Source organism: Rousettus aegyptiacus, unplaced genomic scaffold (assembly GCF_014176215.1).
Source record: "Rousettus aegyptiacus isolate mRouAeg1 unplaced genomic scaffold, mRouAeg1.p scaffold_m13_p_3, whole genome shotgun sequence".
Lineage (NCBI taxonomy): Eukaryota > Metazoa > Chordata > Mammalia > Chiroptera > Pteropodidae > Rousettus > Rousettus aegyptiacus.
This window is the reverse complement of record NW_023416306.1, coordinates 166953291-167097469: the sequence shown is the minus strand read 5'-3', so window position 1 is coordinate 167097469 and position 144179 is coordinate 166953291.

Sequence of the window (144179 nt, the reverse complement as noted above, 5' to 3'; positions counted from 1 at the left end):
CTTTTCAATTTTCACTGGACTAGTTTTTAAGTTAATATCAGTTTAGAGTTCAAACGCTCCTCTGATGAGGAACATAAAGTTTGGCTCAGGTCACCAAATTCTAGAAAGGAGATCTTTTTTTTTTTCTTCTTCTTCTCAGGGCTGCTGTGGTTATGTGGCAAGCTTCCTTGCCATTTTTCTGCTAGTGGCTTTATGCAAGGGTCGTCATTCTCCCACCTCCTTACACGCACCTGAGACCTCTGCTCTTGGAGCGATGGGGAAGGAGCGATGAGAAGCCACAGCTGGTGAGTCACTGGTGTCAAGGAAAGTCCATCGAGATCCACAGAGCGGTTATCGAATCATTCGTTTATCCATCACAGACATTTACTGAGTGTCTGCCATACGCCAGGCTCTCTGCAGTTCACTGAGGAAAAGATCTCCCAGAACTTCTTTTTAATAGGTTCCGGATTAAGAGTTTAGCTCTGCTATTTACTAGCTGTTAACCTTGGGCAAATTACCTAGCTTCTCTGATCTCTGATCCAGCGCGAGGTGAAGAAAAGGCTTAGATCATCCTTTAACCGGAGGAAACGCAGAGTATATGGATATAAGCAGATCTGTCGACTTCAGGGAAGGTCATCTGAAAGCTCTTTTCTGATTGTTTCAAATTTGCTTTAACAAAATATAAAATAAATGCCTGGTCATCAGCCGAGAGCAAACAGCAAAGAGAGTGTCGGCGGTTTGAGAAGAGGAGACTCACGGGATGATCTAGGAGATGAGTTTTTAGAATAAATACAAAAGGATTGCTGGGTAACCCCGAGAGGCCGTCTGAGCGTGGGATCAAGAGTTCAAAGAGAGCCCATTCGTGCACCTGGCCCCAGTCACGCTCAGCTGCGTGGGTAGTAGTGTGGGGCAGTTATATTGAACGAGATTTTCGCATGCGTGTTCTCATCAGTCCTCACGAAAGATCCGAGAAGCTATTCTGTACCCATTTCACAGACAAATAAACCAAGACCCAAAGAGATGAAATGACTTGCCCAAGATCACGTTTAGGAAGGGGAAGAGCCAGGATTGGAATCAGGACTGGCCAGAAAGCTCACACTCTTAATCTTTATAGTATGCTCATATAGCTGCTGGTCGTACCTGTTGAGGGAGCTCTGAGTGATTTTGGTTATTTGATTAACTGGAAACTGCTATGCAGAATCCACAGCAGGCTATTGAATTCTGGATTTGATTTCAAGACAAGTTCACTGGTATCTTCGGCTACATCTGTTCTTCTCTTTGGGCCTTGATTGTCCTCTTTAAAATGAGGGGTTCCATCTATGGGTCCCTTCTATTCCTTTCCAGCTCTTTAATTATAAGAGTTTTTTTTTTTTAATCTCTCTCTTTTTTTCTCCTAGAAATATGTTGGGCTAAAACAGACAAACTCTGGGACTCCTGCAGAAGTTCCACCCTGCATGGACTCAATGTCCTCCTTGTCCGACGCGAACCTACCTGTGCATTTTCTCTTTTCCGCCATGGTCTCCAAAATCTGGAGCCGACTGAGCGTGAAGATCATTTGGAGTGGAAATCAAGCCACACCGGACAGGACAGCTGCGGCAGAAAGCTGCCACTGGCCTCGCTGCGAAGTTTGCAAGCCCTGTCAGCTGGGGGCTTTTGCTGTCACTGTGCCGCCCCGGTAATTGCGATAGGCTCTTTTGTTATTAAACAGACCCAGCCAAAACAAAAGGGATACTGTTTCTTTTATGAGTAATGTGCTAACTCACCCCTGAAAAGAAAAAAAACAGTTCAAGTCCAGCATAGAGAATGAGACAGCATAAGATTTATTACAAAGGCTGCAGAAATTATTCCTCTTTCACAGCACTTAAATTGTCTAATTATTCACAGCTGTTTTCAATTTGTCTCAGGTTGTTAATTAGAGGGTGTGGGGCTTCCCTCCTTCCAGGGGCAGCCACCTGAAGCCTCACGAGGCACCACGCAGAGGAGCTGGAGTAAAGCAGCGTTCGTGAACTTGGAGGGTTGATCCTCTGCACAGTGGCCAGTCTGCGTTTGTCCATTAACTTCTCCCTGGGACCAAAATACAGCTTAAGAGACATGAATTCCCTTCCTACAAGAGGAGTGCTGACTTGAGGGATCACCTACAGAAGGAGAGGCCTGATTTCTTGACCTCTTCTGGGAATCTGGGGAACTCTAATTGCCTTGGGTACTCTTGGGAGCCATGGGAGAAGCATTCTTGATGAGGTGCAAGGGAAACTAGGGGTCTCTCCAGTCCTGTCTAAGGCCAACACACAGAAATGGTCAAGCTGGACCTTCCGCCAACTTCCCTGCATCCCATGCACATAGCCCCGCCATCTGTAGCCTTTATTCCCTTCTGGGCCCTCCTCTGTCCCCCCCACCCCCCACCCCACGCACACACCACACACACACTCACGCACCCTTTGTATCTCTTCGTTTCAGGTATCCAACTCTGCTTGGATGTCAAGCTAGACTATTACAGTCAATATTTGGTCAAGAAACACCAAAGGGGCACCTGCCGTGTTGTGAGTGAAGCATCAGGTACAGCATCTTAATCACCTTTAACTCTTCTCCAGAGCACAGCACTGGGTGTGGGGGGCGGGGGAGGGGGTGGTACACTGAGGAGGAGGAAATCTTAGAATGAAGAGAGCTGGAGGGGGGACCACGACCTGTTTCTAGACTCGAATCTCGAGTAGGTTACTGAAACATGGAGGAGCAGGCTGGACCACATGGAGTTCAGCTAAGGATACGAGAACCAAAATGAGATTTGAGCTGCTGCCCAAGAGGCAGAGTTCGACGTTTAAGTTCAACAATATTAAAATTGCCTGCCAATCAGCATTCTTTGGAGCAATAATAGGATTCAGAGTCACATTGACAGTCACATTGTCTAGGATGCAATCCAACAGTACTTGGCAAACAGAGAAATAGGAAAACATGGCCCATTCTTAAGAAAACAATTAATAGAGACTGACTCTAACATGGCAGATATTGGAATTAGCAGACAGATTTTAAGGCAGTCATTATAAGAGCGTTCAATGACATAAAGGAAAATATGCTCTCAATGAATGAAAAAAGAAAATACCAGCAGAGACATGAATACCCTCCTATGCAAAAAGACAAAAACAAGTGAAAAAGACAGTATCTGAAATTGTATAGATGACACTCTGGGAATGAATAACATTGCCCTAGCAAGAGGAAGACAAGAAAGTTATAAGGGTCAGGATGAAGGTGTTTCCCAACCCTGTCAAACATTTTATAACACCCTAGGTTCCAATGGCTCATCAAGATAGTAATATCTACATTCTCACTTGATAACCAAGAGAGCCTTTGAGATCCGATGATGTCTTCTCTTTCACAGGTGAGAACACTGAGGTGTCTACATGGGGGAAAATAGTAACTCTCATTTACTGAGACGACCCTGCACGCTAATGGCTGAACTTAATTTACTTTTTAGCTCATCATGACAATAGCCTTATAAATCTGTGCCTAGGAAAGACCGCAGCCAAGGCCCTCGGGCACACACGGCTCAGGCTCTGACATCACCACTCGCTAGCTACGTCATTGCGCATCCTTAACAAGAAGCAGCGTAAGAGCATGGACACTGGAGTCAGCCTGAGTTCAGATCTAGCCACGTAAACCTGGGCCTCACTGTCTTAGTTACAAAATTGGAATAGCAGTTAAGACCCGCTGCATACATGTGTTGAGAGGATCAAATAAATGATAAAATAAAAACATGTCCAATACTTACGGCGTTGCCCGGAGGACAGTAAGGGCTCATTAAGTGTTAGCTGTTCGGGATGAGGGCAGAAACATAAAGGCAGCAGATCTTGTCACTTCTCTGTCCTCACCCGAGCCCCCTTCCCATTTCGGTCCACACCCGCCCAACTCCCAGCTGTCAGTACCCGCATCTCTTTCCCTCGGGACTGTCTCTCTGCCTGGAATTAGCTGTGCAGGCCAGGGAGGTGGGCTGGAAATGCTGAGTGATTAATATCTCTTGGGAACAGTCCTTGGTCAATCACTGATGGAAGTTGGTAGGTCAACAGCCCAGCTTCCTCACCCTGTAGGAAGATAGCCCAGGCGTGTACGCCACACCCTTGCCCAGAGCGCCCCGGTGGAATTCAGCTCCAGTCGTGTGGCCGTGGCATGCTTACTCACCTATCTTCCTGGTTCCTGGAACCACCTCCTGAATGAATCACTTGCACCCGAACTCTTGCCTCGGAGTCTGCTTCTGCGGGAACCCCGACTAAGACAGCTAGCCATCGTTCTGAAGCTCCTTCTGTGTGCTGTAAACTGTGCCAGACATCTGAAACACATATTTTTCATTTTCTCTTTTTTTTAAAAAAAAAAAAGGTTGTAGAGGCCATTTGGCCATTTTACCTTCACTGTATTCAAATAAGAAGCCGAGACTCGAAGTGGTTGTGAGATGTACCCGGTCAGTAGGGGCAGAGTGGCGATTCCATCCCAGGTCTCTCTGCATCCGAAACCCATGTTTTACCCAACATAGAAAACCAGAACTTTCTTAGGAAGCGTTTGCAAAGACGGGGTTGTCACAGAGAAATTGTCTACGAGGTCTTTTGGAACCAGAGCAGAATGTCCTGCCTGAGGGGCATTATGGGGCCACTCGAGGGTGTTTAGTGTGGCCATGACAGTCTTCCTCCTGGCTCTGCTCCTTCTCCTTCCACGGCCTCCACTCGGTTCCATTCGATCTGGTGTCTCTGATTTTCTTGACCTTCCCGTGGTCGTGGTCTATCAAGAGGAAGGAAAATCCGGCTCCCGTGGGAGAGAGAACGAGCCGAGATTCAGTCTGGCCAACAGGAAGACGGGCTTTCAGAAGGGAAGGACAGCAGGCTGGGTGTCTGGGGACAAGGTTGTATAGTCCAGTCTTTGGCTCTTGTCAAGCTGTAAAACCTTGAGTAGATTACACACCACCTCCTTGTGTCTGTTCTTTCAAAATGGAAATGAAAGGTTTGGTCAAGTTTTACACACAAGTGACCGAAGGGCTGGTAATGTTCACGGGTGACGTGAGCCGAGCGCGAGACGACAGGAAGGATGGGAGAGCGTGGCACGGCGGCCCAACGCATTAAAAAAAGCCGAGCATGCTGGGTTCGTTAGCGATGGGCCTGACTCCCTGTTAGACATGTTTGGACTAGATGTCCCCTAAATTTTGTGGCTTTTTAGTTCTTTGGTAGATGTTTTGGATACCAGTATTTAGATGGAAACATGCCTTGCAAATAATATATTTCTGTTAAATAAAAGCCAACGTTTTGAACAGCTTCATGAAGAATGGCTTCTGAGAATCCTTGGGCCATGACCCTTTTCTGCTTAAAAAACCTTTGTTCGTTCCACAACTTATTGAAAGCCTACTGTGTGCAAGTGTTGTGCTGGGTGCTGGGGATACATCGGTGACCAGACTAAAGTGTCTGGCCTCCTGGGGCCTGTCGGCAAGGGAGAGATATGAGACCAAACAAACAAACAAACAAATAACAAAAAAAAAAACTTTCCTTATAATATCATGTCAGGTCGCGATGAGCCCTTTGAGGAAAAAAAGAAGATGCGTGAGGCGCGGACTGTGGGGTAGACTTGTAGGTTGGGGGGTCACTTTGAGGAGCTGTGCTTGGAGCCGAGACTCGGATGAAGGGACAGAGTGAGCCAGGGGACTTTCCCTGGGGGGACAACAATGCGTCGACCTGGTCAGGCAGCAGTGGCAGCATCAGACGAAGCCCGAATCCCTTAACTTGGTGCTCCACGCCGTCCGCGATTTGCTCCTCGTCTGTGGCGCCACCTTCATTTCCTGCCCGTTCTCAAGCCCACTGCAAGCATCAGCCATGCCAGGCCACGTGATGTCCACACCCAGGCCAGGTCGCTCTTCCCCTTCTGTCTGCTTCGGCTCCTGCTTCGTGAGCTGGGGTGAGCCCACCAAAGGCTCTGCCCCCCACGGGGCAGGGAAAGGAATGAGAAGAGGTGAACCGATGACTGAGGTGACTGCTCACACCAGTGCAGGGCAGCTCGGCTGGAAAAAAGCCCAGGTGTCGACTGGGGGGCGGGGCGGAGGGGCACGGTGCACAAAAGATCACGAGAGCATCGGATCCCCGGGGTCTCCCGCATCACGCTGCAAATGCATTGGCTTGTCGGTCTCATCTTCGCCATGTTCGCTTTACATCACCAGTGCGGGGGGGGTGGGGCGGTGCTCCAGAAGGGCTCTATGGTCAAGTTCGTTTAAGTGAGGGTGCACCCTGTATGCCCCCTGTGGAGATTCTCTGCCACCGTGAGCCTGATAAAGGCTCTGAGAAGTCCAGGAGCAAAGAACGTGGTGAACTTTACTTTGACCTACCGTTTTCCAAACCTTTTTGGTGGCAGAAATCTTCTTCCCTGTAGGCCAGGCCACCTATGGCATTTCCTCAGAAACACTGCTCTGTGCAGTGCGCATGAGCTTACCTGCAAGGCATGTCTGAGCGAGAGTCCAGGGGGGTCATTAACAGTTAAGTTTGGCAGCGGAGGATAAATCTTTGCATTCCTTTAAATATTGACCTATGTTAGAATCACCACCCAAAAAACTCTAGTACATACCGAGTGGCAAATATTTATGCTTATTTTAATTAAGACCTATAAGTGTATATGGAAAGAAAGTATAAATGATCGAATTTAGAGCTCTATTCTTTAAAAAAAAATTTTTCTTTCTTTCCTCTAAAATCCAGGTCCAAGGTCCTAGACATGATGGGGCCCCCCGAACAAGCAGCTTGAGCAAGAAAAAAGCATGGATTAGAGGAAATCTTCCCAGAATCCCCCCCAGCCCACAGTAATGTCACTGGATTAGAACCACCTCAAGGGCAAACTCTGTGTTGACCCCTCTCTGTGCCCTCTGCGTCACACAGGCCCAGACACGTAGTAGGTATGCAGTAGGACTTTGCTGGACAAATGATTCCCTCTCTGGCTTTCTTTCACATAACTTTCTTAACACTTAATTATTTATTCATTCACTTGTGAAATATTCAGAATGCCCTACTGTGTGCCAGGCTCGGTGCATAACCCCTTCCTCAAAGAGTTCACAGTTTAGTTCTTTCATTTTTTCACGTGAGGAGTCCCCTCTAGCTCTGGATTCTTCAACTCTAAGATTCTATAATTCGATCACTCAAAAACTCTTGTTATTCTAAGATTCCATGATTCCATGCCTCTCCTCATGAGCCCTAGACATCTGCCTTTATTTTGGATCCTCTCTTGGACCAGTTATCTAAATAGGAATCTTCTCAGTTCATTTATTTGTGAATGTGTATCAAGCATTGATAGAGAGGTCACCTCTAAGAAATTTGTAGATTCAGTTCAAGGTCAATTGAAGCTAACTGTATTAAAGCAAGATCTTATCTCTCCCCATGAAATATTAGCCGTTCTTTTTGCAAAAAAGAGAATTAGGCCAAAATAGTTCACATAAAGAAAAAAAAAAAAAAAGACCTCATTGCCACATATATTTAGGCCTAGGCTCATTTGGTGGTTTCTTCTCTTAATTGTGAACAGCAGGCAAAGCTTGAGGGTCATGCAGAGGGTATGTGTGGACTTGGCCACAGGCAAAGTTCACAGAGGACAGCACCCGAGAGCGGGAAGGAAGCAGCAAGACCACTGAGGCAGTCGCCCACTCACCGGAGGTCACGCGGGAAGTGGCAGGGGGAGAGCGACCCCGGACGCTCACTCCCGCCTCCTGATCTCGTTCGCTTCTCCCTGTATCCTAAGGATGGCCGGGGAGTGAGGACCGGAGCTGGAATAAGGAGACCGAAGGCACTGGCTCTCTGTCCCTATGGACGTTGTCTAGGGCTGAGAAGGTAGCTCAGCGGCCTCAGCTCGAGGGCGGCAGTGCGGCATGGTGGAAAGATGCCCGGCCGGAACTCCACTGGCGTTTGTGCGAACGCCCCGCCCCGTGCAGGCTTGGGCCAGTCCCTTCCCTTCGCTGAGTCTTGGCTCCTTCAAGTCTAAAGTTAAGATGCTGAAATCAACAATTTAAAATTAAATTGCTATGCATCCTCATTTATGTTCATGGAGTTCTCGTTTAAAATGTTGTAATTGCACAAGTAATATGTCGATGCCTTCTATATTACGCGACAGAGCTATAAACGTGAATCCATCATAGATGAGGCTGACGTCCATCTTGACCCCCCCTCCCCCAACCCACCCTGTGCCACTTCCTAGAAGAAATCCTGCTTCTCCTGGTTTGTACCCCCTCATTTACACACCACATGGAACTGCATGACCTCGTCTCCTAAGTGTGTGCTGGTACGATTTTTGTTGCTCTGAGTTTCTGATCTTTCACCCTTCTGTCCTTAGCTTTGCCTGAATTCCTGACCCAGAGAAGTGTGGGAAATAATAAATCGAGGTTGCTTCGAGTGCTACGTTTTGGGGTGATTCGATGCACGGCAACAGATGAACTGAAACGGACGCGTTGATAATTTTTGCAGGTTTTTTTTTTTTTCATTTTAAGTTCCTTTTTTAACTTTATCGAGGAATAATTGGGACTAGCCGACAGATATAACTGGATGCATTTAAATTGCACGGTGCCCGATGAGTCGATGCACACTCACACTGGGGAATGGCTGTCTCATCGCCACACCGGGCTCACTCTTCATGTGTGTGTGTGTGTGTGTGTGTGCACGCGCGTGTGGTGAGAACGCTTCCGATCTCCTCTCCGCCGCTCGCGTGTACAGTACAGATCGCTGACTGCAGTCAGTCCCCATCCTGTGCTTTACATCCTCAGAACTTACTCTTCTTATAACTGCAACTCATACCCTTTGACCTGAGTCTCCCCTTTCCATGTTCTTATTACATTTGGTGCTTGGCGAGCTGGTCCTCCTGAAGCTGGGCTCCCTTGGCCTGTTGGAAAGAGCGTTTTCTCTTTCTTTCTTTTTTTTTAAGTGTTATCGCGCCTTCGCGCGTGTATGACTTATCCTGAGCGCGATGGTGGACTGGAATTTGGACCTTCCTCGTGTGAATGGCTTTATACAGGAGTGAGGAAAGGTGCAGTTAAGGGCGAGGGGAGTTCGCTTTGCTTTGTCTCTCATATGTTATTTAACATTTAAATCGGATTTTCTGAATGTAAAAGTAACATTTACTCACTATAGAACATTTGTCAAATGCAAAAAAATATAAATAGATAGATAGATAGATAGATAGATAGATAGATAGATAGAGATCACCCCTAATTCTATCGTTTCGGTATAAGCGGTATTATCACTTTGGTATATTTCCCCTCCAATCTTCTTTTTTTTCCTAAAGCCTGGACACACACACACACACACACACACACACACACACACTTTGCACACTTGAAATCATTGTGGGTGCAGTTTTGTGTCCCTTTGTATCGTTTTCTTCGGGTTACATCGTGTTTTTCCTGTTTCATTAAAAATTCTTGACCAACGTTAATTGCAACAGGGGCCTCGTATGGCACCCTCTGGATTACAGGCGTCAGGTGACCAGCCCTCCAGCACACAGGACGCTTCCGATGTCTTGCTGCTACAAACTTTATAATGACCGTCCTCACGGGTACATGCTGGCGACTCTGGCTTGAAGGCAGCACAAGGTCAGAGGCAAAATACTGCTTTCTAAGAGCAATTAGGAAACTGGCCTAATTCGTAATTCCAGTTTTGAGATCCCCAGGAGGATTTCTCCTATGGCATCGGCTGTCCCCATGCTGAAGTCGTTTGTTTTGCGTTCATGAATTCTTCCTCACCAGCGTGTGTTCTGCTGTCTGGCCATCCCTTTCCATGCACCTCACATGGCCGTGGTAAACTAGCACCTGGTCCTAACTCAGTTCTTCCGTTGATCCGTTGTGCGTCTCCGGAGTCATCTCCTGCTCCAGGGCCTCCGGTTCCTCATGGGGCGACCACTTTCCATCGCCTCCCAACTTTGACCACCCATCCTGTGCCAGGCACCGAGCTGAAGGCTTCATGTGTACTACTATTAACCCATTTTATTGATGAGGAAACTGAGGCCAGTGGAGTATAAATTGTACCCACAGCCCCTTAGAGGCTTGTCCGGTGTCCAGCTGTAAGGTTTGAATGTCATATCCAGGGTGACATAAAAGTCCATGGGGTTCAGGTTCAAGTCATTCCTATTCATATTTCCCAAGAGACCCCACATGTCACAGCAATGACAGATGCCTTCCTCAAACTTATCACACGAACTGCGCCATTCCATGAATCATTATTATGATTATTCCCTGGGAAGAGGAAGCTAGCATTGAGAGGTGAGGTGGCTTTTCCGAGGCCACACAGCTGGGAAGGAACAGAGCGAGAACTCAACATGAGTTCTGCCACCTTCAAATTCAGGCCCCATCAGGAAGGAGGGCAAGTTGATGACCTCTTGTCGCCATGGTGTGGAGGGTGAGGAGGGAGCCCTTTCATTACCCCGATCTCTGCAGTATGCCTGAACCACTTCCAGATTTCTATACCTGCCTTTCGGAGCTGCATTTCCAAGGTCCCCATCTTCCTGCCGCCTGCCGACTTACTTCCATTGCCACCATGTTCAAGGCTTCTTTCTGTTATTAGGCCCAGCTCCTCCGATCTCATTCTCATTGTCTCTCTCTCTCTCAAACTCTCTGTCTCTGCCTCTCTGTCTCTCTCTTTTTTCTCTCTCTCCGTCTCTTCTTCTCTTCTCTTCTCTTCTCTTCTCTTCTCTTCTCTTCTCTTCTCTTCTCTTCTCTTCTCTTCTCTTCTCTTCTCTTCTCTTCTCTCTCTCTCTCTTCTCTGTCATTTCCTTTCTCTCCTCTTGCAAAATACAAAACCAGAGATGAACTGAATACAGAAGTCTGTAAACACACGGGCTTGGCTCCTTCTGAGGCTCTGGGCTCCTGGACGCAATCTTGAATCCTAATTGAGCTGTTAGAGAAAAGCTCGCTGCTGGCATCAGGCTCGGGGAGAAATAGTTTCCATCACGCAGTATCTGGAATCGGAATTGGCTCGAAGGCTCTCGCTCGCTGCTTTCGATACTTAATAGGCAGAATCTCCAATGTTATTAATCTAAGTGAACCATGCAAGACACAGGGAGGGAGCGGTGAATAATTTGATTTAAAAAAAGAAAACCAGGCAGAGAACGGTCTGTATCTGCAGTGTCTTGGGTCCCCTGCAACAGGCCGTTAGACGAGAAATATGCCTCTGGTATGCGGTGAGGGATTTAATGAAACTGCAAGATAAACTGGGAAGCTCGGTCCAAGGTGAAAACACAGAATTCCCGACACACCCCACGTGGAGCCCGCACCCTTGGGACCGGCAAAACGAGCATGGTACATTCTTGATGGCAGGAAAGGGGAGCATCTGATGCAATTTCCAGTCAGCGCCGAGGCTGCCTGCATGCTTGCGGCCCATTCTGGCCTCACGACCAGCACGGCCCTGGGCCTGGGAGGCGGCCATCGTCTTGGAAAGGAAAAGATGATGATGACCGTGCAGGGCGTGGGTTGCACTGTGAGGCTGCCTTCGGTTCCCTGGACACAGTGGGCCCTCCATCCCTCGGCTCCTCCCCCTGGCACGGTCTCGGTGGCCTCCTCTGCTTTCTCAGCCTCCACTCTCTTCTGAAGGAGGGCGGAGGAGGTTGGCTCGCCACCCACTGGTCTGTCCCCTCTGCCTCGCTGTTGGGACCCTGGTGCTGTTTGAGTGGCAACGCATCCAGACTCAGGGGTGGATCATAACCCATCTGAGTCAGTCGTGTGAGGGTGATTGGTCCAGACATGGCGTGTGGCCTAATCCTGGTCACTGAGACATGAGAGGAAGTCTGACGGGGGAGGCGTGCTGCCGAGGTAGATTTACTTCCCTGACGATGGACAAGACTGGCGCAAGGAGAAAACATTCTTGCCCTCTGTCTTCCTTTCCATAGGATGTAAGGGCAGGATGTGATGTCTGGAGCTGTGGCAGCCATTTTGCGATTTCGAGGCGATATATTTAACATATTTTGCTTTTATGTAGCATGAGTGCTTTACAGATATTAACTAATTTAATAATGACGCAATTTATGTCCAATATCCTGGTGATGACAGAACAAGGGGAAGAAAGAATCTGGGTCTTGATGTCATTGTTGAGTTAGCAACCCGACCCTGAGACATGTCTGTCTAGACCTCTTCTGAAGGAAACGCTGAAGTCTGGATGTCAAATATTTTGTTCTCGCAGCCAAAAGCCACTGTAGCGGGGACTGCCAGTTGTCTATCCAACATCCCTTGCTACCTTCTTTAGTTACAGATTTCTCATTTGTAGCTGGGCAAATTACTACTCAGAACTAAGACTACATGAACAACCTGCTTTCGCAGCTAGAGCAGCCGTAAGACTAAGTTCTGGCCAAGAAGATATAAGTGAAAGACGTCTGGGGAGGCTCTTTAAAAAGGGCTGCCTGCTAGAGGTGTGCCTCTTTTGTCCTGCTCCATTCATTTGCCTTGCTGCCAGGAAGGTACATGTGAAGCCTGGAGCTCTGGCAGTGATCTTGGACCATGAGGCAATGCTGAAGATGAGAGTCACATACAGAAAGAAGTAAGTGGGCTAGAAAGAACCCGGGCATCTAGAGACCCCAACTGACCTTCTATACTAGTCCTGGACTGTCTGATTCTGGGCTTCTTTTCTGGAAGAGAATAGATTTTTGTGCATTTATGCCACTGTTATTATGAGTCTTCTGTAAATCGGAGATGAACTTAATCCTGATACTGAGACAAAAGCCAGCCCAAGAGCACTTCGCTTAAAACCTTCGTAGGCTTCCTTCTTTCTACAGGAGAAAGTCCTGGCTTTTGAGACCTGTAAAATCTGCCTTGACTTTCCTTTCTAGCCTCATCTGCAGCCAAAAAATTTCAACTCACCCTTGGATCTCAGGCCAAAGGTCAACAGAGCTTCCAAGAGGCCTTCCTTGATCCTCTTCCTCAGGGGACCCCTGGTTCCGGAATCCCCAGCATCGTGCCCACCTCTGCACTGGCAAGTAACACATTTCTGTGGAAGCTCCAAGGTGATGACCCTTGATCTTTCTGTCAATGCTGCGAGCCAGCAGGGTTAGCCTCTCCTCAACATTCTCTGCAGAGGGAGTCGAGGTCCAGAGAAGGGCCAGCCGGTCAAGATCGCACAGCACTAGGGCAGAGCCAGCACCTCCTGCTCTGAACTTAGCCCTTTTCCTCCTCCATCTTCTGTTTTATTGAACCAGAGGGAGGCGAAGAGCTGCCAATTTCAAGTCATTCTATTTGGCAACTTCATTTGGCGTCTGACTTGAGAAGGGGAGGAGAAGGTTAGAGCCTGTCAAGTTGAGTTTCTTGGACTCTCAGTAGAATTCTCTTTCTTGTGGAGAACCCAGCCTTGGCTGCCCTGAGCTTCACCCCCAGGCTCAATTGTTGGGGCCTCCACAGCATTGCTGCGTGAGTCTAGGTGCCCTGATCCCCTGCCAGGTGCTGACCTAAGGGCCAGGTCTGAGACAGGTATGGAGAGGGAGTGGTGCAGAGAGCAAGTGGAAACCAGGAAAGGGGCAGGTTGGGGATGGGGGCTCAGGTTGTCATCTTTAAGAAAACCCACAGCATTGGGTTCTCCTTTCACTCACTCAGTGTGGCTGGTGCCGCTGGGGACAGACGGGCAGAATGGTCAGCGTGCAGACTCTGAAGCTGGACTCTTGGCTTCAAACCTCCACTCCATCACGTACTGGCCATGTGACAATAAGCTAATCAGGTGCTCTCCATGTGCCTTATTTCCCCCATTTGTGCAATTAACAAAGTCATTCCACCAAAAATTATTAAGCACCCAGTACATGTCAAACACTGTCCTAGACATGAAAAGAGTTGTGAAGATAAAGCAGTAAATACAATAGACAACATTTTTCCCCCCTATGGAGATTTCACTCAAGTAAGAGGGTGAGGGAAACAGAATAAATATATAAACATACATACATACATACATACATATCAGGTAAGATAATGCTACAGTGAAAATAAAGCGGATAAGGGCGTAATTTCTTGTTGAATGACATTGGTTGACCAAGCACTGGTCACGCTCGTTGTATGTGTGGCTGGTAGGGAAGGGGCAAAGGGGGCTCTCAGGTTCTTCCTACTTCCAAAATGTCCGTGGAGCTCCAGGCCCCTTGGGCCACATACCCCCGAGGGAGCTCAGAGCCTTCACACTCTTCCCCTGTCCAGTCAGGAACCCCGGAGCCCCTCTAGCCCATGCTGGCTCCTGAGGCTGATCCTGAAGGCTGGCCCTCTGTGGGCTGAGACCCGGGGTTTTCCTGAGTGATGGATGGACCCCGGTCTCTGGGAGCTTGGGCTGGACGTCCTACTTCTAGAACCAGAATGGAGATTATGTAGGCTCGTGGAGACCTCTGGAGCTGCCCCAAGCTGAGCCCCAGGAGCCCAGGAGAGGTCTCTGTGTGGAGAAGCCATTCTCAGAGCTCTGGGGTGCCACACGTGATTCTTGACTGGGCAGGGGTAGGAATGGGGCCAGGGCTAGAGCCACATAGGAGGACGAGCTCCCTGCAGCTCCTCTGGGCTGGGAGGAGGCTCCTTAGAGGCCCCAGGCTACCTCTCATCCAGACTCTGATGAATGCCTTAAGTGTCACCTGGGACCCAGTGGAGTCCCTGGCCTCAGCCTTGGGGCTCAGAAGAAGAGGTCTTGCGCATGTGCCCAGGATTCTGGGGCTTGGCTTGTCCGTGGGCTCTGAGAGCCTAGCAGTGCCGGCTAAGGGAGGCTCTGAGGCTTGGGGAATGACAGGGCCCCTGAGGACCTGTGTGTGAGCAGCCGGGGCTCAGCGTATGGCGCTAGTTCACCTCTGAGCACAGGAGCACTCTGTTCCCCGCCTCCCTTGCAGCTAGGTTGAGTCAGTCACTGGAAAGAATGGAACAAGGTGGAGGTAATGTGCCACTTCTAGGCTTGGCTTCAAAAGCATCTTACATAGCTCTCCAGCCCTGTCATTTCCTTCTACTGCAACCTCAGAAGCCCTTTCTGAGTCCCCTCTTTGAGAAAAGTTACCTGGGGTTGCTGCTCTACCCACGCCGGCCTATGGTATGAGCAGTAAATATGCCTTTACTGTACCAAGCCTCTGGGCCATGATATTTACTTATTACTGTGGTGGAACACGTCCTGGCTTCCTTACTCCAGCGCGACTCCCTCTCAGGGATCTCCAGGGTGATGGGAGTCAGTCAGGTGGCTTGGCTGGAGTCTGAGACTCATCCTATTTACTGGTCTCAAGAAGAGAGGCTCGTAGTCCAGGAGACTGTGTGTCTTTGAGGTTCGTCAGTTCTAGGGCAAACTCTTGCTCTCACCCTGATTGGCTGTGTGTCATTCATTGGGCAAGTTACCTACCTCCTCGGAGCCTGTTTCCTCCCCATAAAATGATCACGGTATGACCCCAGGTTACAACTTGGTTGCAGAAGGAACAGAATCTCCACGAAGCATCAAGCATGGTGCCTGACACATAGTAAATGCTCAATAGAGATGAGTAGTTTCCTTCCCCACCCTCAGGTGATGCTTTAAGAAAGCTCACCCTTCATTCGTTTGTTCCTGCAACAGTCATTAGGAAGCACCTACTGTGTGCCAGATTCTGCAGAAGGCACAGGGTTTGATACCACAATGAGCACAGGAGCTCCATTAAGAGGAAGGGAAAGCCCAACGCTGTCCTCTTCCTGTAGGCCACAGAAGGAAAGCCCTGTTCCCCGCAATCACAGCCAGATCCCGACCAGCCCTGCAAACGAGGCTAGGAGAGGCAATGGGAGGGGCTCCGAGAGCCGTTCTTGGTGCAGAAGTCACGTGGCAGAGCGGGTGGGCCGTGAGCCGCCCCGGCCAGGCCCCCGCACTGGTTGCCATTGCGTTCCCAGCCCTGGCGCCGGTGTGTGGCGCAAATCGGGAGCTCAGAGGAGGTTCGGATCAGCAGACGAATGAGTGAACCTTCTTTCTTGCTCATAACAACCCACAAAGTAGGTATAAACATCCTAATTTTCCAGCTGAAGAAGCCGAGGCTCAGTGAAGTTAAGTAATTGACCCGAATTTACACAGCACATTTATAGAAGGGCTGGCATTCGAACCCCCGCCCGACTCCAGGGTCTGTGGGTTTTTTTGTTTTGTTTTGTTCTGCTTTGTTTTGTTTTTCCCACGATGCCATGTGTCACAGGGCTTTTAGAGAAGCAAGAAGCACGTCTTGCTTAGAGGCTTGAGATTTCCTTGGGTAGCTAGGACTCAGCCATGGACCATGGCATTGGTTTACTGCCTGGTGCCATTATAATAGCAGCTAACAGCTACTGAACACCCACTGCATGCCAAGCACTGTGCTGGGGACCTTAATCTTCACACAGCCCTGTGGGTTGGTCCTATTAGTGTCCCCCACCCTCTTATTAGATGAAGAATGGAAGCTCAAGAGGTCCAAAGGCTGGGCAGGGGAAAGGCTGGGGAGCCGGGCTCAGTTCACGAACCCAGGTGGCCCCCGCCTGAAGGAAGCCCGTCCTTCATCCATGGCCTCATGAGAACTGCGGCCAGGTGATCGCGGAGGGCAGGTGAGTTTCAGCTGGGGGGTGGGGCATCCTGGCGGAGATGGCTTATCCGCAGGGCCTCGAAGATGGCTGACCGCGTTGTGGGGCTGGAGGACAGAGGGGGCACGGGATGACCAGGGGCAGAGGTGGACCGTGGGAGGCTCCCGTGGAGTCCCGGGCTGGCAGGAGAGACGTGATGGAAGCCCCAGCCTCACTCTCCTGAAGGGACGGGAAGGGGCACTGGGTCTCACTTTCTTTCTACTTGGACTAATTTCCTTTCTGCTACTAATAATAATGAGTCATAATAATAATAACAATAATAATGAGTGTGCCAAGGATGATGTTGGCCTTCTCATCTCAGATGGTCTAAAAACGTTCACGTTCAGAGGCAGCTCTTGCATCGTAGGCCAGCAACCTTGTAATGGGTCCTGTTCCTCCCTAAACCCCAGTCCCCAGAAGCTCTGTGACCTTGAGCCATGTACCCCTCCGCTCTAAGTCACTGACCTCTTGTCCGCAAAACGGAAAATTGACACACCTACCTCCAAGGGTTATCTAATAAATGAGAGTGAATCGACAAGACTCCCCCTTCTCAAAACACCCACAAAGACATTGTAGGTGCTCAAGTCAGATTGCTTGGGACTTACTAACTCTCCATTCTCGGGGCGGTTGTGAACCCTCCCTCAGTCTCATCCGAAAAATGCGGGCAACAGGACGCTGTCTCTCACGGGTTACGGTGAGGATGGAATGCGTAACGCCTACACAGTGGTTAGCACAGTGCCAGGTGTACGGAAGGCAAGCAATTAACGTGTGAGTACTAGTCTCACTTGTATTATTATTATTATTATTATTATTGTTGTTGTTGTTGTTATTATTATTATTAGTAGTAGTAGTTGCAATGAAATTTTTCACAGCACGAAATGCCAGACTCTTCCGTGGACCCCTAATTTTGCACTTGCTCTTGGCTCCGTGTGGAATTCCCATTCCCTCAAATCCGCTCGTCCTCAAAGCTCAGCCCCAATGTCATTCACTCTAGCATCCTCCCCTGAGGACCGGTAACAAACATGTACGTGTGCTCCCGCAGCCCGGGTCCCGGCCTGTCACGGCATTTTCAGCCCAGGATGTCATGTCTCAGGGCCTCTACCTTCCTCTAAGTCCACAGCGTCCAGAGGGCAGAGACGGGGTCCGAGCAACCGCAGACCCAGGAGCCTGGAATGGAGTGTGTGCCCGACGTGGGAAATCAATGAATATGCAATGCCCGGTCCCCGGCGTCATCGCGTCAACTCCCTGGGACAACACGTCATCTTAAGATGTGGTGGATAAAGTTTGGTCTAATTTACTTTTGGGGGGGAGGAAGTAATTGAAATGAGTTAAAAACCACTTATACTAAAAACAGTTGGAAAACGATATTTTGTTAAGTATTATGCAGAAAACTGAACGCAGAAGAAACTGAGAAAAGGTGCGTTCAGCCGATTCGTTATTTGGTGGCCACAGGGCTTGGAATAGTTTTGGGTGCATTTCTTTCCAGGGGAAAAAAAATGGGCCTTATGTGCTGGACAAGTCACTCCATAAAATGATCCTCGTTTTATTCATAAGGAAGTTGAGGGGGTCGGGGAGGCTGAAGGATTTGTCACCCTTTGGTGAGTGGTGACAGTTCCCGCGTCCATGCCTTGAGCCGCTTGCTACGCCCTGTCTGCTCTGAACCAGGCCGGATCGGCTGCGGCTGCTCGGTGTCGACTCACGGGGGCCAGCCGGGCCGGGGGCAGGCGCCCAGCAGGAACGTCTCCCGCGGTTCCCCACGTCTGCCTAGGGAAGTAGGTCTCACTCATCTTAGAACCATGACTGCAGGCTAAATGCTTCCAGAAAGGTTCAAATAAGTGCCATGAACCTTTCTCAAAGGTTTCTGAAGTCGCCAGAGTCTGGCGTTTCCAGGAGGGTCTGATAAGGTGTGGGGGCGGGGCGGGGATCATTTTCCAGCTTCAGGAATATTGAAACCCGGCAGGGATCTTTTTGGGGGTGATGCTGAGGTCCCCTATGGGCCCTGAGAGCTCCCGGAGGGTGTCCCTGCTCCACCTTGGTGTGAGGGGGCGGCTGCTGGCCCCAACTCATGCCGTAAGGAGCACCCGTCTCCCTCCCGCCCGCCTCCCATGGGCGGCCGCTCAGCAGCACTTAGAGAAACCTGCAGCGCATAAGCAGCGACTTCCTATTCGCAAAGCCTTCTGCCTGTCGTCACTGCCCTTCTGGAGACACCTTCGGACATTCGTCTGGGAGGAAGCATCTCCCTGTCACAGCCCCATTTCCTCGCGCTCAAGTCGGGATCTGATGCTAAATCTCCAGTTGACATGACACTGTTTATAATACTTTGCAGTCACTCCCAGGGTTATCCGGTGCTCGCCAAACCCACCTCTCACCTTTCATTCCAGCTCTGAAATATGCACCGGGAGGAGGGGCCGCAGGGTGGGTTTGGGTGGGTGGGGGGGGACTCCCGATGCCGCCCTCTGACTGCACCCTCTGACAGCCAGACAGGGCTTGGGGTGACAAAGGGAGAGTGAGCTCACTGCTCGGCGCCCAACCACCGACCGCTGCCACCTGTCATGGCCAACGGAGGGCAAGGAGGACAGGAGGGCTCAGGAAGAGCTGGGGGGAGTGCGGTCCTCGAGCAAGGAGGCCCCCCTAGAGGGGCCGGCAGCCCAGAGGGAAAGAGATTCTTTTGAAGATCAAAGGGCGGAGGACAAGGGAGGGACGGAGGGGCCCTAAGAAAGATAGGGACTTTAGCGTGACTCCTTCACTCATACACACGCTGCTCGTGCGTGCACGTATGCATTCAAAACGAAAACGTTTAGTGAGCACCTACTATGCAAGATTTTGCGTGTCGCCAGCCCCGTGGGGCAAGCGTGCTTGTGTGGGTTGGGCTGAGGGCTTCCCAGACATTTGCACATTTAATCTTCATATCAGGTGTCGGGTAGGGGCACTTTTCTCATTGGACAGATGAGAAACCGAAGGCACAGAGAGGTTAATCGCTTGCCTAAGGCCGCCCAGCAGTGGCAGATCCTGGAACAGCACCCAGGCCTGTCTAAAACCCTGTGCCATACAAGTCAGAGAGAGGTTCCAGCTTGCCTAAGACGCGGGAGGGGAGCAGAGGACGCAGAAGCACGACGGGAAGAGGGAATTGGCGTTGCCGCCCCAGTCTCGGAGGAGGGGGCAGCTCCGAGGGCCGGGCGCCCCGCGGCTCGGGGGCAGCTCCGGGGGCCGGGCACCCCACGGCTCGGGGTCTGCGGCTGCGTCCACCCCCGCCGGAGTCTGACCGCGCGCGTGCTGCCGAATTGAACCTTTCAGCTGTTATTTTGTCACCAAAGAGCCAATTGGATTTGACTTCTTGTTTGCGTTTTGGCGTATCTCGTGAAGGTTCCCTTTTAACGAAGGGATTAAGAGTCACTGTACGTTACATGTGTTTTCCAGTTCCGCGACCATCGATGGAACCCTTGCCGAGGTCCACAACCAAACTGAGGGTTCCGTCTGCCTTTCCTCACTGTATCCTCTCTATAAACCTCTGGGGACGTTTTATTGTCCCCATTTTTTAGAAATCCAAAGGAGTAAAGAGGATTTTCCCAGGTCACCAGCAGAACAAATAATATTATTATGGCTGTAATCTCCTGGGACATCTACGATGTGGGAGGCATGGACCAGGCACTTTCTGGCCTATCTCTTTAATTCTTATGGCTCCCACAAGGTAGGAGGGGTCACAGTGATTTTACACAGGGGGAAGCGAGGTTCAGAGAGGCCGGACGGCATCAGGGTGTGAGCTGGCAGCTGGACCAAGGACGAAGCTTTTCCTCGGGGTCACAGTTGCCTCCAATTCCATTATTGCATTCTTTGTACACTTTGGTTTTTCACTTTGGATCTTTTGTTAATAAATTCTGGGGTGCTTATATCCTGATCTCTGCTTTCCCTTGATCGCCTCAATAATTCGCCTGGTCTGTGTGGAGCGCCTACTGTGTGCCAGGGCCTTTGCTAGGTGCTGGGGAGAAAAAGGAGGAAGACTCACGCCCTACCTTTGAGTGGTTCCCAGAAATAGACTGACATCGATCAGCCATAAGCTGCACTATGCGAGGAAGTAACGGAGCCACCACCGGGGCAAGTTTTTGGGTTCCTCCTCTGCAAAATGGGGGTAGAAGCAGGGTTTACCTCTGGTGACAGGCGGGATGAACGAGGCCAGGGGAGCACAGCGCTAAGCATGATGGGCTCTCGTGCCGCGGGGAGGGGACGGCGCAGTGATGGGGGTGCCCTTCCCAGGCACGAGAATATGTTTTCTCCCTTACGAAGCACAAAAATGCTTATTAAATGTTAATATTTGCCGTGGGTAATACCATGGGTAGAATCATAACAGATAAGAATCAGAAGATCTAAAGGGTCATCTGGTCAACTGCCTTGCTCTAGAGCACGTGATTGACTTTTAAAAATTTCCACGTTAGCCAGCCTGACACAAATGTGTGTGTGTGTGTGCCAGTGATAGTGTTTCCGTCGTTTCTTTCATTGCACTTTTGCTTAACCTGCTTTGTAATAATCATTTTAGTAACTCGCACACGCTGTTGGTGGCAGTACAAACCCCTTTTGAAAGTGATTCGACCACATGAATTGAGCTCTAATCATTTTCAGGAGGAAATAAATATCAATGTGCATTTTCGCGTTATATATGATAACTAAACACAAGAGTTATGTAAGCTCTAGTCTGTCTACTCAGTGGACAATTATATGAACATGAATGGAAAAGTTAAGAGGGGAAAAAAATGCAAAGTACGTAGTTTTATTGCCATTTTATTAGGTTAATTAGTCTTAATCTACACCCCAGAAGACCTTTGTTAATGTCAGACTATATACCTTACTCAGGAATACCCCCTGCAGAGCTGGCTGGTTAGCATGCGAAGTAACTTATCAAAATGTCACCTCCTGGAGCCGACCCAAAAGGACATCCAATGAATGGTCAAAACTGGGATAATTTGAGCAACAAAACTAAGGATATACTATTGGATTATAGCCAATATCCACGAGTCCACACCGATATAAATAAACGATTGAATAAATAGGGGAAGAGGAGATAAATCTTCCTTACAGAAGAATTCACTGATGATAGGAAGGCAATAAATCCAGTCCACACTCAGGGAGGGGGGATTAAACCTTTTCCTCTAGGCGATGGAGCTTAACCTCTCTCCCCTGAGTGTAGGCTCGACTTAACTGCCTTGCCTTCAAAGTATAGAATATGAAAAGGAGAAAGAAAAGCAACTTGAGAGCAGAGAAGCCTGGCAAACAAGACCTTAATCAAAAGATGAAGGACGATGTTATCAGTGATAAGTTTGTGTTCATAGTATGAGCCGTTGACTTGATGTGGTGAGGCGGGCGCTCCGTCTCTGTGGTAATCTTCCCCCAAACAAATCATCTCAGTTAAGCACGAGAAAATCATCAGACGAACCCGTATTAAAGGACAGTCTACAAAACCCCTGACAAGCGCTCCTTAAAAATGTGGAGGTCATAAAAAAACAAGGCAAGTCTGAGAAACTGTCACAGACCAGAGGAACTTCAGGAGACGTGGAGACTAAATGTGGCATGGCTTCCTGCATGGAATCCTGGAAGACATGTAGGACAGTAACGGGAAATCTAGGGAAATCCGAATGAAGTTTGGAGTTTAGCTAATAGCAACGTACCCATGTTCGTTTCTTAGTGTTGACAAATGGATGCTGGTAATGTGAGCCATCGAGGGAAACTGAGTGAGAGATAATATCTAATATTAATATTAGATATTAATTTTTTTATAAATCTAATATTATTCTAAACATTAAAAGTTTATTTAAAAAATTCCACCTACTCTAAAAGTTGCCAAAAGTGCTTTAGCTATTGTCATCTCCAATTAAAACCGGAGACTGTTAATTCAGCACGGTGTATGTTGGAGATGATTTTTCTGCGTATGAAACGAGCAGTGTTCAAAGCCACTCCTGTCTGTGCAGAATTGTCTTTAAGGATCTAGAGACCAAGGCCCATCAGCCTTTGTCATGCTTCCTGACTCAGGATTCCAACTCAGCCCTCTGGGTGTTCGGGTTGGGTTTCTGACTCTGTGGAGAAGTTTTGTTGACTCCTATAACTAGAATATGGGCATGTCTGCAGCAGGAGCCCCTGAAAGAACAGAAGGCTGGGCCTCCAAGGAGCCACTGAACGGTTCTGTCCTAGATTGATTTGTTTCTGCGTGGCGGTAAATATTTACACGTGGACAAAATTTGAACCAAAGTGTGCATTCACTTTCACACACCTCCTGTTATCTGGATTGCAGGGGGAGGCCCCCGATGTTTTAAGGGGATGTGGAATCGCCCTCTCTATATGTCAGTCTTCGGAACAGGTTTTATCTACTGAGCTGTGACACTTTCATTTGTAAATGATCAAACTCCAGCTCAAACTGGCTTGACTCGCAAAAAGTGATACGCTAGCTTATGTTTCTGAGAAATCCAAGAGGGTGTTCGCTTCTGGTATGGATGGACCCAGAGGCTCAAATGATGCCAATGGCACTCCCCCCGCTCATCCCCATCTTTCCACTTTATGCGTCTTCATTCTCCAATAGGCTTTCTCCACGTGACAGAAAGTCAACCCATAGTAGCTATAGGCCTGTGATTGCTCTAAAGCTAGAAAAAATGAAAATCTTGCCTTGAAGTGCCACCAAAGATCGAGGGAAGGCTGATTGGCTCAGCCCTGAGCCTATCACAGTCAGTCACTCTCATTGGTCACCTGTGTTCTCCTGGGTCAGCCCCAATAGAACCATATTGATTATTGTAGAATGGGGGAGAGATGATACCCAGTGACTGATGGCAAAGGAGCCCCAACCACAGCTGTATCTCAAGCTGTGACTTCAGCTAGGACCTACGTCACACAGACACTAACTGAAGAAAAAGAAAAAAAAATTGAGAATAAGACTAAATCTGTAGAGGACAGAGCCCTGGTAAGGAGTCCAGTGTCAAAGTTTCTGATCCTAGCTCTCCCCTAAATTGCCGAGTGACCTTGGAGCAGTCGCCTTGCCCCTCTGGCCTTCAAGGGAAACATAGGATAAAACTGGGGCGTTCACCAGGGGGTCTCTACAGACCCCGTAGCTAAAAAGTCAATTTGGTTAGTCTGAGGCCTCAGGTAGTGGAGAAGGGCTGCATAATTCAGAGAAAGACTGGAGATGATTAAATAAAAAGGCTAAGAAAAATATTCATCGACAAACCCAAACCGAAGCTAAATCTTGCAACCATTTCCCTTGACCCGCCACCATCCCTGGATGCTTACCTGCTTCCGACTGGACTGAAAATGAGAAGCAGAGACACAAGGCCTGAGAACTGCCAGGCGCTGCCCGAAACGTCTTCCTCGGTTCAGTAACAAGAAAAAGCATTTTAAATAGTGAGGCTTCTATTTCCCTTACGCCTGTGTGACCTTGGTCATGTAATTTGGTTTCCTTCCAGGAGCCTCGGCTTCCTCAACTGTAAAATGGCGAAAATAAAATTCCTCTTGGAGGGCTGTTGTGATGATTAAATTGAAATATTTAAATGCTCGAACATAAAAGCCCTTGGCTGAACATCTTAGCGGAGAGCAGGCCTGTTGGTTCCTTTCCCTTAACCTCACCCCCTTTCTGGTACAGAAAGGTCCCCCAATATGAAAGCTTTGGGTAATCCATTCTCTAGGTCTGACTCTTGACGAAAGAAATGAGAGAAAGCTCGGGGCTCACGGATTCCATTTCATAGATCCCGGATACCCAAATGGGGGGCTGAGGACCCAGAAATGCCCCAGGGGGTGGGGTGTCCAGTGCCCTCCACGATGTGGGATAAGAGCCAGCACCAGAGGCCCCGTAGAGGGGACGTCATGCTGTTAAAAGGAAGCGCTCAGCCCGCGTCCACATCCTGAGGCCTCAGGAAAGGTTCGTTAGGGTACAGGCCTCCGACCCCAAGTCCCGTTTGCCTTCGGTGAGCACCAGTGAGTGCTCTCAGGCCTTCAGGCCTCCATGCTCGACCTCCCCCACCGCTTTCACTTAAGCTGCTAGAACTCTCCCGCAGCCGGGCGACAGGAGTCAGCTGGAAATGGTGTCACAGTCCTCGCCCAGCAGGTCGCCCACAGCCCTTTAGGCAGGGACCGGCACTAGCAGCCGTCCCTGAGGTCACATTTGCAGCAGTAACCGCCTCCTCGGAGGCTCGGACTCTGCTCCTCACCGACAAGGAGCCCTGGTCTCTAGCCCCTTCTTGACTGCTGGGACAACGCAAGCTGGAAGCATGTCTTCTATTTTTTCCTTTAATGTGAGAGGTTGTTTTTGCCAGAAATGAATGGCATGGCACGAAACAAAGTGTCTCGGAACCAGAGTGGAATTCGGAGGAGTGACATGTCCCCCATACCTGGGCCTCTATCAGGGCTGGTCAAGATGTTGGCCAGGCAACCACGTGGGCCAGGCAGCTGCTGCTCGGGTCACACCGGGAATATGAACCAGGAGGGGTGGCTGAGACACCCGTGTTTAACAATGAGGCCACCGAAGCTTTTGTAACTCTCCCTGACGGGTCCACAGGACCTACGTGGGAGTCTGGACAATCCAGCACTGCCTTAGAGGTCGCCGAGGGGATGCGTGGCTGGTCCCGAAGCGGGTGCTCTCCTGCCTCCACCCTTCTCTGTCCTTGCCGTAGAGGCGAGAGAAAGAGGGCGAAAGGGAGCGTAAGCTGGTCAGGGAGAAACTGTCACAGTCGGTGTCGTTCAGGGGAGTGGGTTACGGGGCAGGCACATTTTGACAGGAAAGAACCAGAGTCTGGAGCAGTGCCAGATGGGTGGCCAAAGGAAGGTGGGGTCATAAGAGGTACAGTGGGGAGCCCCCGCCAGGAGGAAGCAGGTGAGATGGTGGGGGGCTGGTGGGAGCGAAGGGGCAGTTCTGGGGGGCCATGAGGGGACATTGAAGACAAACATCAGAACCATAACATCTGCTAAGTTACACAATGAGTCCCAAAGCGTGGTCCGCAGGCTTTGCCTTCTGCAATGCATAGACGTTTGCGCGGAGGGGACCAAGGCAATGCGGGTCAACCCGTAGGTGCCTTAGTGGGACTCGAGGCCCAGGCTCGACCGCGCTAGCAGCAGTCGCTGCCTCTTTACAGCCACACACTTGCAGGAAAGTTTCACTGAAGAGTGTCCTTGAAGCAGCAATAAAAATTATAATTTATTTGATTATAAATTATAATTTATTTGAGCTGTAAGTTGAACGAGCTACATTTTTCTTAGAACCCTGTTTTTTACTTGAAGGAGCAACTGATAAGTCAGTTATGGTTACTGAGGCTTGGGCATTTGGCAAGCACTTTCTAGAAAGTGAATGAACGTGAGCCTGTCGCTTCAAGGAAAACGATTGACAATATTCGTTGCCAATAATAAACTTCGCAATTTCCTGGGAGAATTTGAATTTTGGAAAATTTGTATTCATAATTATATGCTTCCCATATTTAAAGACTTTAAAAAATGAGGCTGGAGGTGATACTAGTGAATGCGATTGTTAGATATCGTGTGATGAAATGCACCAACACTTGGAAGGGCGGCGTAATTCAGAGAATCTGTTTCCCAAAGGGATCAGTGCGTCATGTTGCAAAGGCTCGTGGGAGTCAAGATCACTCACAATGCAAGCCACGCCAGTGGTTTTTAATAGAGCAAAGCACAAAAATTTCATTAATATGTTTTTTAAAATAACACTTGTTGAGTTTTGGTGTAATATCAAAACATACCCCAAACAAAGATCCACAATTATCTATTAAAAAACAATGAAAACACTCCTCACTTTTACAACTATATATCTGGGTTAAGCTGGATATTCTTCATAAACTTTAATCGAAGCAACATATCACCACAGATTGAATGCCAAGAATCTGTCTTTCATTAAGCCAGAGTTAGGGATTTGCAAAAATGTAAAACGAGGCCACTCTTCTCCCTAGATTTTTTGTTTTTAAAATCAGTTATTTTTGTTTTCATTAAAAAAAAGTTATGTTAACATGTAATGGGTTTACATTTATTTGTAAATGAATTAATACATATTTTTAAATTTCTCAGTTTTAGTTTCTAATATGGTGCATATTTATATTTACGTTCCCCAGAACCAAAAGATCTTCGGAGTCCTCAATAATTTTTCAGAGGGGAGAGGGGTCCCGAGACAAACATCGGGGAACCGTGGACGTGCAGCATGCTCCTGGGCAGGCCTGAGACATTGTGCAAACCTCTCCTTGTCCCTCTGCTTGTGGTCCCAAGGAGCAGACAGGCCGTCTCCTCCTGTCCCGTCCCCTTAGAGTGCTGTGGGCTCTGTGCCCTCTTGCCCTCCTCCGTCCCCAGAGGTGGGCACAGGCTTCCGGCCCCAGGCAGCGCATGACTCAGATTCTCTGAGAGACTCGCTGAACACACTGGTGCTCTAAGCCTCAGTTTCCCCACTTTTGAATGAGGAGATTGGCCTGGCCAGTCCTGGGGTCCTGCTACAGGCTGCATAATGACCCCCGAAGATATCCAGGTTCTAATCTTTAGAACTTGTGAGTTCGATCTTACGAGGCGAAGGGACTGTGTAGCTGTGAAGAAGGTAAGGCTCTCAGATGGGAGGTGACCCTGGATCGTTCGGCGGGCCTGTGGCTGCAGAGGAAGAGAAGGTATTTTACATTTTGTTAACATTTGTCTTCAAAATCCTGTGTGTATTTGACCCCTGTGCACCGGTCATATTTCAGGTGTGATACTGAAGGTCACAGGCGGGCGGTGGCTGCTGCGATGGCCAGGCGGGTCCAGCGGACATGAGCAACTCTCTGCTTTGACTTTGCCGCCTTGCGGGGCCCACGTCTGGGGCCTGCGGAGCTGTCCGCTTCCCTCCCTGGCCCGGTTCTGAGGGCTCAGAAGGCCAATGCCAACTGGCCCAACGCTGCTCCTCCCAGGGCTAAAAGCCCTCAGTTCCTCGGCCGTTGCTGCCTGGGTTGACCTCCACCCTGCCTTGCTCACCGCTGGCAGGTCTCTGCCTGCCGATAGCCCCCTGGTGTGGGACTTCTATGTGCACACGGTTTTTTTTTTTTTTTTTTTTAACCTCGCATCTAACTACACCCATATGCTTCCTTTTAATGGTGAAGATGTTACTGCTATTAATTTGACCACAGCCAAATCCTTTCACTTCTTGTCATCTTCCCCCTCAAGGGCTTGGTGGTGATGGATTAGCCTGAAAACCATCCAGGAAACAGTTTTTCTCTCTCTGGACGTGTGGGAGGGGGAACAAGTCATCTTGCCTTTGTGCTCGGATGACCAACAGTCCTAGCATGCCTGGGACTGTCCGGTCAAGCACGAAGAGTCCCACGTTTTCGCAAACTTCAGTCCCAGGCAGGCCAGGATGGTGGGTCACCCTACTTGTCCCCCACCAGGGGCTGTCTGCCCCGGAAATAGAGCAATTCTGTCATCCCCAGCTCTCAGCGAAGGAAGGCGGGGGGTCGGGGGAGCTGGAGGGGGTTGTCTGCTGATGAGAAGAACTGGGGGGGGGGGGTTGGCAAAGCCGAGGTCCGTTCTTTTCATTTGGCAAATGGAGGAAACTGAGGCCTAGAGAGGTCAGAATTCGCTGAGGTTGTCAGGTTCATGGCTAAATTCCTTCCAATACCAGTAAGCCACGGCCATCTGCGAAAATGGGGGAGCTGCAGTCTTGAACAGAAGACCCAAAAGCTTCGGGGCTCTGTGTCCAGGACCCCCTGGATTCTCCCAGCGGCTGTGCCCTGTAGGGATTCGTCGCCCAGATTCGACAGCGGAAGGGGGAGTGGGAGGAAAAGGACCTCACCGCGGGCCCTGTGTTTTTGGGGTTCCAGCGCAGATTTGGGTTTTAAGCTCTCACTCCTTGGCGACGCTTGACTGTCGTGCTCCCCTTTCCATTTGGCCTGGCTTTTCCTCCTCTCTTCGCAGTGGCCTCCATCGGCTTATTGACTCTAGGATGTTCTCCCGTTGAACTTCATCTCCTCGGCTGATGAACCCTCCAGAGGAAAGCTGAACCAGAGTGGTCGGCTGTGAGCGCGGGCGCCCGCAACAAGCATGGCCGGAGGAGGACATTCACGGAGAGGCCCTCATTCTCCCGTGCTGCCTTCAGGGGCCTCTCCCGCAAGGCCCTCCCTCCTCATGCCCACTCACAGCTCAGGGCAGGGCAGGGCCGGGCTGGGACAGCCTCCGGGCTTTTATGCCCTTGCTGCTTCAGCCTGGACTTCCGTCTCCTCTACCTCCGCCTGGCGAGCCGCCCACCTCTGCAGAGTCTGCTGAAGCAGCTTCCCTACGAAGCTCCCCTTTCCCCACCGACCCAGAGTATCACCTCTTTGGGTCCCCATCATCACATCCAAGATCCGGTACTCAGCAGTGTGTAAGTGTTGCGTGAACAAATGACTGATCCGAAGGATGTCACCCAATGCAAATCAGGCCACGGTGAGTTTGGGGTCAGGGAGCTGTGGATTGGAGACTGGGGTCCATCTCAGCCATCACCATTCTAGGACTCGCCTCTCCATTTCCTCCGAGCCCTGGAATCCTGTGTTTTCCGTGGTCTTGCCTGCATCTATACGGGGGCGCCCCGGAGAGTCAAACCTGGGAGATGGACAGTTTACCGACCTCCGCGGAAGCCAGCTGGAGGATGCCTGTCTCCCTCCTGCAATCCCGCTCTCCCTCCCACTCTGCAAGTCCTGCCTTGATGGAGCCTCAGGCTAAAGTCCTAAGATCACTTTTCCTCAGATAAGGGACATCCCCTTTCCTAGGTAATATTGACAGTAGAAAGGCATTGCTAAAGGGAACTGATTTTAACCAAAGCCAGACGGTGAAGGCTTAACACAGTTAGGAATGGTGTATTATTTTTCAACTTGGACGGCTTAATGGTACTTTTGTAAGTCGTGAATATGGAAAGAATTCTCACAGATCGGCAAACAATCGGTGGGTTCCAGACGTAAGGTAAAAATAATGTAGAAATTTGCCCGGGGTCTTCAGGTGGAGAGACACCTAGGCCTCCCTCTCCCACTTTGCCCCGGCTCTGCAGAGCTACCTGTAGACCTGTAAGTGAGGAAGGTCAGAGGGAGCCAAAGCCCACAGCGCCTGGGAGAGAAAACGGGAAGTCGCAGAGAGCTCCTGTGTTCTTGAAAAAAGTGTCAGAAAGTGGGCATTGGTGGGCTCGCTGACTTCTGTGTGACAACTCAGAGCAGATGTGGGTGACTTCCCGTGACGTCCAGCTCAGTCCAGCCAACATCTGACTGCGAGAGAGACCCCAAACGAGGATCACACGGCGATGCCCACGGAACTGTGCGAAGTGATCACACGTGTCGTTTCAAGCCAGCACGTTTGGGGCTGGTTTGTTATGCAGCAATCGCTCGCTAGAACACGCGAGAGTGTGTTTTATGAACTATGAAGGATCCACTAGCCATCCATCCATTCATCCAATTCATTCATTTGCACATCTATGGCCACCGACTGTGAGCCCGGCTCAGGGCTAGGTGCTGAGGATACCATGGTGATCAGGGCAGGCAGTTTCTTTTCTCTTGGACCTTAACTTCCAGGATGAGGCATCAACAGAATGAGTAAGAAAATAAATGTAGGAGAGAATGTGATATGGCGGTGAGTGCTGGGAAGACGGTTGTGTTTCCATGGTGATTTTCCAGCTGCTCCCCTGGGGCCGGTGGGCGTCAAGGCTGTGGATGGGACTCCGAGCCCCCAGCGAGCTCGTCACATCCTGACACCATCTCCGTCCGTGTGATGGAAACCCGCCCGTGTGGGAGTGCATCTGCACCCAGTGCCCTCAACGTCACACACGTTTGCGAGCACTGTCAGGATCAGGGAACATGGGGACAAAGGAGACAGGAGCCGTGCTCTCAGGGGAGGAGGGACACAGAGCCGTGAAGTGATAGGTACGGAAAAGGTCGCAGTGTTTCAGCCGACAAGCTTGCTGAGCTCCAGGGGTGCCGTGTGACTCTGGGACACTTGCCTGACATCTCTGAGCGTCGACTGCCTTCTCCTCGAGGCTGGAATATCAGTCTCTGTTCTGCCTCACAGAGTTCCACTCTGAGAATTGAAGAGGAAATGGAAAGAGCTCTTCCTTGCAGACGCCAAATAAATGTAAGAGATGAAGAGGCTCAGCAGTTGTCAGAGTGAATCTCTACTTTTTTTTTTTAAATCGCTAAATCGTTAAGGACTGGAGTTGCTACAAATAAAGAAGAAAAGGACCAACAGCCCAGTAGAAAACGAGGCAAGGATATGAACAGTTTACAAAAAATAAAATACAAATGGTTTCTAAACATATGAAAAATGCTCAACTTCATTTAATAAGGAAATCTCAAATTAAAATTAAAATAAGATGTAATTTTCCTTTTTCTGAAATTTGATGAAGCCAGGATTTGTCAAGGAGTGTGGAAGCGGGCTGTCTCGTACGTCGGGTGTTAATGTCCCCGCGGAACCTTAGAGACGTCGACATCCCCGAGCAGGTCACGTCTGAGAATTTGCCCTAGAGACGCAACCTTGTGTGAGCAAAACGGCGCGTGTGCAGGTTATTATTCTGGCATGTTTTTGCGTAGCTAAAGAATGAAAATGAACTAGATGGCATCGAGATAGTAAATACAGAACAGCACTTGCACTCAAAAGAATACCACGCAGGGAGCTCTGAATGATACAGAAACTTCTCCAAGATATTTTCAGCAAGAAGACGTGTATAACATATACACGGGGTTGTGATATACTACTATTTGGGTCAAAATGGGAAGAAAAGTACACAGACCCAATTGTGTGTAATCTTTCTGGAAGAGTACACAGGAAGTTGCAACTTCAGCTGCCTCCGGGAGGGGCTCCGGGTACAGGTCCGGGAAGAGATCTGTTCACTGTGTAACTTCTGCCCTGGGCATGTAAGTGCTTCTTCAGAAAAAGAAAAAAAAAATTTTTTTTAAGGAATGAATGAAGTGAAAATTCAGTGGAAGAGGCTCTTAAGGAAAATTGAGCTGGCTTGTGGAAAACAGAGACCTCCCAGTTCTTACACTCCAGACCCTGTGTGCTGGGGTCCACATCTGCCTCGTGACCTCAGGCCAGAGGGAGCCGCGGCAGACAAGAGTTTAGCTCAGCAGAGGAAGGGGAAAAGATGCAGACATTTATTAAGCACTTTCTATGTATCAGAGTTAGTATCAGGCTATTTATGTTTATTGTATAAATTTATGATGAATTGTAACACTTGCAACAATCCAGCATTAGTTGCAAGTCCTGAAATTAAGGTGTTGGCTCCTTCTGGAAGCTCTGGGGGAGAATTCATTTCCTTGCCTTTTCTGGAGGCCACCTGCATTCCTTGGCTCAAGGCCCCTTCCTCCATCCTCAAGCCAGCAGCATAGCATCTTCAAATCTCTCATTCTACACTCCTGCCTCCCTCCCGTAAGGACCCTGTGATCACGTTGGGTGCACCTGGCTAATGCAGAATCATCTCTCCATCTCAAGGTCCTTAACCACATCCCTTTTGCCACGTAACCTAACACGTTGACAAGTTCTGGGGATTAGAACATGAGCATTTTGGGGGGCATTAGTCAGCCTACCACAGTCACTGTCTCCATCACACCCCACCAGGGGTTTGGGGTTCCTTAAGGTTAAAGTACTTTGTCCGAGCCATGAAGCTAAGTTGTTAGGGGTGCGCAGTTTCTCCTTAACTAATGACAACTTTCCTACAGTCCAGCTGTCTGAGGGGGACAGGGCCTCCGGCTCTCTTCCTGAGCTCCCTGTGCACGATGCAGGTGTGTGGGAGGCGAGGTGGCCCCACCTCGTGTGGGAGGATACAAGCGTGGTGGGCTAAGGGATGTCATGTGTGCGGCCCGGCGCCCCCTTCAGAACCGAGGCGCCCTCGCCAGCCGCTGGGACAGGGCGACCAGTGGCTCTCCGTGACTCTCTCTCCAGGCCTTGCCCTCAGCTGGACCACCTCCTTCTTCATCCCTGTCTGTGGCTTGCGGAAGGAAAGGAAAAGAAGCAAAGCCCACATCCTCCGGAGGGCTGGGCAGCTCGGCGCGCTCCGGCCCCATGTCCCCTCTCGCCTGCCGCTCCTCCGCCCCTCTCGCCGGCTCCGCCGCTCTCTTCCCTGTTTCTTAAACCTGCCGGCTGCTCTCCCGCCGCGGGCGCCACCGGGCCTCTGCCTGCGCTGGTCTCACTGCCTAGAAGGTCCTTCCTCCGACAGCTGACTGGCTCACTCTTCACCCGCGAGAAGCCTTTGCTCAAACGTCACCTTCTCAGAGCTCTTCCCTGACCAGTGCGTCTCTAGAGCACCCCGCACTGCTTTCTTTCCTTTATAGCATGTATCACTTTATAATACGCTGTAATGTTCACTGTCACTCACGAGATACAAACTCTTTCGCCCACGGTGCATTTATTCTGTTCCCGTTTGTTTTGTTTGGTTTGCCCGCTTTTGTCTGATTTATTCGGGGCTGCATCTCAGCACTTGGCACACAGAACAGACTCAGTAAATATTTGTGAAATGAACGAAAGCATGGCGGCTTTGTTAAGACATGGCGTCGACGTGGGGGTCCAGGGCCCCTCGGCCCCACCAGTCCTCCGAGGCGATGAAGAGTGAGCATGGAACGTTCCATGCTGCCTTTCCCTTCTGGGGACCCTGGGTTCCGCTCTCTCTGACACACCGTGTCTCCCGCCCCAGGCTGCAACCGCATGGTGCCTGCTCGCGGTGGACGGGCCATCCATGTTCATTCAAAAATAAATAAATAAATAAATAAATAAATAAATAAATAAATAAATAAATAAATAAATAAATAAATAAATAAAAGGGAGAACAGCCTGGGATAGCCATTCTCGTGACCCAGACAAGAAAGCTGGGCTTCATGAAGGTACCTGGCCTATGTCACAAAGCTGATTCCGGTGGAACTGGCTCCCACTAAAACCCATCTATCTTGAGCAGCAGGGGATTCTGGGAGGAGGACTCTCAGGCAATACGCTTCAGGTCTCTGCCCTCGAGAGGTCTGCAATCCAGTGGGGAATTAATGCACAGAATGCAGAGGGTCCTTGGTCTGCAGGCGGTCACAGCCGGTGGCTCCTTTGGGATCACAGAGATGAGGCTTCCACCCGGGGCTACCTCATATCCAGGAGTGTCATGAAGACAAGAGCAAGTGTGTGTATGGCGGGGCGGGGGGTGGGGATGGGAGGCTCCTCACCTCGTGTAAATATGGCCAACGTCCAACAGGTATCAGGCCTCTGCCCAAGACGAGGTGGCACAGCCTCCTCCCAATCTCAGGCTTCTTTATCTTTGTCTGGAATTCCGTGCGCTCCAGTAGGAGACAAAGAGGTTGACCAGGAAGCTGGTTAATCCCCTCTTCCCCATGCAACTGCTCCAAACAGATACAATTTTATCCAAAGAGGAATTCAGTGAACGAAATGACCCCATGTCATTGTATGAGAATATCATGGCAGCCATGCTCCTGCTGGTGTGGGCAGGGAGCAGAGGAGAAGATGTTCGAATACAGCAGAAACGACAATTCTGCAGTGAACAAGTCTCCTTTCCGTTTTTTTGTTGTTGTTGTTGTTATTTTTTCCCCTAAGGCAAATGGCTACAGAAACTTACACAACGGGGCAGCCTCATCTTTGCTCCACATACGTACACAGGGAAGGAGGCTGGGGGTGAAGCTGCTCCCGGGGGACCCCCAGGCACTTTCACTCTGCCAGGGAGCTCTGAGCTAAAGCAGGACCTTGAACTCCAGTGAACCCGGAAGGACCCAGTAGGGCCAGGGCTCTGTGGACTTGGGGGGCGGTGGGGGGGAGGTGCCTGGCAGAATCCCAGTCGTTATCTTCTCTTCTCTCGATCCTTGGGGAAAACATAGGCTGAACTCGGCCACGGCGTCTCCCCTCAGGGAACCTGAGGGACTTTGCCCTCTTTTCCTGATGAGGTCCCAAGACCTCAGTTTAATGCTAAATAAACCACCTCAGGAAACTGGATTGGAGGGAGTTTGGCAGCCACCACTGGGCCTGGCGTCCTCAGAGCCCAGGGCCCGGGGGCCGAGCACTCAGGTCAGACTTTTCCCCTAGACTCCATCTGGTATTTGGCAGAGGTCATGGGCCAAGGGCTTCACTTCATTCTGGAGGCTTCTGGAAGTCGGGGAAGCAGCCTGGCAGAGCGGGCAGAGCCCCGGCCTCGCCTGGACGCTGGAAGGCACTGGTTTCGTGTGCCTGTGGGCACGTCACCTCTCCAGCCCCACCGCTGGCGAAATAAGGGCTTCGGACTACCAGAGGGTTGTTGGGATACTTTTTAAAAAATTCAACTACCCTTTCCCCTGATTTATTAAGTCAAGCTGAGCCCGTCCCTACCCCTTACCCCAGGGAAAGAAGACACAGCAAAAAGCAGAGTAGAAGTCTTCCAGGCTTTTGGTTTTTTAAAAAAGCTGGTGCTCTCCTCTAACTGGGACCAGCCACGGTCTAGAGGCTGTGATCCTAAATCTTGCCTCTCTATCAGCTCTTGGACTAAATTCAGCAAAACGCCAGTAGACTTTCTAGTTAGGGCAGCTCCCAGCTGGGGGACCTGGGGCATGTCACGTTTGGCTTCGTGCCTCAGTGTCCTGAATTGTAAGACAAAGAGTGGCGATGTGTCTGACCTCGGAGGACGGACGTGAGGGTCCGGTGAGTGAATCTTTGGCACGTGCTCAGACGTGCTCCTGGCTCAGGACGCTGGATGGGCATTTGCTGTCACCATTATTACTAGCATGATTTTTTACCACTTAAGTCAGTGGTGTTTTAATAGCAGAAGCTTTTCTTCAAGCAAAATTGGATGCAGACAGCCAGGGCATAAAGCTGAAATAAGGCAGAGCTACCTGGACTGAAGAGGGAGGGGGAGAGATCATGCCTCACCCATTCAGAATAAAGTCCCCTCGAAGCCACCCATGAGAATCCCTGAGGGGCCTTCGCGGAAAACTGTTTAAAAATCTTTGGCTACAAATCAAAAAACATCAGAAGGCTCTTAACGAATTCCCGTTTTTCTCGATACAGTCCTGTCTCCTTTGTCCTGTGCTGAGCAGACTGTCTGGTCTAGGACGGCACCCAGGCTGACGGGTTCTCAGGGCATAAGGCGGAGAGTCGATGCTGGAAGTTTGGCTGTGGGGCGTGGCTGGCCCTGGGGATCCACCCTGTGTGACGGGAGGAAGCAGTAGCGTGGGGTGAGAGGAGTCAGCTTCAGTGCACGCCCAGCAGAGGCCCCAAGGGAGTCCTACAGTTCGAGCCGCCGCCCCACGTGGGGCCAGAGGGCTGAGCCTTTATCCCCAGGTCATTCGGCCATTGGATGCAGATTGCGTTGAAAGGCGGGGAGACCAGCCTGGGGAAGCTCTCTTAGGTGAAGGTAACTTCTGAAAAAGGGGACCGCTGAGGGCTCCCAGCCCTGGGAACGGGTCCCTCATTCCTTAAGGGGCTCCGGGCAGCTCGCCCCGCAGCCTGGCAGTTCCCTGCCGATAGAGCCATGAATCACGCCCACCCCGTCCTTACTCTCAGGGAGCATGTGGCGGGACAGGGTGTGGGTCCAACACCAGGCAAACGAGCTCCCATGTAACCATAACGGGATGAGCCCTATGGAGAACGAGACGCGGCTCCGATATGGGGGACCTCACACCGAGACACTGCCTTACGGTTGGACGTGGCCGGGGGCTGCAGGAGGCCGTGGGATGGGGTGTCTCTCCTGAGCTCTTTGCGTCGGATGGAGCCGGCACTTTTACAGGTGAGGAAAATAGAGACTCGACTGAGAGAAAAAGTGACCTATGGGGTTCAAGGGTCAGCGCTGAAAAATCAGATGTCACTTCTCCCCACTCCGGGGGCCCATTCGCTCCCTCTATTCATTTGCTCGCCCACGGGGGCACTGAGTCCCCCTGCAGGGACAGCACAGGGGCCTGGGCGCCCCAGGGGTGCACACTAGCGGTGGCGGCCCCCTGCTATTGAGTGGACCCCTCCCTGCCCTCAGGTGGAAGCCGGCAGGACTCCCCTGGGGACATTCTAACCTCTGCTCAGGGGGAGGAATCCGTGTCTGCAGCCGGCTGAGCAGAACTCCTGGCCCGGTCGTCCTTCTCCCTCCTAAAGGCCTAACGCTGCTCCAGAGCCTGCTGAGGCGACATTCCCGTCTGAAAAGCCCGTGGATGCCTGACTTCCCCGGCGCCCTCTGCAAGGAGGCTCAGCTCCTTCCAGACCCTGCGCCTCCAGGATGCATATTTTTCCAGAAAAACAAACAAATGGACGCAGAGCCAAATGCTGCCCATTGCCCCCAGGACCAGAAGGCCTGGCCAGCTGGTCCGGGATGCTCGTCGGGTGGAGGGTGGGAGAAACTTCTAGTCGCCAGCAGTGACGAGGCCTCTCAGAGAGGGACCTCGAGCAGGTTTGGACGACACAGGCATGGCCCTCCCCTCCGAGAACCCACAGTGTGAGTGAGACACAGAACCCAGCTCACCGTGGTTCTACTGGAAACTGCTGACTTCCGCCGAGCGATTAGAAAGTGCCTATCATTGTGCTGTTTGATATGACATTTAATCTACGGAACGACCTCATGTGACAGACACACACACTCACACATTGACAGAATCCCTCGCACATACCATGCCACGCACGCACACACTCATACTACACAGACACAGATACATTTGCGCATACTCTCCCACGAACACAGACACACCGGGACACACAGACAGACGTGCACACACACTGACACATAGGCACGCACGCTCGTACATACACTCGCAGACACAGAATCACACTCTCACACACTCACATGGACACACACGCATGCTCACACGCAGGCACACATACCACACAGATGCGTTCTCTCTCTCACACACACACACACACACACACATGTACGTACAGACACACACGCCCCCTCACTTAGCCAACCCAAGAGACAAAGAAAAAGACACGGTTCCACAGTGAAGTTCCCTGGAGCCCAGTGGGAGCCCAGGACCTGGGGGACTGGTCCCTCCCAGGGCACATTTTCCTGTCGTAGCCAGGTGACCCTTTTAAAGGGCCAATATGCTTTACATTTTTAGGGCCTAAAATAAATTTTCTTTTCCACTGTTTAAAAAGACTCTCTCTTTCAAACTACTTGGTGTGAGAAATGCCTCGCCTCAGGTCTGCCTGTCACAGCCCGGGGACCGCATTTCAGGGCTTGACTTTCGTGTGGGGAAACCAGCCACAGCTGGGAGAGGAGAGCCCATCCAAGGGGAAGCCAAGCGCAGGCAGCCTTGGGGTGCAGGGTGGGAGGGAGCTGGGCTGGACTCAGCTTTAAAGCCCCCGTCTGTGTCGGGGGTAGGGTGGGAGGAAGGTTTTGTCCAGCCCAGTGGCCAAGAACAAATCCCCTGGGGACCGTAGGTGACTTGAGCAGGCGGCCCTGGCCTGAGAAATCCGACTAGGCCCAGCCCGCCCGCCCACCCCAAGTGGCCCACAGGAGGCCAGCGAGCGCTTCCGGCCTGGCCAGGCCTCCGCCCGCTCCTGGGCTCCAAGAGTAAATCAGAGCCGTCAGTGTGGTAGCAGCTTGATTAAAGTTCAGGGGTTTAATAGATCATTTAAAAAAAAAAAAAAAACACCCAAATTACTCCCACCCCTGGCCCAGCCACCTGGCCTGCTGCCCCCAGTGCGTGGCAGCTCGCGGCCGGCACCGACGAGGCCGGGCCGGGCCGAGGTTCCTGCCTATTCCCGGAGGACGGCCGCCGCCGAACGAGACCGACATTCTCAGCTGCATTTAATCTGCCCTGAGACAGGCTGGCGATGAGGAGGCGCAAGGGGCAAGGCACGTGAGGCGGGACATGGAAAGACTTGGACAGTTGGCCGGCTTTGTTCACTCGGTAACCTGGAGCGGGGCCAGCCGCGCAGGGGCTCCCCTGGCAGCAGAAGTCTGTTCCAATTAATCGTGTTTAACCATTCTAATCACACTTTAGCACATTAATCCTATTTTCAATCCAAAACACATCTGAAACAGCGGCATGTGGGCCTTTTTATGGGAACCGCAAATCAGATGTAACGGAGAGACGCAGGACCCTCGTTGGCTCTGCACTTTCACTGAACTTAAACTTAATAAAATACGGGACTGGCTTGTGGTTGGATTTACTGCGCGATGCCGATGCTTTCACATATAAATAGATCCCTTAAGTGACTTAAAAACCTGTCAGAGAGCGCAGTGAAAATTTGATTATAAGGTAACCGGCCCTGCGCCTCCGCCCCTCCTCCTCGCGAGGACATGGTGGGTCCGATCCCCGGCTGGCCGGCGGGGTGGGGGCGCCTGACTGCACGGACCCCCCTCGGGGGCGCCTGCCAGAGGTGGCAGCGAGGCACCGGGGCCTCCCGAGGCTGGTGCTGAGCGGCCTCCTCGTAAAGGGGTTTATGGAGGTGTAATCTCGAAAACTTGATAAACCTCAAGCACCTCATCTCGGACGTGTCTGTCGAGCTTCTCAAGCGGTTTGACGCGGAGGACTCCCTCGCTGCCGGCCTGCAGGCCCGGGAGCATCCAGGGCTGTCTGCGCTGCAACCGGCCAGGGGCAGGGAGGGGAAGGTTCACCGAGCTGCCGACAGCCAGCGACAGCGACGCCCAGTCCCGTGTTCACGGTTTATCCGTCGTCGGGGAGGCTGCCCGAAGAGAGGCAGGCACGTGCCTGGGGCCCCGGCTGTGAGCTGGAGATGGAGACAGGGCCAGGACCGGGCCCGCTGTGGCGTAGGCTCCCTTGGGCCCGGCCAGCACCCCTTCTCCTCCGCTGAGAGGCCCCTGAAGCACACAGGAGGGCTGAGTCCGTGCAGCATACGACCCTATTCCTTGTTCCAGACACACCTGGTCTAGGGGCCCTTCTGCTCGCGATAACATTCTCTGTGCTTTTATCCTAAGTCCAGTGAGGCGCAGGCAAGCAGCTGAATGAATGGCCGCGGTCACGGGAAGCGATTGTTCACATCTGAACAAGAACATCGCCGCATTGGCATTCTCGCATCGCAGCTGTGAACCATGCCGAGCGCCCCAGGAGCCCCGGGTTCGATTCCTGCCGCTGCCGCTGCCCTTTAGTGGCTTACTTCCCTCCCTAGTCTCAGTTTCTCCATCCACAAAATGCAGATGCCAAGAATATCTGCTTTGCGATATTTTTTTTTTTTTTTTGAGCGGGAAGAATAAGTCAGATGACTTGCATACAGCCTAGCCCATAGTAAGCACCATAAAAATGTCAGCTACCACTCTCCTCAGCCCCCAGAACTCGAGGACGAAAATGTTCAGGTTTCCCTATATATTAAATAGAGCACTGATTCCTGGCACACGGGGTGGGTGAGCAAATTAAGTGAGGTGACGCCTGAAAAAGTGTGTGTCCCGTGAATGCTGGCTCCGACGGGAGGACATGATCGTCAGTATTTTATATTAAGGACATTATCTTTAGCACTTTATAGTAAGACAGGTACATAATAAAATTGTTTAAATAGAACTCTTAAATTTTAAGAAGAAAGGCCGGAAGCAATTAGATCAAATATCCGGGCTCATACAGTGAATTGTATTTGAGCATGAAGTTTGGCACCGGGTTTCTGGAAAAAGGCAGAAAGAGAACGAAGGTAAAATAAGACATTCTCGTTATTCACGTATTCAGTTAATCGATTTAGCAAGCACTGCCTTGAGGCGGGCTGCGCCAGAAGCTGCCTTTGGCAAGGACGAGAAGAAAGATGATAGAGTTCTTGGGTCCAGCTTTTCCTAAGAACGGATCTTTAAGCCGAGTTCACTATGTCGGTTATTATAGAAGACCTAATCTTCTTTCTAGAATGATGTTACAGGGGAGGTGTCGCAATGTTTCCTACAAGCAGCTTCTTTAATGGACCCTTGATAATCCTGACCAGTCGCAACCAAACGGCCTTCTTCTTAAACAAGCATTGCTTCAAAAATCAATTTCCAAACATGCCACTTCTGCCTTTTTTTTTCCTTTTTCTGTCTGACACAGTGGTGTAGCTTTCAGGGGTGTGATGGAAAGAAATGGACTCAGAGGAAGGAGTAAGCTTAATGCCCACATGTTCCTTTGGACGTGGGGTGGGACTTATCGATTCATGCTAAATGAAATCCACAATGGTTCGTAACGTGGCGTAGGAAATGTGGGGGAGTGGGGGAGACATTGCAAAGAACTTGGATAGGGACCAGGATTAGGGTCCGATGTTTGGCTTTCTAAGTAAACACGTCTAGCTTTTTATTTTACAAATAACAATCTGGAAAGATGCATTAGGGAATCTAAATGCAAAATAGAAATGAGTTTATCCAGGTAAGTAAGGTTTTATTAAACAATTTAATTCATTCCAGTTCCTTTGGAAGAAACTGTGGGTTATGGTTAATGTATTGAGCCAGACAGAAAGCGCATTCATGAAGCCACCTGCATTTAATATACAACTGTCAGAAAACTGCTCACCAGCCCTTTCCCAGAGAGGACCAAACCGAAGTCGATTTTATTTTGGTAAATGCAACAACAGAAATGGCCAATGGATATTCAAGGCAAGGAAAACCTCAAACTGGAATGTTAGCAGCCGAGAACACGCACAGAAACTCGGAGCATCAAGGACCTCTCACCATTCCAGCCACTTTGAAACGTGCTGTGCCGGAAAGAGATTTTTCAGATGTGACGGCTGGGGCGGGAGAGGGAAAACAAAACAAAACAAAACAAGCCAACTGGAATTAAAACAGGGGTCCCTGCAGATGCCGTTGGAAAAAAAATAAATCGACTTAGGGCATAAGTCTGTAACAGCCATGCTCAATCCAGGAAATTCTCCGAACAAGTATAATCATTTTACGAGCATGTAAAAAAAAAAAAAAAAAATCCTCTGTTCCTGTAACGTTCTTTATTGAGAAAGCTAGACGGGTTTTGCGTGGGCCTTTTTGCTCTCTGCTTGGTATCCGTGGCATTCATGGTTTCAGAGTGGGTCTTTCCCAAGTCCTTTGGCAAAAGAAAAATCGCTGCTTTTTATAGTACGGGGTTTACCAGGCGTCTGGTAAGGAGTAATAAAACCATGGATGATCACGAGTACACTCAAAGGCAGACATGCAGCAAGTCGTGCGCGCTAGGCTGTGCTACGCTCACAGTTATTTCATCCCACGCCTCCCGACGGCCCCTCCTGTTTTCTGAAAGTCTCGGGGTTGCTCCTCAGCCTGGTCTTTCCTATTTTTAAACGTTACCTGTGATCTGGGCGTTTGACTCGGCTTATGCTGGCTGCACCCTAGGCTCTCGGTACCCAGGAGCGGGTCACAGATGAGCCGAGGAACACGAAGCGGGTCAGTCACCGTGGATGACAGCCGGCGGTGCCTCACAAAGTTACATACAGAATGGCCATAGGATCCGGTACTTCCAAAACCTCCGGGTATATCCCAAAGAATGGAAAGCAGGGATCGAACGGATGTTCGCGCCCTCACGTCCGTAGCGGCGTTGTTCACAAGAAGAGCCAAGAGGTGGAAACAACCCAAACATCTATCGATGGGCAACCGGGTAAACAAAATGTGGTCCAGCCATACAATGGAACATTACTCAGCCTTAAAAGGGAAGGAAATTCTGACTCGTGCTACAGCCTGGGTGAACCTCGAGGACGTTATGCTAAGTGAGACAAGCCAGTCACAGAAGGACAAATGTTGTATGATTGCACTTAGATGATGGTCCTAGAAGAGCCAAATTCACAGAGACGGAGAGTAGGATCGTGGTTGTCTGGGGCTGGGGGAGGCGGACTAGGGAGTTAGTGTTTGTTTAACGGGGACAGAGTTTCAGTTTTACAAGATGGAAAAGGTTCTGGAGATGAACAGACGATGGTTGTGCGACAGTGTAAATGTGTTTAATGCCACAGAACTGTACACTGAAAAATAATTAAAACGATAAATTTTATATTATGTCTATTTTACCACGCACCAAAAAAAAAAAAAAAAAAAAAAGTAAGCCGAGAAAGTGAAAACTGAATCGCTTCTGGGAAAATGAACCGTTTCTCGCCAGTCCTCCTAGGAGTCCCCTGGGAAGAGTTAAGAGGGCGGCAGCGGAGTGATCGGAGTCAGGACGCTGGGAACGGAGAGGACCGCGGTGAGCGGGCCCTCAGGGCCGAGGTGGGGGCCCAGGACGGCGAGCGTAGGGCCGGGGAGCCGGCCCCGGGGTGCACCCGCCAGCAGTCGACGCTCGGATGGCACGTGATAGTACGCAAAGCAATGCCACGTCTGTTATTTCACTGCTGCCTCGAAACAATCCTGAGGGGTCAGTCACGATCTCGCCTCCATTCTGCTGGCGAGAGAGCCAGCGAAGGCTTGTGGGCAGGGACTGAGCCCCCTGAGAGAGAGAGGAGAACGGAAAGGTACCGGGAGACCCTACTGAGGGGACGCTTCTCCTCGATGCAGCGGTATATCCAGGAGGGGAACTGAGGGATCCCCCAGCACCTCTCAACCTCCTCCTCCTCCAGGAAGCCTTCCCGGAGTGCACAGTGCCCAAATGGCACACATCCCTCAGGAAGGTGAAGTTTGTCAGCAGTTCACAGGGCTTCGGTGGCCCGCATGGAGGGGCAAAGCTTATTTTCGAGATCACCTGCTTGTCCCTGCCTCTTCCAGCAGGCTGCAAGCTCCCGCGAGCAAGAACCAGGTTTTTCCCGAGAGTGTCCGCTGTGCGTAGGGCAGTGCTGGGAATACAGCAAGGGCTCATAAGTGCTTGTACATTGGGGACAACTGGCTGGGGGTGACTCTGGGGTAGATCGCAGTGGGGATTCCTCTAGCCATGCTCAGCGTCCATAGGTGGGCGCTGTGACCTGTTCCACAGGGACTGGTTGGCAAGGAGCACTGGGAAGTGGCCGTGCAGCCACTGCTCTGCTGATGGGCTCTCGGTAAAGATGACGTGTGTGTGTTGTTTTGAATGAAAACAGAAACCGCTGTGCCAGGCTCTTTCACGAGTACCCCTGTGTTGTCCTCACAGCCCTGTGCTGGACCTGTTTCCTATTGTGTGAAGGAGCGTGTAGAGGTCAAGGTCAAGGCCCAGCCGAGTGCAGCTGGGGCTGGAGGCCGGGCCCGTCTGCTTCCAGCCTCTTCCTGCCGTTCACCACTGCCGTGCTGTGAGAGTGAGTGTGGGGCACAAGGCCAGAGCCGACTGCAGAGTCTGGGGGGCCACAACGGCAGCAGGCAGGAGGCGGCCAACGGAATCCCCTCCTGGGATCCCTTTGCAGGGCTGGTGGCGGGTGGCTGGCTGGCCCTGCAGGACCCTCGAGATACAGCCAAAGGACTCAGAGATGTGTTCGAATCCCAGTGTCCCCAATTAGCCAGGTGACTTTGGGTTCAGCGTAACCAAGCCTCAGCTTCCTCCTTTGTAAAAATGGACTTAATTACAGCTATCTTCTTCCTCTGGTAGAATTAAAAAACAATCATGTGTGAAAATGCTATGTGCTCAGCACACAGTAGGTGCTCTGCAAATGTTTGCTGAATGACTATTAAACAACTGGGCAATTGTATAAAAGTGGTCTTGAGGCCTGAATATACAGTATGATCCCTTCACGAGGTCACTCTCTCGTGTGTGCATGAACTTTATAAGCACTTGGCTGATTGGCCTCGGAGGAGCCTGGGACATGCTGGGGAAGATAACATCCCACTTGCAAGGGAGGTAGCTGAGGTTTGAAGGTGACCCGACTTGTGCCGGCAGGTGGAGTTGCTGCACATCTGGCTCTGGGGACAGGGCACGTGGCACCCCGTCCTGGTTAGAGTTCTCTCTAACCAGGACCTTCGCCTGCAAGGTCATGGGCCACGGCGGTCACACAGTAAGAGAGAAGAGGAGGGAGGAGTCGCGCCGCCTCTCATTCCGACAGACACGTTGGCCCCCGCTCTGTGCTGCCAGTGCTGAGAAGGGACTGATGTTGTCGTCACCTCCCTACTCACCCAGGTCCCCGTGCGCCCGCAAAAACAGGGCTTTGGTGCTGATCTCGTCTGGTCCAGAGTGCCAGCCCCGTGCCTGGCACGCAGGGACTTCATACATGGTCAGCGAATGAATGAATGAACGAACGAACGAATGAATGACCTGGGGACAGTCCCACTTTGGATGCGCTTTTCAGGAGAGGGAGGCATGGAGGTACACTCCATTCTCAGCCTCTTGCTTCCGACAGAGGAGCTGAGGGCTGGGGTTTCGCGGAGGCGGGGGGAGGTCTGGTTAGACCGCGCTGAGCTGCAGAGCTGCGGGGCTGAGGAGGAGAAAAAGGCAAACCCAGCCGAGAGGCCTGAGAGGGCCGAGGGGGCCAGACTGGGGACCGCCTTTGAAGACGAGCGCAGAACCAGTGTCAAGGGCATGCCACGCTCCGAAGTGCCCTGCACTTGGTACAATGCTCTGTCGCTGCCATCTTGAAATTCCCGATTTCTGAAGGAGACCCCGTGTTCTCATTTTGCCCCGGGTCCTGCAAAACACAGAGCTATCCCGGGGTGCGAGGAAGGGCACAGCGCCGGGGCGGGCCATCTGCCGCTTCCGCAGACTCCCAGAGGGGCGTGCGCACGACGTCTGTCCCCCAGTGGACAGTCACTCCTCTTCAATGGCAGGGTCATGTCCAAGTGTTTTTGGAAGCCCCTAGGGCAGGGTCAGGATTAAGGTGAGGTGGGTGAGGCCCTTGCCTCAGGCACAAAAATTAAAGGACCGCCACAAAATCCAGTCATCAACATAAATAACACCTTTGTCCCGCCCGCGGGACCGGCTATTTAGTGGGAGAACCGAGGAGAACCCAACCTAAAGAGGGGTGACACGGACGAGAGAAAAGAGTGGAGGCAAGACAGTATTCTGATCAAGCCTCAAATTTTATTTTTGGATAACAAACATATTTATACGGCAAGAACAAAGGGGGGCAGGCAAAGGGTACCTGTTGCAATATGATTGGTCTTCAGCTGGTGGTGTGAGGAGCGGTAAGGACAGGGGGAAGTACGAGGTGGGGGGGAGAGCAGGAGACTATCAGCACCTTTGGTGGTCAGCCAGTTTCTCGGAAAGACTTGTTTATCATGGGTTTGGTTCTCACAGCCTGAGGGCTTGAGAAACCAAGGGCGCAGCTCCCAACATCTCCTCCCTTTCTATTTTAGAAAGGTGGGCCTTAACCGAGTGGGGGAACATTGACCTGGTTCCTCCCGTGGGCTATATACGCCCATCTATTGTTGGCTCTTGGTATCTTTTGGGGAGGAGAGGCAGAGCCGGTTTTAGATTGTGATTTGGATACCAACCTCTATGCAAACCAGGTATGTTCTCAGGGAAGGACAGAGGGGACCCTCTAGTGGGTCTTCCCTTGCAGTAGCTTTGCATCTGCACCCATCTCGATGCCCATACCTTCCCTTGGTCTATCAAAGGTGAAGGTAGACATTTCTCTGTCCCTTATGTCGTCCCCGTAGGGAGAGGGGGAGGTAAGTGTCTGGCAGTCCTCAACCTTGGGACGCCCCTGCAGCTAGGCGACAAAGGTCTGGGGTGAGTGAATTCCAAGGTGTGGTGGCCGCCAAAGAGGACGTAGAAAGGGCAACATCGCCCGCCTCGTTAATGATTTGCCATGTGTAATTAAATATTTGATGAGTATGGACGGAGGCAAAAAGTCCGCAAAGCAGGAGTAGGTACGTTATTATATGCAGGTGCAAAGAGTACACGCTCCTAAGAAGAAAAGTGTAAAGAACAGCAATCCTAATCTGTGGGTAAGGGGAATATTAGAGTCAGTGCAGAGGAGGACGAGAAACAGGAGGAAGAGCAAAATTCCCGTGAGGAGGAGAGGGGCTGGAGACTATCCTCTGCAATGCATCTCCGGAGGACGAGGCGATTATCTGTAAGAGAACAGAGGGGAAGCGAGGTCTCAGGGCTGTGGATCCCTGGACGGATTATAAAGTTTTAGTAGCCGGTCAGGTAACCACCGGGCGTTTTGAGCCTGATTATCATAGATGCAAGCGTGTCCCTTTCCCCAGATAAGGACAGGGTCAGGGCCCTGCCATTTATTGGTAAGGGGGTCTCGCCACATAGCCTGGGCATAGTCAGTAGCAGTGGACGGGTGCCAAAGGCGGTCAGCGGCAGACTTTCCTGTAGCATCTAATGTTAAAAAATTTAAAACGAATAATGCATGGTTTAGGAGTGTCTTAGAGTTACCTGTTTTATTGTATATGACTTCTCCCCCAGACTGTAATTTAAAGAGCATATTTTTAAGAGTTTGATGTGCTCTCTCAACAATACCTTGTCCCTGGGGATTATAGGGGGTACCTGTGATGTGTTTGATGCCTAACTGGGCACAAAACTGTTTAAAGCCAGTGCTACTATAGCCAGGGCCATTGTCTGTCTTAAGAATTTTGGGTTGGGGGGGTAGTTGCTAAGCAGGAAATAACATGTTGAATGACATTTTTGGTGGCTTCTCCTGCTTGGAGTGAGGCGCAAATAAAGCCACTATAAGTATCTATTGATACATGGGTATATTTAAGTTTGCCAAAAGGGGGGTAATGAGTAACATCCATTTGCCAAAGTTCACCAGGAACTATTCCCCGGGGGTTTACTCCCAGGTGAGGTTCAGGTAAAAGTGTCAGACAACCTTTGCATTGTCGAACAATCTGGCGGGCCTGTTCTCTGGTTATGGAAAATTTGAGGCGAAGGGTATGTGCGTTGAGGTGATGTAGAGCGTGAGCTCGTTGTGCAGCAACAAAGGGGGTGTCTTCCTGGGCGGCAGCAATCAATTGGGTGGCCTGGTCTACTATATTATTTCCCTCTGTGAGAGGCCCAGGTAAGCCTGAATGAGCGCGAATGTGTCCAATAAAAAACGGAGCATTGCGATTAATGATTAGTTTTTGTAATTTGGAAAACAAAGGGGAAGCATTTGTGGAGGGACGTATGTAGGGGACTGTTTCAAGTAGGGGTACAGAGACAGCTACATAGGCGCTGTCAGTATAAAGATTGAAAGGAACCTCGCTTAGGAGTTCAAAGACTGTAATTATAGCTGTTAGTTCAACAAGCTGTGCAGATTGAAAGGCTGTCTGTATACGGGTAACCTGTCCATTAATACTAAAGGCTGCTATGCCTGAAGAGGAGCCGTCAGAAAACACTAGCGTGGCTCCCGCAATGGGAGTGGCTTTGGTTCTCCGGGGAAAAACAATGGGGGTTTTCTGTAAGAACTGAATTAATCTATCAGCAGGATAATGATTATCAATCTTTCCTTGAAATGAAATACAATTAACAGCCCATTCATCTGATGTTTGTAGTAGCCATTTGACCTGAGCTGCTTCATAGGGCACAACAATGATATCAGGGTCTTTGTTAAAAAGCTTTAGGGAGCTTTCGCGCCCCATTTTAAGTATTTGTGCGATAAGAGAAGGGTAAACAGGGAGTATCTTAGAAGGAGTTGCTGGCAGATGAAGCCAATATAGGGGTTTGTTTTGCCACAGGACACCCGTAGGCGTGAAGGTTGTGGGAAGAATTAGTAGCCACAGGGCACAGGCAGGGGAATAATATGAGATATTTTGATTTAAAATGGCCTTTTCAACTAAGTTTAAGGCCGAGGCTGCCTCAGGCGTCAGGGTGCGTGGAGAAGAGGGATCAGGATCTCCTCGGAGAATGTCAAAGAGGGGCTTTAAATCTCCGGTGGTCAACTTTAGATATGGGCGAAGCCAGTTGATATCACCTAACAGGCGTTGGAAATCATTGAGGGTCTGTAAAGAGTCTTTCCTTAATTCAACCTTTTGTGAAAGGACCTTAGAAGGGTGTAACTCGAAACCTAAGAAGAGGAAAGGGGGCTGTAATTGGACCTTTTCTGGGGAAATCTGTAGTCCTAGATCTTGAAGAGCATCAACTAATTTATGGCTGGTTTCAAGCAAGATGGCAATATCAGAGCCTGCCAGGAGAATATCATCCATATAATGGACAATGTATAGGTCGGGATGTGTAAGGCGAAACGGATCAATGGCCTGGGCAACAAATTTTTGACAAAGGGTAGGACTGTTTGCCATACCCTGAGGCAAAACCTTCCATTGAAATCTTGGGGAGGGTCCTATGCAGTTAACAACTGGGAGGCTAAAAGCGAAACGTTTTCTGTCCTCCGGATGTAAAGGGATACAGAAAAAACAGTCTTTTAGATCTATGACTATCTTATGATATCCTGCAGGTATTGCAACGGGGGACGGCAGCCCTGGTTGGAGCGCCCCCATGGGAACCATGGTCTTATTGATTTCTCTGAGATCTTGAAGAAGTCTCCATTTACCCCCTTTCTTTTGTATAACAAAGATGGGAGTGTTCCAAGGGGAGGTAGATGGTTCAATGTGGCCAACATCTAACTGTTCCTGCACTAACTGTGTGGCCGCTGAAAGTTTATGACGGGGCAAGGGCCATTGATCGATCCAGACAGGGTGGTTGCTCTTCCACGTGATTTTATCTGCCTGGAGTGCAGGGGGAGCAACGGCCCTCACGAAAAATTTTTGATGTCGTACCCTAAGCCTGTCCGTGGGGCCCTGTGTTCGGCCTCTATGGGAACGGTAATACCCTGATTATTTTTTCCAAGGCCCTTGCCCGGGATGAACCCTTGGTTTAGCATTTGATGAGTAACGGTAGCTGAGGGACTGAACATTAAAACTCCCATCTGGCTCAATATGTCGCGACCCCACAGATTCACGGGAAGCCCGGGGACAATAAAGGGGCGGACCTGACCAGTGTTTCCATCAGGGTCTTCCCAGGTGAGGAGTTGAGAGCTTTGTAAGGTGTTTTGAGAGTGTCCTATGCCTTGGAGATGAGTAAGAGAGGGCTGGCAAGGCCAGGAAGAAGGCCAGGAGGCCTTTGCAAGCACTGTAGAATCAGCGCCCGTGTCAAGGATGCCCTTGAATTCTTTGCCATTGATTTTGAGTGTGTGGTATGGGCGTTCCCGAGAAAGTTGCTGGATCCAGAAAATATCAGAGGAACCAGGCGTAGACGTCCCTCGGGAAGGCCCTAGGGAAGGATTAGATGTGTCGAGGGGTAGGGGTAGAGCCTGAGCAAGGCGTTGACCTTGGTGTATATAAAGTGGGCCTCTGGAGCTACTGGCTAATATCTTTATCTCCCCGGAATAATCACTGTCAACAATAGAGGGAAAAATGGTGATGCCCTGCAAGGTAGGGGAGGCCCTTCCAAGGATAAGAAAAAATGTTTTAGGGGGAGGGGGCCCAAAAACGCCTGTGGGGATCACCTGAGTCCCGCTATCGGGCTCTAATATGATGTCGGAGGAGGCACAGAGGTCCAGTCCTGCGCTTCCTGGGGTGGCCCTGTAAAGGGAATGGACTGATTTTGGGGAAGGGTGGGTAGGGGCTGAGTATGTTCTATCTGGCTGTTCCCTGAGGCCCTGAGAAAAGGGATTGGCTGAGGGGCCCGGGGCGGGGGCCATTTACTATGAACCAGGGACAGACTTCATCAATGAAGAGAAAAAATTTGACTAAATCCTTCTTTTTTTACTCGGATTCCTCGTTCCTTGAATGAGCGTTTTAAGTCTTTTATGAATTGCTTCTCTGGACAAGGTTTGTCCCATCTTTTCGTTTTATTTATCTAAAAAGAAAGAGGGATAGGAACTGAGGAAGTGAACATAGGTATCAAGGCAAAAAGGAGGAGAAGGGAACTTAACTTCTCTCCCGCGTGGGCAGCCGGTTAGTACAATCCGCTAACACGGACCCCCTGGGGTGCGTTGCCTACGGACGTCCCCCGCCGGCTGTGCCTTTGGGCATAGACAAGGCTCTTTTACAGAGGCGGCAGAGGAGGGATTATACCAGAGGTCTCGACGTGGGCAGTCGGTTGGTATAATCCGCCAACACGGCTCTCAAGAGGCGAATCGCAGACCTACCGCTCTCTCCAGGGCGGAGGGAGAGGTCTACGACCGGGATGCCCTCTGAGTGGACGACTTCTGCCTTAAAGTCGACTGACACACTGTATTCTCCCAACTCAGAAAAAGCAGCCTCTAACCTCAGGGGTGGACGGCTTGTGCCGAGAAGCGGGCTAGAGAGAAAAGTCCCAAATCCTTTGAAAAAAAAGGAAAAGACAAGAGGACCAAGAGAAGACAGAGGGAGTTTATGCTCAACTCTTTTCTCCGTTTAAAATTTGTTACTTATGATCCTAGCAGTCCGTGCCGAAACTAAACTAAGGCGGATGAACACTCACCGAAGACGGCGATCTCCGGTGAGCCGAAGACGAGGACCTTCCATGAGCGGTGAAAGGCAGTCTTCCCTGAAAAACTTCTTCTCTGAAAAACTTCTCCTTAACGAGCTGCAGCCTCTGTTATTTCGTAGTCCGCCTGGGTAAGGGTTCTGCACTCGGGCCCCACGTTGGGCGCCACCTGTCCCGCCCGCGGGACCGGCTATTTAGTGGGAGAACCGAGGAGAACCCAACCTAAAGAGGGGTGACACGGACGAGAGAAAAGAGTGGAGGCAAGACAGTATTCTGATCAAGCCTCAAATTTTATTTTTGGATAACAAACATATTTATACGGCAAGAACAAAGGGGGGCAGGCAAAGGGTACCTGTTGCAATATGATTGGTCTTCAGCTGGTGGTGTGAGGAGCGGTAAGGACAGGGGGAAGTACGAGGTGGGGGGGAGAGCAGGAGACTATCAGCACCTTTGGTGGTCAGCCAGTTTCTCGGAAAGACTTGTTTATCATGGGTTTGGTTCTCACAGCCTGAGGGCTTGAGAAACCAAGGGCGCAGCTCCCAACACACCTTGATATAGTGTTTTAAAATCCAAATTAATGCCAAAACTCCATGATGAACAAAATATCAACGTTTTATATTTACAGGGTCAGTAACACAGCTATGCTGTGTGTCCCAATATACACGCTTTTACGTATTTTTTAATGGTCAATTTTTTCCCCCAAATTTGTTAAAGTGGTTGAAAAACTAATTGCAAGATTGAAAAGTAGGTGTATTGAAATGTAAAAGATTATTTTAAGTTTAAATATTTTATCTTATTAATATGTCAAACAGAATTTATTACATTTTACTTTCTTGCCTGAATGGAAACAAACTCATCAATAATTTTTTAAAAGTCTACTTCTTTGCTAATGCCATTTTCAGTGGAGAGAATGGTCATGTTTGGCAATGTTTTTTTGCAAGTGACAATTTAAAAATTTTTTAAATTAACTTCAGATTACTAACCACGTCTTTAAATTTTTGTTATTTTGGTCATCATGGATTTTTTACATTAATTTTGATTTTTTTTTAAATCTTGCATTAAAATATTACTTCTCAAGAGTCATCATTTAGTCTATACAGAATGTCTGTTTGGGATGATAAGAAAGTTCTGGAAACAGATCGTGGTGATGGTCTTGCATGTGAATAAACTTAATGACACTGAGTTGTACTCTTTCAAATGGTTGAATTGGTAAAGTTCGTGTTATATCTATTTTACCGCAGTAAAAAACGTGTATTATATCCTTCGATTACTGACATTTTCGGATCTCCCTTAAATTCTGTGCCTCAAGTGAGCGCCTCACCTTAGTCCCAGCCCGAACCAAGGTGCAGAGGCCCCCATAGCAAAGCTGAGACCCAGGAAGGCTGTACCACTTACTGTGTTGGTTACGAAAAAGGGTTCTGAATTTGAGCTGGGAGACGTGTAACACCTTAAGAAAGATCCAGAAGAGAAGAGTTAGACTTAATCAATGCTCAGGCTTCAAACAAAAAACAAGAAATATAGAAGTTTCACAGGAAAAAAAAACAAAAACAGAAAAACAAAAAAGCTTATGAGGTAGGGATGGTTTCCAACTTCAACAATGTATCTGTTTAATAATGTGTTTATTGAGCACTTACTATGTGACAGGAAGTATGCTAATGCTTCACTCACGTTCTCTCATTTAATTGTGACAACAGCGCAACAGAGTGAGAGGCTCACATTGTCTTCACTTGCAGACAGGTAAACGGAGGCACAGGAAGAGGAAGGAAATTGCCTGAGGTCACACCGCCAGTGAGTGGCAGACGGAGAGAACCCAGGTCCCTGTCACTCCTGCTCTTAACCTCCACCCTGTCTCACCTCTCGCATGACCGCTGGCTGCCAGTTGTCAAGTGCCTACCCGCCCTCCAATAGAATTATTGTTCTTTTCATCCTTTCAATCGCCGAGGTACTCATTCACTCAAACAACACAGATGGGCGCTGAGCCAGGCGCTGTAGGAAATATGAAGGTGATCTGCCCAGAATCTTGACCCCAGAGGACTGGGGGCCCTATAGGAAGTAAAAGGCATGAAAACGTTTGGCCACGCTGAAAGGAAGAAACATTAAGGTAGATGTGGACAATGCACAGTGCAAACCCGAATCAGGAGAGGTCAAACCTTGCTGGGGCCATCAGGAGGGGCTTCCAGGAGGTGGTGGTCTTGCAATCGAGCTGGAAACCTCAGCAGGCTCACCATGCTCAAGCTCCCTGAGAACATGGTGCCTGCGGGTAAAGAGGATAGTGTGGGACGTTGGCAGGAGCAGGCATCCGTTCTGGATCGGAGTTCTGAACTGGGGTTCTGGTTCCTTCTCTGCCTCTAATCTTCTTAGGCAATGCGCCTCCCAGTCTCTGCTTTCTCATCTGAAAAAAAGGGCAGACCAGACTCCACGTTATTAGCTTTCCATTCAGAAAGAGAAAGGAGGGAACGTACCTCAAAATGCCTAATGGATGTGAGAAAGAGTAAAATATTTTGGGTAAGGAGATGAAAATGACAGCAATTAATTATAAAACAAAAGTATGTGAAATTGCTCAGTGAGGACGGACATCTGAGCTGGAAAGGATGTGAGCTGGTGGCTAAGCTCTACCACAGTGTAGCTTTAAATATTTGTCGAATATTTATTTTGAATAAATTCCTTTAACATATTAGCGGGTCCTCTTGATTTAAAAAATAACAAACGGAGTAACTGCACAATCAGGAGAGGTCCTTCAATATTTAAAGTGCCTCATCTCTCTCCCCTCTTGCTTTGACAAGCTAAAGAGGGGGACATGTTCTTTATTGTAAACTTTTAGCACTTTCTTTTCAGGAGCAAAAAATAGGCTGTGGCCTTGCCTCCTGCCTGCCTGCCATGTGTGCCGACTTCGGCAACGTGTCTGAGAAGAGTTTAGGAAACCTTGTTGCAGCCCACAGGGACGGGCTCAGCTAAAAGGCGGTTTATTGTCAGGGGCTGCAGGGAGGGAGGGGGCGGGGGAAGCTCAGGGCTGCCCCATCGGCCACGGGGGGAGCTGAACCAGCATTCGAGATAAAGCAGTAGCTCTGGGTCTCAAGTGCATGTGAGCCTTTCCGTTTTTCCTTCTCTGTTACATCACCTTAGTGGCACCTCAGCTCCCCACCTTCCCTGTTCCCCCAGCTCTGGGACCTACTCATGAACGGACTCCTCCAGACAGCTCCCATACACACCCTCGAAGATGCACCCGATGGTCTTAGCCAATCAGCAGCCAGCAGCCTCCGAGGTGCCTGCCCCGGGTCACATCAGCAAAATCCAGGTGGGAACGCTGGGTAGTGCTCTGAAGAGGACCGGAAGTGGACAGGCACGCCTCAACAATTCAAAGAGGAAGTTGTCTCTGGTAGTTCCTGTTCCTGGAGATTTAGAATCAGTAATATAAAAGTCAGGAAAGACTGTGCTTTACTTTCCCCAATAAGAATAATAGTAACAATAATAATAATAATAGGGAGAGGAAAGTTGCTAACCTTTGTCGAACTCTCGATATGTACCAGATGCCTTATCTTATTTGATTTATAAAACTCTCTTGGTTCATCCATTTGCTCATCCAAATCCTCTCTTTATCCTCCCTCTTGCCATCCCATCTGCTGGAGAGGCTAACCTCTCAGGACCACATGGACAGGACCCACTGGCTTCCTGGGGGGTTCGGCCAGCAGGAGGCAGTAGCAGATGCAGGAGGGCAGGAGGAGGGAGAGACAGGGGTCTCTACTCCCCTGGGCCCCAACCCGCAGAGCTGACGGTGGCCGTGGACTGCGCTAATCCTCTCTCAAGGTAACTGATTTTCTAGGACTCTCTCCTCCTGGTAACTGCTTCCCCCGCCATTCCTATTTCTTCGTGCCTGGGGGTAGTTATAACTGGCTGTAAAACACCACTTTCTAAATAGGCCCTTCGTCTATAAACTTTTGAATAAACCTAGAGTTAACTTATTTCAAAGTTGCCAGCTGCTTCCTGCTGGGCCCTGGCCGACTCTCGCCCCCATGAGGTAGATGCTGCTCTGTCTCCCTTTGCACAGATGAGGAAGTCAGCCCTGAGGCAGGTTAAGGACTTTGCCCAATGTCATGCTGCATAAACGACACTGAGAGTCTGAACCCTGGCCTGCGTGGTGCCAAAGCCAAGCTCTGTATCACTACAGAGCAGCCCTGCCGTAGCGGCTGAGCGGGTCCGCGCACGGGGCCCTGCGGGCCACAGCCCAGGTGGCAGCCCTCGCGGGAAGCCGGAAGTGGCTGAGCCAAGACTGAGTGGTACAAGCCACGCGCTGGAAAGGAGCACTGGGCCCCAGGGGCCTCGACAGGACTCTCCAAAGGATGAAGACCATGGAAGGCAACATCACATAAATAACAGACGGAGGAACAAAGGAACAGCGCAGGGAGCGAGCCGAGGAAAGAGGGGAAGAGGAAAAGGAAGCAGAGAAGAAATACAGCTTTGGCTGCAGACACTCAGGAATGTATCAGGAGACAGGTAAAGGGGGAGCCGAAACCCTGGGCAAGTTAAGACTGGACTTTTCCTGGATTAGCTCGGAGAGAAGAGGAGAGGGCCAGGGGCCGTGGGGACACTCTGGGGTTACCTCTAAGATGCCGCCATTGACAGTGGGGGAGAGCGAAGATTTGGGGGGCCCGGCGGAATTGTCCCAGAGGCAGAGGCGGCAAAGCAGTGCTTAAAGGGCCGATGCCTGGAGCAGATGGCCCTGAGCGGACAGGCTCTGGGGATGGCGGGAAGAGCCAGCTGGAGGGAGACGGGCTGACCATGTGCTCCGCCCACTGGGCTGTGGGGACAAGAGAGGGCAGAAGGCAAGGTGGGCGACACTCCGAGTGAGACCCAGGCGGCGGACCGACTTGCTCCCACTGTCCCGGGTGGCTGGAGGGGGTGACACAGGTGAAGAGGGATGGGCGGGGAGAAGGGAGAATGATGTCAAAGACTCAAAATTTGGGAAGGACAAAGAGACACTCTAATGGCTTAGAGGCAGGAAAGAAAAAGAACGGGTCCCGCTTAGAAGACGTGTTGGAGTTCCAACCCAGCGGCGCTTGGAAACAGGGTCTTTGCAGAGGAAGTCGAGTTAAATGCGGTCATCGGGGTGCGCCTTCAGCCTGTTTGCCTGGGTCCCTAGAAAAAGGGGAGGTCTGGACACAGAGACAGACACACGCAGTGTAAAGACACACAGAGGAAGGCCCTGCGAGGAGGAAGGGTCGGAGGGGCACATCCGCAAGCCGAGGGTCGCCAGAGCGAGGAAGTGGCAAGGCAGCCTCCCCTTCAGGCGTCAGAGGGGGCCCGGCCCTGCCGACCCCTTGATTTCGAACTTCTGGTCTCCAGAACAGCGAGAAAATAAGTTTCCGTTGTTTTAAGCCCCTCAGTTTGTGGTCGTTGGTTACGGCTGCCTTAGGAAGCGAATACAGCCAGTGCGAAAACGGAGGTGGACCGGAAGGAATGACAGACGCCCAGTGTGGCCAGTAGCATGGGCCTTGGGCGAAAGGTGGCCACGCGGGGGTCTCTGGCCTTGAAGACAAGCACCAGGAAAGATTCCAGCAGCATCGACCCTGTCTGCTGCCGTTCCCTTAACTCCTCACACTGTTCCCTCAACTTTGCTGCGGGAAATGTGTTCCCCCAACTTTGCTGCGGGAGAATCCTCCTCACTGGTGAAGACAGGGCTCCGAGGCTCTCTGCTCTCTGAGATATTTGCTCTGTCCGATTAAATGGAGACTTAATCGGACGTATTGATCTTAATCAGAAGGCCTCATGTCTTCTAGTAGCCCAGCACTGGATGGGCGCCACCTTGGGCAAGCGCCCCACTGTCCACCTACCTGACACCTGGACATCCATTTGCCACGCCCCTTACTGTTGCCCGATGCCCAGCGCTCGCAAGGAGGGGGCCCTCATATACCTCGGCTGGACTGAGTTTGATTCCTCATCTGTCACGCCCGTGACATCAGCAGCAGGAAGCCCAGACAGTGATGTTTTTATACTTCTCAAAACTGCCTTAAGTGTCTCATTAATTAATCACACGTTTGTATGGCTGGAAAATGGACTCTCGGTGTCAGAGCGGGAGAAAACATTTTTCAGAGGACAGGAAATGATACAGGTTTTGCTCAAGCCTCCAGCTCCCTTCCAAATGGAGAAACAGAATATTCCCAAATCCATTTAAAAAAATTGATAGATAATACAGATGTTCCTTGCTTTACAAAATAGATTGTCCCGGCAATATTGGGTGTAAATCAAATTTCTTAAAATCGAATTACCTTGAAAATGCACCATGGGAATGGGCTTTAAAAAGGAATCCTGCAATGAATTCTTTTGTAAATCAAAGAGACACTCATTCATTTGGTCATTCAGTCATTTATTTATTCCAGCAGTGCTCAGCCCTGGCCAAACATCAGAATCACCTGGGGAGCTTTTAAAAAATATACCATATTGAGGCCCCACCCCTAGGGATTTCCTTTTAATTGGTCTGGGGCGGGGCTCAGGCCTCGATATTTTTAAAAACTCCCAGAAGATTCTGATGTGCAGCCAGGCTCGAGAACCACTGGTTTATTCAATAAACATTTATTAAGAACCCCCTAAGTCAGACCTAGACTAAGTGCTGGGAATTGAGTGACTACTAATAAGACACAGCTTGTTCCTTCCCCGGAGCTCAGCGTCGAGAGGCCAATACAGATACATTAGCAGACAATTTCCCTCATAATGTGAAGTCTGGGACCAATATATCGGCGTTCGTCTATTTTATAAGTTTAGAGTTTTTCATACCACTGATTGGTTTTTTTTTCTTTTTTTTTCTTTTCTTTTTTTTTTTTTTGTACTAACTGAGACACAGTTAAATAACATCTTCAAGACTGTTTCAACTGATATAAATATTGGGACACATTGCTCTGGGTTAGGATTTCTTTGCTTTGTGTATCTGTCTCTATAGCTTTACCTTCACTATTTCTGTGCCCTTGTATTTTAGATAGATCTCCTAACCATCACAGTGTTAGGTTTTAAAAAGATCACGCTGGAAAATCTAGGTCTTTTAATCGATGGGTTTGATGCATTCACATTCGCTGCATGGTTCCAGGGCTCACGCGGCCACCTGACTCTGTTCTATTTGTTATGGTTTCCAGCGGCTTCTCCTCGACTATGTTCTTGCTTCGCAGCATGAAACCGAGTCTTTATTAGTTTCTTCCTTCCTTAATTGTTTGGAAATTATTTTTTTATATGGTTAGTGTTAAACTTTACGTGTTTCAACTTGATGGAAAAATACATCCATCATCCTTCAGGCAAAACAATAATTTTAGAGTGTGTTAACTCTGATTTTCTACCTCCTGATTTTCATCTAATTTTTGTCAAGTGTTTTAGTTCCTTCTTGTGTTTAAAATTCCCGCAAACCATAATTTTACAATGTTTATTTATTGTAGATTTACCAACATAGTTACTAGTTTCATTTCTCATCCTTTCTTTTTGAACCCCACTCTTTTTCATTGGATGCAATATATTTCTTTTTGATCCAGGTTCTGGTCATGGCCCAGCCATTCTAGATGTTTCCGTAAAGAATCAACCCTTCCTTCCGCCATACATTTTACTTCTACTTTGTAGCAGAGCTAATACCTGCCAGTCGGGCCTTGTGGTTATATGTTCGACGGGCTTGTCCCCCCTCCCTGGGGGCCTCCTTGGACAGCTACACACCCCTTATTAAAGCACTTTGCACTGCATTTTAGGCAGTGTGGTATTACACGTCTCAGAGAGAGGTCTGGCTAGGTCTTGAGAAGACTTAGGGCAGGAAACCTCATCATCCATATTTGTTTTATATATTGTCAATTGAAAAACAAATGAAATGCTACGTGGTATGAATTGACTACTTCAAGATGTAGGAAAAAGCAGATGGGGGGTGTATGTGTGAGTGTGAGTGTGTGTGTGAGTGTGTGTGTGTGTGTGTGTGTGTGTGTTTGGAAGACACAAGAAACTGGTAATAGCACCTGCCTCTGGGGTGGAAAGGAGACTAAATTCTCCTGATTATCCTTTTGTATGGCTTACCTTTCTTCTATCACACGAATCCATTGTTTTCAACTTAAAGAAGTAATTATTATGAAACAAATAACAACATCGATAAAACATCTTTGCTTTTTCCTGTACTTACCATTCCCCTCTGTCATTAAAAAAAAAAAAAAAAAAAAAAACTTCCTAGCCACTTATGTGAAGTAGGCTATGAATGATGTGGTTTGGGTTTTTCCAATTCCTCATCAAAGGAATTTGGTTTAAAACCAAAAGGGTTTAAATAGCCTTTAGAGAGATGATCTTTTTGGTGCCTCAGTCTTTGAACTGTGACCTATATTCCCCGAGAACCTCTGGTCCTTGGAAACAGCCCCCTCAGGAGATGTACGATTTGCTCAATGAGCCGGCCTTGCTCAAAGGCGTCAGCCACTCTTTGGTATTGGGCCAGCAGAGATGGGTGGGTTAGCTTTCCAGGAACACAGGAGGCATTTAGCAGCTCGGGGCGTGAGCTCTGGGCAGGGGCCGAGGGCTGCCATCGGCTCCTCGGTGCCACACCTCAGGGTAGGGAGTGCCCAGTGACTCAAGACGGGGCTCAGACTGCCTCTGTGGGGAGGGCTAAGTTAACTGTCCCACACACTCTTCTGTCCTCCCTTCTGCAGGGGAGGCAGCATCAGGAGGCAGCGCCAGGGGCCTGGAGCAACTGGATCTCTGCTAGAGGGACATAATACTACTCAGCACGGCTGCCGTGAAATTCAACCGGGAGCACGTGCTTCGGATACGGATGCCCACCGCGTTACAGCCTTTGATCGAATCCCCTCTCTCCCTTATCTTCGCTCTCGTGTGCTGCAGCCTACGCTTCTCTCCTCAGACTATCTAATGGGTTTCACCATCCCCTCTTCCTCTTTTCCGAAAGTCTTTCATTTAAGAGATGTAATGGGGTGTGGGGTGAAGAGGCATTAGAAAATTATGCCAGCTGAGGCTTTTAAGTGCCTGAGGGAGGCATAGATCACCCCCGAGGCAGCCGTTCCCTCTTCTTCTTCTCTTCTCTTTTTGTAAAATTTATTACTTTTTTAGTCCTCCAGAAACGCAACACACGAATATAGTTTCCGTGTAAAATGTTAAACTTTGCAGACAAAGCTAAAGTCCCCTTTGACCCTCTCCATCCTAGGCTCCCTTTGGAAGTAATCAAGGACATTAGTTTGACAAGTCTCCTTTTCCTGATCTCTTCTATACGTTGCATATTTAAATAAGACCCTGCAGAAATGCGTGGGATTGTTTTGTACCCGTGTGAGCGTGTGAAATGTTTGCCTGGTTTTAACAAGTTGATTACCCTTTATGAATTACTCTGCAACTTGCCTTTTCAAAACTCAATATTTTGCCAGAGCATATTTCCACCCCGGCTTCGATATGGGCCTCATCTTTTTCATCGTTACTGAGTGTGGCATGGTTTCCAGTGGTACACACTATGGCTGCCCATCCGATATCTGTTTCACTAACAGAACCTGATTTCGTTCGTAGCTTAGTCAGCTCAGGCTGCCGTAACAACACACCACAGACCGAGTGGCTTAAGCATCAGAAATGTGTTTTCTCATGGGTCTGGAGGCCGGAAGTCCGAGACCAAGGTGCTGGCGAAACATTTGGTTTCTGGTGAGGACACTCGTCCTGGTTTTTAGATGGCTCTCTTCAGTGTGTCCACATGACCTCTTCTTTGTGGGCCCAAGCGGGAGAGGAGTGAGGGACGAAGGAAGATGGGGTGGGGGTAGAGTGAGAGAGCCAGAGATCTCTCTTCCTCTTTCAATTGGATTAGCGCCCCACCCTTATGATCTCATTCAGCCTTAATTACCTCCTAAAACCCTATTTCCAAATACAATTACACTGCAAATTAGGGCTTCAGCATTTAAATCTGGGGGAGACACATTCAGTCTGTAGCAGCTGGGTGGCAAGTAAGTGCCCCTGAAAATCATCCCCCTTTGCGACTGACTAAGGCCTTACCTATTACACTGCCCCGCCTATAACATGCGCTCAGTCATGGCCTGTGAGGTAATTTATTTGTTTAGCAAGAGTTACCACTGATGAACAAGGTGACATTGGGCAAATGGTCTACCAAATGGAGACAAACCAGCTCAAGTGTATTAAGCATTCCTTACCTGTCAGGCGTGGTTCTAGCACATTCTGTGTGTCATCTCATGTACTCCTCCCAAGCCCTAGGAAGTAGGTCCAATTATGAGCCTATTTTCCAGGTCGGGAAACTGATGCACGAGAGGCGAGGCAGGTCGCTCCTGACCACGCAGCTAGAGAGGGGAAGCGCCTTGACGTGCCGTGAACGCGCGCGCAGTGGTCCCGGGCCCCGCCCCTACCTGGACTGGTGCGTGCTGGCTGCTCCACGGCTCAGCCGATCGCAGCCATTCTTTGCGCCTCCCCCTTTGCCTCCTTCACCTCGCCATCCCCCTCCGCGTCGCAGGCCCTGCACAGAGTCTTCACGCGGCACACCCAGGCAGTTCCTGCAGGCAGGCAGCCACGTGCTTTGGGATTATAGTTCCACACCTGCCATCTGCCTGTCTGGCGACCTTATACCTCTCTGAGCTACAGCTTCCTCTTCTTTCAAATAAAAGTAATGCCTAATTCATAGGATGACTGGAAGGATCAAATCGAATCAAATCAAATCTTAAATCAAATCAAATACGTGGTGATTAAAGAATATTTTCTCGTTGCAAAATGTGTAGGAATGTTTGTTTAGTCCTGGGTGGCAAGGAATGAGAATCGTCTTTACCTGGTAAGATTTTAATACCCAGCCCTAATGGCGACCATCCACGTGCCAGGCACCGGGCCGGAGGCTGCACACACATCACTGTGAATGTTCACAGCAGCCCCACGGAGCTCCCGTCCACATGGGGGCGCAGTCATCTGAAGCACCGAGGGCTTCGACAAATTGCCGTGATCCCACGTAGGAAAGCAGAAAAGCCGTGCCTCGCATTCTCATCCATCTGGCTCCACAGCTTCCGTGTTTTATCACGAAGAGAGAAATTCAGCTTGGACCTGCAGTTTCTCTTCCATGACCTATTCGTGGGCGCCGGGGGCAGCAGGACATGGTGATTTTTGCTCCTTTTCAGATCCGATAGAAAGGAACTGGTGAGTCCCAGCTGCCGGCCATATGACTGTCTTTGCAGAAGCTGTATGAGGTGTTTGCATAAATGCGCATTGCCTGATGCTGCTGCAGGGGATGGGGTAACGAAATTTGGGGGTGTCTGAAAGCGAAGGGAACATGCAGGGAAGCAGAGACAGGAGAATGAGCACCTTTCCTCTGGGGGGAACTCTGAAAGTTCCTCTCACCTTCTAGGAACCCCACTTTTGAAGGCTCAAGAAGATGAGGAGGGGCATCAGCGAGCCTGACAGGCTTCTCCCCAGAATCGCCTGGCGATTCTCGTCCACCATTTGGTCTTCTCTGGGGCTGGTTAGGGTTGAACCCTGGCGGGCCGCACCGGAAGGCACACCTCCCCAAGCCCTGCGGAGAGCACAGGAGCTCGGCAATCCCCAGACAGGGCGATTGCTTGATCAAGTTCAGGAAGATGGCGGGGTCAAGGTGTCTGATGCCAAGCTCAGCACAGAGCTGGGGCTCTCCGTGCGTGGCCTTTCCCCTGCTGCCTGGGCCTCTTTCCCCCACTGGGGCTCTGGGAGGGTCTGCGGGGACCTTGGCTTCAGAACTGCGAAGAGCAGCCTCAGGAGACGTGGGCGAGAGCCTGCAGCAGAGGAATGGAAGGTACCGATGCCAGGCTCGCCTCGGTGGCTCTCCCCTCCCCGGGTCCCAGATCCTCAAGAAGATGCCGGGCAGATTGAAGAGACTTTCACATTCTGTGGCTCTCAGAAAACAGAAAATGGATGTCTAAAGACAGAGATATCTCTGAATCAGCATTCTAAACCGAGGTTCTTACTCATCGGATTCCCCAAGAAAATCGGATGTCACATAGAATCTCACATGGATTGCTGCTGCTCATTCCTTCTTTCCAAATATATTCAGAATCCAGCCCTTTCTTTCCACCTTTATTGCTACCACCTTGGCCAAGTCCCCATCATCTCTTGCCTGGATTGCCCTGCAAAGCCCCTGACGGGTCCGTGTGCACTCGTGAATCAGATCGGGTCCTTCCTCTGCTCAAAACCCTTCAGCGGCGCCCCGTTTCCTGGTTAATACTGCAGGCCGCTTCCTCGTCCGGCACCCCCGGCCTCTCTTGCCCTGCCCTAACTGTTCTTTCTCTTACCACACTTATAACTTCTAATCTGCTACAGCCCGTCACTTGCTGTGTTCATTCTTCATCCCCTTCAGTTAATGTGCTCTCCCGAGGGGCCATCTTGGGGCGGGGGGGAGACTGGCATGTAAAAAAAAGAAGACGAGGGAGCACTATGTGGAGAGCCAGGAGAGGCGGGGGTAAAGAATGGCGGGAGCACGGAGAAGTGGAGGGCCGCTTTGCAGGCAAAGGGGGGATGCCCTACCTGGAGCGAACCTCGGTGCTCCAACGATTTCATTCTCATAGGAGGAAGCACAACTCTCTGACTGAGGTTCAACATAGTTATGTCGCAAGTTTCGAAAAAAAATCAGGACTCAATATCTCTAGTGCTAGGACTATAGAAACATTGTTCACTGTTGAGCCAGGTAGTAAACTCTTGCCGAATTTCCTTCCTTACGTTAATAACTGCTTATCAAGTAGCTAATTATTGCCCTATTTTTTTGTAAAAATGTCTTTTCCTGTGTTTCCCAAGTGTTTTTGCCAGAAGCGTGAACTTTCTCTCAAGACATTCGAACACGTTGGGTAGTCGACCAGTTCTTTTTTGTTTTTTGTTTTTTGTTTGTTTGTTTGCTTTTGTTTTTGTTTTTTATTAACTCCTAGAGACTTCCGTCTTCTGCTCTCGTGCCGGTTGTTCCCGAGATGTCGCTTAGCTGTCGCACCGAGAATTTCCTTAGTCCTGCGTTGCGTTACCTATTTCATGAATTTCATGTTGCCGTAGACAGAATTGTATCCTTCCAAATTCATATGTTGAAGCCCTAACCACCCCCCCCCATGTGACTGTATTTGGAAAGAAGCCTCTTAGGAGGCAATTAAGGTTAAGTGGAGTCCTAAGGGTGGGATCCTAATCTGATAGGACCGCGGCCTTATAAGAAGAGAGAACTCTCTCTCTCCCTGTGCACGTACTGAGGAAAGGCCATGTGAAGACACAGTAAGAAAGTGACTGTCTGCAAGCCAGGAAGAGAACTCACCAGAAAGCAAATCAGCTGGCACCTCGATCTTGGACTTCCGGCCTCCAGAACCATGAGAAAATAAACTTCTGTTGTTTACGCCACCCAGTCTGTGGCTTCGTGTTACAGCAGCCTGAGCAGACTAGGACACGTGTCCCCCTCTTTCACGGCTTACCCCCTTATTGTGGTGGAGCACGTCCTCTAGTAGCTTCCACAGACCTGGTTCACAGAAGTAAAATTTTTTGACACTTTCTACATCTAAAATTGTTTTTAGTCTTTCCTCATACCCAATGGATACTTTGTCGGCATATGTAATTTTGGTTGGCAATTATTTTCCTTGAAATGTCGATGGCATTGTTCGGTCATTTTTACCTTCCAAATATTGAGAAATTCAGTGCCATTGTGATTCATGATTCTTTCATTTGACCGGCCCTCACTCCCCGACCCCCACCTCCTGGAAGCATTTAAGATCTCTTTAGCTCTGGGTTTTTTTGTTTGGTTTTTGTTTTATTTTTTAATTCTTGATGATACGTCTTGGTGAGGACCTTTTATTCTTACCTTGAACTGGGTATTCAGTGAGCCACTTCTATCTGGAAACTAATTTGATTACATTCTGCCAAACATAATTATATTATTTGACATAGTTTCTCTTTCTTTTTTCTCAACTCTCTCATTTTCTAAAAATCCTAATAATTTGATATCTTAAGTCCCGCATTAATGCTCTTATTTCTTTGGCTTTTCTGTTTCTAGCTCTTTGTCTTTCTGTTATATTTCTCAAATGGTTAACTCAATTATATCTTCCAACCCTTTACAGAATTTTTATTTGATGTAGGTTTTACTTTCTAAGCGCGCTATAAAAGACATCCTGTTCCTGAATGCAATACTTTCTTTTATCTCTCTAAGGATATTAATTAGTGTTTTTGAAGTCTCTGTTTCCTACACGTTCCTTTGTTCTGCTCACTGGTTTTAGTGCTTTCCTCAAAGGTCTGGTGATTCTTGTCTGCCTGTTCATTTTTAAGAACAAAGCACAGAAAAGCCAACTGGAAGCTTTGGATGCAGGGGTGGGCCTTGTTGACTTGTGGGCTTCTTTACAGAATTATGGCTGTTTCACTGAGGAACTTCGAATGTGAGAGGCTGTAGTTATTTTTTTTCTCAGACTAGTCAGGTTTCCCAAAGAGGCCTGCTCCACACTCACGCTCATGAAAGATGCTGTCTGCATCCTGGGAGCCTAGAGGGGGAAGGGTCAGGGGTCCCAGCATTTAGGACGCCGACTCCTACTCGATCCCCTGCTTGCAATATGGCGCCACCCTCCCCTCCTCTGTGCCTGGTTTCCATGGGTGCCGACCCTCCCTGATTCAGTTTCTTCAGAGACTAAGCGTTACCTTCTGCTAGCATGTGGGGCAGACGCCACACAGAGGAGCATGGCGGGGAAGGGAAGTTGGGGCTCCGACTGCTCGTTACATGGTCACTGGACCAGTCCTCTAATTTTAAGACACACCTTGCTCCCAACCCTTTGAGGTACCTGCAGCCTTCACCAACTGGGTCTTCTGGGATCTGGTTCCCGAATCAACTTGCTTTTTGAAACTGGCTTCCCCTAACGCCCACCCCGGCAGGCGCTCACTGCTAAGTCAGTTACCATTATCCATTCGGAACTTCAGGGTCAGCATTTGTCTTTTGAAGCCTACCTCTCAGCCCTCAACTCTTTTTTTTCTTGTGGGTTCATACCTTTATTATTCTTTTACTGTCACTTTAGAAAGTATTAGAGAGAGAGAAAGAGAGAGAGAGAGAGAGAGAGAGAGAGAGAGAGAGGAGATAAACACGTGTATTAATCCTCCATCTTTATTAAAAGTTGGTTTACGGATGTTCTTTTCTCTGGACCCCACACAGCCACACACACTTACCCAGACATCAGCAGTTCAGTTAAAGGAAGCTTCACAGTTGCCATCAGAGGCCCTGTGCCCATGCAAATGAGTGAGCATTGGAATCGGTAACCGTTAGCAACCTGGTGTCTACAGCGTGAGTTAAAGTATTTGTAACACATGCATTTAGGAAGTATGCCTTGATTAATAATAATAACAACAATAATAATAATAATGTAATAAAAACTTCATTTACGTCATAACTATCATGACAACATAATCACTTTTGACTGTAAACAAAGCTCTTTCCTGATTTGGTGTCTTATAATCAGACAGCCCGTCCGTCGTTTGTCCAAAGAATGGAAGGAGCACCGTGTCCGGCACCAGCAGACTTGGGACAGGCTCTCTTCCTGGTCACTTGTGAGCTGCGAATTCTGACAGATCTCCCTGCCTCTGTGGATCTGCGCTCCCCTTGAGAGATGCGCCCACCAGCCAGCCTTCTGCGTTGCTCTGATAATCTGAGTTCTTGCTCTAGTTCCCTGAAACCAATGAGAACCCAGAATACAGGTGCGTGCGTGCGTGTGTGTGTGTGTGTGTGTGCGCGCACGCGTGTGTGTGCACAGGGAAACCTGGCTCCTCCCTGGACCCTGAAGCCTCTGATCCTGGGCCGGGACCCTACCTCCCATGTCCCTGCTCTCCCTATGGACCTCCAGCTCCCTAACCCGGATGCCACCAGGGTGCAAAGATGCAGTAACTTCTCCAGAAGCCTTTCGAAGACAAGGGTCTCTGGGAGCTGCTGCCTCATGAGCTGCAGAAAGAAGAGTGGGTCGGGGACTTTGTCCCACCCCGTGTTCAGACTGAATAAAATGACTGGGAGTTGTCAGCTCTAGAGAAGAGAAACGAAAGTGACATTTGTAAAATGCCTACTGTGTGCTTAGCACACAGTGGACGGTTTAAGTGCCCCCCCCAACACTAGGTGGGAGAGACTCTCACCATGTCCGTTTCACAGACCAGCCTCGCAAAGGTCTTCGCCTCAGGAAAACTGAGTCTGAACCCAGGAGCGGAAAGTGGGGCGAGCTCCTGGCACACGGGGGCACCGCTGCCGGGAGGAGCGAAGGGGAGGCGTGTCCCGAGAAATGGCCCGAGCGTGCACTTTCGGGAGGCTGGAGAGTCTCCCGGAGGAGCCCGAACCAGGCCCTTAGGGGTGCCGTTGTCCCCACCAAGCGAGCAGCCGTAGCACCTCCTGCTTGGCCTCGGAGGGAACCCCAAGAGTCAGGCTTGGAGCTTGGGGCTCTGCCCGCCTCCCCTTCCCCCCCCCCCCCACCCCACAGTGACACTTTAGACCCCAGCGCCCAGGGAGACGCACTGGAGGAGGACGAAGGATGCCTGGCGCCTGCCCGGGACAGGCCAGCCTTGACCGGGGACGGAGGAGGGGTTCTCCGCGTGCAGAACGCACAAGGCCACGCAGCAGAGCGGGCTCCCTTTACATCTGGGCTGCTTTTCGGCTTAAGGATCGGGAAGGGTGGAAGGCTGAACCCCGGTCACGGCTGACTTGACGCCCCTCAGAATATTCGATAGGGTTCGCCTATCGCTCTCGCTCTCCCTTGAATTGTGACAAAAGGGAAATACTTATTACCAGGCAGACAGAGCCCCCGGGCCAGAGCCCGTCATCTCGGAGCTGCCTGTGAGCCCAGGCTGTGGAATTCAATGCAGTTTCATTTTTATCTATTTGCATGGAAACTTTCCAGAGAAAACAACAATGTTAGTGACCTGCGCACTTTGTATCATGTTAATTAGGTTTGAAAACTCATATATTGTTTTCATAAGGGCTATTACATTTTCTCTAATTAAATTAAGGGAAAAATAAGGATGCACGGCAATAATATTTATTATTAATACCAGACTCCAGAGGCGCCCAGAAAGTTAAATCGGAGGTAAAAAAAAAAAAAAAAAAAAAATCCTTGAAGACAGCCCAGACTTCAAAACAACATGGATTATTCCAGGTTTTCAGCAAGTCATTATTCTGAAAGTTTTGCAAAAGTGGAAAGTGAAAAATGGACCCATCTAGGGGAGAGCGAGCTTCTGGTCCTGGTTCACACCACGAGTTCTGGGACATTTACTACTGTTTTATCATAGCGATTTCCCCCCAAATTGCAGCAACTTTGCTCCAAGGAGAACGTTTGACTTGGGTTTCACATGGATTCAAAGGTTGTCGCTGGCCGCGATTTTCGTCCAGCCGGAGATGGGTTTCCATCCCAAGGGGTCTTGGTTTGAGGAAGTCGAGCCAGGCGGGCAGAGCAAAGGAGGCGATCCCTGGGAGAGCAAGTGTCACATTGGTGAGAGAAGGTGGTGACCTGGGATTGTTCAACATAAACCCCTGTGACAGGAACTCCTTGCGCCCCTCGGGCAGTTTTTTCTGGAACCTGGGCTGCGGTCAGGCCGGATTCTAAGGGGAAGGGAGAGAAGAGGGAGAAGGGAGGGGTGGGCCCATCTCCAGGCGGATCGCCCTTCCTTGAGCTCACAGCTGGAGTAGACGCTGTAGTTTGGGGTCACCTGCCTTACACCCATTTCCCCTTCCTCATGGTACCCCGATTTCCTTTTGGGGCATCCCCTTTGGAATACAGTCTTGGTGGCATACTAGATCCTGGAGTCTGCCCTCCCACTGCAGAAGCAGATGACTTCCAGAGGCACCTCTGTCCCTCCCTTTCTCTCCCTACCTATCCCAGAAAGCTGGGTGCTCTCTCCTGAGCCCTGGGCTCTCGGCTGGGCTCAAGGATGGAAAAGGTGTTTGGAATACACCGTTCCCATGGCAGCAGCTCAGCACACTGCACGGCAGCCCCTGCTGCCAGCAGCACCCTCGGGCCGCCTGGCCTGTCCCCTCGGTCTGTTCCCAGCTGGCGCCCCCTCTTTCCAGGCAGTTCTAGAAACCCCCACGTCCTTCCCATAAACTCCCTTTCTTCCTGCTTAGTCAGATTCTGTTTCTGTTGCTTGCAACCAGAGAGCTCCAACTGTCGCAATGGCTTTTGGTTTAAACCTAGGACCAGTGTGTGTGTGCTGAGGAGTGCCCAGCAAAGAGCTGGGAGCCTCTCACGGGGAGCCCATGCCTCTATCGGTCAGGTTTAGGGAAAACACTGGATTAGGAGTCGGAGGATTGCTTTGGAGCCCTGGCTGTTCCACTATGCCCCGCTGGGAGAGCTTGGCCCGTTGGTTTTCCTTCTGGGCTTCATCTGTAAGGTGAGGTGTTTGGTGTAACGACAATAACAACTACAACTTATCCCCTGCTTCGTGGGAGCCAGGTCCTGTGTGCAGTGCCATGCATGCTTGCGTTAGCGCATTGCATCTACCTGGGAACATGACTTGGTTCGTCGTCCTGTTTCAGACACAAGAAAACCAAAGTTCAGAGGGCAAAACACCTCGCCTCAGGTCACAAGAGGTGGACATCCAATGTCCCGGGTCTCTCTGGGCCCCCTAATAATCTCCAAAGATTCGGGTGACTGTCCCTGTCTTCCCAGCCCTGACGGGGTTTCCAGGACGCAGGATTCTCAGTGCTAAAACCAGGACGGTCTGAGGCCAACTGGGCTGGCTGGTCACCCCACTCAAGATCCGTCCAGGCTGCGTCCTCTGTGGTCCTGGAACAGCATGGAATGTGGTTGCCCTGGGAAAGCACTGGAAACCAGGGAGCACGTGCTAACAGCTTGCAAACCTCAGAGTAAAAGCGAAACCCAAATGGGGTTTCAGATGCCACCTTCAATTGCCGCTGAACCCCGTTCTATTTCGCCTGCGTCCTCCAGTGGGCGCAGAAATCTAGGGCGCTTCCAACAAACTCCCGGTCGAATCAGCTCACCCCTCAATCATCGTGTGGATGGCCCTTCATCCTATTTTCCTGTTACAGGCCACACTGAAACCAATCGTCACGGTCGCCCTGTCCGCCTAACACCAGCATTTCCAATTGTGGAACACTCAGCGCCTGAAAATGTTCCACGTAATTTGAATTTTTAAGAAATTGAATTCTGCTCTCTAACTGGCTCACGCTGTAATAGTCTCCCCGGAGACCCAACTGGCGGAGGTCTCAGACTCCGGCTCGCCACCTGCGCGAGTTGCCTCACTCATGCATTGATTTATTGATTTGTCAGACAACTGTTGAGTACCTACTGTGTGCCGGTCGCTGAGCGAAGGACCAGGAGGCCAGAGAGAAATGTGTTGAGCCCTGCTGTTGAGATGCTTCTGCCCAACCGAGTCTCACGCAAAACAGCCGTGGTAAGATCTGTAGGCAAGGAACACGGGGTTTGTAGAATGAAGAGGGGGAAACGGACTAGAGAATCGAGGTAGTCCAAGGCAGTAGACAATACAGCGTTCTGGATCCTGCTCTCCCACGGCCTGGCCCCTATCATAGCTGGTTTCATACCATATTGTCATTGTTTTGCTATTCGTGATGCCTCGTCCAGTGCTGGACACACAGCCCTAATGCAGTAGAGTAGGCTTGCTAAACCAGGGAGAAAGTTTTGCTGATGCAGATGCTTCCTTTTAAAATGTGCTGAGCTATCTTCTCTCAACCCTTAAGGATTCCATTTTCTGAATTCCTATTTCTTCACTTCTCTACGTAGAGTTTTCTAAAATTGGGCCGATCTCTTGAATTGGGAATTGCTACTCGGCCAATCTGATAAAACTACAGGAATTCGGCCTTTTTTTGGAGTTAGGAAGTAAGCACTGAGTAAGAATATGTCAGAAATGTTAGCAAACGTTAGGAAAATATCAGCCATTCCAATGACCACTGGCCATTTTCTTAAAAAAATAAATAAGAAGAAGCTTTGGGGGGTAATGCAAAGACTCCTAGACTGGGGGTTAGGAGACCTGGGTTCTAGGAAAAAATAAATAAGAAGAACTAGAGTCGGTAACTTTGTGTTTTCACCTCAAAGTAAATAGCAAAGATTAAGCCTTCCAGGCAGGGCGTTTGCAATCCTTGTTGAAACTGAGCACCGTAAAAGTCGGTGTGGTGGATTCTCAAAGGCAATAAGGCCTCGTACCCACCACCCACCACCCATCAATCAGCCAGAACTAATCTCACAGTCGCACAGACAGAAAAGCCATAGGCTCCTGAAAGATCCTCTTAACTTTAATTAAAAACCTTTGACGGATTCTCAAACACTAACAGCCACTGGTCACCCACGGTGTTTGATACTCGTCACCAGGCAACCGCTGGTCTAGTTTGCTCCTGGCTCCTTAAGGTGATGCTGTTGCAGGTATGAACAGGCACACCCCCAGGGCTTTGGGCACCTTCTTGGGCAGTGTTCACTCAAGGAGTCAGTCCCCTAACAGCTATTTTGAAATGGGCCAATGTCTACCTGGGATAGAGGAAACATTTCTAAGACAGCTGGGCTGTTTCTAGATTAATTGCATTGATAAGGATCTGGGGAGCCCACTCTGTCATTCAAAGCTGATGCCAGCCTTCCATGTAAATCACAGCCGATGGCCGGTCTGTCGGCACCACTACATCTATGCGGGCTGCGTGTGGCTGAGGCCCATTCTGGTTGGTCAGTGCCAATGCCATTCTGGCTGAGAAATAGTTTGAACCTGACTTCAGCTGTTGACTGCTCTGACTGCATCCTGTCTCTGCCCCTGCCCCATCCTGTCTGTTCCAGGAACTGGATGGGCAAGAGGGGATGGCGAGGAACATTTCTAGCTTATCTCCCTGTCCCTGAGGCCAGGTCACCCTGTCCTCCCGCCTCAGCTCTGCAGCTTCTCCTGGACTAGACAAAGTCCAGACTCCTTCCCCAGGTGGATCTCGGCCTCTCGCTTTCTTCCTCCACTTCGCTCCATCTGCCCTCTTTCCGACTCCGTGACGAAGTGGCGGGAATCCCCACAAACACAGTTTTCCACCCCTTCTCTACATCCCGAGTCCCTCTTCCTGCTCCACTCGGTGTCCTGGCCACCTGCTGCTGAGGCCCTGCTTGGCCATCCCTCAGTGACCTGCTAAAACCAGCTCCTGCAAAAAGCCAGCCTGAGCATTCCAAGTGGGACAGATTCCTCCCTACTTCCCCCCTCTGTCCCTTGTTGGCTTCCAGAGCTCTGATCAGCTTGCTCGGTCCAAGTGCCTTTAGGGCGGGGCCTGGGACAGATGGTGTCTCTGGCTCCCACAGTGCGTAGATAGAACAGTGCCCAGCGCATGATAAATATGATAAATGATTGGATTGGTTTATTCAGGGGCTGAAGGGCCTCCTAGCTGCAACACGTTAGAATTTAATATTCACCGAGCCCCCAGTTCTCTATCCAGAGGACCTGGACAGGAGGGAGACAAGGCCCCAATGACGATTCTCCTCTGGGATGACTCTACCAGGATGCTGCACGCAGGTGATTTCAGGAGCGGCACGTGGGGCAGTTGTGGACCTTGAAGTCAGATGGACATGAGCTCCTCCAACCTGTGAGCCCTGTGGCCTTGGGTAAGTCACTCAACCTTTCTGGGCCCCGGCTTCCTTATCAGCAACATAGAAGTGATTATATCACGCCTTGTTATCCTGAGGATTTAATGAGATGATATCTGCGAAGCGTCTCGTCGGGGGAAGGCCTGGAAGATGTGCAATAATTGTTGGTCACAGAAAGCTGAAGAAGCTCTGGGCCCAGAGTGCCCCTTCACGCTCCGATAAATGTAAGGTTGGTTAAGACTGTGGTTCTGGACATCAACCATGATCGGAACCACCTGGAGGCCTGGGAGAGCTCAGGTAGCTGGGGCAGATGGTTTCTGATTCCGAAGGTCTGAGGTGGGACCTGAGAATTTGCATTTTTAGCAGGTTCGCAGTTGAGGCTGACACTGAGGGCCCAGGGACCACTCTTTGAGAACATCAGGGGCATCATCCTGTATTCCGAACCTAGTCAAATAACTAGGTAATTCCCTAAGGGTGTCTACGGGAGGTATATTTTAACCACCTAGGATATTTGATAATGATGCAGAAACTCTGGGTATCAGCCTTATCCTAACACGCCATTTCTAATCAGCAATGGATAATTATCTTACGATTGCTGATGCCAATGCTCTGTGTTCATCTAAAGATGTGTTAAATCTGCAGGTTTTGTGGTGGAAGTGCGGCATGCAGACAGACCTAGTCGGCACTTATTATCTGTCCTGGGAAAAGAATGACTGAGACCTGACAAGCTGTGTCACCCTGGGCATATTTCGTGTAATCTTTCTGAGATATCCTCACAGAGCGGGAGAAGATATTTGCAGTACATAGGATCGGTAGCCAGAATATATAAAGAACCCTTACAAATCAACAAGAAAATGACAAGCGATCCAGTAGGGAAATAGGACAGTGATTTCAACAGGTACTTTATGAAGGAAGATACCCAAGGGGCCGATAAACATGTAAAGAGCTGTTTCACTGAGTTAGTTGTCAGGGAGATGCAAACTATAACCACAGTACAATCCAACTATACCACCGGAATGGCTAAAATTTAAGACTGACAACACCAAGTATTGGCCAAGACATGGAGCTACAGGAACTCTCATACATGGTGGCAGGAGAGGAGACTGGCCTCATCTGCTCTGGAAAACTGCGAGGCCTGATCTCCTACAGTTCCATTCTGTCTCAGCGTTTCCACTCCTAGTGATCACTCGACAGGAATGCGTGCATGTGTCCGTCTGCCGAAGACAGGGCGGCATGCTTCACAACATCCCATACTTGGAAACAGCACAGACATCCATCAGCTGATGATTGGATAAGGAAAACGTGACGTATCCCTCCGATCTGGATGCCCTGCGTTTTATAGGTCATATTGGTTGTTGAGTGAATTTACTGTTTTATGTCCTGGGGTGCTGGTGAGTACAGAGTGGCCACTATAATCCATATTCCCTGGGCTCCCGGGCAAGAGCCTGACAAGTTCTTTCACACCTATCAGCTTGATGGATCATTTGAACAGCTGTGTGAGGTCAGAGGTGTTCTCCCTGTTTCAGAGATGAGACCACTGAGGTTTATAGAAGGTGAAATGACTTGCTCCGGGTCACCTGGGTGGTTAGGGGTCTGCGTCTCCAACCGGAACGTGAGCCGCTCAGGGATTGTGTCTCCATGTCTCCTTTGGCCCAAGTACAGTGCCAGGCGCTTTGCAGGCAGTTAATAAATACAAGAGGAATGAAATTGGTACGAAAACCTTGTGTGTGTGTGTGAGAGAGAGAGTGTGTGTGCGTGTGTGTGCGTGAATGACTGTGTGTGTGTGTGCACGCGCACTGCTAGAGAGCACCCTGATCGTGCTGGTAAGGTCATTACAAACACAGCGTTCCTATTAATTACAGCATCAAGGCCAGTGGCAACGACAGCCTTCCCCACCCTCCCTAGCTCAAGAATCCCACGGCTCCAAATGGCTCTGCGCCCTGGGTGTGCAGGGGGAGGGTGCGGAATGGCAGTCTTTTAAGCAACCAGGCGCAGATGTCCACCCTCTCAAGCAAGCACGTACCCAAATGACTACCATCTGCACCTCGCTTTGCAAGGCACGTCCACACACGCTGCCTCGCTTGGTCCCCCCTCGGACTCTGGCAGCGGCTTGGATTTATAGAGGCGAGCATGAAGTCTCGCCGCATCTGAGCGACTCGCCCCAGCCCTCCCAGCTACTGCAGGGCGGGGCGAGTCACAAACCCACGGCGGAAGCCTGCCCTGCAGGAGGCGTACGACCCTGGCCGCGGCCCCTCGCATCGGCTGGTCCTCCGGACAGGCGCACCGGTCACCGCCCCACCTCTTCGCCTCCTCATCGCTGCACCACGTTCCCAGCACAGCCAGTGGCCGGCGCTTGCCTCTTCCAGGCTGCCCAGGTGTGGTGGCCGCAGAGACGATGCTCTTCTCCAGACTTTTTCGGCCCGGACTCGCCACGTGATGTGGCGGAGCGGCTTCCTCGCGCCGCGCGGAGCCTGCGTCCGCTGTGCGGTGACCCAGCTCCCCCGTGCCGCCTCCGCCGCGCCCCGCGCAGCGCCGCCCGTGGCTGCTGCCTTGGGCTGGGTCTCCTAGGAGCTGACCCTGAAACAAGGGCGTGAGTGTCGCAGTTACTTGGGAGATGACCCCAGGAAGCACAGGGGAGGCAGTGGGGAAGCCAATGGCAGGTGCGTCGCCGGACAGGTTATCGTTGTGGGTCCCGGCATACAATCCACTGGGCACCTCTGGAGAGTGTAGACCACGCCTCAGAGGTGGCCCGTGGGTAGCGGGAGGGACTGGAGCCTTTCCATCCACCTCCCGCCCATCATCGGCTGCGGGCTCTCCGGGCACCATTCCTCCCCCGCAGGTCCATCTGCTCCGCCTGGGCCGCGAGAATCCCTCAGGTGGGGAGTCCCAGGCGCCGCAGTAAGACCCAGTTGGGATACCCCGGACCTGAGAGTACGGAAGGACTGTGGGTGGGACCCCCGTGCCTGCCGTCCTTGGCAGATAAATGGTTTTAGAGAGTCATTACTGAATATGTCGATGCTTAATTTTTAAATTTCGATCTCGTGATAAAATGCGCATAACGTGCCATCTACTAAATTAGCCATTTTCAAGTATGCGGTTGGGTGGCTTTGAGTGCATTCGCGTGGTTGTGAGTCATCACTATCGGAAGCTCTGTACCCTTCAAACACGAACTCGCATTTCCCCCTGCCCTCTGCCTGCGGTAACCTCCGCTCTACTTTGTCTCTGTCAATCTAATTATTCCATGCGCCTCATGTAAAGGGAATCATACAGTATTTGTTCTTTTGTGTCTGGCTTAGATACATTAAATTCAAAAACGCACATATCTTTTAACCCAGAAATGACAACTCTGTGAATGTGCTTTACAAGAAAAATAAAAGCCGCAGTACTAAATGACACGTGTCTCAACGGTTTTTATTGTAGCAATTTGAGTCAAGGTTTAAAAAAACCTGAAATCACATCCATCAAAAGAGACTACAGGTTGAATAAATAATTTTACATCCATATTCTGGGATATTATACAGCTATTAAACAGAATGAGTAGATTCATATGTGTCAGCCTGGAGCAGTGGCCAAGATATACAAGTTTTAAGCAAAAAAAAAGGCAAGTCACAAGTAGTGTTATAGAATGATGTTATTTTGTTTAATTTTTTTTAAAAATTAAAGGAATGCAGAATACTATATGTGTGCGGCGCACGTGTACCTGTGTGTTATATGAGAAAGTAGAGAGCGTGTTAGAATATGCCCTGAGAGCGGGAGTCCAGAGGACGCGGGGCTTAACTTTTTCTTTATTTAACTTACAACATTACTGTCTATCACTTCTGAAATAAAAAAAAATGATAATCAAAAAGAGCATGTCATGACCCAGTAATTCTACTCTTGGTTATATATGCAAGTGAAGTGAGTACTTATATTCATCAAAAGATAGTTGGAAAAATGCTCTAAGGAGTATTATACACGCTAACTAAATGTCCATTAACAGTAGCATGGATAAATAATTAGTGGCGTGGTCATCCAGTGGAATACTACACAGCAAGGAAGAAGAATAAACTACTGGTGCACGCAACAGTGACGCTCAAGAACCAGTGAAAGTAATCTACGGTGTTAAAGATCAGGACAGTCTTTAGATGGATTGTAGGAAGAAGGGGGAAAGGGGGGGAGAAAAGGGGGTACTGAGTGGTGAGTCCGTGGATATATGTATACGTACAAATCCATCACAAGCTGATAGATGTGTGCATGTTGACAATATGCACATATATTATTAAATAAGAGAAATATCTCAGTAGATAAGAAAAAATTAATAATCAAGAGAGGAAATATACAGGGAGAAAGTTAGGGTGGGAAGGAAGGAAGGAAGGAACGAAGGAAGGAAGACAGGGAAGGAGGGAGGGAGAAAGGGAAGGAGAGACAGAGGCTCAAACAGGAAAAAGTGACTGTGTGGTGTCTTCACAGGGCTGTTTCTAGGAGAGGAGTGACAAATACAGAAGCATGAAGGAAACCGGGGACATTGGCTTGGGATGATGGGGGAAGACATCCCTCTACTCCAATTTCTCTACATTTCAACAGGACACCTAGTCAAATGGGAAGTGCCGTACATGGAGGCGGTGGTGTGCACTAGGCTTTGGGGTCGCACAGAACCCTGGCTCTGCGGTCCCCTGGCTGGTGCCCCGCCACAGGGCTCACGGCCCCTGTGCTGTGACAGACCGTCCGTAAGGCCCGGCTGGCTGTAGACCTTCCACGTGGCCTCCCTGCCCCTCCGCTTTGCAGAATGAGAGAGCAGAGTGATCTGTTAAGTTTCTGGACAGAGGGCTTTTGACAGGTGAAAGCAGTTGAGAAAGAAAATCCTCCTTGCAATAGAACGGATGGTCGGAAATTTCTTTAAAAAAAAAAAAAAAAAGTCAAGCTTCCAACTAATGTGAACCTCGGGTGAAATTTAAGCATTTCTCTGATTATGTATCTAATATTGACCAGAAAGGGGAGGGGTGGGAGTAGATAAAAGACACTTCTTACTCAAAATTCACTCTTTCCCTTTTCCATATGCTGTGTTTATGATTATGGGTTTTAGAGCATTTTTCTTCTTGTATTTCATAAAATACCGCATTTATTCACATAATTCACCCTCCTGCCCCCCCTTTCCCTGATAGTTTGCTGCAGAGGAGGAAGGGACGGGATCGTATGAGCTTCTGGGGGCTGGTCTGCCGTCTCCCTGGCAAACGTCTTAATGCGCCCAGAGCTGAGGCCCCGGGGCTCATGAGGAGTCACCCAGAAATCAGCAGCCAGTTTTTCCGGAATTCCTCGTGTCTGTGAAATTTCACTCTCTCGTGCGAAAAAAAAAAAAAAAAAAAAAAAGACTGCTAAAAGAGTAGGCACATGTGTGTGTGTGTGCGTGTGTGCATGTGTGTGTGTGCATGTGTGTGTGCGCGTGTGTGTGTGTGCGCGTGTGTGCGTGTGTGTGTGTGTAGGGAGCAGGGGTGGAGCAGGAAAGCCGGAAGGCCGGGGGGAGGAGAGATTTGGGGGGATCCCGGGGTAGTGTCTATCTTTAGGAGTGCCTTCCTTTGGGTCTCTAGGTGCAGGGTGCTGTTGGGGAGTCTCCTGCGGGTTCTCACCCAATATTAACCGAAGGCGCTGTGGTTGGAGGCTGGCGGAGGAGGACACCCCTAAGAATAGCGAGCGAATCACAGTGAAGAAACTGCAGACTGCCAGAGTCAAAGGACGCCCCAGCTTGTCCATTTTCACATGATAACCAGTGACGGAGCCGGCACTGCTACCTGGGTCTGAAACCCGAATCAGCCCAGGGTTGCAGCCGCTGCCCATGACACTGCGCGATGCAAACCGTTCTCAGCGTCCTCCATTAATTCTCATGAGCCACGTTAAAGGCGGCGAGCTCACTGTTTGGGGCGAAAAGTGAGAAGCGTGAGCCGCGTGCTCAAAGACGCGCGAACGTCAGCGGAGCCCAGGAACACATCCCTGTTTACCTGAACAAAAACACAGTCGACGTGTGCAAGGCTAAATGCATTTCATGTGTATATACATTAACGCTCAGACATAGAGAAAAATGACAGCCATCTTCCACTGACACAGGATGGCTGGCGGCGCTAATCTAGTCACAGAGGCGTGAAGGGTAGGAGTAGAAGGCATATCTTGTTTTATTTGGGGTGTTGTTGTCGCTGTTGTTCTACTTCTCATTGCGGAGAATTTAAAATATACACAAAAGGAGGCAGAATAGGACAATGAATCATTACGCACATGTCACTTCGCCCCAATATCCATCGGCCTAAAGTCGTTTCCATCTCATCCCTTCCCTCATCTACTCCCTCGTTCGTATTATTTGGAAGCAAACATTACAGACATCAGAACATTTCCTCGTTATCTATTCGAAGCATAGAAAAAAGAGAGAGAATGGCGAGCGCAGTTTGGGCATTACTTGCGGATTACAGCGTCACGTGCAGCGTGGGGTCATGGCTAGGGGCTCACGGGAAGAGGAACCCTGCGGGAAGTTGGGGTGCTCTGCATAAAAGTGGCAGAGATGGTGTGGGGTAGATGCTCCATTTATACAGAGCATTAACTTAGGCAAAGACCTCAAAACACAGGACTTGTTCCTCCTGGTCACCCCTCTCCACTGGCAGGCAGAAAGATTCCTTGGGGTCACGGCACCTGAACCCCCTGGTGAGTGGCTTTTCTCGTGTTTCCTGGGCCCTTGGGATGTGGGTCCATCACCATTTGCACCTTCATAATTGTGTACATGTCTCTCCTCCAGAAAATGATCATTTGAAAGCAAGACGTGGGGCTTCCCCATCTCTCTGCCCCTGGGATCGGGGGTCAGATGGAGTACATAACATGTGCTCAATGAACAATTGCTACTCAGTGAATGGAAGAGAGAATGAATGAAGTGAAAGGCCAGCATGGGTCCCCACTGTGCCCGAGCTCGAACAGCACTACTAAGGATAGCAGGATGGCCAGACGAGTTAGTGACAGGTCAGAGGAGGAAGTTTAATGATGAGCCCCAGCCTCTCCTTGGCCACACCTACCAACCACCCAAGGAGAAGGTGCCATTATCCCCAGCATACAGATGAGAAAACTGAGGCTCAGAGAAGCTAGGCGTCTGGCCTGAGGTCATACACGATGAGTAAGGTGTACAGCTGGGGTCGGAACGGGGCTGTCAGACTGCAAAGTCCCGCCTCTCTCTACCCTGCAGAGGATGCTCTGAGCACTTCCCATGAAACTGGTCCCTTCACACAGGGGGAGAATGGGACTAGCCTGACAATCACGGTCATATCATGAGAAGAGCCACTCCAGGTGGCTCCTGGAAACTGATCTCGCCCCGGTCGCTGGCCTGGAAACCATGACTGGGATCTGCTTTCTAGAGAAATTTTGTTATGAGTATGTTCTTCCCATAACTTCTAAGCAAAACCCCATGGAATGAAGCCCAAGATCACATTACCTGGCAGAGGCCCATCGGAGACCTACGGTCTCATTCAACCGACTCAAGAATGCTTGTCCAGGGAGAAGCATCCGGTGTCTCCAGGGCACAGTCTGGCCACCTGCGAGGCAGGTTCTTCAACTGGACCGTCCTGTCGGGGGATGAGAACCCGGCGGCCCAGAGGGGGCAGTTCAGCAGTAGGGTCAGGTCGCCGCTCGGGGCCGCCTGGCCCTGGTCCCCCCCACCCCCCCACACACACACACATGTGCATCACGCACGCTGCTCCCACAGCAGGCTTTCCGTCTCCCCGGGACCGACCTCACCATCACGTGCCGCTGCTCATGGCGAAGACCGCCCGCCCTCATGGTTCGCCCTGTGTGGGTGATCTCCGCAGGGCCCTGTGGAACTGGGCAGTTGGGGGGTGGGGCACTTTAGGAACACCTGGGAAAACAGAGAGCAGAGGTCAGACCCTCCCCGAGGTCACGGGGCAGTGGTCTCGTGGCTGCCCCCAGACTCAGGTTTAACTTTCCAGGAAGAGTTGGTGTTAAAACGTTTAAGGGCCTCCCTGCCAGGACCGGGTGTGGGCAGGTGATCCTGGCCCTGGTCGTGTTGCACAAGGTCAGAAAGCTGCTTGGAAGATGGACGCTGTCCCCATCAGAGCGAGAGCAAGAAAACCGCCATCCCCGTGCCCTGGTGCATTTCCAGAACATTCGCAGACCTCACCTTGCAGGAGAGGTCCACCCAGATGCTGCACACGTGCTGAGCCCTGCACAGAGTCCCGGTCCTCCAGGCCCCAGACGAGGGGGCAGTGGCCGAAAACATCAAGTGACCCAGCTATGTCCCCCAGCCACGCCACCCAGCCAGGCCCAGGCAGAGACATACTTTTTGGTCTGGCTCTGACCTCCAGCTGCTAACAGGCCAGCTCCTCAGTCTCATGACAGAAGACTCTGAGCCCAGGTGAGCTGGGGACAGTCCATTCTGTCACTGGAAAGGAAGCAGCAGTAGAATTGTCTCCAAATGGTCCCCTCCCAGCTGGCAATGGCATCCAGAAAAGGGGTGTCTTGGTGTTCCTGGGGATGGAGCAGGTGGGCAGCCCGAGGCCCTGGCTTTCCCGTGGACACAGGAATGCCCGTCATGGAAATTCCCAGACAGGTGGACCCTGTAAGGGGACAGAGGTGCTTCATAGGCAGATAACCACACCTGGATATAAGCATTTTCCTTACCTGGCCTGAGCGCCTCACCCATGGAGGAGCCATGATGAGAGGATCTGGGGCACCCGAGCAGAAATGGGCTAGTCATGCTGGAGCTGTGGAGATTGGGGCGGGGGGGGGGGGGCACGTCTTTATGTGGCATTAAATTAAAAGGCATTTAAAAATTGCCCAGCCCAGGGCTTGGCACATAGACGATGATCTCAAATATGCATTTCGCCCCCTCTGTCCCCAGCAGGAATTGGACCCAGGAATCAGGTCACAATGGGCGAAGTCTGAGAAGCTGAGCCCTGAGTGTGGTGCTGCTCCCCCAAGCCAGCTGCGCCCAGATGTTTTGCCTCTACCTCAGGACTATTGTTCTGTGCTAAATCCTCGTGCTGTAAAGAAAGAGGCATCATGTGGCGAGAAGCCCCCAGCCGGAGTTGTTATGATCGGGGAGGAGGCACCCACTTAGCCCGTGGAGGCCCCTCTAATAAAGCAAGGGAGGGTGTCAAGAGCCCCTCTGTCTGTTGGTGGTCCGAGCCAGCTCCCACCCCTCAGCCTGCAGAAAACAGCGGGCACCTTCTGCTAATTACCCACCTTCCAGGGGCTTCTCTCCTCTGATTCGGGGATTTGGGATGTGGAGGGGGAAAGCCAGGGCTGCTAATCAGTGTCTTCCCAATAACCCTCCGATTAGGTCTGGGGATTACAGTAAGGAGGTGAGGAGGTAATACCCAAAATAAACACGAGGACCCTCCCTAAGTGCATTCCTGCCAGCAAGTTAAATAATCCGCCCCTGGAGCCTGTTCCTAAAAGATTTAAATGCTAATTCAGGGACGGGGGTGGGTGGGCAGCGTAGTAGATTTCTACCGATTCTGACTTCTTCTGACATCTTTTAAAGGCTTCATTACTGCGTTGTTTGATTCCCTTTGACGATTGTCAAGTTAGGTTTACTGAAAACTGGAGAAGACTTTGTTCCGGGGTGGGAGGGGAGAGGGGGCCGCTGGGTTGGAAACATGAGTCGTCCCCAGCTTGTCCATCTACCCTGCCATCGTTTTATTTCTGCTTTTCTGAGAGGCTCCGACTAATCAATTCCAGAGGCCGGGCTGGGGGAACCTTGGCCAAGGGGCCTCCTCCTTGGCTATCGCCTCGAATATTTTATGCAGCTAATAGAGTTGTGATGGGGCCCGAAATGTGGGCGCTTGGAAATCTGCGGGGTCCTGTTTGAATTTGTGTTCTGATGGATATCACCCGCCCCCTGAGAGCCGTTCTCGGGAGGCCCCCAGAGCGAGCGTGGACGTGCAGGCTTCCGGGGAAGAGAAAGTCTTGAAACTGGCTGATCGTCAGCGACTACGTTTATCGGGCCTTCGCTGTGTGCCTGGTGCTGCATTAGGTGCCTGCATCCACCCTCTCGTTTAGCCCTTGATGACTCGCAGTCTGGTCAGGAAGGACCCACCAGCGTCCCCTTTCCCAGAGGAGGTCGCGCAGGCTCCCAGGCGCCAGGGGCCCTGCCCGGGCAGTGAGTGGCGGGGCGGCGCCGCCCTCGCTCCGTCCCAGATAGACGTCGGGTGAGAGGACGCGTCTCCTCCTCGGCGCGTCTGCTGAAGGAGCCTCACGCTGCCCCGTGTGGGTCTCGTTGGGGTCCCCGGGCCATGCTCTGGAGAGAAACGTGGATGCGACACTTTCTGAGTAAGGTGCAGAGTCCTGGAATGACAGAAGTGTGGGCTGTACCCCCCGTCACGACCTGCTCGCCGAGCGGTCAGTTTGTGCCCGATCGCTGCCCTCCAGCGACAAGCCTCTCACGTCTCCGGAAGGCGGCTCTGCCATCCGAGGGCGGCGAGGGCCCATCGAACCTCTTTCTGAGCTGAGGGTCTGAGTCTGGAAGGTTCTCCCGGCCTCAGAGGAAGGGAAGCTCTGCCCCACGATCTTTCTCCATCCTGCAGAAAGAAAAAGTCGTTCCCGAAACTTCCCAAACCGCCTCTTCTCATTTTGCCCTTTTTCCTTTAATCCGATAACAGCAGAGAGCCGAGAAGAGACCTGGCTTTTCTGTGTGACTCACCTGAAAACCACTTTTGAGGTAGCTCTAGACGTGCTGTCCCTACCGTCACCACTGCGCCCTCGGGACGGGCAGAATCGGTGCTGTCCGTGGATGCGCTGCGACGGCGAGATTTTTCCGGGCCCTATAGAGGCTGACCGCTTAGTCTCCGTGACCCTGGACTAGTTAGTCCCCTCTCTGAAACTCTACAGAATGACATCAGTATCCCCTCTCTCGGGGCCATGTGACAGTCAAATGGAAGGAGTCACGAAGGCCAAGAGTTGCACAGAGGTTGCGAGACTTGTCACCAGCACGTGAACACGGGCGCTTGGGGTTCCCGAGACCCTCGGGACACCTGGCATGTAGCGGTGCGTAGCTGGCCCACGTGCGTCCAGTGCAGGGGTAAAGTGACGTAGACGCGTCCTTGCTGGGAAGCCAGGAAAGCAATCTCAGGTGAGATGAATGAGCGTGCTCAGAGCTGCTCTGCGATCTCGGCGAATTCGCGGGGCCTTCCTCAGACTTCAGTTTCCTCATCTTACACTGGGAAAGGATCGTCGCCTTGGGGCGTTCGGGGAACAACACATGGGGAAAGAGCCAGCGCCCGGCACGCAACGGGCCCGGCCGGCTGTCTTCAATCCCCTCCCTTTCCTCGCCCCTGTTTGGAGATGAAAGCATCGCAGCTGCCGTGACATAGAACTCAACCAATTTTTGTTTTTATTATTAGCATTTAGCAAAGAGGTGAGAAGTGACCTTGCAGAAATACCGCGATCAGAACATCGTGCCTCTTATAAATTTGGGGCAATGTGCGTCATTCCACATTCTGTGGAAATAATTGTTTTCCAAGTGCCTTGTTCCTCAGGTAACCCGATGTTGACTGCAATAATGCAATTTTCATATCGAAATGTTGTTCTAGAGGGAGGGTGTCTATTTTACTTAGTCTCGTTGAAACCCAATCTACAGGAAAGGACGTTATAACAGAATTGGAGGTTAAATTTCATTTGCTGATTTAATAAAAACTAACAGGATGGATTTGGGGATATTTCATTAATCTTTCTTTCCTTTCAGTGCAAAGGAAATTAAGTTCACTCTAGTTCAAACTTTGTTTCACTCTTTACAATAGGCTGCCAACGTCCACTTTCTCTCTGGCAAGTTAAAACCTAATTAGTCACAGAAAATTCTTCCCTGACCCTGTCACCGTGAGCAGGAAAACACTGAGCAGCAGGCATGAGCCGCGCGTGCGCATGTGCACATGCACGAGTGTGCGCGCACACACACACACACACGCACGCACGCACCCGTCATCCTCTGTCGAGTCTTGTTTATACTGTCAGTGGCTTTTAAAACCTGATGTGGCGACATTTCCAAAGAGGTACTGACGGGTCGTGAGCTTCGCAGACGCTCCTTGCCAGGGCGTCGTCTAGCGACTATCCAAGCATCCTAGGGGTGCGTTGCTTCCCTTGCAGAATAGCCCGGGACGCTTTCGAAGTGGAAAATGAATACTTTTTCAATTATAGGCGCCCTATCCGGCATCGGGCTTTTAAATGTCAACTCCCTATTTTCTGCTCTGCGGAGCAATTCGCAGGGGAAAGATGCCTGGCAGTGAAGGGACAAGGGACAGGGCCCTGGGCCGGGGCTCCGGAAAGCCCACGTTTACGCCCTGGCTCTGCTGGTTAATGGCTGTGTGACTTTGGGTAAGCAACGTAACCTCTCTGAGCCTATGTTTTCGCTTCTGCAAAATGGGAATCAATAATCCCTGGTCTCAGAGAGAGAGAGAGATGTGTGAGGTTCCAAGACAGCCTCCCAGGGTTCGGTCTAGTGGCCGCCTCTCAGGGCGCTCGGCCCAGACCCCCCTTTCCTCCCAGTCACAGGGCTTTCTGTGTCTCCTTCACGCAGTTTTAGTTACATGGCGTCGGCTAACATCGTTGGCTGCCTGTCCCTCATCCCTGTGTAGGAGCTCCAGGAAGGCGAGCGCTGTCTGTGTCCCACCGTGTACCGACGCTGAGCCCCGTGGCCGGAACACGGGGGACCCCCAACAGGCGTTGGGTGAGTGAGTCAGTGCGTGCACGGGAACACCCTTTTAAACTATGACGTGCTGAAGTGACATCACGTCACTGGCCCAGTGAGACATAACCACAGACATGTGATAGTATTTACGGCAAATTCGCACCCGTGGCTTCCGGGTCCTCTGGAGCCGGCAGCCGAGTGCCCTCAGGGCTTTCTAGATGCAGTGAGTGCTCAGAGCCTTCAAGCCCCTACTCTCAAGGTAGATGGCCTCCCTTGCGTTTACAAGGCTTCCAGGCTAGAAGCCATTCCTGCGTGAGGCGGGTGGCGTTTCTTGCACGAGAACGTGCTTTGTAATGTAGGACGTGTCCCACCCACGGACGTTTCAGAACCCCATTCTAAGCAGCGTGCAGGTCAGACCCAGGTCTGTGGGACAGTTTCTGGGCCTGCCACATCAGCTTTCCTGAAGCAGGCACACTGAAAAGTGGAGAAAGACCAATCCAGGCGGACCCCCTGCTTGCCCTCTACAAACGGTGTGTGTGGTCTGGGCAGGTTGTTTCATCCCCCTGAGCCTCAGTTTCCTTATCTATAAATTGGGGACAATGATCACCCTGGCTGTTACACCAAATGATGTATGACAAACTCCTCCGCCTGAGCAGAGGTGTCCTTACGCTCTCCCTGTGGCACAAGCCTGCTGATCCTCAGTGGCCCCAGTGGGGGTTCTGATCCAGGCGATCTGGTCCACCAGCTGGACTGGGTCCTCTCCAGCCTTCTCCCTGCCACTCACCCGCAAAGTCCACCCAAGGCGCCACCCCGCCTGATAATTTCTCATCACGTGGGAGGGGACCTGGATGTCACCACGGTCACCCCGTGGCATTTGGCATCTCTATTTCTTTGCTTTGAACATTTGCCTTCTGCCCCCTGCATTACGAGGAGCCGATCTCATAGCTGCGCGTTGGGCTGAGCAGAAGACCAGGGCCTCGGTGGACCGCCAAGGCATTTTCTCCTCATTTGACAAGTGGGCCTAAATGTGCCTGCGGCCCTGTCTGTCCCACAGGGTCACACGGGAAGAATAAAACGGACGAGCACAAGTGAAAATATTTTTCAACAGTGCTGCACAAGGTGCATTAAGAGTTTCAGGGCCTTAGCTGTTCTTCTGGGGGCCCGTGGTGCTGCAGTAGGCATGGGGGTGAGGGCGGGGAGCAGTACGTGAAGGAATGATAAATAATACAGTGTGGGGATAGGGACGTTATTACTGAGCCCGGCCAGCACCGGGCTGAGTTCTCACTGCAGCCCGTCTTCGTAGCGGGAACGGACCGGCATCCCCAGCCCCATCGTACAGATCAGGACGCTGAGGCTCAGAGGTCACAGGGCTGGGAAGGCAGCAATGCCAGGGCTTGAACTCTGGTGCCCGTGACTGGGCCGTGTGGGTCAATGAACGTGGAGATGCTAAGGGGGTGGGGGGAAGCAGCACCCTGAGTTGCAGAGCTTTAGCTTGGTCTTGAAGGAGGAGGGAGTCGACACATAAGGAAGATGGGGAAGGCAGGCCATTTCAGGTGCGTGCAGACGGGCAGGTTCGTGGGAAAGGTACGTGGCTGGAGTGGTGGGGGAGCCTGCCCAGAAGAGGTGAGACTTGAGCTGGACTTAGGAGTGAGGGCAGGAGTTGACCAAAGAGAAGCTTCTGGGTGGACGGCAGGGGACGTGCTAGGAGACGAGGGTTGGCCTGGCCTCCCTAGTGGAAAGATGAGAGGAAGGAGGAAGACAGAGGCTGAGGCTCTGAGAGGCCCTACGCTGGCCCAGGGTCCCAGCCGTGGGAGGCAGCTCTGGGTTTGGAATCCGAGGTGGCTGAGCCCAGGTCACCCCACTGCACATGCCGAGGGGCCCTTTCGTTCCCTGGCCATCTCCCCTCCCTGGGTGAAAGCTGACCAACCGGAGGGTCCTCAGGGGTCAGGGAGGATCCGTCTGAATAGAGGGTCCCCAGGCGCCAAGCCTCAAACACAGAAGGTCCACCTCCGTCTCATTATGGGTTTTTTTTTCTGCCCCTCACTGTTCTGGGGGTGGGTGTGACCTGTCCACAGACCCCCAGCAAGGCAGAGTCTGCTGGCGCTCCCAGGCCGGGGCCCCTTCGCGTGGACTTGCCCGTGCGCCCTCACAGACGTGAGCGGGTGCTCCAGGCAGAGGCTCCCCGTCCCCTCCCCTCCAATCCACTGCTGCCACCTTTGTCCAGACTTCATCCTTCCACCTACTGCGACCCAGGGAAAGGACGGACGAACGCGGTCAAGAGAGCAGAGGGAAGGTGGGAGGCGGGCGGCGGGGAGGCTGGCCAGAGGCATGGCAGGAGAGCGGAGCGGTCACTACGACAGGGAGCTCCGAGCGGAGCCAGTCCCTGGGGTAGACCGTCCGGGATGACAAAGCAGAGGTCATACCCCGTTCCTCCCGGCTCCCGGACCCGCGGAACACGACGCAGCCTCGGAATCCTTCTCAACCCAGGGCACCGACGACAGACAGCACAGCAGTGTCGCGTCCCTGGAAGATGCCAGGCGCCATTCTCAGTGCCTGAAGTGGCATGTGCGCATGCGCACTAGCCCTGAGGCCGGTACGGCGTCGTCCCCGTTGCGCGCATGAGGAATGAGGAGCGCAAGGCGCAGGATGTTAAGTGACTTCCCCAGTGTGCCCTGGGCACAGGTGGCAGGGCTCTAGGGTCTTGTGTCCTAACTACTTCACCAATGGCCTCAGCAGAGTGAGTGGCAGGCAAGTGACGGAGGTGTGTTGGTCACACCTGGACTGATCTGGTGCACTCCTGGGGTTTCCCTGAAGCCACCTTCCTCCTCCCTCTGCAGTATCAGCTCCCAGGGGCCCGTGTGTGTCCAGATAATCTGCCTCCGCCACGGCTGAGACCCTGGGCCCGGGACACCGCTGGGCCCGTGCCCGGGGAGGACTCTGGACCCCCGGCGGGCATGAAGCGTGAGCCCGCCTGGCCTTTCCCATCGGCGCCCTGCGGACCACACGGTGAGCCAGAGCACAAAGCTGGTTTTTCAGGCTGGTTGGCAACCAGCCTCCCACCCTCGTGCAGCTGCGGCCGGCCGGGCCTTTCCCTCCCGTCCACCTCGTCCTCCTCACATCCCCGTTTCTGGCAAAGAGGGAGCCACTCCCCTTGTCACACAGGCTGGGAGAGGGGACATGAGGACCCAGCCCCTCCTTCCTTCTGTCCCACACCGAGGGTGTGACTTCTGATTCTTGTTTGTCACGGGAATCCTGTGCCAATTCAAACATTTCTGCTTAAAGGTCCTTGAGTAGCATCTCTCGCCATAATACCCACCCCTCACCACTTGGCCTTTGATTCATCTGACATGCAGCTTCTTCCAGGAAGTCCTCCAGAATGCCTGTGAGGCCCTCTTCTTTAGTTCATCATGATGGTGTCTGTCATACTGGTTCTGTGCTGTTTGAGCCACTGTTAACTGGAGAGCTGCCCACCGTGGACCGTGAGCCCTGGAGGGCAGGCGCCTCCTCTTGTTCTCGGCTGCAGCCTGTGGTAAAGTGTGCAATCCACCCTTGTTTAGTGAGTGGATATGTGACCGAATCCTTCTGGGGCAGAGACAGATCACACTTCGAGCCACTCCGTGCTCACCCGTGCTCCCGCCGAGCAGGACTAGGGCAGGAGCCACGGTCCGCCACTGCACCTTCTCGTTGTCCGGCAGACGCAAAGCCCCACGATGGAGAGGGACTGGGCCACAAAATGACGTGGCTTGGCCAGCTGGCCTGCTGGCAGCGGGCACCTGGGGAGTCACCTCGCTGAAACGAACGAGGCCTTGGTGGATGGAGGAGCTTTCCAGGGAACTTGACGAGGGGGGGACTCGCTCCCCGTGTCTGCAGGAGGACACACTGCTGGGGAGGGTCTTCGCATTCCCGCCATTCTCCAGATTTGATTATAGCTGATAGCAATCGCAGGGGAACCGCTGTGCCAAGGACAGCAACGGCGAGAGCGGCCTAATTCAATAGTCTGCGGCTCGGGCGTTGTTGATGATCCGTCTCAGGTACTGCGGAGCCCAGTCGGGAGGTGGGGATCTCTGCACTCCGAGACAGGAGCTGCTTTTATCAAAGAGCCAGGCACTGCCGGGGACAGGCGCCCGATCCCGCCAGCACCGTCCCGGCCCGCTGCTTGGGAAGGTGAGCTCCTCTTCAGGGACAGTCACCCTCTCCTCGCTTCTTGCTTTCACTCTCAGGAGGGTCCCCTGCCTTCCTGCTGGTTCCCTGAATGACCCTGTCCCCCACTTAGCTCCCCACAAAGACCTGCCAACTCACTCACAGGGTTGGGATCCAGCCCGCCAGGGGTGTTCATAGGGAAGTCCCTGGCGTTTCCCGCCTTGCTCAGCGGCCCAGGTAGGAGGAGACTCAGCCAAGGTCCCAGAGCCAGGTGCAAGGAGCCCAGGGATGGACCAAGGGGCTGCCAACCCCGCGAAGTGCGTCGCTGGTTCCCTGCCCATGGGGGATCCTTCATTTTCAAGATTCGTTGAAAACGCAGCTCCCCCAGGCTGTGCCGCTCTCCCCTCTGCCACCACCTGAGCCCCAAGTCACAGGTGTCTCAACAGGGGGCCCTGCCTGGTTCTCTCGGCAGGGGTCCCACGCAAGCCGCCCATCTCCATGGGCCCCATTCCCATGAGCTGGGTCCCAGTAGCCTCACTGGGAAGCCAGGAGCAGCCAGGGCTGGCCCTGGCTGCCACCCACGTGGCCCACAGTCAGGTGAGCCTGTGGGCTTTGATGTGGCTTCAGGCTGGGGCCCTTCCCACATACACACACGTACAAGAGGCTTCGGCTCTGCTGGCCCCAAAGTGGACGCTCCGTTCAGGGCGCCCGGCCCCCCAGGTGAGATGGGATGCTGGAAGGAGGGGGTGCACCCCCTCCCTGCGCAGTGCTATTGCTCAGTGACTCCACTGGACTCTCCCAGGTGGGCCCGGACTCAGCAGGCTGGACCTAGGCTTTCGCATCAGCCTTTACCAAGCGCCTGCTGTATACTCTTCGCCCTGAGCTTAGGTCCACGGGGACACACCCGCATAAGACGGACAAAGACATGGATTTGAGAAAAGTGGAAATTAGTTCGTTGGTTTTGCAGATTTCTGCCTAATTCAAAGGTCTAACAGCCAATCCTCAAAACATTTTAAAGGAGAGGGTTGCAAATATCAAAGTTTAATGTGACAAATATAGTGATTTAACCTCTTAATGCCAACTAAACAGGTTTCCGGATAAGAAAATTAGGGGGAAATGCCTTTTTTTGCACGCTCACACGCTGATGATAAATATAAGCTGAAAAAAATCTAGACGTTTATATGTATGATAAAAATACAAACACGTGTGCGTTGGTGTACAGATGTAACTGTCAAGAGATAACCTTATACATACACCTAACCAGGAAGCATGTCTGAAGTGTCTCCGTGCATATGATGTGCACATGCATTTATGAGACTCCGAGAATGGAGAAAAAGTTCTTCTGAGAACCTTGCCCCAGGTTCAGAGATTTCTAGTATGCTTGAAACACATAAAGTTGATACCATGGCATAGATGCTAATGAAAATACAAGTTAAGAGAAAAGAATATCCTAAAACTCCAATTGGCTTAAGAAGGCTTCAGCTCTATCACATATAGGCCTCAATGGATAAGCCATGGGGTTGGGGCCCATTGTCCCCCACCCACCAGAGTCACCATAGTGTGGGGCCTCCGTCTCAAGGGGCCAGTGGCAAGTGCCTGCTGAGTAGCAGGCGGGGCTGGGAGCCTGCAGGGGGTGCTGTGTTAACAGGGCAGATTCCCCGTGGGGCCGGGAGGCCTGGCGGAGCCTTGTACCAGTCAACGTGAGTGACCCGTCACCGAGCACCACACACTGGGGGCCTTAGACAACAGAAGTTTATTTCCACACCGCCTCGGAGGCTGGAAGCCAGCGAGGTGTCAGTGGGATTGCATTCCTCTGAGGCCTCTCTCCTTGGCCTGTAGGTGGCCGCCTTCCCTCTGAGCCCTCTCATGGCAGTCCCTCTGTGCGCATGTCTGTGTCTTAATCTCCTCTTCTCGTAAGGACACCGGTCATGTTAGATTAGAGCCCACCCTAGTGACCTCGTTTAAACTCGATTACCTCTTTAAAGACCCTATTCCCCAATACTTCACAGTCGGGGGTACTGAGGTTCAGGGATTCAGCATATGAACTTGGGGGGGGGGGCACATTCGGCCCATGACAGCCTTGGATATAGCAGGGTGCCTAGACTCAGGGCCAGAAGTCCTGAGTTCCTGGCCCAGTGGGTCCCCAGCAGCTTTGTAGTTTGAAAAAGCCATTGCACATGTCTTAGCCTCCACTCTCCCGGCTGTGAAATGGTCTCAGCAACCCCGCCCTACCGGACGATGGGAGAACCCAAAGAGGCGGGGCAAGCGAACCGGAAACTCTCCCCAGCGTGGGCGGAGCCTGCGGGTAAGTGAAGGCAGGGCCCCGGTTTGGCTGGAGGTGAGTCAGGGTGCGCAGGGTGGACGGGGGTTGGCACAAGGCAGTCGGGCGGCGGCACGTGACAGGAAGTCGGTGATGGCAGGGTTCGGAGCTCAGAGGACCGCGTGTGAGTGAGGTTTTGGTGGGGAGCGATGAGTGGGCGTCCTGGGAAGGCAGTCACCGTGGGAGGGGCGGCCGGGGAGGCCTCTACACAGGGCCCACTGAGGGGGCCACAGTGGGCGGAAATCCAGCCTCCTCCCCACTTGCCCCGCCACGATGAGTACAGGGCGGTACTGACCCAGAGAAAGGGGCTCCTCCCCCTAATGCACACGAAGGTTCTGGAAGGTTCTGAAGGGCCAGCAGAGGCCTCGATGGGAGTGTGGAGGAAGGGGAGGTGACTCCATGTAGGGGAAGCAGAGCACAGCCTCTGAATCCCACCGAGCCCTCCCTGCCTCCCGGCCGCGGCCCCCCTCTCCGGTCGGAATGGTTCTGCCCCTCCGGCTGCATCAGGAATCACCTCTCCTTTGGGCCAAAGACAAAGAAGAATGCGGACTTGTTTCCAGGATCATTAAATTACACACAGCGGATTCTTCCCCTGCGCGCCCCGTCTTAGCAGGGTTTAGAGCTGCGTTCGGGCCGGCCGGGCTCTGGTTACCTCTAATGAGGATAATGATCAGGAGGCTTAACGATAATTCTTCATTGATTCTCTGTTGCCTGCAGAACCTGTGTTGGCCAACTCGGAGCCTGGGGAGCTCACCGGGGGCTCCCCACCAACCCCGCCACTGCTCACCTTGCTCTGCTGGGGGCCGAGGCCCCCTGCCTGTCCTACTTAAAAGTGGCCCCTGCTCTCAGGGTGGGATTAAACACCAGCTTACACAGGGAGAATGAAAGTTAGAGCAAGAAATGAAAACCCAAACAAAAAAAAATGCAGCTAATTCCATCCTGTCAGCGGTGGATATTAAAGACTATTTGCTGGCAAGGCCGGCAATGTGTAAGCCACAATGGTACTACTGTTAAATTTTAATTTAATTTTCAGAGAGGTAAGCGAAGCCCCAAGCGCCGGCTGGGACATAGGTGCTGGGCGTCTTTCTCTCTGTGAGCAGGGTGGAGCTTTCCCGAGGCCTTGCTGAGCGGGCTCCATGCCTCCGTGTCGGGGAGTGTCCGGACAGCAGTCTCACGCACACACGCACACGCACACACATTCACCCCGTCATGCTGACGTAGGGTGTTGAGAGCTATTGGTAACTGTCACATTTTACTCTTAGCAAGGACAAGGGCTTTGGACAGTGTGGCTCACATGCCTTTAGTTTAACCACTTACAAAGAACTTTCCTAGTCATTAGAGAAAAACAGGTCCTTTGTCAGACAAGGAAGCTGAGCTATGTGACTTCCCCACCTGACCCTGGCTGGAGTGAACTCTCTAAAGCAGGAGTCCCAAACCCTGGGGCCTCAGACCAGTATCACTCTGTGGCCTGTTAGGAACCAGGCCACACAGCCGGAGGTGAGTGGCAGGCAAGCGAATGAAGTTCCATCCCCATAGACTGCAGCCGCTCCCTAGCACCAGCATCACCGCCTCAGCTCCGCCTCAGATCGTCAGGCATTAGATTCTCACGGGAGCACCGGTCCCTGGTGCCAAAAAGGTTGGGAACTGCTGTTCTAAAGCACAAATCTGGCGACATTTTCCTGTTTTAAGGATCTACCACTGTCCTCAGAGTAAAGATAAAGCGTATGTGCATAGTTGCACCTGTATGTGCACATGTGGGTGCTCGTGTGAACACACACATGACTGTGCATGCATTCACAATTCATGGTCAGTGTGCATGTGTGCGTGATTATGCACGTGTGTTCATGTGTGTGAAATCTGGTCCCCAACACAAAGTCTCCTATCTCCCTACACTCACATGTCCTATGATAGCCTGACTGAACGACACAGGCAAGTTTCTAACTACTCCAAACTCTTTGCTGCCTTGGCGAGTGGCACCCTGGTTCGGGGCACTGGCTTTGGCACTAGGCTGCCTGAGTGCGAATCCTGTCACTCACCCTTCAGAGGCCTCAATTTACTCATCTGAAAATGGCTCTATGATAGCACCTGGTTTATGAGGTTTAAATGTCTTTAGAACAGTGCATGAGACGCCGCAAGTGTTACATGAATGTTTATTAAAGGTTGGTGCCTCTTCCCTGTCTCCACCACGGTGGAGCAAATCTCCCTGTCCCGGAAGTGTCCATCCCCATAGACTGCGGGGTCTATTGTCTTTGAACCTTCAGCCCTGGCACAGCGAGTCTGGGGCCTCAGGGATTCAGGGGGTTCCCTTGAACCCAGCCAGGTTCAGCCCCGAGGGCTGTCTCTTTAAGGCAGAGTGCCCTGTATAAATCTCTCTGGAGGGCAAAAAAATAATAGCTATGCTAGTGAAGCCCATGAACAGAGAAACTTTAGGCCATGGCTCTCCAATTAAATGACTCTTCCTCATCTTAAAATTGTTTTTGGTTTTTATTATAAACCTCTTGGGGCCTCCCATCCAAAAGCACGATGGCACTTACCAGAGCAGCCATGCCCTGGAGGAATAAAAGGTTTGGAGAAGCTGCCTTCACTGCTGGCCCATTGGTTGCAACTGCCCGTGTGGGCCTCCCAGTCTAGGCCTGGACCCAAACCAGACAGTCCAGCCAGGAACATGATGGCTCAAAGCTCTGGCCGAAAGCGGTGGGAGAGAGGACCTCACTTGCCCTGACAGGGATGAGGAAGGGAGGGTGGGATGGAGCCCTACCCAGTTCCAAGGTGGGCCTTTGAGGTCACAGCTGCACGGAGCACGTGTGGACGTGAAGTGGCCTTACAGGTGAGGCCTGAGGCTCTCAGGTTCTCCGCGGAGGCTCAGTGGCAGAGCCAGCATGCACGGGCCCCTGAGAGCAGATTGTGCAAGTTTCAGGAATTTTATGAGCAGGTCATTAAACAGAGACATTATTAAAAATTAAAAATTATGTAATTTTCCAAAGGTAAGAGTGAAACTACTCTGTATGATACTGTAATGATAAATGCATGTCATTATACATTGTCCAAACCCACATAATATAGTACACGACACCAAGAGTGAACCCAACATAAACTAGGGACTTTGGGTGATGATGACGTAGCAATGTAGGTTCATCAGTTGTAACAAACGCCTCACTCTGGTGGGGGATGTTGATGGTGGGGGAGGATGTGGGGACAGAGGGTACATGGGAAATCTCTGTGCTTCCTGCTTAAATTTGCCATGAACCTAAAACTGCTCTAAACAGTTAAGTCCATTAGTTAAAAAAAAAAAAAAAAAAAAAAAACAAAGGTAACAAATACTCAAAATTTATCACGTCCTGATTATTTTCCTAAATTGTTACCATTACTTAAGCTCTTAAGCTTATCTCTGTCTGTCGCACCTGTGCAGTGGAAATACTAGATAGTGATGCGCTTCCACGTGCCTCTTCCCCATTCTTCACTCAAGTGACATCAAATCAGGAGCTGGAAATAAGCCATGGTGGGAACCTTGACGCCTTGCAAAGGAACAACTGCTCAGGTTATACTGTTGTGGCAATTGCTTTTTTTTTTTTTTTTTTTTTTTTAGACTTAAGAAAGTTTGCAGAATAAACTAAAAGGGCGTTGTGTCGCTAGCTGCATTATACATTTATAAATAGCGCCTAAGAAATAGAGGAACTATGTTCCCGGCCCTTGAAAACTATTTTCTGAGTCGCATCTTTAAGGATGTAGTGAAACACTCTCTGATTCGCCTTTGTCTTACGTGTTAAGACCAATGCAAACACCCGCCTAGGGCCCTGTCTTAAAAAGTGCCCCCCTCTTCTACTGCAATCATAGGTCGGCGGTGGACCTGGGAGGGCAGCAACCACCTGTGAAAGCATCCTCTGAGGATCCACGGACTGCGTGGAATTTACTGTGAAGAGTACTGCGTACTTAATTATTGGTTAACTGTGTGCTACACATCTTCACACGAGTAAAATTTATAGTAAACATTTACCTGTAGATGGTGCTTGGCTTCCTTCTCTCTTTGTCCTTTAAGGTAAAAGGTGATGGGAATGTAATGTGTGCCTCGGAACCAAACAGATGCATGATACCAATGGCTGCTGTGACTGGGGGCCGCCTAGATGCCAGCTCTGTCCAGACAGCCCCCCACTTGACCCTCACGACCACCTCTGAAGGAGGTTTTTTTGTTCTCTTGGAAGCAAAAAATGGAGCATATGCTGCTTATCTGGGAGGTGGTTCCAAGAACTGCCAACAGGAAGGGGGGAAGGACACGGGGAAAGGGGAGGGGCCTATTAGAGTGGGCGTCCCCAAGCAGCTCCGGGCGGGGGGGACCTGGAGCTGGACGCCGCTGGGGCACCCTGAAAGCCAGGACAGAACTCGCACTCAGGACTCTCCCACATGAGGGGCGGGGGCCTGGGGTATGGCCACCTCCCCTCCCGAGTGTCACTGGTTGAGCGCTACTCTGGGAAGAGCCTTAATTCATCACGTTTGGCTCCCAGCATATAACATGGCGCCTCCTGTTTTTTGTTTTTCTGTCGTTTTTCCGTGAGAACAGAGATAATCTTATGTCTCCCTGAGAAGGGATGAGAAAACCAGCATCTTCAATGAAACATGAGTCAAAGGGCAGTGGATAAGCTCCTACACTCTTTCTATGACACGGTCTCTCTCTCTCCCCATCTCCGGGGTCCCTCCTCTGCTCCTCCCGTTTCTTGGAGGCTCCCCTCTTGTGGTAGCGTGATGGCGGCCCCAAATCCAGCCTGACATCCTCCTGGGTCAAGTCCAGTGAGAAAGACAGAAAACCCCTTCCCACGCCCTCAGACAGCTGCGGGAGGTCTTCTACTTGGAGCTGATTGGCTCAGCTTGAGTCACGTGTCCACCTTCCTCCACCAGCTGCTGGGTCAGCGGAGGCTGATGCTCCGATTGGCCGTACTTACAGCTGGTGCTCCCTCATGAAGGGCCCACGTGCAGTAGGAGGAAGGGGAGGACCCACCCACACCTGTGAGACCAACCCTGACAATAGATGGGTGGCTTATGTCCATAAATTCTATACATTTCATCGCATTGGTCCACAAAGTATTCCGAAGACATCAACAAGGCTAGTGAGGTGACCACTGCGTAACAACATGCAAATGCGTCTGATGTACACTAAGTGAACGTGGAAGCGTGCCACCCGGAACCCATGCTGAATTATCTTCTTGTTTGTTTATGCATCTTCATGTTCTCTCTTCATTAGATCGGGAGGTTCCTGACGACAGGGTGCAGGGATCCTGTCTGTTTTGTGCATGGCTGTAAGTCTATCACCCGGAATAGTGCCTGGCACGGAGTAGACGCTCGATAAATATTGGATGGCTGCAGTAGCTAATAAAGAGTGTGAGCACCCAGGGAAGGGAAGCGTTGGTTGGTAAGGGGTGGGGGGGCAATGCGCAGTCCTCTGCACCCACCGCCAAGACCACCGCCACAGTTTCTCTCCATATATATTATATCATTGTAGTATCCGGGCAACAAATAAGGAGACACGATGAATGCCAGAAACAAAGTGGACACCTAAATAAAGCCAGATCATGACCTGTGACCCAAGTGGCCAGGAAGATTTAGAAACGTGGGCTGGGGGTACTGGTAATCGTATCCCCAATACGGCAGTTACCATGGGTCCGCTTTCTCTTGATCAACTCATTGAATCCTCCCCAAAGCTCTACTGAGGCTGAACCGTTATCGTCACCCCCATTTTAGCAACAGGGTCACAGGGGCACAGAGTTTAAACGCCAGGCCTGGAGTCACGCAAGTGGAGTCATTTCCAGGCCGTCGCCTCTCAAACGTTAATGTCTGTGCCATGAATAAGGCACACATGCTTCCAGCCCTCGGGCACTTACGATGTAGTGCAGAGCCTTTCGGATTTGAAAAGTACATCCAGGATCTTGTTAAAATGCACACTTTAACTCATTAGGTCCGGGAGGGGCCTGAGACTCTGCATTTCTCACACGCTCCCAGATGGCGTTGTCACCTGCCTGTATTACTCACCCTCACTCAGTAGCAGAGTGGTATGCCGCCTCCAGAAAAGAGGACCCCTTGGAGAGCCAGACACAGGTGACCTGGGCCAGAAACGGGCCACAGAGCTGAGCAGAAAGGAGTTGGATTCGAGCAGAACACCTCCTGGACAGGAAGCAGCTGGCCGCATGATGGCACTTTGGCATTTTATGGCTAAGTGTCCGCCCCAGCCTGGCCACCTCCTCACACCTCCCCGGTGCTGTCTCAGAGCCCCTGAGCCTACAGACTGGTCCCTCTCCTGGTCCTGGTGACTTCCTGTTACAAGCCTATCCCACCCCCGATGGTCCTTGGCCCCTCTCAGGAACCCCTTTCCTGCATTTCCTGGCTCCTCGGGGTGTTTGGATGCCCTAGCCCAAGAAGGAGGCCCACCTGGCCCACCTGAGCCCTGGCTCCCGCCATGGCCTTTGACTTGGGGCGTGGTGTGAAGCCAGCTAAGTCCCCCGCTCCAGCCTCACTGTGTGGCCCATGGATGCCTCAGTCTCTACATTTGTAAAATGGGAAGATGACACTTCCAGCTCTAAACCTCTGTGCCCGACTTGCAGACACACCGCTGAGAAGTGTCGGATTTGGGGCAGGAGGTGCTGCCTGACTCCGCAGGTGTGTGCACCTGACGCCGGCCTGCCCCCCTAACACCCCCCTTTCCGCTGAACAGGGCACAAAGTCTGGGGTCTCCACCGTGGGCCCCATCGCCGGGGGGCGTCCGGAGTGTCTCACCGTCATATGGGAATGATTAGGGCTCTGGGCTGCGCGGTTCTTGGGGCAGGAGCAGGCTAAGATTTCCATAAACACGAGCACCGAGCCATTTATGGGTTTTACTAGAAATTTTATTGGCATTTGGTCATATTGGCATTGTGTGTGCCTTCAAATGTAAATTAGATTACTGGCAGTAGATTCGATTTAGCGGTGAAACGTAAAGGGAGTGGGACCGGGCTGAGGACGAAACAATGGGCGACTGTTCTCGGGGCGGTGGGATCCCGGGCGAGCGGGGTGAGAGGGAGCGATGCGCGGGACGTGATGCGTGATGCGCAGGATGCGGGACGCGGGACGGGGAGGAAGCGCCGGGTCCCCACCGCCAGCGGAGTCCGGAGTCCGATGAGCTTCGTCCAGACGGCCACCTGCGTTTTCTGCTCCCCTGGAAGGCTCAGGGCTCAGAGGAAATGCCCATGAACCTGAAAAACGCATGGCCCAGGTTTTTTGAGGAAATAGAGTCATTGCAAATTCAGAAAGAAAGCCCGCGGATCCAGGGGCTAAGCGGGTCTGGTGGCGGACAGCACGGACGACGGCTGACGTTTCCTGAGCACTCACTCTGCGCCGCGCGCTGTGCCCATCACCCTCACGAAGTCGTAGGGGCGCGTGCCGCCAATGACGTCATCGCGCAGGCGGGGACGCCCGGACAGAGTGGGAGCGCCTTGCCCCGGTGCCCCCCAGCTGGGAGGTGACAAGGCTGGGAGCCTGTGCGTCTGACCATCACGTCCCAGTTCGCACAGGAGATTCAGTGTGCTCAGCGCCTGGGTCCCTTCTGTGTGGGCTCGGCTTCATGCGTGTGGATGTGCGCGTATGTGCGTGTGTATCTGCATGTGTGTGTGTGTGCACACATGCTCGGTGGACATGTGTGGGCATGTGCGGGTGGGGTGTGCGTGTGTGCGTGCGCGCGCACTGGTTGCGTCGGTGTGCGTGCGCTGTACACATGCTCGGTGTTTGTGTGTGGGCATGGGCGGATGGGGAGTGTGTGTGTATGTGTGGTGATAATGGTACCAGACTGGGGGGGGGCGCGGTTTCGGTGGAGGGTGGAGCCATGGGGCTGCAGGCAGGTGGTCTGTGACGTCACACCCACACAGAAGGTGGGCGTCATCGGGGTTGAGCTGTGGCATTGAGAACGGGCTCTGGGACCTGGCCCAGCCCCATGCTGGTACCATGACCTCAGGGAGGCCAGCTCAGCAATCCGGGCCTCAGCGAGAAAACTGGGGGAGGTGCCGTTTCTGAGGCCGGGACGCAGGCTTTGGAACCAGGGCCCAGGCAACGTGGCGGCTCCCCCGGGGCTGCCTCCCTTCCGCGCTTCCTCCCTCCCATTCCCCTCCCCTCCCCGGCAGCAGCGACACCCCTCCGTTTATGACTGAGTTCCTCCGGAGGGTTCCAAGATGATGCCTGGGGGCCGGAATAAACGCATCGGGTTCGCCGCCCGCCTTCGTTCCTGTGTCCAGCCCAGCGCTTCCCCATGGCCAGGACTCGCCCTCCGCCGGCTCAGCTGGACTCCTGGGACAAGCTCCTGACTGGATGGAACCAGACGGGATGTGGCTGGCAGGAATGAGGAAGCTGAGGCGTGCAGGGGGAGGGAGCTCTGGAGGCAAAGGTACCCTGGGCTGGCATCGGGCTGTCGGGGTGTCCCTGTGGGAAGAACAGGGGGCGTGTGTCCCAGGAGGAAGGCTGGAAGGACCCGCAGAGGCTGGGTAATCGGCAGCAGCCTGAACGTCAGGTTGAGGGGCTTGGATTTCTTGCTGGTGACAATGGGGAGCCGTTCAAGACACGCTGGGCGAGGAAGGGGTGGAGTTTGACAACAGCTTCACTCCCGGCTCCACCCACACGTGTTCCTGAGCACCTCACGCGTGTGTGTGCCACGCACGGTGCGGGGATCCGGGGGTGGAGCAGCGGGCGAGGAAAGCCCAGCCGCCATTGGCACAGAGCGTGGAGTCGGTGAAGGCCTCGGGCCAAGCTCGAAGAAAGAGACTCAAAAGGAGGTAACGGCGGGCGGTGTGGGCAATGAGCAGAAAGGGAAAGCCATGTCATGGGGTGGGAGGGTTTCTTCAGGTGGAGCCGTCAGCGGGGTCCTGTCTGCGGTGGTGGCGTTGAAAGTGAGGCCTGCGCGACAGGAAGGGACGAGCTTGTCTTCGCGTATTGATCTGCGCATCCACAGACGCCATTGCAGTCTACCGGGCACAGCACTGGCCCCTGACTTGCAAAGTGGGGGTTTCCCCCACTTCACCGAAAAAGACACTGAAGCTCAGAGTGGTGCAGTGACGTCCTCAAGCCCATGTGGGACTGCAAAGCCCCCTGGGGGAAGCCTGAGGACATCCAAGAGGAGGCTGGGCCTGGGTCTGGCTTGCTCACCGCCATTTTTCCAGCCCTGAACAAAGGGCAGCTGTGATGGACTCACAGATACAGAGGACAATCTGGTGACGGCCAGAGGAGAAGGGGTCAGGGCTGGAGGAAAGAAGGGTTAGAGAAGTCCAAATTAGCAGTTGGTAGATGGTCACGGGGCGGAGGGCACGGCATGGGGAATGTGGTCGGCATTAACGCGACGGCTAGGCGGAGGGCCAGAGGAGGGGAGGAGCAATCAGGGGGGTCGTTTCATAAACTATATAAATGTCTAACCAACGTACTGTGTACTTGAAACTAAAAATAAAATAAAATTTTTAAAAAAGAGAGTGTCTGTGATCAGGAGGCTTGTCGCCCACCCTAAGCTGCTATAGAACTGAGGGGCGGCTTATAAATCCATGGGAGTTTCCAAAGATTTGGCCTGGGACACAGTGCCTTGAGCTGTGTGATGATTGAGTGACGGTGGCCCTCACTGCCACTGCCACGGCCACGGCGGCCCACGGGAGCCGCGTCGCAGGCAGAAGTCCTCCGGTGGGTGCTGGCCTGCAGCAGACCTGAAAATACAGCTCTATCCACACGGCCCCGTGACGCCGATGGATCGTTTTCCCTTTGGGAGCCGGAACTAACTTCTTTGTACCGTGGAGTCTTCGATGGACAGACCTCTCTGAGTGACACTTGCGATGAAGTTAACGGGGAAGTAAACGTGTCCACACCTTGAAGACAGGACCAGCTTCATAACACACAGGGCCCAGGGAGAATGGGAAAGGGCCCTTAGTTCGAAAACGATTAAGAATTTCAAGATGACAGTGACAGAGCGTGGAGCGGAGCATGGGGTCTCTCTGTATGTCTGTCTCCTGTGCATCTGGCGACTGTCCCCAGGGAGGCTCCCAACGCCCCTCCCGGTGGCAGACAGCGACTCAGTTTTCAGCTGGTCAGCATTCCTTTTTGCCTCTCTTGTCTTCGGGGATAGGCTGAGTCATTCCAAAAACCAACATTCAAAAGAGGAGGGGGCTGTAGGCCTCTGCCGTTTGGAGAACAAAAGTCTTTACTGGTTCAAGGGGAAACAATGTGAAGGCGTGACCTCCGTAGGCATTCTCCCCCAGATGCACCCACAGCTGAGCCAAAACCCTGAGCTTCCGAACATACCGCTGCCCTGCCGGCCAGCGTCCGGGGTCCAGGTCCCGCCTGGCGCCCTTCCTTGTCCTGTGAGCTTGGCCAGAATACATCTCTCTCCATGACTCAGTGTTCTCATCTGCAAAACTGGCCGTGGGGAGGAGGGTAGCTGGGGTGAACTGTGATCCCCTTTTCCAAGGACGTCCTGGACCGGTGTGGTTATCAACACACCCGTTCAAGGGAAATTCTCATTACATTCATTAACGCTTTCCATTTTTTTGTTGGTTTTTTAAAAAAAAATTTCCATCCAGTGCCCCAAAGGGGTGTTCATGACATTGTCGAGATTAAAACCGCCTCAAAGTAATCCTGAATGTGAGTGCGAAGGACCTGGTGGAGACTTCAGGCCGGATTCGCCAAGCGAAGTCAGGTTTCCACGCGACACAGGACCGTGGAGCCCCGTGAGCGATGTAGGAGAAGAGTTAGTGTCACAGAAAGATGCTAAGCACAGGCGAGTAAATAAAACATGTTTAATGTGGAGTGTACGACATGAATCTCTTTGGGGAAGAAAATGCTCACGTAACATTTATAAATCTCCACTACATGTAACAATAAAAGATAAACCCCAAATATTAAACATGAGTCTTTCTGGGTGGCGGGACCTCGTGCTTCTAATTTTCCTCTTTTTCTTATCTATACGTCACCTTGACTTTTCACCACAAACATGCGCGACTTCTGTAGTGAGTGCTGGGCATTGCGGGGTTTGTGGAACTATCTCGGCTTCCACCCTTGGCCGTCCTATCTCCTGACCCGCGTTAGGACCGGGCCGAGAGGGTGCGGGAACCCTCCGCGGGGAGGCGGCAGTCTGTTAAATAGCCGGACCCCTATTATGGGGTCACACCTCGACTTGTTTCGCCGGCCCCCCTGCCACTTGTAGGGGACCTGCTGCCAGCCTCGCAAACCTCATGCCTGGCTGGACACGCTCTGGAGCCCCTGGCCCACCCCCGCCCCCGAGGGCCCTCCACCTGAAAGAGATTAGCTGGGACCACCAGAAGCCTGCGACTCTAATCTCGGGGATTTCGTTGCTTGTTTCCTTCGACGAGTTCCTCCAGGTGTTTGGAGTGATTAACCACGGGCCGGGCCGCCGGTCACTGTGCCGCCATTGTGTCCTCAGCCCTGTTTCCTTGCCACGTGGCCTTTGGGAACGACCCCAAATAAAAATGGCGAGTGCAGACTGCTGAGCCGGCTGGGCCTTTTATGGGCAGGATGTGTGCGGGTGGGGAGCTGGCCCAGAGAGAGGCTGCGCTGCTCCGCTTAGAGACCCAGCAATAGGGACTCGCCGGCCCCCAGTTGCCTCCCTGGTCTCTTCTGTAAGGAAGGGGTGCGACACTTCAAAAACGAAGGCCTGGCTCTGGGAGGCTTTTCCTTCTTTTGGTGGGGCTGGGTTTTGCTTTCCTGCCGGGATGGCCTCAGTAAATCCCCCTGATTGCCACCGCGCGGTGAATGAGATGGTCTGCTGCACAGGCAGCTGGCCCCCAATCCGGCAGATAAAGAGGGATGCCTGCCCCGACATCTTGGGTTTCTGGCGTTGCCTCTTCCCTTGGTGTGGATTACCCTGCTTTCTCGAAAACACCCTCCCCCACCCCTACGCCGGCTAAAGAAGGCTCTTTCTGAGCAGTAGAAGAGACAAGAAAGCCTCAAACAGAGGAGGTGGTGGGGGGCGAGTCCAGCCTAAGTAGCCCTCTCCCCTGAATCTGGGCTTTTCCTAAACCCCACGGTTGCAGCAGAGTTTCAAGGAGCAAGAAATGAAGAAAGGGAGGAAGGAGAGAAGCCAAAAGCCAAGAGGAGACACTTGGAGCCACCCTGGCTGTCAACCCGCAACACGCACTGCCCTCCCCTTCTCGCCGGAGCCGGCTGGAGGCTCGAGGAGCCCACGGACCCTGGAGTCTGCACACCGAGGCTTGTGGGGGGCCGAGCAATGCTGAGGCCACATGCCGACCTTTCCGGAGAGCGTCATGGCTCCCTTCAGATTCTCAAAGGCTCGCGACTCCATTAGGGTTTAGAATCACTGACCTCGTCCAACTCCATGTTATACGTGGGAGAAGCGAGACAGAGGTGGCGGTGGTGACTGTCCCCAAAGGCACGAGGTGGGTGAGTGACAGCACCAGGGTGCCCAGGACCATGCCGCCTGAAGTCGGGTTAAGACGGCATTGGGGACCGGCATCTCACTGGCGTCATGCCCCGCTTAACAATAGCGAAAATAAGAGCATCTGCTCTGTGCCAGGCACTGCTGGAGGCATTTCACACGCAATGTCTTTAATCCTCAAAGGAGCCTTACGAGGTAGCTTAACATTATTATCTCCATTTCATAGATGGGAAAGCCGAGGCAATCACATCACCTATTGTGACGAATAATAACGACTTATCCAAAGTTACAGGGCTAGTAAGACGTGGAGCCGATCCTGCGCCCGGCGGTCAGCTGGGGGCACTGTGCCTCCTACCACATGGCAGCCACTCAGGCGAGCCAGCCGGCGAGCCAGCGGCAGCCCGGAAGAGCACGTGTGTGCTTTGGAGATGCAAGATCTGGCTCTGCTGTTTGCTTTGGGACAGTTCTCACCCTCTCTGAGCCTCGGCTTCCTTGTCTGGCAATTTCTACCTCTCAAGTTTGATGGAAGGATCGAAGGAAATAAAGCAGAGAACGCGCCTCGCCCCGCCCGGCACGTGGGAGGTCCATAGAAATGGAGCTATTTGCAGGTGTCCCCATCCGTAGACCAGCCTTGTCCCTCTCCAGCGTGCATCCTTACTCTGCCTTCTCAGAGGTCCATATCCAAAGCACCACACGAAGCCCTCGCAAGTGCCCCTTCCCCGAAGCCATTCTCAATCCCGCAGTGACGTCTTCTCTTAGGTACAGCTCTCATGGCATTGACCCTTTCTCGCCTATGTTAGAATCACTTGTCAATGTCCCCTCCACCCCCCGCATCCGGGGTGCTCCTGGAGGCCAGGCCACGGATCTGTAAACCCTGAGGGCTTCAGGGGCCTCTCGAGTCACTTGCTCAGTGCAGCTCGGTCCACACCACCAGGGCACATGCCTGTCCTCTCCGTCTGTCTACACTCTTCCGGGAGCAGAGGGCTCCCCGTTTACCGCGCGCCATCGTGTGCTAGACACTCCTACCAGAACATCTCCCTCGCAGGCGAGGATGCTGAGGCACAGAGGGGCTCTGAGCTTTCCTGAAGTCACACAGCCAGTAAACGCAGGGACGGGACTCGAGCCCAGGTGGCCTGGCTCGTGGCCACTATACTCTGCGGTCTCAGCTGAGGTCGGCACTGCAGTGTACCCGGCGCAGAACGTTCTTCTGAGGATTCAGTAGAAATCCACGTTCTATTGTCCTGGTTTCTTTCATCCAAGACTCCCGAAGAATAAATCTGATCGTGAGTCAATCTTTGCGTCTCCTGTCATAAATCCTACTGCTTACTTAGGGGCACAATAATGTTTATTGAGTAAATTGCTCATTTCATGATAAAGCTCAACGTTTTTATAGCACCCTAAAGTCAGCGGAGTGCTGCTGCATACATCAACCACTCTGAGGGTCCCAATAATCTAAGAAGACAGGGCAGAAGCAACGTTCCCATTCGGCGAACGAGGAAACCGCGTCTCTGAGATGTCAACGCTTTGCTGAGGACACACAGCTGCTGAGCCAGTCGGCCCACACGTCTGCTCACAGGTACCACTCTGCTCTCCCGTCTACTTTATTTTAAACACTACCATGCGGATGGAGTTTTATTAGGCATCGTATTAGTTTCCCAGGCTGCCACAGCAAGGTGCCGCCATCTTTAGGGACAGTCACCACCGCCACCTCTGTCTCGCTTCTCCCACGTATAACATGGAGTTGGACGAAGTGATTCTGGCTTGGACAACAGAAACTCATGGGCTCACAGCTCTGGAAGCTAGAGACCTGAAGTCGAGGTGTTTGGAGAGACACACTCCTTCTGAGAGGTCTGGTGTGAAGACACCAGTCACAGGGGATCAGGGACCCACCTGCTCCAGTGGGACCTCATCTTAACTAATTACATCTTTCTAAATAAGGTCATCTTTGGAGGTACTGGGAGTTAGGACTCAACATGTTTCTTTTGGGAGGGATGCAATTCAACCCATAATACGTTGTATATGTATTATTCATATACACACACATTCATAGCAAGTATTTGGTCGTATTCGTATTCAAATATAGGTGTAACATAAGAAAAAATCATCAAAAGACATGGACAGACAAGTCACACAGGGGAATGCAAACAAATGTATACTGGAGATGTCTGTTTATTATGATTAAAAGAAATGCAAATTAAAGTAACTTGGATATCTTATTGTTTTCTTAATAGAGTAGCAAACATTTTTAAACAGCAATTTCCATTGCTGGGGTGGTTGAAACAAACCTAACAAGTGCATTTCTTTGCTGGAAGCTTCCTAAATTACTATAATACTTTTGCAGATCAATAAATCACTATGGAGCAAAACTATGAAGACCTAGAAGTAAAAAGAAACATACACAAAAATACCCATCCTGTGTTCTCTATAAAAAAGAAAACTTGGAAACTACTTAAACATCCAAAATGAGAGGATTACGTTAATAAATTTATCGACAAAGATGGCCACGGAAGGAACTGTGAAAACTAGGAATCTGGGAAAATTAGGAACAGAACGCACTCGACCTGACGCACAGGGAAGGTGCAGCGTGCGAGGAAGTCTGTCCTTTATTGCTGAACCTGGGTCATGAAAGACGTGAGCTGTAGACGGAAACAAAAAAAGCAACTCGTCTTTGTCAAGGTTAAAATCAAGGTGCTTTTTTAAAATATCGTCTTCACTCCTAAAATGCCTGAATTTAGAGTGTCTTACTTTGATCACCCCTCAGTCAGAACTTCCACGCAGACTTGGGCATGGTAGTTTAGTTGGGAGGTGATCCCTGAAAGCAGAGTGAAGCGGGGAGGGGCAGGGTGAGACAAGGTGAGGGGAGGAGCCGGCACTAGGGCGCCCTGCCCGGTTGCTGCTGCTGGCCTGGGGGCCCAATTACCCTAGACCACCACACCTTAGGAATCAGCCAGGTGAGAAATGGGAGACAGAGCGTTTATCCCTTGGCCCCTGCCCCCGCTGGTTGAGGGCTGGAGCAGAGGCGGTCCCTCCCCCCAGCTCCCCCTGCACCCCCAAAGGGGCTGAACAGGGATGATGCAGGGTGCCACGGCAAGGTGAGTCTGAGTCCTGGCTGTGACAGAGATCAGAGCGGGGTGGGGGAATGTGAAGCGCATGCCAGAGCATCAGTGACACAAAGGAAAAGAAGCCACCACAGTGGAAACACTGTGTCCTCCGGGGCATTGATCACAACAGCCAACTCAACAGTAACGAAAGCCAGTAACAAAGGCGCTGCGCCTGCGTAGACTGATTTAATCCTCACCGCGGCTCTGGGCGGGCGCAGTGATCACCTGCATTCCACACGTAAGGAAACTGAGGCACAAAGGGGTTAATGTTTTTGCTCTATGCGTCCCGCTAGAAGTGGCAAGGATGGGGCGGGAACCTCGAGGATTAGCTCCAGGGGCCCTGCGCCCTGTCTAGATGAGAGCTGTAACTCGCCATTTGACCCTGGCAGGTGCAGGCTCAGGGACCTCCCCTGACCCACGCCCAGACTCCTGACCCACCCAAACTGCCAGATAATAGAGTGTGTTCCTTTAAGCTGCTAAATGTGTGGGGATTTGTTACACAGCAACAGAAAACGAACACGGTTTTTTCCTACTTCTCCTCCCTCCTTCTCTTCCTATTTTAAACATATCCGGGACATCTTCGGTTATTACACATGACGCAGAAACAAACCCCAGAGCAGACGCTCTCAGTGTTCTCTGTAACGCGAACGCCGGTGGAATGTGGCCCGGAGGGGGCTGTCGGAGCCCGGCCAGCGTGGGCGGCCTGCGCGCGGCCCAGGGCTTCATTCTTTCCGATTCCCACAAGACAAACTTTTCCCTCTAAAGGGCATTTTTGCCACATTCGTGCCCTTTAATAGTGGAGCTAGGTGACTCCCTACACAGAGAAAAGTCTCCCAAGGAAAGGGACAAAGGGAATGGTGACGTACCTTGACGGGAGTCCTGCCTCGTCCCCTAGGAGAGTCCGTTCCCTTAATTCGTAGCCTTGTCTTGTCACACTGTCTTCTGCTCCTGTTACATGCATGTGCCCTACCCCCTGCTAGCTGTAAGCTCCGCGAGGGCAGGGAGCCCATCCCGGGGCCTCTCCGCCATTGGGCCCCAGGCCCATGTGAGCTCACCAAGTGCCGGCTGATGTAGGGGACTACGTCAGCCACGAGGAAGTGGGTGTAAGCCACACCCCAAATTCCATCAGTCTCTACTCCGGCCCTGTTTTCATCTGAGCGCCCAAGCGGTAAAGAGGAAAAATTTTGGAGACAAACTGTCTGATTCGATTCCCAGCCTTCGAACCTACTGAACGTTCATATTTCTCAACCTCTCAGCCTCAGAAGACCCACCTTAAAAACGTTCAGCCAGAAAGCTAACGTATGAGAAATCTCCGGGCCCATAGCAGGCCTTCGGTGCCGGTTCAAGTTTTTCCTTTTCTTTATGTTCTTTGATCTCGTTTCACTTTTTCCTCCTCTTAAGAAAACCAAACAGGTTTTTGGCCTCCTGAGCAAGACCCTTCTCGAAAGAATTCACGTTAGAACCGCAGTAACAAGGTTTGGCAGAAGCTTTGGCGTCTGTGTTCGAATGTTTTCAGGCTGTGGAAATTCACTCTGACAATCACCGATGACCAGTTTCTGGCCTGGGCAGAGACCAGGCGGGGACGAGAGGGGATTTCGATGAGGGTAGGGGTACCGGAGGCAACCGCGGGGAGGGAACGGTTTGAGGGTGAGTCCCAGGGGCAGGAATGTCACACTGCTTAGCATGTGTCACAGACTCCAGGCATCTGTCCGAGTGTGAGGCCTGTGCTGCCTGGGACATGCCAGTCAGGTGAACGAAGGCGAGCCCCGACCTCCATTGCAGCCCAGAAATCGGGGGACAGTCCCCAGACGGCACCAACACCATGGAAAGGATCTGTCAGATGAGGTCTAGAAGGCGGGGTGGGGAAATTCGAGGATGTTTCGCTGGGGAAATTTGAGGGTGTTTCATAGCCACTCTTAAATTGCGCATTCCCTGAGCATGGGGGCCTGTGCCGGGCACATCTCTGTACCTGGCACGGTGCCTAATCCATGGTACATGTTCATATTTTAAGATCCAATGCCAAATAGACAGGTTTCCAGGCAATACAGCCATGAAAAAATGACCTCTGCTACATGCAGTATGGATGACCCTCTCAGACTTCAGGCTGAATGAAAGAACCAGACATATAAGAGTAATCGTGTAAGATTCTATTTAGACAAAGTTCAAACGTGGCAAAACTAATTTTTGGTGATGGAGAGGAGTGGTCACCCACGTGGGGTTTGGTAGGAGGGCACTAGGCACCCCGGTGTGGACCCGAGATGTCCTATCTCTTCATCTGGATGGTGGTTACATGTGTCCATGTGAAAAACTAGTTAAGCTTTAAACCGTGGTGCATCCAGACAATGGAGTATTATTCTTTTTTATTGAAAAGAAATGAGCTATTAAGCCATGAAAAGACGTGGATGAAAGAAGCCGATCAGAACAGGCTACACGCGACATGGTTCTAACTATGTGATGGTCTGGAAAAGGCAAAACTATGGAGACGATAAAAAGGTCAGTGGTTTCCAGGGAGTAGGGTGAGCAGGCGGAGCACAGAGGATCTTTAGGGCAGTGAAACGATTCTGCTCGATACGGTCACGGTGGACACACGCCATTAAACATTTACCCAAACCCAGAGAACGCACAGCACCAAGAACGAGCCTGATGTCAAGTGCGGCCTTTGGGTGACGAGGATGCGTCAACGCAGTTTCATTGTTTGTAACGAATGGACCACTGTGTAGGGGAGTGGGGGAGGCAGGCTGGGGGCGGGGGGCATGCGAGAATCCTCCGTACCATCTACCGTGAACCTGACACGACTGCAGAAAACAAAATCTATTAAAAACGGCATTACCGAGCTGTAGACCACACAGCACGTGATAGCTCAAAAGGAAAAGCTATTCTCCTCCACAATAATATTAACTAGCATTTACTAAATTAAATCCTTATCGAAAGCCAGAACTTGGCCTCATCCTGTGCTTTCGGTATTCCTATTTCTTCACCACTTTAATTTATTTATTGTTATTATGGTGACGTTGGTTAACAAAATCCAGTAAGTTTCGGGTGTACGATTCAACGGTCAGGCACACATACACACTGCATTGTGTGTTCACTACCCGTAGTTGGATTTCTTTCTGTCACCACATATTTGACCCCTTCGACTCCATCTACCTTCCCCCCTCTCCTCTCCCCTCTGGTAACCACTAGTCTATTGTCTGCGTCCATGAGTCTCTGTTCATTTGTCCTGTTTGTTTGTCGCTTGTAGGTTTATATCCCGCATATCATGTGGGTTTCGACCTTTTCTGTCTATTTTATTTCATTTAGCATGATTATCTCGAGGTCCACCCATGTTGTCACATGTTCAAGTAGTAGGAGGGCAGGGACTACCTGGCTTGTTCTCCAACCCGCCTTCAGTGCCCAGCATATGGCGAAGGCTTGCGAGGTGGAGACATGTGTGCCATGAAATGTCACGACTCCCCCCTGCCCCCCTGCACCCCCCCTCCCCCCCCGCCGCCGTGGCCATTGCTGTAGGAATGGGTACTCTTCCCATCCTACAGAAGAGGAAACCAAACCTCTACGAGACAAGTGTCCTGGGCCACGCGGCTGGTAAGTGGCAGAACCAGGACCCATGTCAGGTGGTCCTGATAGAAAGGCCTGCATTCTGAACCGCCGGGCTCTATCACCTTCGGTTTTCAGTGACACTGAACCCTGAGGGTTCAGAGTGTTCAGAAGGTGTGCCAGCGAAGTTCTTCACAAGAGTTTCCACTGCGGTTGTGTTTTCCCTAAATTAATTGCTCTTGTCTCTGGACGTGGTTATAAAGTGCCCTGATTGTAGCTGTGATAAAGGGATAGTCCAACACCAAGTTCAGCCCGTCAGCCTGCCAGTCGCTTTGACACCTCGATTCCCTGTCACCTGGTTACTACTAAAGTGTGTAATATTCTGAAGCCTTTAATTTTACCTTCTACAGGAGAGGAAAATTGATGGGGGTAACGTAGAGCGCCGTCTGAGACATGTGCAAATTACCTTTTGACTCTCATGAATATATATTCCGTATCCGACGCCGCCTGGGTGAGACTCTCTGTCCCCCAGACGAGCTGGGTTGACGGCCATCAGTGCATAATTGCTGGGCTCAGCCTGTCTCTCTGGCTGGGGAATGAAACCTTGTTCAAGGTCAGTGTCAAGGTGTCACTCTGTAAGTATCCAAGGCATCAGAAACGTTAGAGTCGTCAGAGAGGAGGCTTACCCCAGATGAAAAAGGCGTGTGTGTGTGTGTGTGTGTGTGTGTGTGTGTGTGTGTGTGTGTATGAGATGTGATGAAGCCTTGAGGCCAGGTAAGACTACAGTTGAAAAGGTGACAACTTTAAGGGCACAGATCGCAAACTGGAGAGAGTTGTGGGCGAGGAGATGATGGCCAAGTGGAGAAAGCCGGTGTGAACGGCACTTCGGAGAAGTTTGGCTACGACAGAGGTCAGAGCAGCATGAGAAATCCACGGAAGGTTTGCTTTCTGTTTGTTTGTTTGTTTTTAAAATACTTTTCATTTTGATAAAATACACTTAACATATAATCCGCCGTGTTAATTCATACAATTCAGTGGCATTAACACACTCACACTGCTGTGCGACCGTCAGCATCACAAAGTGCCAAAACATCTTCATCACCCCCAGAGGCGACTCCATACCCGTGAGCGGTCATTCCCATGCCTCCCTTCTGCCAGCCCCTGGCAACCGGCAGTCTGCATTCTGTCGCCGTGGATCTACCTATTCCGGACATTTCATGCAAGTAGAATCGCATGATATGCAGCCCTCCGTGACCGGCTTCTTCCACTTAGCAGAATGTTCTCAAGGTGCATCCGTGTTGTGGCATGAATCCTTATTTCTCTCTGTGACTGAATGATACTCCGTAGTGTGGCTGTAACACGCTTTTTCATCCGTTCTTTGCTGGTCAACATTTGGGCCGCGCCCACCTTTTGGCTACTGCGGCCGGTTCTGCTGAAGAGCATGCACATCTGCTTTTTCTTGAACACCTGTCACCGATTCCTTCGGGTAGATAGCCGGGGGCGGAATTGCTGGGTCATGTGGCGGTTGTAGGTCTGACCCGTCGAGGAACCACGGACTAGTTTCCACGACAGCTGCTGGTTTACACTCCCGCCAGCAACGAGCAAGGGTTCCCAATTCTCCACATCCTCACTGACAGTTGTTACTTTTAAAAATTGTTATTTTAAGATCTGTATTTTTTTTAAAAAGTGCCGTTCTTTCTTGTCGTACTCAGTGCTCTCCATGGTCTAACTGGCTGGTAAAGGGTAGTGAGCGGGCAAGGACCACGGGAAAGTCAGGCTCCGAAACTTCCGAGCCACCCTGGGCACTGAGAGTGTCCGTCCAGCCGTCCCGCCTCCACCCGGGGACAGTGAGAGCTGAAATTTAGACACGGGATTCCAAGCCCCGCTTAGGGAACAAGGAGAGAAAGAGCACAGGCTTCGGTGTGAGAATCCTTTAGATTCCGCCCCTGGCTCTGTCATCTGCCCACTGTGACCTTGAGCAAGCTGGGTAACCTTCCAGGGCCCCGGCTTGCTTGTCAGGAAAATGGGGATAATCCTGCGTGCCTCGGGGAACTACTGTGAGATTTACGCAGATTCATAGCCAAAGCGAAGACCGCGCCGATGACACTTAGCAGATGTCTGATGAGCATGCTTCTTCTCTTCCCCGGGATCAGCAGAGAAAAACGGAAGTCAGAACAAGAAGAATGTGTTTCTTTTTGCTCCGGCATCACCCCAAGCAGACCCGGGCTAGCAGACAGACATGTTTGCAGGCTGGGGAGGTGGCCTTAGTCGCGGGCCAGGGACATGCCCCCAGCATGCTCCCTTCCATGGATCTGGGCCCTCACTCACCTAATAGCCTCAGCCAGCTCTGGAGTTCACTGGCCGTACTGGTTTCCTAAACCTGCCCTAACAAAACAACACTGACCACGCGGCTTAAAACAATGGAACCTGATGCTCTCACAGTTCTAGAGGCTGGAAACCTGACATCGGGGTGTCCACAGGGCCGTGCTCTCTCTGGAGCCTCCAGGAGAGAATACTTCCTTGCCTGTCTTAGCTGCTGGCGGTAGCTGGCAGTCCCTGGCTCGCAGATGCACCCCTCCCATCTCTGCCTCCATCGTCACGTGGCCCTCTCCCTCGTGGGCCTACCCTCCCAATCCTCTTCCCAGAAGGATGTCAGCCACTGGATTGAGGGCCCGCCCTACTCTCCTACCACCTCATCTGAGCTTGATCACATCTGCAAAGACCCCGTCTCCAAATAAGGTCACAGTCCCAGGCACCAGGGGTCAGGGCTTCGAGGTACCATTGTAGGAAACGGAACTCAACCCGCAGCACTGGCTTTGGTTAAACGCAAGCACAGAATCAGGTTGTGGTGAGCATAGAGACAGTCCGGGGGAGCCAGCCATCTTCAAGGAAAAGAGCACAAAATTCTACGTCCAACTTAGGTGCAGGGCCCTGGAAGGGGCCGAGCCAGTGAGGGGTCCTGTGACTTAAGCGTCATTGGTTTCGTGGAAAATCTACCCTCGGATAAACCTCATTTATGCCGATTCAGTTTCTAAACTCTTTACTTGGAGCCAAAGGAATACATACAACAGTGAAAAATGACAAGCCATTAAGATGTAAATTTTATACACAGACACACATATCTGCATGAATATTAGAACGGGTCTGAAAGGAAACACATCCAAATTTTAACTGATTCTCTGTGATAAGTGGAGTGGTGGGTGCTTCCCATGTATTTATTTGTTTTTGTTTAGTTTTGCTTATTTATATGTGCCTGTCTTCCTACAGTGAACATATATTGCCTTTATAAACACCATAACCACCCTTCCCTTGCAGGTTCCATGTGTCGATTAGAGCCGGGACGTGTCTGTGGCACTCGGGAGAGCTACGCTGTTGGTGGTCCTCAGAGATATTTTTCCTGGGACATGTTATTTCCTCAGGGGCTCCAGGAGCCCACATGACCTCCCCTTGGGTTTCCTAGGTCCATCCCCTCCCCTCCACCACCCCACTCTCAGAAGGCTGCCTGGCTCAGATTGGGAAGGTACCCAGAAGGTGCCCAGAGAGCCAATGGCCAGTCTACATACTCCCAGGGAGGCCCCATCATGGAGAATGAGGTGTCGTGGCTGCTGATCCGTTTCCCTGATTTACATCAATTTACATTCAGCTCTCGAGTAATCTACATGAAAATCAGGCAGCCTCCATCTATTCCACTGAAATCAGATGAGGCCGCGCTGGCCTGTGGGATGATGCAGGAAGATGCTCCCTCACTTCCCAAACCCTGGGCAGATTAATTTGTCAGCCAAAACGAGGGCCGGCCTCGTAATCATGGCCACCCAGCACTCTCGTACATTCCCCAAATTGGATAGATAAATGGAGATTTGTGGTTTATTAACCTAAGTGTTTTGTCTAGCTTCATTTTCCATTTCCTTCTCTTCCATAAGGAGCTGAAATCTTTCTTTATGTGAGATTATTGATACCATTCACTCATTCATTCTCCTAACGATAATTTACCGAGTTCTTCTGTGTACCGGGCAACAGTGCTTAGTGCCCGGGTAAGAGGTGACTGACTGCCGTGGTCCCTGTCCACAACCGATGGGCCTGCTTTTGACTTGTTCTTTTAAAAATAAATTTCAACATAGGCATCACATGCATACAGTAAAGTGCATAAACCTCAAGTGCACAACTTGACAGATATTAACATGTGTATCCTGTACATATAGAATATTTTTAGTGTCCTTAGGAAGCTCCCTCATGCCCTCTGGCAGTCAATATTCCTCCAGCCCACCCGAGATAACCATTTCCAATTTCCTTCCCCATCAGTTAGTCGTACCTGTGTTTGAACTTCCTATAAATGGGATGATCCAGGATGGAGACACGAAAGAGTACATGTTGGATAATTCCATTCGCGGGAAATTCAAACACTGGCAACGTGTATTTTGGTCATCGTCATGTTTGTGAAATTCATCTATGTATCAAAAATTCTTTTTATTACCATATGGTATGTAACTACATGCATCTACCATTCCCTGGTTGAAGGACACTCGGGTTGGTTCTGGTGGGAGACGATTATGAATAAAGCTCCTAGGAACATCCTCGTGCACATTTTGGGGGCTCTCACACACTCACTGCTCAAGGATGGAATTGTGGAGTCAAAGGGTCAGCCATGTTTGGATACTTCCCATCCTCGTTTTTAAATTCAGTGCCCTTGGTCCATTCTCCCCAAGCAAAGCTGCTCCCTGATTTTGTTTGTTCTGCTCTCCCCATGTTTATTGGGGTCACAGGATGTAATTTAGGTTTCCAGTTTGCAATTTAGGATGGGAGCAGCATCAGCCCGTAGCTGAAAATCAGGGGAACCGGCCCATTCGCAGCTGTCCTGGGACTCCACTGTGTCTACGTGAAACATGACCTTGCTTCTCCCAAGCTCAGGCCCCTTTATTAAGTATAACATCTGAGGTACTTTCCAGCTCTGATAGTCACAAAGACTGGGCAGAAATTCGAGCTCAGACAGCTGTGTGACCTTTGGCAGGTTACGGTACCTCTCTGAGCCTCACAGCCTCTTCCTTGTAAAATATGGATAACTATGTGCCAACTTCCTAATTGTATCAAGGATCAATGAGTTAGTAATTGTATAATACCTGGCATAAAGTGCTCATATAACTCTTACGGTACCTACTGTGGTGAAACCACCAATAACCTACTATTTCTAGAAGCAAAGACCTTGCCCACCTGTCCTGCAGGTAGCTGTTCCTATGGTTATCTGTGACCTGGTGCGCAGGTGAGGTCTTCTCTGACTAGGTTTTCCATGGACCCTGGATTACATTTTGATCTTTATCTCTTGTTTTTTTTTCCTCATTTGCTGGGATGGAGTAGAAGGAGACTGGGTTAAAAAATAAAGTAACTTTGACATTTTAAACAGGTTTGAAGATTTATTTTGCACCTTTGCCAGTCTAGCTAGTCACATGAGCTGCAGAAATTAGATTTTTTTCAATTCAGTAGACAATATGATACATTGCCACAGGAAAAAAATATCATTTGGAAGATCATGGAAAGAGTTTCCGAGAGTTTCATCAAACCTTTCTTCCTACCTTCATGATAATGTTAATACGGAAAATAGAGCTAAGTTCGATCATCTAAATCACGCTTGATTTTTTTTCCTCAAAGTGGAAATAGTTTTATTTTTTCTAATTTTTTGAAGTGTGGCAGACGCAATGCTGTTTATCCAACCCGAGGCCTTTCTCCCTGAGGAGATGGGGCAAGGTCCCCACGTCCGCGTTCGCAGCCCCCTCTTGCTGGAGGCTCTTCCTAAGGACATCACCCGGCCTCACTGCTTTTCTACAGAATCAGCTGAATCTCGTTTTTTAAAAATCACAGGACCTCTTCGCTGTGCCTCCCCATCCTCGACAACTCCCTCATTGTTAGCGGGAGCCCTCTGCAGAGGTCTTGGGGCCCGGGCCCCCAGACTTTCCTGTCCGCATCACAGTCGTAATAATTCCAAACCCTTCCCTTTGTCCCCCACCCGCAGAGGCGGTAGCTGCTTCCTGAGACTGCTGTCTCGTCATGCCTTAGAGTTCTCTCTTAACCCGTTCAGTTACAACGTCACACCTAGTTAACCGTCCTGTATATCACGTTGTCTCTGCTCAGCCCTCTGGTGTGGTTCCTGTCTCCCGACTGGCCCCTCTGCTACACCCATGCCAGACTTTCTGGTCCTAGTTCTAGCCTCAAGTGAGCCGCTTTACGTCAGGGAGTTGCGTTTTCCTGATGTGCCACGTGGACAAAATGGTATCAGAACGCCCATCAGGCCAGACTGGTTTTTCAGGTTCAGCCCAGCGGTCCTCTCTTCCTCTCTTCTGGAAGCTTCTCGCTTCCTTCAGGCTGGTTGGTGTCCTCTGAATCACGATAACACGGCTTCCTTTTCTCTTTCATTCATTCCACAAGCCTTCGCTGAGCACTATTACAAACTGAGTTGTGTCCCCCAAAATTCATAGGTTAAAGCCTTAACCCCCCTGATGTGACTGTATTTGGAGCCAGGGCCATTCTGCAGGTAACAAAGCAAAAAGCCGGCCACCTGCAAGTCAGGAAGAGAGCCCGCGCCAGCGACGGAACCCTGGGGGACCTCACCCTCGCCTGGGGGACCTCGACCTCGCATTTCCAGCCTCCAGAACTGCAAGAAAATGAATGTGCTTTTCAAGCCACACACAGTCCGCGTTATGTTGTTACGGCAGCCTGAGCAGATGAAGAGAAGCACCTACTATGTGCCAGACAGACCTAGGTGCTGGGATACAGCAGTCATCAAAATGAAGCAAAGCCTCGATCCTCAGGGGGCTTCCATTCTCAAGTCGGGAGAAATAAAATAAAGGGAAAAACACCGGTAAACGGGTACTGCATCAGATCGTATGAAATTCAGGTGGGGAACACAGACCGGCGTACAGGAGCGGGGCGTGATGGGACTTAGTGTTTAGGTGGTCAGCGAAGATGACCATTTAGTAGAGACCATAAAACGAGATAGAGCGAGAAGAAGCAATAGTGGAACTATTGGGAGGACGGGCGCGCCCAGCAGAGGGACCAGCAGGTGCCGCCGGGCTCTGTGTGGGAAACACGCTGGCAGCAGCCACGGCGTGAGTGAGGGGAGGGCGCCGGTCAGGGTCCAGAGGGGGACGCAGAGCACCGGGCGTTGCAAGGACCCGGGCGCTTATTCTGAATAAGAGGGGAAGCTCGTGTCAGCTCTGCTCTCCGGAGAAACAGAGTGTGAGTGTGTGTGTGTGTGTGTGTGCGCGCGCGCGCGCGCGCGTAACTTTAGTTCAAGGGATTGGTTTGTGCGATTGTGATCACAGGGCTGGCAAGTCCGAACTCAGCAGGAAAAGGGGGACCGGAACCTCAGGCAGCTGCTAATGCTGTGATCTCGAGGCGGAAGCCCTCCCCTCCAGAAGCCCCGTTTCTGTTCTCAAGGCTGCCGTCTGCTTGGACGAGGCTCGCCCGCGTAATCGAGGGTAATAATCGCCTTTCCTTAAAGACCGCTGATCGAGGATGTGCGCCGCCCCACAACACTCCTTTGCAGCAGCACCTAGATTCATGTTTGATTTAAGTAACTGGGTGCTGGAGCCCGGCCAGGTCGACCCATAAAACTCACCATCACCAGGCTGTTTGATGGTTTTATGCAGATGACATCGTCCCTGTTCACTTACCTGGTATAGTTTCTGACTTACGTTCGAGAGACATAATTTGACTGACTTTGAAAAGGATCCCCCGGCTTCTTCATGGAGACTGGTCACCAGGGGAACCGCTCAGGATGCCGCTGCAGATCCCCGGTCATGCCTCGGGGGACGGGGGCCTGGACCACAGCAGCAGCATGAGGCTGCAGACTCCTGGGCGCATGGTTCTCATTTGCAGGCAGAACCAGCAGATGCTGGTTATTTGTTCTTCCAGAAACAAATGCATGGTGTGTCGTGCCTGGCACACAGCAGGTGTACGGTCAATGTTTGCTGACAAGGGATGCATGAAAAGAAGAGGAGTAGTCGAGAGCACTTTGCAAATGGTAAAGCGCTGTCCACACGTTCTCTCTTATCACCCTTACACCTTCTCCGCCCAGGCCCCCCCCCTTGGCCCGAAGCACCATTTGGGGAACCCCCAGCTGCAGCTCAGACCCCAAACCCCGTTCCATAGGATCAGAGCTTGCCCCACCCTCATTCCACACGTCTCTCTGCCTTTCCCAGCCAGCTGTGAGCACGGTGCAGCAAAGGCTGTCCTCAGAGAGGAAGTCCCCGCCGAGGAGGCCAGTGCATGGGGCAGGAATTAGCTTCTCTGCAATGTCCCCAACTCTCATTTCTCCTGAATGCAGCGATCTTATGATAAAGTCAAACTCCTTTCGGCATTGTTTCCAGAGTCTGGGAGCTAAGCGGAGTCCATCCTTCTGATCTCCTTGGGAGCTAATTAAAGCCCGAGGAAGGGCGGTGAGGTCTGGCAGGGTCCCTCACCCTCTAATCCCACCTCTCAACCTAATAGGGGGTGACTAACCCCTTACATAGTTAATCAGTTCTTCTTCAAAAAGCTCTAAAAAAAAATGTAGAAGAAAGAAAAAGAGAAGAACCCACTCTGTTTACAGGGAAAGTGTCTCTACATTCCTGCCATATGGAGCACAGGGTGTCTTGGAGCCAGCAGCTACCTGGCCCCGTTCCCTACCGTATTATGGAGTGAGGGAGCCAAATTTCCTTCTGGACGCCTATAAATAAAGTACTTTATCCACAAGCAATTAGGTGGAAGCATTTTTCCGACCAGCATGCATCTGGGTTTCATTTCTCCACAGAGGCACGTCAGATCAGAGATGTTAGTTCAAGTCCATTGCTATGTGTAATAATAATAATTTTTTCACAGCATCTATTTCCACTTCTTTCCAACCTTCCCCTCCCCCTGTCTTGGTGTAAGTTTTATGTAGAAATTCGACCTAGAAACAGGCAGGCGCGGCATTCCAGAATTCTTCCAATTTCAGAAATTTGGAAGCATATGGGATTTTATTTCTTTCATTGCATGTACAATGCTCCATTTCCGATCTCCTGGGATGGCCAGTGATTCTCCCTTTTCTGACAATACGAGCTATGCTCGTGATCACATTCCCCTTCTCACTTCATCTGCCAGGGAGCTCAGTGCCAACAAGTGCTTATGCTGATGGTTGGTGCCTCTGAGTTCTCTGTCTTCCAAGTTCCTGATTTCACCATTGATTATTCTTTCCAAGACTAAATTTCAACATAAGCTTGCCCACGATGTCTTCAGAAAGAGGCAGGATGCAGAGAAGTAATAGTTTTTAAATAGTTTTTATTTTTAGAGGCAGGCTGCTCTAAGACTGGAAGCTCAGAATGGATGAGGCCATAGTACTTGGACTGACGGGGAAACATTGAGACGGAAGAAGGAAAGAAGGAAAATGACCTTCAGTGGGCATGGACTATGTGTTTTCTACTAGGTACGCACTTAAAATAAGATTTTAAAAATTGTGTGTGCACAGTAGATCCTCTAAGGCAGAATGGGTGAGTCGAGCTTGGATCCAAGTCCCTCTGATTCCAGAGCTAATGTGTGTTCCATGCTCTGATTCCACTCCTCAAACAGCCAACGGGGAAAAGGCCAGTTGGTAGCAGAATATGCTTATGAACAAACAGCATCATGTGCTAGAGAGCAAAGAGCGAGTTCGGCTGATGTCCACCAGGAAGACTAAAGAGATCGGAAGGTAGGTGAACAGGTTAAACACAGCAAGTCCAAGGCATCCATCCATCCATCCACCCACCCACCCGTCCTTCCAGCCAACACTTTCAAACTTTACTCCGCAACAAAAGCCTCACACCTTCCAGAAGCTCTCGAGCTGGGATGACCCATCAGAATTGTCCCAAGGCCTTTATCCTCCCATCTCAACCAGTCACTGGATGCAGACAGCCCTGGGCGTTGCGTGCGACCTTGCATGAGGTGGCACTCTTCAGCTGAGGGCAGTTAGCCGAGACTCAGATCAGAACTGCTGGCAGCCCGTGCTCTCGGCTCGTGGGGAAATAAATGCATCGCTGTCCACACGGCTGCTCTGGCCACACGACCAGGGTCACCCTTAATTGCTCCCTTTCCTTCAGCAAGACCAAACAACTCTGCCTCCAAAACACATCCCACATCAGCCCACTTTACTCCACTTCCACAGCTGGCTCCTAAGTTGACCCACCATCATCTTCTCTCTGGACCACTCAAAGAGCCTCCTGGCTGGTTTTCCTGCTCCCGCTCCCTGCGCGCCCTGTCCTTTGACCTGGCAGACGCCATCCTGTCAACAGCTGTGAGATTGCGCCCGACTGAAAGCTAACGAATGAGCCTGCGCAGAAGACGAGACTCCCGAGTCAGAGACAAAGACTTCGTCCTTGATGGCAAAAGCAGTCAGCGGAGTGCCAGCATGCCCGTCCAAGTGTCCTTAGTCTCGGCTCCCACGAGCGTGACGCGGATCAGTCTAGATGACGGCTCGCACACGCAGTGGGTGTGTGTTACACGCAGGGGGTTAACAGAGGGACGCCGAGCCGGGGGAACTCACCATTTTACAGCAAAAAAGGGAAATAAGTCTCCCCTCGGTCATGGAAGGGACATCACTTCGTCTCAAGCTCGTTCACCGCAAACACAGCCCTGAGAAAGGCTCAAGCGAAGGGCAGCCGGCGCTTTGCTTGCGTGGCATACCGAGCGAGGTGAATGCCCCCGGACCCAGAACGAAGGCAGACCGCTTACCGCGGCCCGCCCGGCCCCTCCGACTCCGCCTGCTAGCTCGCTCCCCTCGTTCACTGCTCCGGCAACGCCGGCCTCGCCGGGGGCTTCGCACTTGGCCCTCGCCTCCCTTTTCATGCAGGTGGCTCCTTTTCGCATTTTGGATGTTGCCTCCTTAAGGAACGACTCCCCCAACCCTGGGCTCTCACCCTCCTCATTATATCATATACGTCGTAGTCTTGTCAAACGCCGTCACGCTGCGAAATGACCTTTCCCTACAATCACGATTCCTCTACGTGTATGTCAGCCGCCCTATGGGAGACAAGACCTCACCTGTCCGGATTCCTACTGTGCCCGCAGAGCCTAGAGCAGTGTCAAGGTGCTAAATAAACACTTGGGGGGCCAGATCCATGCCAGGCAGCTCGGGAGACTGGAGGCCTTGATAGCGTCCATAGGGATGAAAAATGCCAACCAAGCTGCTTGGTGCTTCGAAACATAACACCCGGCATGACTCAGCCTCATGCCAGGGCGTGAGTGCCGTGTGAGTCGGTGCTGCGCTTCAGACACGAGGCGCCTCTTCGTAGTGGCCTCTCCGGACATCAGGGGGACATCGCGGCATGGTTGCAGGGGAAGCCAAGTGATAGGAAACAGCCAACTGATAAAAAGTCTTCCACGAAAAATGAAATAAAATATATTAAACTATGTATAGAGATAGATGATAGATGGATGGTTGGATGGATAGATAGATTTCTTTAAAAAAAAAAAAACTCTCATAACGAGGCATTTGTCCCTCTCATGAACTGATTAAGACGCTGAGTGCTTGAGCCTGGGACTCAGACCAGCCTGGGTTAAAGTCCTACCTCCACCCCCATTAGTCTGAGTAAAGGAAGGAAAGCTTTTAGCTAATAGCACCGGAGACAGATTTGAATGGGAAGATAAGAGTTTGCAAGGGAAGAAGAAAAGAGTTCACAGGGCTGATGGATCCCTCCAGGGGTATTGCCTGGGAGGCAGCTGCGAGATGAGGCTTGACCCACAGCTATCCAACTAGGGGCAGTTAAAGTCATCGAGACTGCGAGGTGCCCTGGGAGGGTTCCTAGACGCCTCCCAATGCCCACAGCTGGAGGTGGAAGGTACCCCAGAGCCAGAACACAAGACCGAGAAGTAATATTTTGAAAAGTTGAAGACAGAGAGAGACGGTCTCTTCTCAGAGGAAGATGACAGAGGAACCAAGGAACCAGAGGGCTGGTCCGTGGGGGGGTGGGCCGGGGTGGGGGGCTCAGAAGTGTCCAATGCCGGAAACTCCAGGAAGAACGAGGCTGCCCGTTAGCTGAGCGCGTGTGGGCAAGGCCCCTAGGCTCCCTGAGCCTTCCTAAGAGGCAACTATTATCGGTAGTAATAGTAACAGCAGAAGAATAATAAACCCTGGGGACAGCAGGTCCCTTCCCCTGGGCCTGGTTTTGGGGAGAGCTCTTTTAACTTGGCTGCTGCCCTTCTCAACCACTAGAGGGTGTCTGAGAATTGGCTACAAAATGGTGGCTGGGTTTCCATTGGGCACTTGGGCAGGTGGGTAGACTTTGCTGTGAGGTCAGGGAATAAATAACACGCGGCTGTTTCTTAAGAGCTGGCAATACACAGGGAAGTCCAAGTAGATCTTGTGTTTGTCTACTTGCCAAACACAGCCTGACCCACTACTGGGCTCCACACCAGGGCCCAGTGGAAGTGAAAGTCCTCTCCAGCTGGCCTCCTGGGACTTTCTTAGGGGAGTAAAGTCTTAAGAACACAGTCACCTTTGGGGGCAGACTGATCTATATCTTTCCTCTTGGAGGCTATACCTAGGTGCCCCCCAACCAAAGTACAGAGGAGCCAGGCAAGAGTCCCCAAGGGTTATGGGCTGTGGCTCGTCACTCTGCCTGCTCCCTTTGGCCATGAGGCCTGATGGTGGGACGTGGATGCATCATGAATCTCTCCCTCCAGCCCCCCTGCATCTGTCTTGGGTTCCCAATATCGATGACCTCCGTCCATGTCAGGAAAACACTCAGTCCACAGAGCAGTGAGTACAGGGGCCACCATGCACATGGGGCAGGTGCTCGATCTCCCTTGGCCTTCGAAGAGCTGGGAAGTGTCAAAAGGGAATGGACCATCACCCCACATCACCCCCCTTCTTCCCTCGGCTGCCCTGGGGCTCGGCTGAGCGTTAATGAGCCGGCTGGCTGCGTGGCTGGCAACTTGGCATAGCCCATTCGGCGCGGAGGCCTCCGAACCCCCGTGAACTGATGGGGACACTGAGGCCCAGAATGTGGAAGTGACCAGCCCAAGGCCACACAGTAAAAGTGGGATGAAACCAGAACTCGGACCTCCCAGTGACCTGAACAAAACCAGCTGCCCCCGACCCCGCCAAATGCTGATAATGTGCTGAGATTGCTCTTAAAAGTCACCCAGAGCACTTTTTTAAAAAAGCAGATTCTGGAGACACACCACAGGTCTACTGAGTTAGAACGTCAGAGGCAGGGGAGGAACCAGGGCATCTGAACTGCGAGACGGAAAGCCACGCGGGGCGGTGACCGATCACAGGGCCAGGGGGCCCCTCCGCCTGACTTGAAGCCCGTGTATTAGAGTTCCCACCTGCCTCCTGGATCGCCCTCCCTTTTTCTCCACCCTTCTGGACGGAGACTGCCCTGCACTGGGTACTTCGCCCTGCTCCTTGCCCTCTGGCCTCTTGCTGGGTTTGGCCGATGGGGCAGGGATAGGAGACCAGGAGGCAGAGGAGAGGGAGGGCCGTGTTTCCTGCGCATAATCCTCCCTGCTGGCAGCAGCTGGTCAAGGCCACGGCTCCTGTGGGCTCCTCTCTTACAGCCACCCCCACTTGTCCCTTCAGACCAGGCAGTGGTAACAGCCCCCCTCCGATACCAGCTCAAGGGTACCTCGCCACCCCTTGGAGGGTCCCCCACACCTCTGTCCTCCATCCCTCCATTCTGCTGTCTTCAGTGAACCCCCCTGTGCATGCTACCCAGTTCCATGCAGGCTTCTGTGTCTGTCAAAGCGAAGTCCACCTCCACCTGCAGCCTCGGGAGAAGATTCTAGAATCTGGCTGTGAAGGGAGCACAGAGGAGGGTCACCCCACCTGGGCTGCAGGGTCAGGGGAGCTTCCTGGACAGGGTGATGCTGAGCCGAGCATCGCAGAGACACGGGCTGGGTGGAGGGCAGGGGAGGGGCTGGCATTACAACAGGCAGAGGGCCTGACACACAACACAGACGCCCAGGAGTCCAGGAGGGGAGATCAGGGCTGACCAAGAAGGGTGAGGGGCGGTGAGAAGGGGTCCCAAGCATAACTTCGTTAGACTTCTCAGATTAGTGGAGGGCAAGATGTGGCAAGCCCACCCCACTGGTAGGACGGAGTCGCCTGCACATGGAAAATGACCAAAGATCGCCTTTCGAGGAAGCAGATGAGTGACAGTTCATGACCAGCTGCCTTGCCTGACTCCCGGTTCCTCTGTCCACACACTGGGGTGACAATCCTGCCTGACCCCCTCTGGACACCTCGGAAAAATCTGTGAATGCAAAAGCGCTTCGCATACTGTGACATGCTGGATGGACCCAAGGGAACCGTGATGACCGATATTTAGGCCAAAGAAACAAAAAAGGTTGTCGGCTTTTCCAGAAACGAAGGCTTCCTTGGCACCCCAAGGCTCTCTATCCCTGTGGACGCCCCTGATCGAATAACCAAATCTCCAGCTGCTCCCCAGACAGATGGACGCCTACTGATGTCTCCGACAGCCCTGGCCTCCCCGGGCGACTGGGCCATGGCTGTGAGCAGGAGCGGAAGGTGCTGAAAATCTATTTTCAGGCTCTCTGATTAGGTGATGACAGCTCTGGTTTTAGCCAATTAAATACCATTTTCATTCACATATATCAGGCCCAGCAACGGGGGTATTGGCTTCAGGAGGCCTTCTTCCAGGGTTCCCATGCATGCTCCAGCCGCCGCTTGGAGGCCGTGATCATGCGGGCGTCCGTTCTCTACCTGCGTTCGATGCTGGGTTCCAGGCACCAATCCTGACCCCGAAGAGTTCGGTCTCCTTGGGGAGGCACACTTGGCGGTCCTCCAATGGCACTGAACCCATCCGCGCTAGCGACGGAGCCGAAACGCCCGACCCCACCCCTCCCCGGGGCTCAGAGAAGGGCCGTTCTAGCGTGTGAAGTCGAACAAGTGAAACATGATGATCGTTCCCGCGTTGTGCTGAGAGCTAAGGACGGTGATGTAAGATGAGCATCAGAGCTGGACAATCACACTCAAGCCTCCGGCCAGTGGCCTGGCCCCATCTCAGAGCTGTTTGCACCTGAGACCACAAGCTCTGGCCAAATAGGCCTGCATTGGAAGCCGCGGTTTTCCCATTGGTAAAACAGGGCGATAGTAATAGTCGTTGGACTGTGGCTACGCTGTGCCTAGTGCCTGGCACAGCGTCGATGCTCAGCAAATGTTCCTCGCTAGTATTCTCAGTACTCCTCCGCCGGCCTGGCTTCCCCAGCTGCGCTGGGCGGAGTCTCAACGAGAAGCCGGCTTGAGGAGAGGACCAGAGAAGGTGCCGAATGGCTCCCAGGGTTCGACGGCCCAGCACTGAGGTCAAGAGCACAGTTCGGGAGCAAATTTAGGTTCCCCTCCAGTTCCACATCCTCCCGAGCTGAATGTCAGTTTACTTACTGGTAAGACAGGATTATCAGGGCACCTGTCTCCAGTCTTCGCTTCCATCTTCACATGGCCTTCTCCTCTGTCTCCTCTTCTGCCTCTTAGAAAAAGACACTGGATTTCGTTCTCACCTAGATTATCAGAATCTCATCTCGAGATTCTTAATGTCATCATACCTACAAAGAACCTTTCCCTTAAGATACATCCAAAGGACTTGGGCATATCCCTTTGGGGGGGGGGTCATCGTTCAACCCACTGCAGTTGGTTGTGAGGGGCGGGGGCTGTCCCAGAATCTGGCTGGTCCCTTACACAGTGTCCGGCTCTGTATGGGTCCCAAGCACTTATTGAATGAACTTGGCAGCAAAGTGTAAGGAAAAGAGGAGAGGTCTGGGGCCTCTGCTCTGACCTGTCGAGTGACCTTAGTGGGGCGGGTCATTGCCTTATCCAGGTGTCAGGAAGTTGGGCCCCCTTGCCTCTAGGTAACTTTCTAAACCCTGGGCCTGGATGTTCTTCCAGAAACAGACCTGGAGACCTCCAGATGCTAAGTGTTTTTTTGTTTGTTTGTTTGCTTGTTTGTTTGTTTGTTCTTGGGGGAGGAGGTCATCTCATTCATCCTCACAAAACTCTGAGAGGTTCCTACTATCATGACGACCTACATTTTACAAGTGAAGGACAGTGGCTTGTGCAGCTTCCGGAACTTACAGAAGCCCCAGGGCAGCTGCTAAACCGAGAAGCGCCCTGAAGCCAGAGCCCAGAGCTTAGCCATCTGCTCAGCACTCACTGGACTCTGGGGGCTTAAGGGGTGAGGAAGAGGAGCAGAAGGAGAAAGAAGAGGCAGTGGGTGCTCATGAAGCCCGGTGACCCCCAGGTCAGGCCAGTGACGGGGCAGGGACGGGGTGGAGTCCCTTCTCTTCTCGTCCACCCCACTCCAGTAGGACCGCGTCTTAACTACCTCTGCGATGACTTTATTTCCAGATAAAGTCGCATTCCGAGGATCTAGGAAGGACGTGCATGGTGGGGAGGGGACATTGTTTTACTCAGTTCAAGGCCTTGAAGAGGTAACAGAGTCCACTCCCGTGTCTGCAGTGGGGGGGGCGGGGGACTGAGGCCTGAGGAATGAGATTACTATGTCCAGTTCCAGCCTCAGACATTGGGCAGAGCTAGGATCGGCGTCAGGATTCGACACCATATTTATGGCTTCCAAGCACATGCGGGACGGCGGGACCAAAATCCTGTCCCCGGGGTCTGCGAGTAGCCCACAGCCCAGGCCCCTGTACCCCGCCTGCACACCTGCGATCTCAGCCTGCGGCGTGCTCCTGGGATGGGCTCTCAACATCCCCTCTGGCTTCGCCTTCCAGGAACCTTTCGCTTCTTCCTACTGCCAGTTGGACCCAGTCACCAAAGGAGACAAGCCTTGTTGGTTAATTTTCCTCCTTCAAAAAATAAATTCATAAATGGTCCTTGGCAAGCTGTTTACTACCTGGCTTTCATGGCCTGTTTATTGCCTTGAGCCTGCATCTGTTAGCACGCCCCCTCGCCATTTTCCCTCATTAACTGTCAATTTGGAGGCCAGTTTTGGCATTAACCATGCCTGGACCTAATGGCTGCGGACAGTTGGTTTTATGACCGCGCCTTGTCTTGGAAACTCGAGGCCTGTCATCAAAGAGAAAGGCTGCAAACCGGGGGTCTCAGCAGCACGAGGCAGGGGCGCGGGGATTTGGGGCTCTGATTCACACAGGCACGTGAGCTCCGAAGATGGACAGCCCTTCTTTGCGCCGCTGAGGGAGAGGCGCAGATTTAGAAGGAAGTTTAACTTCAGAGAGAGCTCATAAAGGAAGCTCCGATCTGGAAAAACTCCGCTGGTATGAACGCAGGAAAGAAAATTCCTCGTTGGAAAACGACCCTGAGAGATCCAGGCATCAAGGCTGGACTCATAAAACTCCCCATCGCTCGGTCCCCAACCACTGCGTCCAACCTTGCTGGGAACAGAGGATTCGGAAGTGAAGAGGAGATGGCTTTAACCCCAAGGGGCCCGAGTGCAAGGAGAGAGGTGGATGCATCCACGGCTCAGGACCAGGCGAGCACAGGGCGGCTCAGCGCCGGGGGTCTGAGCGGGAGTTGGACAGAGAGCTCTGCAGGGTCGGTCGGAGATGGCTCTGCAGAGGAGTTGACGCGAGCCTGCAAAGATGGGTCATTTACCACAGGCAGAGAGGGACGTGAAGATGTGGCAGACTGCTGGGGTGGGGGCAGCATCACTGTCACACTTAAAACCCTCCATGGGTGGAAAATAAGGTCCAAATAGGGAGGCATGGGGTCACGGCCCCCCACCTGCTTTCCAGCACCTCCTGCTGCCCTGTCCCTGACCCCCCTGAGTTCCCCCGCACCATCTCTAATGAGTCTAAGAGCGTTTCCCCCCACCCCCCTGAGGTTGAGAATAGAAAATCCAGAGCCGACCATACCTGGGTCACATGGAGGCCCTTCCAGAGGCCCCACTCGGGTGCCCTCACTCCGACTTCCCTTCCAGAGAGCTGGCAGGCAGGCTGCATTGAGCTTGTCCCAGAGAATGTGGTCGGCACTCAGCTCTCAGCAAGCACGTGGCCCTTCTTTACACAGCCAAGTTCATGCTGTTTTAAAACTAAACAGTATTTTGAGGAGACACCTACATGAATAGTAACTACGAGTTGGTTAGAGAACCTTCTGGTGTGGGGGAAGAAAGCGGGCACAATCGAGGATTGCACATGGGACCCCAAAAGCTGCCCTTCCCAGCTCTCAGGTACACACACGTGTTACCTGGTTCTGCAGCTCTGGGAGGGGCTGGAGATGCCGCATTTCCAAAGTCCTCCAGGGGAGGCCGACGGGGCTGGTCGCGACCAGCTGAGTGCCCAGGCTCTGGGTTATTGGCGATGTTCAATTTCCCCACGCGATAGGAGGTAAATGGCTGTGCATTTTCATATTGTTCTTTAAACCAAGCGTATACATTCTATGCTCTTTAGTATATATGCTATGTCTCAATTTTAAAAGAAACCTGCTGAAACATCACCTTCTCTCAGAAGCCTTCCTTACCTTTCACAAAACACGTGACTCGCACCTTCTGTGTTCCCAGGGAATTTCCTCCAGATTCTCTTGGAAAGCTAGATCTGATGGCCTTGGCCCACGTTCCTTAAAGCTGGTATGTGTGGATCCTTCCTGCCAACCATGGAGGTGGGGGCGGGGGCGGGGGGAAGGGAATGTAATTTACCTGGTCCCTATAGGCACTGCAGTTTGTAACTCATTTAATCCTCACAAATCATGTGCCAGGCAGTGCGCTAAGCTCCTTAGGTATTTTCATCTGATAGAATCCTTTCCAAAAAAAAAAAAAAAAAACCCACTCCAAAGCTGGTGTTAGCCCCATTTTACGTGCAAGACCAGCTGAGTCTCAGAGCAGTCACTTGCCTGCTGATAGGCAAGTGACTTGAGCAGGGAACGTCAGCCCATGGACACAGTCCCAACCACTGCACCAAGTTACCCACGACCAGTAAGCAGCCGCTGCGCTAAGCTTGCTGACAGGTCTACAGGAAATGTACGATTCCTACTCCTAAAAGCCCGTGACCTTTGTCAAGATACACGACCCCTCTAGCTTCAGTTTTCTCCTCTGCAAAATGGGCTTGATAACAGTGCCTGGTCTCAGGGATGGAGTGAGGATTAAGTAGGGGAAGGTTTCGATTGGTGAATTCAGCGCGGCAGCCCCTGAGCGCGGTGCTGGCCAAACTGCAGCAAGTTTCATTATCATGAAATTACCTGTTTTTTGATGTTAACTTGTATCACGACTGCAGCCTATAATTCCAGAGCGGGCTCTGCCAACGCTAGCAGCTGTCATTAATAGCTGTGTGTGTTGCGATGTGTTTACGCACATCCCCGTTTGGGTTTGGAAACTAATTACATAGGGAAACTGTCAGTTACATGGTAATAGAAAATGAAAAGAGGGACATTGGGGAGAAGGGGAGAAGCAAAGAGAGAGGTGGGAGGAAGGAGCCGAAATCTCAGCAAAGAAGAACGAACCCACGGAACTTGGCTGAGCTCCTACCGTGTGCCCGAGTGACACAGGTGACCTCTCATCACACCATGGGAGGGAGGTGTTGTCACCCCACTTTCACAGGAAGAGAACCTGGAGGCCAGTGTCTCCAACCTGCCCGAGGTCACCCTGCTCTCTCAGGCCTTAATGGCCGCAGGTCCGGCCATCTCGGCTTACAGGCTGAGAGCTTGTGAAAGCTTCCGCCTTGGCGCTCACGCTCAGGGCACTCATCTGTCATTTGTCCTTACGGGCTTCCAGCTCCCTGTAGGATCAAGCTATAGAAGCTGCTAACTCATCCCTGGGAAGGAGCCGCACCCTACCGATGATAAAATCGCCCTTTGTTTTCAAAACCCTTTGCCCAGATGTTAATCCTATTAATTTAATGGGTAATCTAGAGGCGAGGATAAAAGGAGAGTTCCTATTTCTGTATTTACAAAAGTTTTGCTGTCTCACATAATCCGCTCAGCAGCACTCCATCCCTCACCTGACTCTCCCCTTCACTCGGGTTATCTGTGGCCATGGGCAATTGGAGTTTGCGGAGCCCCCATTCAAAGCCCTGTTCCATGCAGTAGTGACCCATTTCTTCAAGGAAGGGGATTCGGGTCAAGTATATTTCTTTAGCTTTCTCCTAGCACAAATTTCAGAGATTATGAAAAATGTAGAAGTTAATATTCTACTTATGTCTTGGAGGCTGGGGGGATCCCTTTCTTATATCAAAATTGTCACCAGGAGGTTGTTTGTTTGTTTTTCATTGGATTACAAGAATTGTTTGTGTGTCCTGCATGGTGATTGATCCTTTGTTGGATAAAGCTTTGCATCGTCTTGTCTCAGTTTGTGGTTTACCGAAGGTGAACTTGGGCGAGGGCTCTTGATACTACTTGTCATATTTACCAATCTTTTCTATGACTGTCCTTTTTGAATCTTGTTTGGAAGAAAAGATTTCCTTACTTAGAGGTCGTAAGACTATCCTCCTATACTTCTAAAAGATTTTAAACTGTGCCTTTCCATTTACATAGTTAACTTATCTGGATCTAGATATAATAAGTGACAGGGGCAAGGAAGGACACATTCCGCCCCCACCCCTGCCCCCAGATGGATAACCAGGGGTCCTAGCATCTTTCTACAGGCTAGTTCCGCCTCTCTCTGGTAACCCAAAATGCTGCTGCACACATGTCTCAGCTTACCAAATGTGCTTGGGTTTGTTTCTGAGCTTTTTTTTCTGCTTCAATGGTCAGTTTCTCTGTGCCGATAGTACACTGCCATAATCCACACAGCTCTGTAATAAATCTCAGCATCTTCTGGGCAAATCGCCTCACTTCATGCTTCTTCAGGAATATCTTGGCTTTTCTGGGGCCTTTGTTCTTCCCTATAAATTTTAGAATCAGTTTGTTCGGTTCCTTAAAAAATCTAGTTGGGATCTTGAACGGAATTGTATTAAGTCTATGGCTCAATTTGGGGATATTTGAGACTTTGAACATATAGAATCTTTCTATCTTGATGAAATTAAAATATTTCTTCATTTCTTTAGGACTCTTAATGATTTTTCTCTAACATTACAATTTTCTCTATAAAAGTGTTCCACATTTAAAAAATAATTATCCTCAGATGACTGATTCTTTTTTGTTGCTATTATAAATAGTATCAGTTTTAAAAGTACCTTTTTGAATTGTTTGTTGCTGGTGTATAGAAATGCAATAATTTTTTTTTTATGATTGACTTTGTATTTAGGTATTTGCTGACCTCATTAATCTTAAGAATTTATAGATTCTTTTATATTTCCTATGTAAACAATCATATCATACGTGAATAATGATAGTTTTATTTCTTTTTTTCCCCCCTAATCATTATATCTTTTACATCTTTTTTTGCCTATTGCACTAATTAGGGTAATAATGGTGACACAATACACTTGTTTTATTTCAAATTTCAAAGGAAAGGGTTCTAACTTACCACCATTAAGATTAATGAATTGTGTAGATATCTTGACCTTGTCAAAGAAGCTCTTTCCCATTTTTATATTGGTAAATATTTTTGTTTCTTCAATCAATTATAAATGGGTGTTAAATTCTCCAGATCCTTATTTCTACATGTATTGTGATGGTTTGTTTACTTTTCAATTTGTTAAGTAGTCGATATTTATAAACTTTTCCTAATATCAAATCACCTTTGCATTTTGGGGATTAAACTCAACTTGGTTCTTGTACATTGTGAGATTCAGTCTGGTAATGTTTTAGGTAGGACTTTGGCATTCATGTTAATGAATGAGATTGACTTGTAATATTCCGTTCTCATATGTGACTCCACTGGTTTTAATATCGAGGTTATATTACCATCAGGTGGGAAAGGGGTAGAAAAAGGTAAAGGGGCTCAAATATATGGTGACGGAAGGAAATCTGACTTTGGCTGGTGAACGAACAATGCGACGTACAGATCATGTATTATAGAATTGTACACTTGAAACCTACATAATTTTATTAACCAGTGTCACTACAATAAACTAAGTCAAAAAATTTTAAAAGGTTATTTTGCCTTCATAGAATGAATTAGGTTTTTTTTTTTTGTTCCTAAGCTCTGGAAGATTTTTGTGTAAGATTGAAATAAGCTTGAAAGTTTGGTTGAATTCCCTCGTTGAAAGAGAAAATCTGAGACCTGTAACTATTTTTTTCCTGAAAGAAAACAGTTAGCCTCTTATTAGTTTTTCAAATGGTTATGAGAAAATTGGGCTTTTTAATTCTTTCTGAATCCATTTTGGAGTTATAATTTTCTAAAAATTTTACTATTTAAGAATTCAAATTTTTGGCATACAGATTTTTATAAAATTCTATTAAAGCTTTGCTGTAGCTACAGTTTTGATCCATTTTTATTTTTAATCATTTTTTTCTGTGTACTTTTTTTTTATCAGTCTTATCTACTTTACTAACCTTTTCAAAGAAAACATTTATCCTTGTCGATCTGCTCTATTTCATTAATTCGTTATCTTTACTGTCTCCTGTCTTCTTTCTTCTTTGTTCTGTTGTTCTTTTTAGTTTATATCTTTTTGGCTTTTCCTCTATGCTAATATAACATGTAAGGCTATGGATTTCTCCTTAAAAGTACTTTTGTGGCATTGACATGTACTATTTTCAGGATTATTCAATTCTAATTATTTTAAATTTACATTATTTTTGTCATGCGTGAGTTATTTGAAAGTGTGCTTTTAAATCTCAAACATAGATGACTAAAATTTGTCTGTATTACTTCTTTCTTAATTCGATTGTGATTAAAGGATTGTGATGTTATTTTAAATATAATGACAAATGCTTTGTGGCTTAATAAAGGCTATATATTTTAACCATGTTTTCTGGCCACAGTGCAATTAAGTTAGAAATCAATTTTTTTTTAAATGGTAAGAAATCTTAACACACAAGTTTCCAAATTGCTTGAGAAGACTGAGCATTATTTAATAGTTGGGAGGTTTCTACATAAGTCCAGCAACTCACAGCTGTCAATTGTAGCTCAAATCTTATATGTCTTTACTAATATTTTGTCTATTTGATCTATAATAAACAAAAGTGTGTTGAAATCTCCTACTATTATGGTAGATGTGTCCATTTCTCCCTGTTGTCAGTTTTTGTTTTATATTTTTGAGGCTTTATAAAATGGATGCAAGTTTGTAACTGTCCTATCTTACCGGCAAATCAAACTTATCATTATATAGTGACTCATTTTCTTTTTAACATTGCATTTTTTCTTAAAAATTATTGTATTTGATGTTCATTGTTATTTGCCCGGTATATTTTTTTATCTTCCTTTTTCTTACAATCTTTCTGTTTTTAATTTCATCTGTTTCTTATTATGAATATATGGCTAAATTAAAAAAAATCTAATCTGACCATCTTTGTCTTTTAACTGTTAGCTTTAGTCCACTTAAATGCATTGGGATTATTGAGATAATTGAATTTTGGGCTTTATTTATGTCATTTGACTTTGGACTTTTTCTATGCTTTTTTTTTTTTTTTTTCCTTTCTCGTCTGTTTTTTGAGAATCCAGAGTCGAATACAACTGTCTCAGGTTCAGCTTCTCCATCTTTCGAAGAGTCTAAAAATTAGTTTCTCATTGGTGGTGTTAATATAAGTCTTTGACCTCAGGACAAGCCTGTCTTAAAGCTATTACTTAATTTACTCCCTTACTATTTACCATTCCTTGCTTTGGTTTCAGCTCCATGACATTTGTTTGTTTACTTATTTATTTACCATAACCCTTTAGAGTTCCCTTATTTCCAATAAGCCCATCAGTGCATTAAAATGTATGTTTTGCTATAATTTAACCAGAGACTACTTGTGGCAAGAGAGTCCCTCAGACCACCTAGCTGGCTCACTTTGCAGTTTTTAAGGTATTTTCTTAAAGCAGCAGTTACAGGCCCACAAAGATAAGACAAGCATCTGAACCTCCACATGGAAACCAACGAATGCCCACAGATGAGCCTGTAATATGTGTCCACATGGACATGCGACCATATGGCTGTGAGTAAACAGTGTGTTGAAGGAAGAACACATTCCCTCATTCATGTTTCTGAAATCATAGTGTTTTTTTTTTTAATAAATTGTATCTTATTTTGGTCAATCAATATTTATTATACATAAAACTACTAGGGCTTGAGGACCATAATGGTTTTAGGGGCCCTTCCACCTTTTAAATATAAACGGTGCTTAGCCACACACTAGGTGTGTGGGTAATATTTATTATCTTCCGTTATTTTTCTGTGTTTTTTGAGTTCCTCCTGTGAGGATGGATTAGTTTCATAATTACAGGGAAAAAAATTATCTACAAAGGAGTTCTCATACTTCAGAGAGTTGGGAACCACTGTTTTGAACGATTATTTTGAGATTTAGAGCAAAAAAAGGCAACTACAAAGGCGGACGGGGCCAGGCCTGAGACGAGGATGAGGATGTGCGTCAGGTGGGTTTAGAGAGACCCAATGGCAAAGGCCAGATTCACTGGGGGCAAACGCTTGTCAGCTCCCGACAATTTTTGCCTCATAAGATTCAGGCCCAATGTTGCCAGATCTTTTGGAAATGTGAAAATAGATATCTAAATGTGTTAGGTGAAATCTTTAGAGATTTTTAAATGCTTGCAACCAATTCTAAATAATGTTTAAATGCAGCGCAGTTCAAACCAACCATCTGTGTAGACTGGATATGGCTCCCGTGCGGCCCCTTTATGTTCTCTGTTGTGGGATCCAATCTCCTCTCTCTTTCTCCTCCACATGTAAACTGCACTGTCAGCCACTAAGATCAGTTCTAGCTCTGAAATATTTCTGGTATAGAAGGACTACACCAAAACATTTCTATCTCCTGTTCAGATTATGAACGGCCTCTTCATCCATCCTAGTTTCAATCACAAATAGACAAATCACCAAATTTGTCTATTTATCCATCCATCCATACATACATACATACATACATACATTCATACATGTATTCATTCAAACAACTACTTTTGGATGCCTGCTAAATGTCATGTATTGTCCCAAATGATGGAGAAAGAACAGAGAACAAGACCGACCCCTACCTTTAAGGCGATTATAACATTCTGGGGGCGGGGGGAAAGATAATTACACTCCAATAATGTGATTTCAGATGGTGGGAGATGTGATCTAGACGTAGGATAAAACAGGATAACAAGCCGGAGTGGTGGGAAAAGAGGAGGATAAGACGACAGTGCTAGAAAAAGTCGTCGGGGTGGTCCTCTCGTAGGTGCCGTTGGAATAGACCCGCTTGCTGAGAAGGGGGCAGCTGCGCAAACACTGAGCATCAGCTCAGTTAGCGTCTGGGAAACAGATGGGAACAGCAAGTGCAAAGGCCTAGAGACAAGAATGGAATGGTCTAGATTTGTTAGAGGAAATTTGTTAATCCTCTTCCTGAGCACGCACCCAGCGCCGCCTTCCTCCCCAACCACCATCGAGCAGCTTGGTCCTGTGTTATCTCTTAAACTCAGGCTAAGGGCCAAGCCTGGTTCTCCACTGGTCCATCCCCCAAAGCTGGTTTCCAGGAATCTGGATTCCAGGGAGAAGACAGAGCTGCTGCTCTGGTTCTTCCACCCCCAGCTGAGAGCCAGGGCAAGTTCCTCTTTGATCATCTTGCATCTGCTCTTTCTCCTGCGAGGCCCTCCCCCCCCCCCCGCCCCCGCCTCTGCCAAAGGGCCCTTCCCGCTCCTGCTGAGCAGAACCATTCAACTCCTTTCTCCTGTCATTTGATAAAAGTCCAAACTCCCTTAATACCTTTACCTGGCCCTTTGCAGTCCACCCGCCCTCCAGCTCCAGCCACTCCCCAGCTTCCCCCAGCCCCACCTTCTCAGCCTTGCCCAGTCCACAAACTCCCCAGGCCCTTTTCTGATAATCGACCTCTGCATGAGTGGTTTCTTCTCTCGGAAATGCCACCTGCCTCTCCTTTACTCTTACTTGCGCAAGACACGACTCAAAGGCCCACTCGCCTGAGAAGGGAGCTACTTCTTCCACCCTCCCTGGTCACTTGGTCCACACGATGGTCCTGGCACTGTGCTTCGCCATGAGCCTTGTCCCATATCGCTGCCTCCCCGCCAAGGCTTACGGCCCCGCATAGCCCTGTCCGCCCTCCCGTATCTCCAGGCTCCTTGCCCGGCTCACTTTCGAGCTCTTCTCTGCCTGCTTCATCTTCCCTTCAACCGCTCTTTCCTCCCACACTTACAGGCACAACCGTTTGGTGCAGCCAATGGCTCACAGGGAGAAGGACCGTGGAACAAGCCCCTAGGCCGATCCAGGCACTCAGAAGGCTCTACTTCTGCGCTCCGAGTCATTGCAATTGTCAGATGCTCTCAGAGAACTCTGTTTCTTCTCAACATCTTTAACATGCCCTTGTCATGAGCACGGTGTTGCTGGCGTCGGTCATAACCCATATCCATTCAGTGGTTTGTACGGTATAGACAGAATGCTGGAGTACATGAGCTGAACGGATGAATTAAGGGATGGATGAATGAGTGAACAAACACTCCTTAAAGCACTTTACCCAGATCATTACTTTTAATCTTTAAAAACAAACAAACAAACAAACAAAACCTTAAGAGATAGGTTTCCTAATGAAATGTCATTTAGGAAACATTAAAGCTTAAAGAGGTTATTAAATTATTTAGCCAAAGTTTACAAAACTAAAAAGTGGCAGGGCTGGGATTTGAACTCATCCCTGTCTTGTTTTATGGTCTAATTCCGTGCTATTCTATGTGGTGGCCACAGGCCATAGGTGACTACCTTCTGAGGACTTGCAATGTGGCTGGTCCAAATTCAGATGAGCTATAAAGGTAAAATACAACCCAGATTTCAAAGACATAGTGGAAAAAAAAGAGAATGAAAAAATATCTCATTGAGGATTTTTAGATTACGTATATGTTGATATGACCTATTTGGGATACACCATGTTAAATAAATATATTTTCAAAATTAAGGTCACCTGTCCCTTCTTACTTTTTAAATGTGGCTACTAGAAAAATAAAAATTACACTACGGTTCACATTATATTTCTTTTAGACTAAACTCTTCGGCTACTATATTCTACTGATTCTCATGTAAACACCCTGAATCGAGTACAGATGGGGACCGTTGGCCTCAGGCTCATTTATTTCCTTGTCCCCTGGTTCTTCTCTCTCCTACCCACTGGGATCATTCGGCCTCCACATACTCAAATCCTAAGGCCATTACCTTGCTTTTGGTGGCTGCATGTTGTTGACAAATAACTACCATGGAGATGCCTCCTACATGAGGCTGAGGTTCTAAAACCAGAACACAAGGCAAAAATTGTTCCAGGAGAAATTATCCATGAAAAGCCCTTAAACTCAGCATGAGGAGGCGTGTACCTGATTTTGTGTACGACAATATGTACGTACGTGTGTGTGATATACTCAGTAATATGCAGTAGATAACAGGACACAGCAAAACGTAAGTTTACATAATTTTTCCACCTACTGTTATTATTCCGATTAACTGTTTGGGAGTAAGTTGCAGACATCATGACTTTTTACTCCTGATTTTTTCAGTATATATTTCTTTACACTGAGGTCTTTCTCTTAGGTAATGGTTATGATTATGAAATTCAGAAAAGTTAACATTTTTACAATATTATGATCACGTATGCATTCCATAGTCAAATTTCCCCCCAAAACATCCTTTATAGCAACTGCCCCCTGATCCAGGAGGCGAACTGGAATCTCACATTGCATTTACTTGTCAAGGGTCCTTAGCCTCCAAATTTGAAACAATTCTTAGCCTCGCCTTTCAGGGTATTGGCATTTTTGGAGATTATCGAGTAGCTGTTTTGTAGAGTGCTCTACCATCTGGATTTGTCTCCACGATTCCTCATTATTAGATTCAAGTTTTAAAAGTTTTGCCAATATGCAACCTAAATAATTCTGCATCCTTCCCACTGCATCCCACAGAGGCGCTGGTAATGTCAGTCCATCCCATCCCGGTGAGGTTAACTGCGATCGCTGACTGAGGTGGTATTTTCCCAGATTTTCTCCTTTTTAATTATTAAGGAATCGGCGGTCTCCTCTTGTAATTAGTAAGTAATCTGCAGCACGAGGCTTTATGTCTGTATAAATATCATGTTTCATAACAATTTTCACCCAGAGATTTTAGCATCCACGGGTGATTCTTGCCCTGAATCAATTTTTATTAGGATGACTGGAAATTACGTTTAAAGATGTAAAAGGAAGAGAGGCGGGGTGGGGGGCGGTGTGGAACACAGGTGAAGGGTGGGGTTTGCTTCAGATAAAGGCTTGGAAAATGTATCCATTGTATTGAGAATTTAATCTGCACAGCACGGATTAGGAGCAGGGTACAAAGATAACTAAAACGTGGTCCCTGTCCCTGCCAGCAGAGCGGCTCACAATCAGAGGGGGGAGACGAGGCAGACAGGGCACAGAGGACACACACACGTACACACACGTACACACGCATACACACACATACACATGGGGAAGAACGGCAGGAAAATGCAGAGCGAGGGCTTCGGAGGGAGCCCAACAGCCCGGAGATAGCTGCTGGAGCCTGAGGATTGGCCCGCCGCAGGCACCGTGTAGGGGACAATTCCTCCGTCCCCTCCCAATGCTACGGGTTTATGTGCTGCCCTCCTCCCAAATTCCTATGCTGACACCCTAACCCTCAATACCTCCTACCTCAGGACGTGATCTTATTTTAAGACAGGGTCTTTACACAGGGAATCACGTGAAATGAGATCCCTGCGTTGGGCCGTTTCCTCAGTCTCTCCGTGCCTCCGGTTCCCCGTGCATCATAATAATTTGGTTTTCGGCTGGTTATGAGGATTGGATGGGGCCTGGCACGTAATAATCACTCAATAAATGTCAGCTGTTGTTGTTTGCGCTTCACTGATCAGCTTATCTTATCTCCCTCACTTGCTACTGGGAGCCAGGATTTTGGGTGTTGGAAAAAAGAGCTGAAAGCTAATCTTTAAAAGGTTAAATATAGCCTGAATTAAAATAAAAGGCATCATATCAGTACAAACTCATGATATCGTTTATCTTAAATTTTTTTTTTGTATTTTCAACTCTGCTCACTTGAGACCTACTGAAAAGGTCTAGTGTAACTCAACCTGTATAACTGAGCATCCCCAGTACCCAGATTAGGGTCTCAAAGTACTGTTTCTCACTTAAAAAAAACAGAAATGGTTAATTCTAGGTCTTGGGCATGAAATGGATGAGACGAATCCAGAACACCTTGTTATATAAAAAAGCAAGGCAGCTATGAAAGATTACTGGAGCCATGTCGACTTAGAACTCAGTAGCAAATCTGAAAAGGTTCTCGTCCACCAAAAACTGGAAACTGTGAGCATCAACAGAAAATTAATTTCAATATACTGAAACACATAAAATAATTTAAACCCATGAACTCATGATACTCAGCAGAATTTTAAAAAAGAACTCCTCGGGTCACTGTTGGACTATACTAGAGAACCAGCTTATTCATTTGAGGCTGGTAAATAAAGGTAAAGAATAAATACATAAATAAACGTTATTGAGGGGAATGCAATATGTAGAGCTACTTTGGAAATAATTTGTGGCACCATCAAGAAAGTGAAAAAAAACCCCACAGAATGAGAGAAAATGTTTATGTATCTGATAAGAGACCCGTACTCAGAATATACAGAGAACTTTTATAACTCAACAATAAAAATGCAAACAACCCAATTAAATACTGGCAAAGGATATGAGTGTATATTTTTCCAAAGAAGATAAACAAATGACCAACGAGCACATAAAAAAATAATGCTCACCATCATCAGTCATTAGGACAACACAAATCAAAACTACAGTAAGATACCACCTCACACCGCTAGAATAGCTACCTAGCTGCAGTTTAAAAAGACTGACAATAACAAGTGCTGGCAAGGATGTGGAGAAACGGAAACCCTCACACAGTGCCGGCGGGAATGAAAAATGGAACAGCAGCTTTTGGAAACAGTCTGGCATCTTCTTATAGGGTTAACCACAGACCCAGCAATTCCATTTGACATAGCAATTCTGTTCCTATATATACATCCAGGAGAAATGAAAATACGGGTTCACACAAAACCTTGTCCAGAAATGCTGATGGCAGCATTAGTCGAAATAGCCTAAAGATGGAAACTACCCAAACGTCCATCCACTGATGAATGGATAGACAAAATGTGGTTTATCCACACATTGGATTGTTACTCAGCCTTAAAAAGGAGTGAAGTCCTGACATGTGCTACAACATGGATGAACCTCGAAAACATGATAATAAGCTGGACATAAAAGGTCACACATCGTATGATTCCATTTATGTGAAATATCCAGAATGAGGAAATCCGTAGAAATAGAAAGCAGATGAGTACCCGTGAAGGGCTGAAGGAAGGAGTGAATGGGAGCGATCGCTAACAGGTATGGGGCTTCTTGGTAGGATGATGAAAATGTTCTGAAATCGGATAGTATTGATGGTCACACAATCTTAGGAATATACGAGAAGCCAATGAAGTACATATTTTAAAAGGGTAAACTTTATGGGATGTGGATTATATTTGTTAAAGCTATTATATAAAACATTTTCTTTAGAGATGCCCCGAGGTCGTTATTTAAAATGTGTCCTTGAATAAACCCCTTAACCTCTCTGTGTCTCAGTGCCCTCACAGATAAATCGAGGTAATAATCATAATAGCGACTTCTAAGGGCCACTATGAGGACTAAATGAGAACATAAATGTCAAATCTTTGGCAAATACCTCGCTCATTATCAGTGCCCGATAAATGGCAGCTTTTACGAACATCATGGTTCATATCAGACCTCCTAGCTCTGCTGGGGACCAGGGCCACACGGGGATGGAGAAGAGCAGCTCCTTCCCTGGAGGACCTCAGAGGAGCAGGGTAGGAAGATATCAAGTTAGTGCACAGGAAATGCCACGTGACACATGCTAGTCGTGATGGGAGCCCCCAGGGCACAGTGGAAATGGGTCACGGTGACTCATCTGAGCAAACATGGGCATACGATGTGCCAAGCAGAGGGCAGATGTCTCAAGAATAGCAACCATACTGTGTATTTCTTCTGACCAAAGTTGCCCTCCGACATAAGATGCACCATTATTTTATGTACACAAAGACAAACGTGCTGCCAATTTAATTATGACTCACCATCAAACCCTAACGTCGCAGACAATTCCTCGGAATTGAGGAAACAAGCACTTAATCTGAGGGGATGACTCCTTTTACCTCTGCAATAATTCCGGGAGCTGCACAGTCCTTAATGTCAATCCATCAAGTGCCAACGGTGGCCCCCAACTCTGATCCTTATCTGGCCTCACTCTAGACTTCGGCCTGACCCTTGAGTAGGACCCGTAAGCCTGACCCTAACAGCAGCCCAATCTGTCACGCTACCACCGTCATAGGTCTGTCCCGGCTCCGGCAGGTTCATTTTTATTCCAAGTCTAACGATGGCCATAATAATACACAGCATGGTGACTACAGTCAATGATGTAGTCAATATTTGAAAGTTGCCAAGAGAGTAAATCTTTAAAGTTCTCATCGCAAGGGGGAAAAAAGTGTGATTTCGTATGATGACAAATGGTACTCAACATCGTGATCATCTCTCAGCATATACGCACATCGAATCATTACGTTGTACACCTGACACTAATGTAATGTTACATGTTGATTACACTTCAATGGAAAAAATAAAATGAAATGAATCGAGATGAACACGGAGAGCCGAACTGGTCTTTAGGGGACTTTCCACAACCCTTTGGCTGGAAGCGGCAGAGCTGATACATCTGAACCTGAAATCCTCCAACTCTGAAGTCCAGGTCGTTTTTCTCCACTCCAGGGAACCTAGCCTATGAGAGTGAACAAAATGCAACCCCCCCCCCAGACTTGGGTAAGCCCCGCCCCCTGCTGGAGGTCAGCCCCGCCTCCTGCCAGAGGTCAGCCCTGCCCAGGCCCTGAGGACCTGAGAGGACAGATTCTCCCCGAAGGAGGTTCCTTGGGCCAACAGAGCAAGCTGCCTCCACATGCAGGGCTCTCTGGGGTACTCGTTACTTATGCTAAGTAGGTTGGAGCCAGGGCTGGAAAGCCAAGTTATTCAACAGGGGATGGGGACCCCCAGCAGGGGCCTCCTAGGAGAAGTGCAAGGAAGCCCAGGGTGAACCCCCAGTAGGTATGGGAGGGGTCACACAGGACAGCCATCCCTGGAAAGCTGCAGCACCCCCCCAGCTCCCCCATTTCCCATGCCCCGCCGTGCCCCTCTGACCCATCTTTACCCAGCCTGAGAGGCCGGCATCAGCAGCTTCTCAGGGAACGTGCTGCTCCGCGGAGGGCTGCCCACGTCTGAAGGCACTGCGTTTCTAAGCACATTCTTCCTTTGCTGAAAGCAGCCTTGTAGGGCCTCATCCCCAGCTCTGAGCAGTTGGCCTGGCCGTCAGCCTACCTGCCCCACAGGCCCTCCAGGCCCAGGTGGACACCCCAGCGCTGCTGCAGCCCCCTTCCAGAGGGGACCAGGGTAATGGGATTCGGCCACATCCCTCACCTGTGGTCAGCCCCACCTCTCCTAAACACTGCACTGTCCCAGGCACTGCAAAAGGGAAGGGCTGGGACAGTGATTCCCAAACAATGCACGCCGGGGCGGGTTGCAAAGTGTGGTCACATCTGCTTACTCAGCAGCAGCCCTGGGGAGCAGAACGGCCCAGAAGGCACCCCGGCAGGAGTCTTCTGCTCAGGAGCCCAGTGCCTGGTTCTAATCCCGGCTTCGCCTGCTCATCTATCTCTCGATTGACTCTACCTTAGCACCTGCTAAGTGCCCCACTAAGACTGCATATGTGTGACTGAGCATACACATGGCACTTAGCACCTTCATTCTTACGCATAAGCATCTTTAGGCTTGTATAGCCATTGCGTTCATTTCTGAGTCCACATTTAAAGAAATACAAGCAACATGAATTGTTTTCTTCCAACGTCAAAGTCTGACTTCTGTGAATCGGGCCCATGAGTTTCCACACAGCCTCCTCTGAGCAATCATCCACGCTAAAGCCATTTGCCATTACTCCTTTAGTCCTCATGACAATTATGGACAGGGCTACGGGTAAGCCCAATTTATAGATTAAAAAAAATGAGGGTCGGGGGGTTAAAAAACTTGCCTGACCAAACTAACGCAGGCAGGAGTCATGCTGACTCAGAAGCCCTTGCCGCAACCTCCATTCTCCTGAGTCTCCTCCTGCCCAGCTACAGGTCGAGTGAAAAGAATACAGGTTTTGGGCAGGTTTGGGCTTGCGTAATACTTCTGCCACTTACAACTGGTGTGATCCCTTAATCTCCCAGGATCTCATTTCCTCATGTGCAAATTGAGATACTAATGCAAATTAAAAGGACTTTACAATCTATTAAAGTTAAGGAAATGCTATCAGGACCTTCCTTATCTTTCCCCTTGAAGAGGACCCAGGTTAATTTTCTGAGTCAAATGGAGTATCCATACAATGACTTGATTCTTAGAAGTATTTGGGGCCTTGGGACATGCTAAATCTGAAGAGCCAGGGTGCCTCCCCAACCCCCCTTTAATGACCTGCCTCTGAGGGGGTACAGGTGTCTTGCTGCTCCTCCTGTCCAGGCCAGAATGCTTCCACTGGCTGAGCTCCTCCTGCATGCCGGGGACCTGCAGCAATGCCTGGAGAGCAGTCCTGACAAGCAGTCTTGACACGGATGAATCCTGAGGCCCAGAGACCCTGATAACTTACCCTGTCACCCCAACTTCCCAGCTATGGGTGGATGAAACTGGGGTCAAAGCTCCCAGGCCTGTCAAGTCCAAACTTCATGGCAATCCAGTTATTTTCCCCAAGATCGTCAAAGAAGATGGAGCAAGCTCATTAGAAAAAATATCAAGCGGGACATATGAATGCGTGCATGTAATAATCAAACTTGATGTCTGCATCGGAGTTATGAGGTCTACGTGACTCCCAATGACTTGACGTTTGTGCTCTGTGCATTGCAAGACTTTGAACTGTAACAATAATTTCCTGCCCCTGTTCACTGCACCAGGCAGCTCAGATTGCCTGTTTTGTTTCCTCCTTGGTTATCATTATTTTATATTTTATTTATTTT